Here is a 114,546-nt window from a genome sequence, read left to right on the forward strand (position 1 = left end):
GAGTGCGGGGGCTGGCTCTGAGGTAGAGTACGGGGGATACTGGGTGGGAGTGCGGGGGCTGGCTCTGAGGTAGAGTACGGGGGGTACTGGGTGGGAGTGCGGGGGCTGGCTCCGAGGTAGAGCACGGGGGGTACTGGGTGGGAGTGCGGGGGCTGGCTCTGAGGTAGAGTACGGGGGGTACTGGGTGGGAGTGCGGGGGCTGGCTCCGAGGTAGAGTACGGGGGGTACTGGGTGGGAGTGCGGGAGCTGGCTCTGAGGTAGAGTACGGGGGATACTGGGTGGGAGTGCGGGGGCTGGCTCTGAGGTAGAGTACGGGGGGTACTGGGTGGGAGTGCGGGGGCTGGCTCCGAGGTAGAGTACGGGGGGTACTGGGTGGGAGTGCGGGGGCTGGCTCTGAGGTAGAGTACGGGGGGTATTGGGTGGGAGTGCGGGGGCTGGCTCCGAGGTAGAGTACGGGGGGTACTGGGTGGGAGTGCGGGAGCTGGCTCCGAGGTAGAGTACGGGGGGGTAATGGGTGGGAGTGCGTGGGCTGGCTCTGAGGTAGAGTACGGGGGGTATTGTGTGGGAGTGCGGGAGCTGGCTCTGAGGTAGAGTACGGGGGGTACTGTGTGGGAGTGCGGGGGCTGGCTCTGAGGTAGAGTACGGGGGGGTACTGGGTGGGAGTGCGGGGGCTGGCTCCGAGGTAGAGTACGGGGGATACTGGGTGGGAGTGCGGGAGCTGGCTCCGAGGTAGAGTACAGGGGGTATTGTGTGGGAGTATGGGGGCTGGCTCCGAGGTAGAGTACGGGGGATACTGGGTGGGAGTGCGGGGGCTGGCTCTGAGGTAGAGTACGGGGGGTATTGGGTGGGAGTACGGGGGCTGGCTCCGAGGTAGAATACGGGGGATACTGGGTGGGAGTGCGGGGGCTGGCTCCGAGGTAGAGTACGGGGGGTATTGGGTGGGAGTGCGGGGGCTGGCTCTGAGGTAGAGTACGGGGGGGTACTGGGTGGGAGTGCGGGGGCTGGCTCCGAGGTAGAGTACGGGGGGTACTGGGTGAGAGTGCGGGGGCTAGCTCCGAGGTAGAGTACGGGGGGTACTGGGTGGGAGTGCGGGGGCTGGCTCCGAGGTAGAGTACGGGGGGTATTGGGCGGGAGTGCGGGGGCTGGCTCCGAGGTAGAGTACGGGGGGTACTGGGTGGGAGTGTGGGGGTTGGCTCCGAGGTAGAGTACGGGGGTACTGGGTGGGAGTGCGGGGGCTAGCTCCGAGGTAGAGTACGGGGGATACTGGGTGGGAGTGCGGGGGCTGGCTCCGAGGTAGAGTACGGGGGATACTGGGTGGGAGTGCGGGGGCTGGCTCCGAGGTAGAGTACGGGGGGGTACTGGGTGGGAGTGCGGGGGCTGGCTCCGAGGTAGAGTACAGGGGATACTGGGTGGGAGTGCGGGAGCTGGCTCCGAGGTAGAGTACGGGGGGTATTGGGTGGGAGTGTGGGGGTTGGCTCCGAGGTAGAGTACTGAGGGGTATTGTGTGGGAGTGTGGGAGTGTGGGGGTTGGCTCCGAGGTAGAGTACGGGGGGGTATTGGGTGAGAGTGTGGGGGTTGGCTCCGAGGTAGAGTACGGGGGGGTACTGGGTGGGAGTGCGGGGGCTGGCTCCGAGGTAGAGTACGGGGGGTACTGGGTGGGAGTACGGGGGCTGGCTCCGAGGTAGAGTACGGGGGATACTGGGTGGGAGTGCGGGAGCTGGCTCCGAGGTAGAGTACGGGGGGGGGGTAATGGGTGGGAGTGTGGGGGCTGGCTCCGAGGTAGAGTACGGGGGGGGTAATGGGTGGGAGTGCGGGGGCTGGCTCCGAGGTAGAGTACGGGGGGTAATGGGTGGGAGTGCGGGGGCTGGCTCCGAGGTAGAGTACGGGGGGTAATGGGTGGGAGTGCGGGAGCTGGCTCCGAGGTAGAGTACGGGGGTACTGGGTGGGAGTGCGGGAGCTGGCTCCGAGGTAGAGTACGGGGGGTACTGGGTGGGAGTGCGGGAGCTGGCTCCGAGGTAGAGTACGGGGGGTATTGGGTGGGAGTGCGGGGGTTGGCTCCAAGATAGAGTACGGGGGGGTATTGGGTGGGAGTGTGGGGGTTGGCGCCGAGGTAGAGTACGGGGGGGTACTGGGTGGGAGTTCGGGGGTTGGCTCCGAGGTAGAGTATGGGGGGGGGGGGAACAGTTAATCTGAACTAAGGAGTTAGTTCAGATTAACTTCTGACTGCCGCGTATAGCCACGGGCAGTCAGTTCGGACTACGGGGCATTTAAAAATGGCGCCCGCCCAGGAACATGCAAAGGAAGCCCGGGATATTTAAATCCCAGGCTTCATTTGCAAGTTCGAATGCCTCCATTAGCCACCCTAGTTCGGACTAGGGGCTAGCGTAGACATACCCTAAGGCAACATCTCCTCCCTTTTTCCCCTGTCTATCCTTCCTGAGCAAGCTGTACCCTTTCATACAAACATTCCAATCGTGTGTTTTCCCACCATGTTTCTGTGATGCCAACAATGTCATAATTGTACTTATTTATTAGCATTTCCAGTTCTTCCTGCTTATTAACCATATTATCCGCATTTGTATATAGGCATCTAAGGGTGTGTCTAGACTACATGTCTCCGTCGACGGAGGCATGTAGATTAGACAGATCGGCAGAGGGAAATGAAGCCGCGATTAAAATAATCGCGGCTTCATTTAAATTTAAATGGCTGCCCCGCTCTGCCGATCAGCTGTTTGTCGGCAGATCGGGGCAGTCTGGACGCACCGCGTCGACAAAAAAGCCTTTCTTGATCGGCACAGGTATGCCTCGTGAAACCAGGTTTACCTGTGCCGATCAAGAAAGGCTTCTTTGTCGACGCGGCGCGTCCAGACTGCCCCGATCTGCCGACAAACAGCTGATCGGCAGAGCGGGGCAGCCATTTAAATTTAAATGAAGCCGCGATTATTTTAATCGCGGCTTCATTTCCCTCTGCCGATCTGTCTAATCTACATGCCTCCGTTGACGGAGGCATGTAGTCTAGACACACCCTAAGATACAGATTTAACCTTGCCTCCCAGTTTTGCCCTGACCCTCCTTTCTCTCTGCCACTATAGCCCATGCTTCCTCCCATTTCCGACCCATCTCCCAGGTCTCCATGTTCTCCACTTACCCATGGGTTTTGCTCATCTGTCCCCGTCGAACCTCGTTTAAACCCCTCCTCACTAAGGTTAGCCAGTCTGTGTCCAAATAGGGTCTTCCTCATTCTCAAAAGGTGAACGCCAACATAATAAAGATATTGAACAAAACCGGTCCCAGAACCAAACCTTGGGGCAATCCGCTAGAAACCAACTGCCATCCTGACATCGAGCAGTTGATCAGTACCTACTGGGCCCAACCTTCCAGCCAGCTTTCTATCCATCTTACTGTCCATTTATCCAATCCACATTCCCTTAGCATGATGGCAAGAATATTGTGGGAGACCGTATCAAAAGCCTTGCTAAAGTCAAGGTATATCACGTCCACTGACTTTCCCATGTCCACAGAGCCAGTTACCTCATCATAGAAGCTAATCAGATTGGTCAGGCACAACTTGCCGTTCATGAATCCATGCTGGCTATTCCTGATCACCTTCCCCTCTTCGAAGTGCTTTAAAATGGATTTGTTGAGGATCCCCTCCATGATTTTTCCAGGGACTGTGGTAACATTGACCAGCCTATAATTCCCTGGATCGTCCTTCTTCCCTTTCTTAAAGATGGGCACTACATTTGCCTTTTTCCAATCATCGGGGATGTCTCTCGATCATCACGACTTTTCAAAGATAATGGCCAAAGGCTCCTCAATGACATTTGCCAACTCGCTCAGTACCCTCAGATGTATTAAGTCTGGACCCATGGATTTATGTACGTTTAACTTTTCTAAATAGTTCCTAACCTGTTCTTTACCCACCAAGGGCTGTCCATCTTCATCCCATATTGCGTCACTTAGCGCATTAGTCTGTGAAGACAGAGGCAAAGAAAGCATTGAATACTTCAGCTTTCCCCACATCATCTGTTACTCTTAGTGCTCCTCAGGGTGGAAGCTCTCCCGCAGGGCCTCCTGGATCCTGACAGCCCCCCGATGGACCTCCCGGATGGCAGCCTGCAGCAAGTGCAGCCAGGTTCGCACCAATGTCTCCATGAGAAGCATCAGCCCTGGCTCCATGTTGCAGAGTGCTGTGGTGTCCCGAGCGAGAGCAACTAGAGCACGCAGAGACAAAAATGCTTTGCTGTCCCTCATCGAGGTAGGCAAGCAACCAGGGAAACCTGAGAACCGGCTGTCCGGGGGATGGGGGCGGGGCCTTTTAAGCACAGACCTCAGATAGCCTTAGGCAGCAGCCACACAAAGTAACTCCTGACCTTAAATGCAATTCAGAGTCCACTCAGTGTGGACGCGCTATTTTGAATTAGCGCTAATTTGAGTCAGCAGTATGATGCTGTTGCAAAAAAAGCAAACATGATTCTGGGATGCATTAATAGGTGTGTTGTGAGCAAGACACGAGACGTCATTCTTCCACTCTACTCTGCGCTGGTTAGGCCTCAGTTGGAGTTCTGGGCACATTTCAAGAAGGATGTGGAGAAACTGGAGAGGGTCCAGAAAAGAGCAACAAGAATGATTAAAGGTCTAGAGAACATGACCTATGAGGGAAGGCTGAAAGAATTAGGTTTGTTTAGTTTAGAAAAAAGACTGAGGGGGGACATGAGAGCCGTTTTCAGGTATCTAAAAGGGTGTCATAAGGAAGAGGAAGAAAACTTGTTCATCTTGGCTTCTGAGGTTAGAACAAGAAGCAATGGGCTTCAACTGCAGCAAGGGAGGTTTAGGTTGGATATTAGGGAAATGTTCCTCACTGTCAGGGTGGTCAAACACTGGAATAAGTTGCCCAGGAAGGTTGTGGAATCCCCATCCCTGGAGATATTTAAGAGTAGGTTAGATAAATGTCTATCAGGGGTGATCTAGACCAGTGGTCTCCAACCTTTTTACACCCAAGATCACTTTTTAAATGACAGATCAAGCCAAGATCTACCGCTCTGCCCCTTCCTTGAAGCCCCGCCCTCTCTATTCTCCTCTTCTCCATCACTTGCTATCCCCAATCCTTATACTGCTACTTTAAAAAAAAAATTCCCACCATTCCTCGCAGCTACTCACCTGTGTTGTTGCTCGGTGAGTAGCTGCTCCTCAAATGAGGAAATCTAATGTAAGTGTACTGCGCAGGCGTGCACAGTTCAGAGAGGGCTCAAGAGCTACTCTTAGAGTCTCAGGGTATGTCTACACTACCCCGCTAGTTCGAACTAGCGGGGTAATGTATGCATACCGAACGTGCTAATGAAGCCCGGGATTTGAATTTCCCGGGCTTCATTAGCATAAAGCCGGCTCCGCCATTTTTAAAGCCGGCTTGTTCGAACCCCGTGCCGCGCAGCTACACGCGGCACGGGCTAGATAGTTCGAACTACGTAGTTGTTCCGAACTATCTGTACGCCTCGTGGAATGAGGCGTACAGATAGTTCGGAACAACTACGTAGTTCGAACTATCTAGCCCGTGCCGCGTGTAGCCGCGCGGCACGGGGTTCGAACAAGCCGGCTTTAAAAATGGCGGAGCCGGCTTTATGCTAATGAAGCCCGGGAAATTCAAATCCCGGGCTTCATTAGCACGTTCGGTATGCATACATTACCCCGCTAGTTCGAACTAGCGGGGTAGTGTAGACATACCCTCTGAGATCTACCGGTAGATCGCGATCTACTGGTTGGTGACCATGGGTCTAGACCAGTGGTCCCCAACCTTTGGAGGTTGCCGGGCGCCAGGGGGCGTGGCTGTTCGCCCGCCGGGCGCCAGGGGGCGGGGCCCCCCATAGCCGTGCGCCCGGGGGCGGGGCCACCTCCAAGAGCTGCGTGCCCGGGGCCGGTGTCCCCCCCCAAGCGCCGCGTGCCCGGGGCCAGTGCCCCCCCAAGTGTCACGCGCTCGGGGCCAGTCTCCACCCCAAGTACCGCGCACCCGTGGCCGGCGCCCCCCCCTCCAAGCGCCGCATGCCCGGGGCCGGAGCTCCCCCCCAAGTGCCACGCACCCGGGGCTGGAGCTCCCCCCCAAGTGCCACGCACCCAGGGCCGGTGCCTCCTCCAAGTGCCGCGCGCAGAGTGCGGGTGGCCAATTCGCGGCGCTCCCGGGGCCGGCGCTCACCGTGCACCATGTGCCCGGGGCCGGCTCCAGCACCATGCGTGCTCCACGTGCCCAGGGCCAGGCCAGACCCGAGCACTTGGCGGGCGCACACGAATGCCCCTCCGGGCGCCATGGTATCCGTGGGCACCATGTTGGGGACCACTGGTCTAGACAATACTTGGTCCTGCAATGAGGGCAGGGGACTGGACTTGATGAACTCTCGAGGTCCCTTCCAGTCCTACTATTCTATGATTCTATGATTAATGACCTGGATGAGGGGACGGATTGCACCCTCAGCAAGTTTGTGGATGACACTAAGCTGGGGGGAGAGGTAGATACGCTGGAGGGCAGGGATAGAGTCCAGAGTGACTTAGACAAATTGGAGGATTGGGCCACAAGAAATCTGATGAGGTTCAACAAGGACAAGTGCACAGTCCTGCACTTGGGATGGAAGAATCCCAAGCATAGTTACAGGCTGGGAACCAACCAGCAAAGTAGCAGTTCTGCAGAAAAGGACCTGAGGATTACAGTGGATGAGAAGCTGGATATGAGTCAACAGGGCGCCCTTGTAGCCAAGAGGGCTAATGGCATATTAGGTTGCATTAAGAGGAGCATTGCCAGCAGATCCAGAGATGTGATTATTCCCCTTTATTCAGCTCTGGTGAGGCCACATTTGGAAGAAGGATCAAGGAATATGAAGCACAAGTGGTGTTCTCATCCATCCTCCTTGTTGAAGGAAAAGGCCCAGGTACGGACTGTTGAATTGAGGAAGTAACTGCGTGGTTTCGCAGGTGGTGTCAGAGAAAAGGCTTTGGTTTCTCTATTTCGGGCACAAGGATTGTTAGGAAGAGACGGGATCCACCGAACCAAGAGAGGAAAGAGCATCTTCACGGGCAGGCTTGCAAACTTAATGAGGAGGCTTTAAACTAGGTTTATTGGGGGACAGTGACCAAAGCCTTGAGGTAAGTGGGGAAGTCGAATACCGGGAAGAAACACAAGGGTTACGTCTACACTGGCCCCTTTTCCGAAAGGGGCATGCTAATTTTACAGGTCGTAATATGGAAATCCGCGGGGGATTTAAATATCCCCCGCGGCATTTAAATAAAAATGTCCGCCGCTTTTTTCCGGCTTTTAGAAAAGCCGGAGAAGAGCGTCTACACTGGCCCCGATCCTCCAGAAAAAAGCCCTTTGAAGTAGGAATAAGAGATCCTCCAGAAAAGGGCGCTTTTTCCAGAGGATCGGAGCCAGTGTAGACGCTCTTTTCCGGCTTTTCTAAAAGCCGGAAAAAAGCGGCGGACATCTTTATTTAAATGCCGCGGGGGATATTTAAATCCCCCGCGGATTTCCCTATTACGACCTGTAAAATTAGCATGCCCCTTTCGGAAAAGGGGCCAGTGTAGACGTAGCCAAGGAGGAACGAGCAACAGAAGAGGACCCAATTCGAATGGTGAAGGTAGGGCAATCAATTGGTTATCTAAGCTGTTTGTACACGAATGCAAGAAGCCTGGGAAACAAACAGGAAGACCCAGTCAAAGACCCTGGCCCAGTCAAAGATCTATGATTTGATTGGAATAACAGCGACTTGGTGGGATGACTCGCATGACTGGAGCGCTGTCATGGAACGGTATAAACTGTTCAGGAAGAACAGACAGGGAAGAAAAGGAGGAGGAGTTGCATTGTATGTAAGAGAGCAGTATGATTGCTCAGAGCTCCAGTATATAGAAGGAGAAAAGTCTGTTGAGAGTCTATGGGTTTAGTATAGAGGTGGAAGCAACAGAGGTGATGTTGTGGTTGGTGTGTACTACAGACCACCGGATCAGGTGGATGAGGTAGATGAGGCTTTCTTCAGACAATCTGGGAAGCAGTGATCATGAGATGGTAGATTTCAGGATTCTGACCAAAGGAAAAAAGGAGAGTAGCAAAATACACACCCTGGACTTCAGACAAGCGGACTTTGAATCCCTCAGAGAACTGACGGACAGGATCCCCTGGGATGTAACATGAAGGGGAAAGGAGTCCAGGACAGCTGGCAGTATTTTAAAGAAGCCTTATTGAAGGCACAGGAAGAAACCATCCTGATGTGCAATAAGAAAAGCAAATATGGTGGGCGACCAGATTGGTTTACTCAGGAAAACCAAATGCTGAGGGGGCTGGAGCACATGACCTATGAGCAGAGACGGCGGGATTTGGATTAGTTTAGTGTGCAGAAGAGAAGAGTGAGGGGGGATTTGAGAGCAGCCTTCAACTTCCTGAAGGGAGGTTCCAAAGAGGCTGGAGAGAGGCTGTTCTCAGTAGTGACAGATGCAGAACAAGGAGCAATGCTCTCAAGTTACAGTGGGGGAGGTCTAGGTTGGATATTAGTTCGAACTAGGGTGGTTAATGTAGGCAACCGAAGTTGCAAATGATGCCCAGGATTTAAATATCCCGGGCTTCATTTGCATCTTGCTGGGCGCCACCATTTTTAAAGCCCCGCTAGTTCGGACTCCGTGCCCGTAGCTACACGCGGCACGGAGTAGGTAGTTCGGATTAGGCTCTCTATTCCGAACTACTGTTACTCCTCATGGAATGAGGTTCGAACTAGGGTGGTAGTGTAGACATACCCTGGCTGGGATGATTGAGTTGGGATTGGTCCTGCCTTGGGCAGGGGGCTGGACTTGATGACTCCTGAGGTCTCTTCCAGCTCTAGGATTTTATGACTCCACATCATGGGAAGTAGTCCTTCCTTTTGTTTGTTTTAAACCAGCTGCCTCTCAATTTAATAGCTTGACCCTTTGACTGGCCCGTAAGTGTGTTGAACACAGAGCTGCCCTCTCCTCTCACACTGAATTGTCCTGGGAGTGACTGCAGCTGGTTTTTCTGGTTCTCACATCTCCATGCTCTTGCTTTAGTCAACTCTGCCCCTCTTCAGCCCTCCTGAATTTGACCTTTCAGCTCCTTGTTAACATGCTGACCATCTGGTGCTGGAGTTTTCAGTCTCTCACTCACACAGAGGCCAGTTCATTTCTCAGACCCCAGCTAGCCACAGCCCTCACTCGCTAAGCCCCCGGGAAAGCGCTAGGCACATGAGGCACGTGAACAATGTCTTGCCAGCCATCTCTCCTCCCAGTTGTCCCACTTTCTCGCCAACGTCGCCCGCCAGCATCCAGGGGCCTGCAGGTACGGGGGTGGGAACAGGATTCCCCGCCCCCAGGGCCTGGCTGGGACCCTCCCATGGCGACAACCACTGCACAAGGTTGGGGGAGGGATGGGAGGTGTCAGAGCTGGGCAGTGATGATGCGGGGGGGGAGGGCAGAGCAAGAAAGAAGCAATGGGGTGGGGAGTCCACCCCGTGTCCCAAGAGCCGCCCCGGCTTCCCATCCCTGCCATGGCAGCACAGAGCTGAGACCCCCCCGTGGGAGGAGTGGGGGCCAGAAGCAGGGGAAGCGGGGGCTGGGGTAAGGAGATAATGGGGGAATTGGGGGCTCAGAGGGTTGGGGGTGGGAGGGTTAGTTTTTTTGCTTTGCACTTGTGTGGTCCCCAACGGATAGATTCCCACCCCGGCCACAAAGAAAACATTGAAACTTTGTGTGCCGGACAGAAATTCCTATTTGATGTGATTTAAAATGCAGTTTGATAGGCGAACACGAGAACGTTAAAAGGCTTCATCTGTTTGAAATTAAACCGTTCTCCCCGCTGCAGCCCTAGCAAAATGGCTGCAGCGTAACCAGGTCATTAATGAAGAGTTCCCATTAGCGACTGATGGTCTGTGGTGTGGTTTGCACTGAGCCAGGTGGTCCATGGACCAAACCGTTTGAGACCCACTGTCCTAGAGCATGTGGGCAGCCTGGGCTGTGGCTCCAGGTGGGCAGTGGTGGCTTAGGGGAGAGGAAAACGCGTGGGGGGACCCCTTGCCCCAAAGCCGTGTTGGCCCCTGAGCACCTTAGTCCCTGGCAGGAAGGTGAGGGCCCCATGGGACCTCTGCCCCCAGCAGGGCTGGCCACCCTGGGTCACCCACCCATCTCCGCCTCACCCATTTCCCTGACCCCCCGAGCCACTCTGACCCCAGCCCCTGCTGGTGATCCAGCATGGCACCCCCAGCATCAAGGCTTTGTGCCAATTCTGACTTGTGAGGAAGCGCGGGTGCGCTGGTCCTCCCCTCCCCAGAGTAAGAGCCAGACAGAGCCCAGGGCAGGAGACCAAGCAGGGGGCGCGGTGGAGAGAGCCCCCTCCCCTCCCGGGAGAGGGGTAAATCTTGGTTCACCACTTTGGAAGGGTGGCCGACCCCTGCCCAGAGACAAAGCAGCTGCCACAGAGAGAATTCCAGCTCGCCTGATGACAGCAGGACAGACACCAAGTTACCAAGGAATCTTTATTCAGGGGCAGAGGAAGCAGCTGTATATACACGTACACTCAGTCCCATAGTTCACCTCTTGGAAAAAGGCCCCATGACCACATATTACATTAGACGCTCTCCAAGGGTGTGTCTACACTAGCCCCCTTTAGGGCTTTAATTCGAACTATCGGGTCCCTGCCGCGTGTAGCCGCGGGCAGTTAGTCCAGACTAGTGAAATTTCAAAATGGCTCCCGGACGGGAAGATGCAAATCAAGCCCGGGATATTCAAATCCCGGGCTTCATTTGCAACTTCGAATGCCTTCATTAGCCACCCTAGTTCGGACTAGGGGGCTAGTGTAGACGTACCCCCACTTATTAAAAAATCCCCAAAGAAAAAAATCCCCAAGCACTCTCCACAGTGGGTAATGGCTGTTAACACACCCGGCCCCATCCACAGGAATCTGTGTTTGCCCACAATGGTTAATAGGTTTCCCTCGCCCACCATTCTCCAATATTTGTACCAGCTCTCTCCAAGCTGAGATCTGCAAACAAGCCAAGGGATTTAGACACATGTTCCAGGGAAGGGAAGGAACTGTCTAATTCCTCTAGAATATCCTGAAATCCTCGATTCTCATGTGTCTAAATCTCTCAGGTCTCCCGTATTAGAGTGCCTGGACACAACCCCTTGCCCTTGTAAAATCTCCTGACAACTCTGGCAGCAGCCCTGGGGCAGGTGGGGGAAGTGGGAGGCCTACGTCCAATGGCAGCATTTCTTCCCAGGCTGAACATGGGGCTTCTGTGCTTCCCGAGGAGGGTTAATTTCGATCCAGCACAGCCCTGTGCTCTAGCTTCTCCTGCTCTCCCCCTTTCAGACGCCAGAGCAGACCCAGGACCACAGTCCAAAATCTCAGCCACCCAGAGCGCAACTTCTTCCACCTGAGCGCCACCTTCCTCTCTCCCTGCGGCTCTGCATGGCTGCGTGCCGGGGCAGAGACCTCCTCTTACCAGTGAGAGAGCTCTTGGGCAGCAAACAGCCAGCACATGCAGCTCACAGATGGCCAAGGAGAGTGTTGGGGGAGTGAAGCGTTGCACAGTCTGTGCTGGTATTAGCAAGGAGAAAGCGTGCACAGGAGTATTCAGGGTTCCAGTCTCACCACATTCACAATCTAACGTGTTCAAAAAGGTCAGTACAAGCGCTCGACCCATCGGCATGGAGACCCGCAGCTGCCCCCGCATGGTGGCTGATCTAGAGGAACTCCCCCTCTCAGTGCAGTCCCCACACTGTGGTTCTGGTACCGTAGGGTCCCGCCCCGACACGGCAGAGAAGCGCTGTACCACGGGGCAGCGGGAAGGCTTCCGTACAACGAGAACCATAAGTAACAGTGAAGAGGCAGCATTGGACCAAGCTACGATCTCCACACGTCTGCTCCCAGCGATGGGATCCCTCCAACGTAAGCTTCTTTGCTAGAGTCTGGCTGCCTCCACCGGCCATCACCAGGTGAAGGCCAGCGCCGCCCTGCAGAGCTAGTGTCGTGGGAGGAGAGTCTTGTGACCTGGCACTCTGCCTGTCCCTCTGTTAACACCAAGGGTCCCGCAAGGCCCGTCCACGGAAAAGGCTGTCGCTGCGCTGCCAGGCACTGTGGATCAGGCTCAAGGCATCCTCACATTTTTTCCTGACTGAGCCTTCGTGGATTTCCTTGCACCGGAGATCAACCTGGAACACATGCAAAGAGCAGTGAGTCACCGTGGCTGGGTGGCAGTGTAACACTGTGCCGCAGAGAGCGGTGGGTCACCGTGGCTGGGTGGAAGTGTAACACTGTGCCGCAGAGAGCGGTGGGTCACCGTGGCTGGGTGGAAGTGTAACACTGTGCCGCAGAGAGCGGTGGGTCACCGTGGCTGGGTGGAAGTGTAACACTGTGCCGCAGAGAGCGGTGGGTCACTGTGGCTGGGTGGCAGTGTAACACTGTGCCGCAGAGAGCGGTGGGTCACCGTGGCTGGGTGGCAGTGTAACACTGTGCCGCAGAGAACGGTGGGTCACCGTGGCTGGGTGGCAGTGTAACACTGTGCCGCAGAGAACGGTGGGTCACCGTGGCTGGGTGGCAGTGTAACACTGTGCCGCAGAGAGCGGTGGGTCACCGTGGCTGGGTGACAGTGTAACACTGTGCCGCAGAGAGCGGTGGGTCACTGTGGCTGGGTGGCAGTGTAACACTGTACCGCAGAGAGCGGTGGGTCACCGTGGCTGGGTGGCAATGTAACACTGTACCGCAGAGAGCGGTGGGTCACCGTGGCTGGGTGGCAGTATAACCCTGTACAGCAGAGAGCGGTGGGTCACCGTGGCTGGGTGGCAGTGTAACACTGTGCCACAGAGAGCGGTGGGTCACCGTGGCTGGGTGGCAGTGTAACACTGTGCCGCAGAGAGCGGTGGGTCATTGTGGCTGGGTGGCAGTGTAACACTGTACCGCAGAGAGCGGTGGGTCACCGTGGCTGGGTGACAGTGTAACACCATACCGCAGAGAGCGGTGGGTCACCGTGGCTGGGTGGAAGTGTAACACTGTGCCGCAGAGAGCGGTGGGTCACCGTGGCTGGGTGGCAGTGTAACACTGTGCCGCAGAGAGCGGTGGGTCACCGTGGCTGGGTGGCAGTGTAACACTGTACCGCAGAGAGCGGTGGGTCACCGTGGCTGGGTGGCAGTGTAACACTGTGCCGCAGAGAACGGTGGGTCACCGTGGCTGGGTGGCAGTGTAACACTGTGCCGCAGAGAACGGTGGGTCACCGTGGCTGGGTGACAGTGTAACACCATACCGCAGAGAGCGGTGGGTCACCGTGGCTGGGTGGCAGTGTAACACTGTGCCGCAGAGAGCGGTGGGTCACCGTGGCTGGGTGACAGTGTAACACTGTACCGCAGAGAGCGGTGGGTCACCGTGGCTGGGTGGCAGTGTAACACCGTGCCGCAGAGAGCGGTGGGTCACCGTGGCTGGGTGACAGTGTAACACCATACCGCAGAGAGCGGTGGGTCACCGTGGCTGGGTGACAGTGTAACACCGTACCGCAGAGAGCGGTGGGTCACCGTGGCTGGGTGGCAGTGTAACACCGTACCGCAGAGAGCGGTGGGTCACCGTGGCTGGGTGGCAGTGTAACACTGTACCGCAGAGAGCGGTGGGTCACCGTGGCTGGGTGGCAGTGTAACACTGTACCGCAGAGAGCGGTGGGTCACCGTGGCTGGGTGGCAGTGTAACACTGTACCGCAGAGAGCGGTGGGTCACCGTGGCTGGGTGGCAGTGTAACACTGTACCGCAGAGAGCGGTGGGTCACCGTGGCTGGGTGGCAGTGTAACACTGTACCGCAGAGAGCGGTGGGTCACCGTGGCTGGGTGGCAGTGTAACACTGTGCCGCAGAGAGGGATGGGTCACCGTGGCTGGGTGGCAGTGTAACCCTGTACCGCAGAGAGCGGTGGGTCACCGTGGCTGGGTGGCAGTGTAACACTGTACCGCAGAGAGCGGTGGGTCACCGTGGCTGGGTGACAGTGTAACACTGTACCGCAGAGAGCGGTGGGTCACCGTGGCTGGGTGGCAGTGTAACCCTGTACCGCAGAGAGCGGTGGGTCACCGTGGCTGGGTGACAGTGTAACACTGTACCGCAGAGAGCGGTGGGTCACCGTGGCTGGGTGACAGTGTAACACTGTACCGCAGAGAGCGGTGGGTCACCGTGGCTGGGTGGCAGTGTAACCCTGTGCCGCAGAGAGGGATGGGTCACCGTGGCTGGGTGGCAGTGTAACCCTGTACCGCAGAGAGCGGTGGGTCACCGTGGCTGGGTGGCAGTGTAACACTGTACCGCAGAGAGCGGTGGGTCACCGTGGCTGGGTGACAGTGTAACACTGTACCGCAGAGAGCGGTGGGTCACCGTGGCTGGGTGGCAGTGTAACCCTGTACCGCAGAGAGCGGTGGGTCACCGTGGCTGGGTGGCAGTGTAACCCTGTGCCGCAGAGAGCGGTGGGTCACCGTGGCTGGGTGGCAGTGTAACCCTGTGCCGCAGAGAGCGGTGGGTCACCGTGGCTGGGTGGCAGTGTAACGCTGTGCCGCAGAGAGCGGTGGGTCACCGTGGCTGGGTGGCAGTGTAACACTGTACCGCAGAGAGCGGTAGGTCACCGTGGCTGGGTGGCAGTGTAACCCTGTGCCGCAGAGAGCGGTGGGTCACCGTGGCTGGGTGGCAGTGTAACCCTGTGCCGCAGAGAGGGATGGGTCACCGTGGCTGGGTGGCAGTGTAACCCTGTACCGCAGAGAGCGGTGGGTCACCGTGGCTGGGTGGCAGTGTAACACTGTACCGCAGAGAGCGGTGGGTCACCGTGGCTGGGTGACAGTGTAACACTGTACCGCAGAGAGCGGTGGGTCACCGTGGCTGGGTGGCAGTGTAACACTGTGCCGCAGAGAGCGGTGGGTCACCGTGGCTGGGTGGCAGTGTAACACTGTACCGCAGAGAGCGGTGGGTCACCGTGGCTGGGTGGCAGTGTAACACTGTACCGCAGAGAGAGGTGGGTCACCGTGGCTGGGTGGCAGTGTAACACTGTACCGCAGAGAGCGGTGGGTCACCGTGGCTGGGTGGCAGTGTAACACTGTACCGCAGAGAGCGGTGGGTCACCGTGGCTGGGTGACAGTGTAACACTGTGCCGCAGAGAGCGGTGGGTCACCGTGGCTGGGTGGCAGTGTAACACTGTGCCGCAGAGAGCGGTGGGTCACCGTGGCTGGGTGGCAGTGTAACACTGTACCGCAGAGAGCGGTGGGTCACCGTGGCTGGGTGGCAGTGTAACACTGTACCGCAGAGAGCGGTGGGTCACCGTGGCTGGGTGGCAGTGTAACACTGTACCGCAGAGAGCGGTGGGTCACCGTGGCTGGGTGGCAGTGTAACACTGTACCGCAGAGAGCGGTGGGTCACCGTGGCTGGGTGACAGTGTAACACTGTACCGCAGAGAGCGGTGGGTCACCGTGGCTGGGTGGCAGTGTAACACTGTACCGCAGAGAGCGGTGGGTCACCGTGGCTGGGTGGCAGTGTAACACTGTACCGCAGAGAGCGGTGGGTCACCGTGGCTGGGTGGCAGTGTAACACTGCTAGGGTCTCTGTCGGGCCTAAGGAACCGCTGGGGTTACTGCCCAGGATGTGGGGTGCGCATGGCTGTTTGGGAACATACCCAGCCCCTTTAAGTGCTTTACCTCTAAAGAGAATCTTGTGCCTGTGAGAATCAGGACAAGCAGCTCTGGCGGAGCTGGGAAGGGTTATGCCCATGTTATCGGCCACCCTCCTGCCTGCTGCAGTCTTCACCCCCAAGACCTCTCGCTCCTGACTTGTGGCACTTGCTGCCACTCCCATTCTGGGTCCCCATGGGCCCGCTCTGCTGATAACCCTGCGTCCTGCCCCAAACCTGCTCTGCTCCCTGGACCGAGCCTGTCTTGAGCAGAGTCTAGGTCAGGGCTACTCAAGTTTGGAAGCCCCGGGGGCCACAATGATACTCACAGCACATGCCGAGGGCTGCAACTTGAGGGTGGCTGCATATACATGCAAATGTATACGCAAATATATGCAAATAACTTATTTCACACTGACGGGCATGAATCAGCCATAAGCCGCAAAGTTGGACCCAAACGTGGCCAGTGTGAGCCAGTCAGCACTTCTCTGGCTCTGCCCACAAGGCTCAGCAGCCAGCACTTCCACAATGCCCCGGCCCCTCCTCCCTGGGGGCTGGCACCCTGCATCCGTCTGTTCCAGCCATCCTCTCCGCTGGCGTCTGTCAGTGCTCACCTGCCTGGGAGACACCTCGCCGTTGTGGGGCGTGTTCCCAGTGGGGCCATGTCCAGTGGATCCCACCCGCGGGCCGCGTGTTGAGCCCACGTAAACCCCAACTGCCCCGCGGGCTGTGTTCAAATGGGCCACGTGAGTAGCCCTGGTCTAGATGATGTACATTAGTGTCCAATTCCCAGTGGTCCTAGGACACAAATTCCAGCTGGTTTGTCTCCAATGCAGGCAGTGAGCCACAGCCTCCCGTGAGAAAAGCCCTGGGACATCACCAGGTGTGTGTCTTGCCCACTGCCTCCAGGCACACCCCTCGGCTGCTGTGCCCCACGGCCCCAAATCCAACCTGCAGAAGGCAGGACTAGGGGCTGCCCAGCAGGCTAAGTGGAGCTTTGCTGCTCTTCAGCCCTGAGCATGGAGGCCAAGAGTCAGAACCCGACCCACCTGTAGGCAGATGCAGGCCAACCCTGCAAGGTCAGACGGGCCTCCTAAAGCACCTCAGGCGGCTCTCCCTGTGAACACGGAGCTGGCGCGGCCCGTTTACCTGGTAGATAGTTCTCCACACGGTGCCCAGTGCCAAGAGGAACCGCTCCAGTTCTGTAGTGCAACTAAAGTACAGGACCCAGGGGGGCAGGAACTGGTTGTGATCCTGAGCAAACTCCTAAAGAGCAAGAGAGAGGCACAGCGGTTACGTCCTAGAGCCGGCTCCCCTTCGGATGCATCAGGCTCCGGGCCGCCCACACTCACGATTATACAGTACTCCTTGCCAGCCTCCGTCGAGACAGCGGCGACGTCCGGCAGCTCCACGGTGGCCAGCGAGCGGAAGAAGCTCGTCTGGCAGTCCTCGTGGCAGGTGAAGGCCTTCTCCTCCGTTAGGACAAGGCAGCAGGGGATGCAGGTTGTGGGGACTCCACTGTGGGGGATAACCTGGGTGGGGGAGGAAGGCGATAAGTCATTCGAAGCAGCCGTTCTCTGCTGCCCAGCCAGCCCCAGCGAGGTCTCGCCCCTGTGTGTGTCGGAGGAGACGGGTCCAGGCCACAGCTGCTGTAAATCAGTGCAGCTTCGTTGGAGGCGCCCGACCTCCCCCAGCTGAGGCGCTGGCCCTTCTCCAAGCTCCTACTCAAGTGCCTCTGTAGCTGCAGACCCTGCACCAGGCCCTGCCTCACTCTGTCTTAACGATCCTCAAGAGCTGCCTCCAGGCGGCCCTTTGGTCCAGCCAGAGGTGCCCTGGAAATACAGGTGGGCTCTGAAGCCAGGGCAATTCTGCTGGTTGATTGGCCAGCTGCTTTCTTGCCCCAGGGGACTGAGCCCCACACCCACTCCTGAGCCTGGTCTCCTTCCCGGCAGGACAGTCACTGCCCCGAGTCCCTCGGCTGTCAGGCTGCATCCCAGATGGACACCGAGGCGCTATGGAAACGGGCCCTTCAGCATGTGGGGCTATGGGCACAGCAGATTTCTCAGGGTTACAGGCTACAAAGCCAGAGTCACTTTAAATTGCTGGTGCCAAGGACCAAGCCCCACCCCAGCCCATTGTGGAGAGTGACCTCCTGCTTCGGGCTGATCGGCCACACAGAGGGGTGCCAGTGAACCCCAGGGAGGGGCCAGAGAGCCTGGCTGTGAGGCGGATGGGATCATGGACAGAAGTTTGTGTCATTTGGAGAGGACGCGGGTGCTGACTGCAGCCCCCTTCAGGCTCACTGCAGTGAGCTAGGCGAGGTCCCAGTGGCTGGCAGGAAAACGGATCATGGCTTGGATGCCATGTGGCCCCGTGCAGCGCCCATGGGAGTGGCTCACCCCTTTGGAGACAGCCTGGCACAAGTACTGCATCCAGTCTGCCATCTCCTCCTCATTCTCAGCGCTGAGCTCCAGGGAGGGACGGTCGGTCAGGATCACCTGGAAGGAGTGGGGGCGATCTGTGGTGTTTGAGCGCCGGCACCCGCCACACTGCTCCCCCCTGACAGAATCAGAAAGAGGAAATCAGAGACCGAGGGACTCCTGGGAGAAAGCAAAGGCCGCAATGCACCCAGCGCATGGGCAGGCAGCTCCCAGAGGGGCAGCATGTGTCTCAGCGTCACCAGGTGGGACAGATGCTCCTCGCACAGGCCCCTCACTTTTCACCAACCTTCCTCGTGTGGGGTGATTCTGGGGCCCTGCTCCCATGCGCAGGAGAAGCCTGCACAGAATACCTCAATGACTTTCTTGGTATCTTAACTGACTGCTTCTTGGAGCAGCTGGTTCTGGAACCCACAAGGGGAGAGGCTAGTCTTGGTTTAGTCCTAAGTGGCACGGAGGAGCTGGTTCAAGAGGTAAAAATAACAGGACCGCTTGGAAATAGTGACTATAATGTAATAACATTTAATATCCCTGTAGTGGGAAAAACACGTTGGCAGCCCAACACTGTGGCATTTAATTTCAGAAAGGGGGGACTACATGAAAATGGGGAAGTTAGTTAAACAGAAATTAAAAGGTCCAGTGACAAAAGTAAAATCCCTGCAAGCTGCATGGAAACTTTTTGAACACACCATCATAATAGCCCAACTTAAATGTATATCCCAAATAATAAACACAGTAAGAGAACCAAAACAAAAAAAATGTCATCTTGGCTTAACAACCATGTAAAAGAAGCCGTGAGAGATAAAAAGACATCTTTTAAAAAGTGGAAGTCAAATCCTAGTGAGGAAAATAGAAAGGAACATAAACGTTGTCAAATTAAATGTAAAAATGTAATAAGAAAAGCCAAAAAGGAGTTTGAAGACCAGCTAGCCAAAAACTCAAAGGGTACGTCTACATTGGCAAGATTTTGCGCAATCTTGCCACCTGTCTACACCGGCGGGGAATTCTTCCGCAAGAACACTGACATTCTAAGGTAACAAATCAGGGCTTCTTGCGCAAGAACTATGATGCTCCCGCTCAGGAATAAGCCCTCTTGTGCAAGAGGCCAGTGTAGACAGGCAATATGAATTTCTTGCGCAAGAAAATGTCTACACTGGCACGGATGCTCTTGCGCAAAAGCACATCTTTTGCACAAAGGCACATGCCAGTGTAGAGGCTCTCTTACTCAAATACTCTAACGCAAAAACTCTTGTGTTAAAGAGTATTTGCGCAAAATCTTGCCAATATAGATGTAGCCAAAAAATAATAGTGAAATGTTTTTTAAGTACATCAGAAGCAGGAAGCTGGCTAAACAACCAGTGGGGCCCTTGGACGGTCGAGATGCTAAAGGAGCACTCATAGACGATAAAGTCATAGCGGAGAAGCTAAATTAATGTTTTGCTTCAGTCTTCATGGCTGAGGATCCTGGGAAGATTCCCAAACCTGAGCCGTTCTTTTTAGGTGACAAATCTGAGGAATTGTCTCAGATCGAGAGGACAATTAGAGGACGTTTTGGAACAAACTGATAAACTTAGAAGTAACAAGTCACTGGGACCGGATGGCATTCACCCAAGAGTTCTGAAATTGTGGAACTATAAACTGTGGTTTGTAACCTATCCTTTAAATCAGCTTCTGTACCCAACAACTAGAAGATAGCTAATGTAAGGCCAATATCTAAAAAGGGCTTAAGAGGCGATCCTGGCAATTACAGACCAGTAAGTCTAACGTCAGTACCGGGCTAATTAGTTGAAACCATAGTGAAGCATAAAATTGTCAGACACACAGATGAATATAATTTGTTGGGGGAAAGTCAACATGGTTTCTGTAAAGGGAAATCATGTCTCACTAATCTGCTAGAGTTCTTTGAGGGGGGTCAACAAACATGTGGACAAGGGGGATCCAGTAGATATAGTGAACTTAGATTTCCAGAAAGCCTTTGACAAGGTCCCTCACCAAAGGCTCTTATGTAAATTAAGTTGTCATGGGTTAAGAGGGAAGGTCCTTTCATGGACTGAGAACTGGTTAAAAGACAGGAAACAAAGGGTAGGAATAAATGGTAAATTTTCAGAATGGAGAGGGGTAACTAGTGGTGCTCCCCAAGGGTCAGTCCTAGGACCAATCCTTTTCAACTTATTCATAAATGATCTGGAGAAAGGGGCAAGCAGTGAGGTGACAAAGTTTGCAGATGATACTAAACTGCTCAAGGTAGTTAAGACCAAAGCAGACTGTGAAGAACTTCAAAAAGATCTCACCAAACTGCGTGATTGGGCAACAAAATGGCAAATGAAATTTAATGTGGATAAATGTAAAGTAATGCACATCGGGAAAAATAACCTCAACTATACATATAGTATGATGGGGGCTAATTTAGCTACAACTAATCAGGAAAGAGATCTTGGAGTCATCGTGGATAGTTCTCTGAAGACGTCCACGCAATGTGCAGCGGCGGTCAAAAAAGCAAACAGGATGTTAGGAATCATTAAAAAAGCGATAGAGAATAAGACGGAGAATATCTTATTGCCCTTGTATAAACCCATGGTACCCCCACATCTGGAATACTGCGTACAGATGTGGTCTCCTCATCTCAGAAAAGGTATACTGGCATTGGAAAAGGTTCAGAAAAGGGCAACTAAAATGATTAGGAGTGAGGAACGGGTCCCATATGAAGAAAGATTAAAAAGACTCGGACTTTTCAGCTTAGAAAAGAGGAGACTAAGGGGGGATATGACAGAGATCTATAAAATCATGACTGGTATGGAAAAAGTGAATAAGGAAAAGTTATTTACTTAGTCCCACAATATAAGGACTAGGGGTCACCAAATGAAATTAATAGGCAGCAGGTTTGAAACAAACAAAAGGAAGTTTTTCTTTACTCAGCGCATAGTCAACCTGTGGAACTCCTTGCCAGAGGATGCAGTGAAGGCTAGAACTTCAACAGGGTTCAAAAAAGAGCTAGATAGATTCATGGAGGTTGGGTCCATCAATGGCTATTAGCCAGGCTGGGTAGGAATGGTGTCCCTAGCCTCTGCTTCTCTGGAGGTGGGTGACGGGAGGGATCACGTGAAGATTACCTGTTGTGATCCCTCCCTCTGGGGCATCTGGTAAGACAGGACACTGAACAGTCTGACCCAGAATGGCTGTTCTTAGCCATGAGCCGTGACTGGCAGGTGTTTGGGGCTGCATGGCCATTGCTACACCGACGATTCTGAGCTCTGATCTAGGCCTGCTCGATGCCTGGCCAGCGCTGGGGCTGCCTGAGGACAAGCTGGCCGAGGCTCGGCCTGGAGCAGGTGGAGGCGATGATGCTTGGACGGGGGGTACCACTGCAGCACCTGTTGCCCAAAGCTCCCGATCCCAGGCTAATGCTAACCCTCCGGAAGCTCTTGGATGCCCAGCTGGCACAATGACACAGGCCTGCTTTGGGCTGTCTCCAGCGAGCTCACAGCCCACAGCATTCCCTTGGGCACACCAGGCCTTTGCCCCTTCCAGTTGGGCTAGTGCAATCCCCTCTGGGCAGGGCTGCCTCTGCTGACGGCAAAGCCTCAGCTGGCCCAGCCTGCACTGGCTCAATGCTCCGTGAAAGAACCGCCTAGGACAGCCACAGCCTCCCGCCACAGGCTCTGCTGTCAGCCTGGACCCTTGAGCAGCAGTGGCTCTCCCACTGCTTCCAGGGGCAATCAGAGGGGTTGGGTCTAATGAATCTGGCTAGAAACCTGGCTCTGCACCATCCTGGGAGCAGTGAGCAGGTGAGTGGGGCTGGCAGAGAGCCCCTCGAGGGCTGCTGAGAGGCTGGGGAGCGGGGAGGTATTTCTATGGGAGGGTTCAAGCGCAGGGAACTCACTGCCTCTGGGTGCATCTCCAATGCAGCGTGATTTCGGGAGAACAGTGCGAGCGTCTGCACAGCCACTCCGGTCCTGGGAAACGATTTCAAAATACCGGGCGGCTCATTCCAAAACTTGCAAGCCGCATTCCACGAGGAACAACGCCTCTTCCAGAGGAGCTATCCCGGAACAGGCGTGTGGACGCGCCACGCTGCTATTTCGAAGTAGCAGCCCCCGATCCCGCACCCCTGGAGCAGCCAGAACGGTCTCTGCCAGCCCGTAGAATAGAGGGGTTCTTGCTTCTCCAGGGTACAACACAACACAGACGTGACGTGGCCTAGGCCTCTAGACTCCCAACCCCCTGCATGGTTGCCCCGACTTGTCCCCCAACACTCCCTGCCTCTGTTCAGTCCCTGTCCTCAACAGGTAAGAACCGGTTGGGTCTCTGTCCACGTGACCGTAGGCAACTCAGGCGCCCCCCCGCTGGGCAGTGCTTACAGATACACAGCCCAAACACGGGGTCAGCCACCAGGGCCTTGGCCACATACTCTCCTGTCAGAGGACTGCCTACTCCTGCCACGGCCAACCTGCTAATGGCTCCTCTGCGCCCTGAGCGATGCTACTGGAATGGTCTGAATCCTAGGACCCCTTCTGTGCAGTAACCTCACTTCTTCACCTCTTCTCGTGAAGCAGGCAGCAGAGCTAATGGGAATACGGGCTGGGGCTCTCACAGATTTCACAGGCACCTGTCCAAATACTTAGGTCTAATGCGTTGAAAAGAATTCACACTCTATAATCGGGGAAACTGAGGCACAGACTAAGTGACTTGTTCAACGTTAAGAACATAAGAACAGCCAGACTGAGTCAGACCAAAGATCCTGCCCAGCGTCCTGTCTGCTGACAGTGGCCAATGCCAGGTGCCCCAGAAGCCTTAAGTGATTCATCCTGTCACCCATCTGCACCCTCTGGTAAACAGAGGCCAGGGACACCACTCCTTACCCAGCCTGGCTAATAGCCAGTGATGGACCTAACCCCCAGGAATGTATCTAGTTCTCTTTTAAACCCCCTTCACAACCTCCTCTGGCAAGGAGTTCCACAGGTTGACTGTGCGCCGTGTGAAGAAGAACTTCCTTTTATTTGTTTTAAACCTGCTGCCCATTAGTTTCTTTTGGTGGCCCCTAGTTCTTCCATTGTGGGAACAAGTAAATAACTTTTCCTTATTCATTTTCTCCACACCGCTAATAATTTTATAGACCTCTATCCTATCCCCCCTTAATCTCCTCTTTTCTAAACTGAAAAGTCCTAGTCTCTTTAATCCAGTGGTAGCCAACCCGTCGCTAGCGATCGACTGGTCGATTGGGAGGGCTCAATCAGTCGATCGCGAGGCATTCGTTCGGGGCCCCCCAATTGCCCCCACCCCCAAGAAGCCCCACTACCTACCTCCGAAAATGGAGGTAGTGGCGGCTTCCTGCGGGGTGGAGGGAAGTCCGGCAGCTGAGCACCACTTCCGGGGTTTCTGGAAGTGCGCTGCCTGCTCCCCTCCTCCAGGTCTGTAGCGCGCCGGGAGGAGGTAGGAGTCCCGGAGGAAGGAGCATGTTGGGGTTTCGGGGGGGGGGGGAGAGGCACACACCAGGGCTCCCCTCCTCTGCGGGGGAGGAGGCTCTTGCTAGAGCTTCCCTCCTCTGGGAGGGGGCAGGCATGTGCTGAGGATTCCCCACCCCCTGCCAGCACCCTGCCCCCTGTTCCCACTGGCACTCTGCCCCCCACTGGCACCCTGTCCCCACCCCCTGCCAGCACCCTGTCCCCTGTTCCCACTGGCACCCTGTCCCCACCCCCTGCCAGCACCCTGTCTCTTGCCTCCACTGGCACCCTGTCCTCTGCCCCAGGCCCTTGCCCCAGCACCCCGTCCCCTGTCCCGGTACCCCCTGGCACCCTTCCCCAATACCATGTGCCCTGCTCCCACCAGCACAGTTGTGAGGCTTGTGGGGGGTTTGGAGGAGTTTTTATTTTGCATCTCACTTGTGTGGCCCCAATTGACTTTTCTGTGGGTCAAAACAGGTTCCCTGCCCTTCTCAGAAATAAAGACAATGCAGAAACTTTTTGGCTGTGTCTACACTGCACCCCTTTTCCGGAAAAGGGATGCAGATTAGACACTTTGGAATAGCAAAATCCGCGGGGGATTTAAATATCCCTTGCGGTATTTGCATTAACATGGCTGCTGCTTCTTTCCGGCTTGGGGATAAGCGGGAGAAAAGTGCCAGTCTAGACGTGGTTCTCCGGAAAATAAACCCTTTTCCGGAGGATCTTTTATTCCTACTTGAAAGTACCCCAACCCTACATCTGATCCCAAAACTGCCCAGCCTGGAGCCCCCTCCCCAAGCCAGCATCCCCTTCTCCACCTCCTCCTGCATCCAGATTTCCTCCCAAAGCTTGCATCTCTCACCCCTTCCCACACTCAAATCCCTCATTCCCACCCCAGAGCCCACACATCTTGTCTCAGCCCAGAAAGAGTACGGCTAGACTGCAAGAGTTTTTCAGGATTCTGGAGATATCCCAGAAAAACTCCTCTGCATCCAGGGATGTGTTTGTTCTTCCGCTTCTTTTAGTGGAAGAGCAAATGTACTGTTTCGGTCACCCCTATATTCATCTTTCCACGAGGAATAAGGGGGCTTCCAAAAGAAGGGGGTTTCTGACATTTGGTCCAGTCTAGACAGGCCAAATGTTGGAAAAACTTCTTCCTACAGAAGAATTGTGAAAAAAGCAGCAGTATAAGGGTTGGGGATAGCAAGTGATGGATAGGAGGAGAATAGAGAGGATGGGGCTTCGAGGAAGGGGCAGGGCGGTAGATCTTGACTTGTTCTGTCATTTAAAAAGTGATCTTGGGTGTAAAAAGGTTGGAGACCACTGCTCTAATCTCTCCTCCTTTGGGACCCGTTCCAGACCACTAGTATTGGTAAGGAATGGTGTCCCATTCTGGTTTAAAGCTCTTCACAGTTTGCTTTGGACTTAACTATCTTGAACAGTTTTGTATCATCTGCAAATTTTGCCCCCTCACTGTATACCATGTTCTCCAGATCATTTATGAATATGTCGAATAGGATTGTCCCATTATGGACCCACGGGGGACATTGTTGGTTACCTCTCTCCATTCTGAAAACTGACCATTGATTCCTACCCTTTGTTTCCTGCCTTTTAACCAGTCATCAGTCCAGGAGAGGACCTGCCCACTTATCCCATGTCAGCTCATTTTGCTTAAGAGCCGTTGGTGAGGGACTTTGTCAAAGGCTTTCTGGAGATCTAAGTACGCTATATTCACTGGATCCCCCTTGTCCATATGCCTGCTGACACCCTCAGAGAACTCAAGTAGATTAGTGAGGCAGGATTTCCATTTCCAGAAACCATGTTGACTTTCCCCCCAATATTTCTGGTTTTCACTATAGTTTCAACCAATTTGCTCGGTCCTGAAGTTAGCCGTACCAGCCTGTAGTTACCAGCGTCACCGCTACAGCCAATTATTGGTGCCACATTAGCTATTGTCACGTTACTGGATTTTGAGGGGAGCAGACAGATCACTGCTGTACCCATGGGAGGGGAGGGTGTTGGCCCCAAAAGACCTCCAGGACGGACCGGGCCGGGTCTGGGCACAGCTGAGGGCGTCCGCTCAGGGAGAATTGCTTAAATTTGGGGCTCCTTACAAACCCCAGACTGGAGACCTTTCCAAACAGGCCACAAACCAGTTCCACCGAGCGCTTCAGCAACCTGCCTGAAGCCTCATGAGCAAAACCCCTCCGACACCCCAGCAATATCTGTGCCCCAGATGGCCCTGGGCCTCATACACCGGTGGGGGGTCTTAGAACTCAATCCCACCTACCCCGAACAAGTTCTGTCCGGTTCCAAGAAACCAGCCATAGATCCCTGGTCAATTTACCCTCTGGACCTTACCCACAAATCACGCTGAGCCAATCCTTTAGCATCTAACATCTAAAGGTTTATTACTACAAGAAAGAAAGAAAGAAAGAAAGAAAGAAAGAAAGAAAGAAAGAAAGAAAGAAAGAAAGAAAGAAAGAAAGAAAGAGTGAGGTTGTTAAAGTATCAGACGTTACATGCATCGAATCTCCCAGTTCTCGATGCAGGCTTGCAGCAGAGATATTATAACTGCTGACTTAAAAGTCTTTGATGTACATCCTACACAGGTCTTTCTGGCTCTTCGATCCCTGCACTGCTGCCTCTGGGATGAAGGGCTGAGCTGAATACCAAGTTGGAGTCCACCACATGGCCTATTTATCCCTCCTTCCCGGTCTCTTCTTGGCTGCAGCAGGTCACCTGGCCCATGGCCTATCCCTGTGTCCCCTGCTGGTAGCCCTTAGGTATCAGTCACCATTCTTGAGGTGTGTCCTTGGCCTGTAGAGCGCTATTGTTCCATGGAGCTTTGCTCATTAGCATGTCCATGGGCAAACATTCCTGGCCCATTGCTCTGCCTCAGACAGAGAATCTTTCAGCATCAACACAGAGTACATATTTATAACTCCACACACAGACATTATACAGATCTATGAAGAGCAGATACAGAATCAGTAGAAAGTAGCTTTTGTTTGACCCCTCACATGGCCCCCTTTGTACCACTTTTGGGGCAAACACTCCCATGGGCACAGCAGTGATCTGGCTGCTCCCCTCAAAATCCAGTAACGTGACAGCTATCATCCGATCATTTGGTACAAAAGCTGATTTAAAGGATAAGTTCCAAACCATGGTTAGTAGTTTCATATTTGAGTTCTTTCAGAACTCTGGGTCAATGCCAGCTGGTCCCAGTGACTTGTTCCTGTTCAGTTTATCAATTTGTTCCAAAACCACCTCTAGTGACAGTTCAATCTGGGACAATTCCTCAGATTTGTCACCCACAAAGAATGGCTCAGGTTTGGGGATCTCCCTCATGCTTGAGCCATGAAGATGGATGCAAAGAATTCATTTAGTTTCTCCACAATGACCGTATCATATCTGAGTGCTCCTTTAGCAGTTCAAGCATTGTGGTCCCTCTGGTTTTTCCTGCTTCTGATGTACTTAAACATATTTTGCTATTACTTTTTGAGATTTCAGTTAGCTGGTCTTCAAACTCCTTTTTGGTTTCCTAATTATGTTTTGATACTTCATTTGGCAGAGTTTATGCTCCGCAAAGAGATGGTGACAGAGCCAGGAATGGAACCCAGGAGTCTTGGCTCCCAGATCCCTTCCAATTTTAACTTAACACAGACAGAGAAAAGCTTCTGTAATGCTGCATTTCAGACCAGCCAGCTGGGTCTCAGCAGAGAGAGACTGATTTTTGGGCCCCAGGATCACTGCTAACAGCACAACCACTGCTGGGAATTCCCAAACAATTATCCCCAGAAGACTTGTACTTCAAATGATCTTAGTGCTAGATCAACAATCCTGGAGAGTGGATGGATTCCTTTATCCCCAGTGCCAAGTTGCCTCATCTCACCAAGCGCAGAAACCTGAGCCCCAATTGCAGGGACCTGGGGAGCGAGTCCAGTCTCCCTGGGCCTGAGGCCGTCTGTATGGTGATCTGTGACAGCGCAGACCCTGCACATTAGGGACTGGCCTAAGATCTGCCCCCAACTCATTTCCCGCAGCACCAAATACCCCTCGACTGTCAATCTCTGGTGCAAGGCTCCAGCTCCCCTCACTAACTGGCCACGGCTCTCCGCATAAGGCTGCCGTCTCCTGCGGTGAGCGACTGGGAAATGCAGAGATGCAGCCGCCATCCTTAGAGCTCATGGCCCTTCCACGCCAGACCCCCTCACTCCTGCCACAGACGAGTTCTAACGAGACCAACCGATGCCTCTGGCAGGTCCAACGTCAGTGGGAAGATGAAGGCACCGCAGCCAACGTGCCTCCTGCCCACTTACCCCATGTTGACGGAGAGCAGAGGGATAACGTCCGTGCGGTCTGGGTACTGGTACAGGATCCCATTGCTGCGATTGGAAACACAAGACAAGGCCGGGAACTCAGCTAGCGCGGTTGACCAGCAACACAAACCTCCCCGCGCTTGAGCCCAGCAGCTGTCTCATAAACTTCCCTCCCTCCTCCACACTGGATTCCTGCTGCTAGCACTGCGCAGCTGTGACAGGACGGAGCTTCGCCGTGCTCTGGACGGGTGGCTGTAGCTGTAGCCAGTGTCCTGCACAAGAGCAGGTCAGCTCCACACCCGGCAAGGGGCTTTGGCACAATGGGATGAATGATCGAAAGCTGGGGAGAGGAAAATCAGGTGCCAGGGCTGGATCCGGCCCACCCAGCTGATTAGCAGAGTTGCAGACTTACAGCCGGCAGCCTGTGTTCAGCTGCCCCTCCTCCACCTTGCTCCGTCCTGCAACCGAGCTGCTCCCAGGTTCTCCTGCCCGCTGGGCAGAATGGGGCAGCACTGAAGGGGGAGGGGGCTGAAGTCAGGGTGCCCCCTTTCTGCAGAGCAGGGGTCGGGGAGAGGGAGACCCACAGCAGAGCTGCTCCAGTCTGAAGCATGGACGGTAAGTGACTCAGAGGAGTGCCTGCCTTAAGAGACAGAGCCTGGGTCTAAGATCTCAGTGCCTCCCCTTCTCTCTCTCTCTCTCTCTTCCTCCCTCCCCCAATACCTCAGCTCTGCAGCGCGAGGGAGGGGGAGACAACAGAGCAGGACAGCTTTCCCTGTCTTAAAGAGACAGTGCATGATTTCTCGGAAACATACCCAGCAGCAGCTGGCACACACATGCTGTATCACTGTCACACACCCGCAGTCTGTCACACTGTCTCTGTACTCCACACAGTCTCTCTCTCTCTCACACTGACACACACCCTTCCATCTTGAAGGCCAGGACTCTAACAGGGTTCACAAAAGAGCTAGCTAGATTTCTGGAGGTTGGGTCCATCGATGGCCATTAGCCGGGCTGGGCAGGGCTGGGTCCCTGGCCTGTTTCTCTGGAGGCGGGTGATGGGAGGGATCACGTAAGGATTCCCTGTCATGTTCCCTCCCTCTGGGGAGCCTGGCGTTGGCCACTGGGGCAGACAGGACACTGGGCTGGGTGGGCCGTTGGTCTGACCCCGAGTGGCCGCTCTTATCCCTGCCCCACACTCTCACTCTGTGTCGGAGTCTGTCTCAGTGTCTCTTTCACCCTCCTGCACTCGCTCGCTCTCTGTAGCCCCCGCCCAGCCCCTCCCGCCTGAGGCCCTGCCTCTCACACTCCCCTCTGGGAAAATCCTTGCCCGCCCCTGCTCTGCAGGGCTCTCAGCTCTGGCTCTCAACAGTCACAAGGGCAGCAAGAAGAGTCATTTACAGCAGGCAGCTGCTCCAGGGTTCAGCTCCCAGCGCCGCTGCTATGTATGAGCAGCGCTGGACACAAGTCTCTGACTCCACCCCGAGTCTGCAGGGTCTCTCGGCTTTACTGTCCCAGCTAGGCCTCCCCAGCCATCAGAGACCCTAGGGGCAGCTGCAGGTGGGGTCTGAAGCTGTGAGTGGTGTGGAGAAGGCCTGCTCCTGGATGCAAATTAGCCTTGACGTATGGGGCCAATCTGCTATGGTCAATAAGGGCTGATGGCCAGGCTGTCCAGGCCTCAGCACACGAAGCCCTTTGGACCAGGCAAGATGGCTGCCGCACTGCCTCGCCTCCCCGAGCACTTCACACCCCAGGCCAGGAGAGCCCCCCGTAAACGCAGTCCCCTCTCCACCTGAGCACCACAAAGCAGGTCTTCCAGTGCTCCTTCCCCAGGTAGGATGACCCAGCCTTGTAATGCAGCACGCCCTCTTTAGCGACCGCGGGCTCAGGAGAGGTGTAAAGGGAAGGAGCTGGTCCCAATGCCTCGTCCATGGGGTCCTCCCAGTGGACGAGGCCATAGAAGCGCACGACCACTTCAGAAGCCTGTGAGAGACAGACAGACGGACGGACGGACGGACAGACAGACCAAGCAAAATGTTACCAGCAGCAGGGTCAGCAGCAGCCTGGCCTGGGAAGTCCCTACTACAGGAGTTACCCCTCCCAGACTAGCTGAAAGCCTTAAGGGCCTGGAGTCGGGCAGCAAGTCAGAGAATTACTCCCGTTGGGGACCCCCGGCTAAGACACTCCTGAGACAGACCCCTCCGCACACTTCCTGTCACCAAGCTCAGACCAGGACAGCTGGGACACAGAACGACTCCGCTGCTAAACCGCAGTCCCCTCCAGGGCAGTGCAGAGCAGCCAACAGGCCACAGCAGGGACCGGCGGTGGACATTGAGCTGCCCAGCTGAAGTTGCATGCCGAGCTAGGGACAGTGGGAAGAGGGCGCTCGGAGCAGAGTGCAGGAGCCCAGGAAGTCCCTCTCAGCTGGGACAAAGAGACATCAGTGAAGAAACCATTTCAAGACACCCCGAATTCCCACCTCACCTCGCACTTTGACTCCTGGGCCACAAACTTGGCCAGTGCCAGCTTCTCCATTGTGGCGTCGGTGAGGATGCTGGGGTACGGCGGCTCTCGGCAGCCTTTGATCATGGCTGACTTCAAAGAGACCAGGAAGAACCTGTAGAGAAGAACTTTTGTCGAGGTCCCCGTTTGGACTGAGACCCCTCACCCCGCCCTGAGTCATTCAAAGCTGGCACGTCTGGCTCAGAACGGTGGGGCGGACTCAACCTGGCCGACGGGTCCACAGGGCAGACCCATGCCCCACATGGAGCCCAACTGACACCGCGTGGGGTTCACAAGGGTCAACCTACACGGACCCCGTTACGGGAGGGGGGCCCAAAGGCGCTCATGGGCCCAAGGAATCCTAGGGAAAGAGCCTGCCCAGGAAAGACCTCAACTTACAACGCCCAATTGAACAGCATAGTGGGAAGGAAACCAAGAGCCATTGCAGACGGCTTGCGAGAGCTGCCCGGAAAGCTGCCTGAGGTCACACGGGGCCTACAGAGTCCAAGAGTCCTTGCTGGCCCTTCCAAGTGTTAGCAAAGCGCCACCTCTGCCAGTGAACTGAAAACCTGTCCTCACCCCGCCTGTCTGGACCCCGTCGCAGCCAGACCCAGGGTGAAGGCTAATGCCAACGCTTTCACAGCAAAGTACCTGCCACCCCCAGGAGCAATGGACAGATCATTAGAGGGGATTGAAAGCAGCAGGCCGGACAGACAGCAGGCTGGGCACCACGGTGTCAGCCAGCAGAGGGAGCTGGTAGGAGCATTTTGCAACTTTTAACACACTCAAAGTCAGTTTGTGGGACTAAACCTCCCCTCAAATCTCAGGGCCTGTCCTGGGACTTTGAATCACCAGAAGAGAGAGCATGGGATCCACCCGCCACCCTTCACGACGCTCATGTGTGTTGGCTTCATGAGGGGGTCCTGCCTTGGGCAGGGGGCTGGACTCGATGGCTCCTGAGGTCTCCTCCAGCCCTGGGATTCTAGGGTTCTCTGAACATGGGAGCACTAGGAAAGTGGCCAACAGTAACTCCAGGCACATGGGAAGACCAACCCATCCGTGGGCAGCGGTCGTGCTTACTCTGTAAGGGCCACGTCGGCCGTGTCCAGCAGGAACTGCTTCCGACGGTTGGTGCAGACCAACGTGACCGTCTGCTGATCCAGGCCAACCTGCCACGGGACCACACACGCTCGCATTAGGGAGCCCGAGGAACAGGATGGGGACAAGGCTACTGGCCACGGGCCGCAGCAGGCAACACGGGCTGTGTCAGAGCCTAGGAGGCGGAGCAGCAGCTGGGATGGGATGCTGTTGGCAGGCTCAGGTGGTACCAGGGGTGGAGGAGGAAAAGGCACTTTCTCTGCATCCCTGCATCTGTAGTTGGCTGCACTGAGGCTGCAAACCTCTGGCCACAGATGATTTGCTCTTCAGAACCCTCCAACGGTTCCTGACTCCAGTGGGAACTTCCCCTCTCCGTACCTCAGTGATGCTCTCCTGCCCAACAGGGAGCGAGGGAGGGACAGATACCAGGGACTGGAAAGCGACCCTAAGCCAACCAGGCAAAGCAAGAGGTGTGATCCTGCACATCTCTGCTCTACCCAGCACAGTGCTGCACCCTGCCAGCTCAGCCTGGACTCACCGAGACGTAGTCTAGCTCATTGTACGAAACAGCCTCCTCCACCATGTAGGGCTTTTCAGCTGCTCCTAGCACAGGACACAGGACAGGCGTATGAACAGGAGGGGAGGACAGTCCCAAAATGCAGGACAGAGATTTGCCCAGATCTCGCCCACCACCTAGGAGCAGCAGCAGCTGGCTGCAGGCCAGGGCTTCCCTCGCTGACCGAGCAGCCTTTTGTGGAGCAGCAGACAGATCTGAACTTCCAGGGACGAGAAGGACTGTCCCAGCAGACTTGCTGGTGAGATACAGTGCCTGTCACCTAAGCAGGCACATGGGGCTCTGGCTCCCCCAACAGCTGCTAAGTAGAATTACGGCTGCCCTGGAGCCAGCTGACTGTGGTACAAACCCCCAGGGCACATGGCCCGTACCACCTTCACGCTCCACCTGGATTTCTAAAGGGAACCCCCCTCCTGGAGCTAATGCCCCAGCTGCCTCCGTCAGGCCTCCTGGGAAGACCCTTTCGAGAAGCCGGGGGATGAGGTACCTTTCCGGATCAGGTAAATGTAGCAGTCCGTCAGCAGGACATAGACCAGCTGAAGATTCCCCTCCATGTGCCCGGTGCTCATTCGGATCATCTGGGAGGAGAGGAGAGGAGAGGAGAGGAGAGGTTCCTCGTGAGGAATGGCGTTGCCACGCCCACAGCCCGCCCCTGCAGCCACAATTCCATCTCCACCGGGCAACGCTGCGAGTTTGGGGTCGTGTGGCCACGCGGTGGTCTCTACCCTGGCTCATGCGCAGCTTGGCTCTCTAGTCCGGACGAGTGACCCGTGGAATAAGCATGTTGCAAGCTGGCACCGCAGGCCTGGCAATGCCCCAGCCTGCAGCATGGCTCCGACAGGTCTCACCTACGCCCCAGGCAGGGGCAGTTTAACCTGGCCACGTGCTAAGGCAATTATCACCGAGCCCTGCACCAGTGCAGCTTTCCTCATGCAGACGACCCACGTGAAGACTCCCTGTGGCTCGGGCAGCTCAGGAATGCACATGGAGAACCCACATGCCTGTCACAGGCTGAGGAAGGAGCCAGACTTACCCTGAACAGCTGCTCCTCATTCTCCCGGAAGACGTGGATCATGAGCAGCAGTAGATGGTTGTTATCCACCCTGAGCGAGAAGGGGGAGGAAGGTTGAGAAGTAGAGGACCCTCCCCCCAGAAATAGCCAAGGGCCCTGTGTGCAGCCCCGAGAAGTAGTGGTGGGTGCTATCAGGTCCCAGCATGCACTGCACCCACCTGACCTGGGCAGCCTCCACTGGGATTAGGAGGCAGCACTACAAGCCCTGGAGTGGCCTGAGCTCTGCTTGTGGCTGCAGAGGCAAAGGCCTTCGGGCAGGGGGTGTGGCCAGGGAGCAGACGACAGGGTAAGGCACCTGCCCTGCTCCCCGCCCTCCGACTAACCTGCTCTTCCAGGATGGGAAACCTGGGACTGCCCGGGCCTCCTGGCCGCTGTCGGTTTAGGGGTTTCTCTGTTGGGCTCATCTCCAGGTCTCTCTCCCGGCCCTAGGCAGTCAATCGTGGACCACCCAGGCAAAGCTAATGGCAAACTTTGCCGGGGGCAACTAGACCTGGCCAGAAAGCCCCAATTCTAAAAATCAGAGCCCACCCTGCCCAAAATTCAGCCCCTAAGCTCCCAGCTCCCAGCTCTTTCAGACCAACTGTCTCCTGCAGCTGCTCGTCTTGCACCATATACCCCATGCTGCTTCTGGGGCTCCCCCCCAGATCCTGCTTCAGACATGCTGCCCTTCTCTACCTGAACTCTGACGGATGGGCTGGTTCCAGCGGGCTGCCCTGTCCCTCCTCCACGCCAGAGTCATCAGTGCTGCTCCGAGAGGGGCTGGGCTGGTCTCCTTTCCGCCTGCTGAGCGCATCCACGCTGCCGGCTTCTGCTTTGCTGGCCTGGGTTTTCTCTGCTTCCTCCTGCACGTGCCCTAGTGCCCCGGATGTTCCCCCCTCTCCTCCTTCCTCTTGTCCAGCAGTCGCAGGGCTACGAGGGACATGTGGCGATTCGCCAGCCCCTGCAGCGTCATGGTCGCCACCACTTGGCGCAGGAGCGTTTGGACTCTCAATGGTAAAGCGGTAGAAGTCCATGGGGGTCGAAATCCCCTCGCTAAAGCTGCCAGAGGGCGGCCCAAGGGGGGTCTCCTCTGGTGGGCCAGTCCGAAAGGACCGATCGGGGGGGTCAAGGTGGCAATTCCAGCCACTGGGGTCCAGCTGCCCGTTCAGTGTGTCGATCACTTTGCTCAGTGGCTGTCCCACACTCTCCATGGAGGTGTCCTTCATCTCTGGGATGCGCAGACCCAGCTGACTCAGGGCCGAGCGCTGGCTGATTTCTTCTGGCCTCTCCTGGCCCTCTGCAGCCTCTGGAGAGGGAGGCCTGCTGTCTGTCTTCAGCTCAGCTCCTCCGCTCAGTCTGCTGCCGCCACTCGCCCGGCCAGCCAGCTGGAGGCCAGTCTCCGTGGCGCTGGGGGGCGGGGGATTCACGGTTTCTTCCAATTTCACCTTCTTTTTCTTGCCTGTCTTCTTCTTTTTGGCTAACCTGCAAGTGGAGAACGCTAAGCTGCTATTACCAAAGCCTGCCCGTGCCCGTGCGTGGAAACCAGGATCTCCCTGGTGAGCATTTACACCACCCCCGGGTTACTCCTCAGACTCGCAGGGAAATGCTTCTACTGATCAAGTGAGTCGGATGCCAGGCAGAGGAGGAAAGTGCAGAGGTGTATCTGCAGAGCTGAGCGGGGCAGGAAACAGGCCTTTCATCCACGGGCCATATTGCATTCGTCCGCTCTACAGGTGGGGAAACCGACTTGCCCAAGGACACAGGTGAGACTCTGGGGCAGAGGCTGAAAGAGTCCAAGTCCCCCGACCCTATTCTGAGCATGGGGCTCCCCTCCCTTTGGCCAAGCATCTGGCACGTTGCAGCCTCTCTACTTGGACTCAGAATATTCCCAGCTTCTATGCTGGGCCTCTCAAGAAAGAGGACGGTGAGATGCTTTGGGCCCGCTGTTCTGACAAGGGAGGCTTCATTCCCCGACCATCTAAAACAGGGAGCTGGGAACGAAGAGCCACCTGCAGTTCAAAGCTGCTTCTTTCATGCCCTGTGCTGGCAGCAGGAGGTACCATGAGCTGACACAGAACAAAACGGACAAGGACTCTGAATGGTCTTAAAGCCCCTGGGCAAAGCCATGACAAACAGGGCTGGTCTCCAGTTTATGGGGCGATGTGCGTGGATGTGCAGTGCCTCTCGCTGCGGAACCCCACGACACAGATCCAGTTTCTAGATCCAGACCCCCTGATTTTCTCAGGGTGCTGTGGTGCCCCGTGACTGTGGAGGGCGAGTTCAGGGGGCTCCTGCCACTGACCTCCGCAGGCTCAAAGGCAGGGTAGCTGCCAGGAAGGGCCAGACACCTCTGACTGTTCCTGTAGGTTGGGCTTTGTGGGCCAGACAGCCGTTTCTAGGCACAGACGAGTCTGAGGCAATTAGCCGATGCTGTCGGCAGGAGGTTCAGAGCCGCAAAGGGAAGACTGCTGTGGCCCAGGCTCAGCGCACGGTGCTGTGCTGCAGGAGTAGCAGGGGAGCACAGCGGGAGCATGTGCCAGCCCTGCACACTCCGAGGCTGGACAGTCGGCGCCCGGGCACCACCAATAAAACGTGTTTTCGGAGATTTCGTTCTGGAGCCCCGGGTCCAGCCTGGGTCTCTAGAGTGCAAAGGCCATGTTTTCAAGAGACGTCTGCACTGACACCAGTGGGGCCTGCTGGGTGCTGAGAGCTTTGGTCCCAGAGGTATAGAACAAGACCCCAGAATCTCTGCCTGAAGTAGGTCTTCTACTCCCACACTACTCGCCCGTGGCCACGTGAGAGCACATGGCAAACGCCAGCTCCCTCCCGCAGCCGGGGGCGTGGCACCAACCTGATGACTTCCAGCTCCGTGCCGCTCTCCAGCTGCTCCAGCGGGGAGGCAGAGTGCGCAGGGGTGGTTTCGGTGGAGGACAGCACGGCCGCTGTCTCCGCGTTGAAGGGGTTGTAGCGCTGCGTGGGGCTCTTCGCAGAGGCCTTGCTGCCATTCGGACCAGAGGCCACGGAGTGCGGGCAGCTGAGAGTGTCCGTGAGGTCCCCATCTGGGAAAGAAGAGAGGGGATCCCGGTCAGCTGCGGCCACTGGAGCAGGGATTCCAAACTGCGCTCTAGACCTCAGCAGAGCAAGGCTGCACCCAGGGTGCTCAGTGCAGACGCGCGCTTGGGCGCAAAGCATCCAGCGCTCACTAGTCAACCTGCTCATTAGGGTCAGCGTTCGGAAGCCTCCTGCAGGTCGCGAGAGGGCCCAGGTGGGGCCCAGTGTCCCCCACAGAGCCAGGGATCCATCCACCTGTCCCAGCACAGAGAACAAAGGCTGAGCTGGATGCTGAGCCAGTGGTGCCTGAAGGCTAGGCAGGGACAATGTGCTCAGCTCCACCGTGCTCCTCAGGGAATGGCAGCTGCACCGGGGGAGCAGCCTGCAGAGGATGGAATCAGAGGTTTGTGCCCCCCCCGAGCTATCAAGCGCTTCTAGCCTCAGGCTGGCTCCGTGGGCGGAGGGCCATGCACACACATACAGAGCTGTCACCCTCCCAAGCTGGGGATGTGAGACCTGAGGAGCAAGCGGATTACTGCAGGACTGTTCTCTGAGCTGCCATGCAAAACCGAGGGATGCCAGGGACCAGGGAGCCGCTGCAGATGGAGCATCGTGCTCCCCGTTTAAGGACACAGACCTTAATGGACTGCACGCACAGTGCCACGGGCCCACCTAGAACAAAAGGGCCCTTTCATCCTCCTAGGTACGGGCATTTAAAGAATGCTAGAAAGAAAATCTTCATGAATGTCACCAATTTCCTGATGAGCAAACGGGGAAAGTTCGGAAAAACCACCTGAGCGGAGGTAGCCAGTTCGTGAAGGGACAGCACCGGACAGAGCTGCCTTCTCCCTCGGGAGCTCACCGCCCTTTGCTTTGGCTAGGGCAGCTAGAGATTGCAGCGGACGCTCCTAGAACACAGAGCAGGCTGGAGGTGTGGAGAGAAACGCAGCACGTACCCGGCATCAAGTGAGAAGAAACAACGTGGAGAGGCAGAAACGTCTTAGCGCAAGTTTTGGAGCCAAGAATGGGAGTGGCCAGAAGATCCAGGCAGTTCTGACTTGTGGGTTCATGCAATTCTCGCTCAAGTCAGAGAAAGGCACGTTGCCACGCCCACAGAAGCACTGCTACTGCCCACGGCCCGGTAAGAATCGATGTTCCTGGAAGCAGGAACTCCACGAAAGTATTCGAAGGACATGAATTGTAAGTGAATTGAAACAAGAAATCCGTTCAGCAAACGGAGGTAGGAGAGAAGAGTCCTTTCGATGCAAGTTCACTGCAGTGAGGTCTCATCAGTCCTGCAAAAATGGACCCGTAGGATTGAGACTCCACCCAGGCCCCAGGCCGTCTGACTGCCATGGGCGGCTCCATGGCCCCAAGGATCATGTAGGCAGCACAGATCTCACACAGCCCACACAACCCCAACCTGTAGCTCTCAAGCCACTCGAGGCTATTTGCTCAGAGGAATGTGGCTCGAGGGGGAGGGGAAATGGATTAGAGCAGGGGGCTGGGAGTGTCTGGCTCTAGGGGGAGGATTGGGTTAGAGCGGGGGGGGGCTGGGGGTGCCTGGCTCTAGGGGGAGGATTGGGTTAGAGCGGGGGGCTGGGGGTGCCTGGCTCTAGAGGGGGATTGGGTTAGAGCGGGGGGCTGGGAGTGCCTGGCTCTAGGGGAGGGGGGGGATTGGGTTAGAGCGGGGGGCTGGGAGTGCCTGGCTCTAGGGGAGGGGGGGATTGGGTTAGAGTGGGGGGCTGGGAGTGCCTGGCTCTAGGGGAGGGGGGGATTGGGTTAGAGCGGGGGGCTGGGGGTGCCTGGCTCTAGGGGAGGGGGGGATTGGGTTAGAGCGGGGGGCTGGGGGTGCCTGGCTCTAGGGGAGGGGGGGATTGGGTTAGAGCGGGGGGCTGGGGGTGCCTGGCTCTAGGGGAGGGGGGGATTGGGTTAGAGCGGGGGGCTGGGGGTGCCTGGCTCTAGGGGAGGTGGGGGATTGGGTTAGAGCGGGGGGCTGGGGGTGCCTGGCTCTAGGGGAGGGGGGGGATTGGGTTAGAGCGGGGGGCTGGGAGTGCCTGGCTCTAGGGGAGGGGGGGATTGGGTTAGAGCGGGGGCTGGGGGTGCCTGGCTCTAGGGGAGGGGGGGATTGGGTTAGAGCGGGGGGCTGGGAGTGCCTGGCTCTAGGGGAGGGGGGGATTGGGTTAGAGCGGGGGGCTGGGGGTGCCTGGCTCTAGGGGAGGGGGGGATTGGGTTAGAGCGGGGGGCTGGGGGTGCCTGGCTCTAGGGGAGGTGGGGGATTGGGTTAGAGCGGGGGGCTGGGGGTGCCTGGCTCTAGGGGGAGGATTGGGTTAGAGCGGGGGGCTGGGAGTGCCTGGCTCTAGGGGAGGGGGGGATTGGGTTAGCGCGGGGGGCTGGGGGTGCCTGGCTCTAGGGGAGGGGGGGGATTGGGTTAGAGCGGGGGGCTGGGGGTGCCTGGCTCTGGGGGAGGGGTTAGAGCGGGGAGGAGGGGGGCTGAAACACCTTAAACTCTAAGTCTTCACGGATGCAGAATAAGGCAGCCAACCCAGATGTCATATTTCAATTCCAGGGCAAAAAGAGAATCAGCAGGTACCTGGTTTACACTGTTTCCTCAAAGGCTAGTTTGCCAGGCTGAAGCAATTGTTCTGAGATACGAGTGTTTTTGGACCTCTCATATCTGCAGTCTGGGACAGACCGGAATTTTTAGAAGTATGAAAAAGTCATAATCTTTATAAGTAAAAAAAAAAAAAAAAGAGGAAACCATAGCAGAGATCAACCAGCTGGAGTGAAACAGGCACTTCAAATTGTGCTAATTTACTTCTCAGTTCAGTTTAAACAGGACACAGTAGCGCAGTAGTGCCAAATTTAAAATACATGGTGGGGATGCTTTTCTTAGTGTGAGAATATGACTGTATTTTCAAAGGGTTTTTTTTTTTAATTTGATGTTTGTTCCTTGTCAAGTTCTCTGAAGATCTATGGACAGGCCATGAATTTTTTAAGTGACTAGAGACTTTTTTATTGTTTTTTGTCCAAAATGTCCTGTAACATTATTTTTATCACTATGTTTCGTGTGCTCTATCTATGAATCAATAGATAAAAATAAATATATCGTGCGTGGCTCTTCACACATTATCCACCGCTATTTTGGCTCTTCGTCTCTAACTGGTCATAATCTGCACTATTATGTAGCCCATGCTTCCTATTTTAAAAATGCAATTCCTATTCTCGGCGTTTGCAAAGTGCATAGGGAACAAACCCCATTGTTATAGTGGCACGAGCCACGTGAACTGATCACAACCTCCTCAACAGCTGCTGGGTTGCCATAAGATGAAACCTTGGATGATGCCTTGCTGGGGGACGGGGGTGGTAATGATTGATACAGCCCCATGCCCACCAACTACACGCCCAGCACACACCAACACCAACACCAACACCAATGCAAGCCATCAGGAGCGATGAGCCAACATCAAACCTCCAGCAATTCACAGACACCTCAACCCTCATTTCTTCCATCCAGGGGAACCAAAGGGCCCAATCCAACAATTATGGCTAAGTTACATAGTTCTACATCCAGGAGCAGTAGTGGGTAAGCGTGGGGGAACACTGGCTTTTGGGGGAGATCACAGTTCCAGCACCTCTCAGGAGGAAATGCTAGCAAAACCAATGGATGCGGGAAAACACATACAGATTATTTCATTCCAGTCTTGGCAGGAGGGTCAGAATCGCAAACGTGGTTAGTACCCGGGCTGCAGAGAACTCAGAAGCAAGGCCAGCCTCTGTGTTAACCACATGTGACCGCAACAAGAAAAGGTTTGGTGGGTTTGGGTTTTTTTTGCAGCCACTCAGCCTGTGCTCTGAAAACCAAAGAGTGTGTCTCTTGTGCTTGGAGAGAGAGGTTTATAGAGAGGAGAGAACGCTAGAGACCAAAAGCCATCCTAATGGAATTCAAGCAGATCTTTACCCAAATGCTGTATGAGGTTTGGTTTGAGGAGGATAACACAAAACAATTTCAACTGAAGGAATCTATCAAGGTTTTAATTAGAAATAACAAAACCAACCCCCTGTATTTCCTTCATGGGTAAAGAGGGCAGATTTCCTAATCCAATTGCATATGAAGAACACGCAGAGCTGTCTAGTTGTGCCTTCATGTGAGCAGAGTGATGTGTTCCATGCAGAGAAAGGAGAATAGTTTCCTATAAAATGGAGATGTGCCTTTCCTCTAAGAAACAGAGACTGGTGAAAGCCAGGCTTAAAAAGGAAAGCAATGGCCAAACAAAACAAGGCCATTAGCTGAAAGTTATGGCTTCAATAGGTATTTTAACCCAGGAGGGAATCATGGGTCAAGGCCTATCAAGGGAAGAAAAAAAATGCACCCAAAAGCAAACAAAAATTCTATGAAAAGTAGAATTCAATCTGAAGCCATTTTCAAGATTCTGTTGGTTAACTGATGAATGTAGCTTTCTGGCACACAACTCTTAACACACCTGCTCTTTACCACATGAAGGAAATGTAGAACGTGCTGTATTGAGAAGGAACACAGTAGTACTTCAGTTTGTAACTGCCTGATACATTTGGGATACTCCTTGATCACTGTGTCAACTTCACGTCAGGAGTATTTAAGAGGGTTTTTTAAATCTTTTTAAAAGGTTCCATTATCAATCCAGCTCTCGTGGTATATTAGATAGTCATTTTATTAAACAAAGCCAATTTCACTTGATAGAAACTTCAGCAACAAATATCCTGAACATACTGTCTTAAAAAAACTTAAAAAACAACTAATGGTCCTGCAGCAGCTTAGAGACTAACAAAAAATGTAGATGGACCGTGAGGTTTCATGGGCACAATCCACTTCTGGTCAGACACAATTGGCAGGTACAAGTGAAACATGAGTCAGAGCCAGGGGAAAAAGTCACAACATTTTGTGACACAGTCATGTGAGAATCCCTAGTAACTGGAGGGACACCTCAAACACACCAGCCTACAGAATAGGTGACACAGACGACAGACGATCCATTCAAAACAGATCTTATTTCTGCTGCCACAGAATTCCATCAAGATTAGAATATTTGCTCTAATTAAAAAAAATCAATTGCATGCAGCAAGCTTGATACGGAAAGGAGGCAGAAAAGAGAAATATGGTAACAGGTGACTATGTCCCACCTTCCCAGACTGTGCTGGGCATGGACGGCACTGCAGGAAAGACATCTCCATAATCATAATCTACAAAAATGAGGGATAAAACGGAGGATTAGAAACAAGTAACAGGGAGGGATGGGGAACATGGGAAGCATGTAAACGGTGGGGGGGGGGGGGGGGGGGGGGGGGGGGGGGGCAGAGTTAAGAAAACAATAATCTGAAAACAATGAAAAACTGATTAGGAAACATGGTTGTAGAAGGAAGTTTGCCTTCCTAAGTATTGCTATTGGGATTACAGTAGCTTCTAAAGCCCTCCGCAGAGTTCAGGGCCCCTATACTAGGTGGTGTAAAGTTAAAATTGGAAAAACAATTACTGAGTAGCATAACCTAGTGGCATGTGCATTGAGGTGAGGCCCTGGAATTCCAACCCCCCGAGTTGAGGGATCAGCTTGCTGATTACTTAGCCTCTCTTTGCCTTAGTTTCACCACTTACACTTGTACTGTGAAGTTTAATTCAGTGACATTTACAAAGCCAGCAGTTTGACCAAAGGGAAGAACTGGTCCTTTGATCAAGCTCACAGTAGTGGCTTGCAACGATTAGTAGTGAAACAATTAATAAGTTAATGTCCAATTGTCACAGTTCTGCTTTGGAGTGAACAATTCACTGAGCTGAATGGGGGCTGGTCACACACCAGACATGCTGCGTCAGGCCCATGTAAATAACATCATATGCTAATGGTGCATTCCATCAAAGGGTTTGAAAGTACTTTAGAAACCGTTAGCTTACTGAGTCCCGTACCTCATTGTGGGAGGAAATGGGGCAGTATCATCCCTGTCTACAGATGGGGAAACTGAGACTCAGAGCCGAGACGTCATTAACCTGGGCCAAACTGCTAGCGGCTGGGACTCTCAGTTCCCATTTCTAAACCAAACTCTCAGCTTCTTGTGAGTTTCAACCTCACAGCTGTATCACCTGCACTTAACGCTTAATGTTACTGGAACAATTTATTAACCACTGGGGCCATACAATGGCAGTATCCAGGGGTTTGAGTCCATTCGATTATGCCTGGACCCAGACAAGTTCTGCCGAAGTCTCGGCTTGACAATGCCCTGGCCGGATTGATTTAGTTGGAGTTGGCCCTGCCTTGAGCAGGGGGCGGGACTTGATGACTCCTGAGGTCTCTTCCAGCCCTGGGATTCTATGACAGGGCAGGAGATGGGTGACCTCTACGGTGGAGACACGCCATGCCAGTCGTTTGGGACAAGTCTCCAGGACATGACAGAGAACAAGGGCCAGGAGAGCAACGCAAACCAACTGGTACTGTCATGTCTGCCCCCTGACCTTCACTGCCTCCAACCTGTGCTGCTGGGGCTTTCGGCATTTTCTCTCCCTGCCCCACGACAGTAGCAACAGGCCGTTCAGAAGGCTGCGGGGGAGCTGAGGAAATACTTAGTTAAAATTGGCGTGAATTTTTTCTACTGCCTAACGGGGCCACCCTCCTCTCTTAAAACCTGTAAATATCCTTGTTTCTATTTTGCAAATGGACAATAGTGGCAGCAGAGAAAACCAGCAAAACATCCCAGCCCTGGATGCTGTACCCAGAGCCTCCCAGCACAGGGCCTGAGGCAAGGTCCCCCGCCAGCTGGATCCTGGCTTCGTTTTGTGGGGGAAGCCCAGAGGACAGGGCCTTGAAAAAGACTAATGCTTGGAGTTTTCTTTGGGATCAGCCCTTAAAGAGCCATTTTAACCCACCAGGCCGGTGCAACTGCTGCACAAGAAAACTCTGTAGACAGACGGACCCAAATGCCACATTGAAGCCGGAGCCCTATGCTCAAATATGCTCTGGCTTTTGCTCTTCAGGATTGAAAGACGTAGCTGCTGAATGCAAGGAGGACAAGCAAACCCTGTCTCCCTGCAGTCAGTGCCCAAGGTCAAGTCGATCTGTTGGAGCAATTAAACCAGGGAACCTGGGATTTAGACAGAATTGGAACCTTGTTGCTCCACCTGTCCTGCTGGAGAATTTCATGGAATAACAGAGTTCCTGGACAAAACCTTTCTCTTCGATCTAGGCAGGAGGCACTGGCAGCTTGGATCAAGATGGAACAAAGCATGCTGGGGCATGTAGTCTCCACTGGCCATGTCTGTATGCAAGACTGATGTGGCTCAGAGTGCAAGCTAAGGGCCCACTCCTGGCTGCTACAATCAGACCCTGTTCCCACAGCTTGTGTCTCATCTGGCCCTGTGGGTTGTGGCCCTGTTTGTAGCAAAAATGGGCCAAGCACAACACTGATATATGGGAGACCAGGGGGGCACTGCCTGGCTACAAAGCTTTCATCATGATCCCAGCGAGAAGAGATGCCAAAGAGACCTCCTGGCCCTGGGAGCTTTGCCGCAGGACTCAGATTCTTGTGCAGACAGAAGCAGCACGACCGCCTGACGTCCCTGAGCCCTCTGGCCACTTACCCTCACTTGATGGCGCAATGGCGCTGTCGTCCCACTCCAGATTGGTCGAGGTGACCGAGTTGAAGGAGTTGAGCGACAGGCTGTCTGAGCCGTGGATGGAGCTGGGCAGGCGATCCTCAAAGTCCAGCAGATACTGAGGCTTGTAGTAATCTGGCATGTACGGTGCCAGGTCCAAGTAGGGGGCATCCTGAGAACAGATCCACAGAGACGATAATACACTTCCTCTCGCCGTGCAGCCCGGGCAGCCCACGTGCAGCGCGAGGTCAGATGTGCAAATAGCCGGGCTACCAATGGTCACTGAGTGAAGTGATGCCCCGAGGCGGCAGCATTTCACTGCCCCGGCCAGTCGCACCGAGCCAGCTTCCACCACAGCTAGAAACCTGCACATCGATCCCACCCAACCTGACCCACAGGCCCCCCCACGGCGTGGCTGGCGCTGCTCAGGCTTGCCGCACCTCCGCCATTGGACTGCTGAACGGGACAGGCTGGGGAATAAAGCAGTGAAGGTTCCCTCCTAGCTGGGTCCCTGAGCCACAGAGGGCGTCCTAGGGAATATGAGCCCGACTGAGTTGAATCGCATCTGCATGGAGCTCTACCTAGCGACCCCGCTTGGGGCCCACGCACTGAGGAACCGGAAGTGACTTGCTGATGCAGCAGCCGGCAGCTTGTTTCAGCCAGACGCTGGAGGATGCAGCGCTGCAGGAAGTGCCAGCTGCAGAGTGGCTGAAGGGAGAACGCGACCCAAATGCCCCGCCTCAGACGGACACAGGGAGTGCGGTTCCCAGCAGAACTCGCCCTCCATGTTTGGGCCTGGTGCTCTGGCCAAGCCATCGGGCCCATTGCCTCTCTCCCCTTTCCGCAGGGCTGGCGTGCTCTGCGCGTTGTGGTGGGATGGCCAGGCAGCCGAGTGGCTCGCGGTGCCCAATGCCCAGCATGGCAGCCCGGGGACCAGCATCCCTTCCTCCCTCCCCTCCAGGAGCCGTGTCCACGGGGGCTCTATCTCCTCTTTCGACCCTCACTTGTCCCCACAAGTAGGGATTTGGGAACCTCCATGTTTGGGCCCTAGGATCCCCAGCCTGGAAACCCTTCAGGGACTGGTTGTCGTTGGTCTTCTCCTACGTGAGCTCCATCCCCTCTCTCTGCGAGGCTCCCGGGGAGCTCACACGCAGTGGTATCCCTCGACTCAGTCTCTGCCTCTCCCCCCGACCCCCACGTGCTGTGCCTCCTGCTCCACACCCTTCCTGCTCCTGGCGTCCTGTGCCACCTGTCTCGGGCGGGGGCGCCGAAGGACAGGGACAGCGTGTTTCGCTGCAGCTCTAAAGCAACGCCTGGATTAGGGGGAACTAGATTTCCCCGGCCTTGCCCGGGTCCTTCAGACGATTCAGTTGGGCTTTTCTTTATTTCAGTCAGTGCTCTGGGGCGGGACTGGGGAGGAGGGGTTCAGGGTGCAGGCTGCCCAGGGAGAGGGGACAACCCCCGCCCTCTCTCACCTCAGCCAGCTGAAAAGCACCTCTCCATGGCCGCTGCAGCTCCAGTAGGGTTAGCTGGGGGCAGGGGGCATGTCCCCTGGCTGGGACAGTCCAGGTTTGTCTGTCCCCTGCACTCCCCAGCCAGAGTGAGGAATGGAGCAAATTGGACACTTTCCCCTGGCTCCCTGATGAAGGGGACCCGCCAGCCGTGTTTCCACACAAACTGGGAGGGGAAACCAGCAGCCCCCTTCCCTCCCTAAAGGGCACCTGGCGGTGGGAGGCGTGGGGCTGTGGCAGTCCCCGGCCTGGGATCCTGTCTCTCTTCTGGTGGGCTTTGTGCACCCCCATCCGCAGGGCTCGAGAAGCTCCAGTCTCCTGGCCCGGGGCGAGGCGATTTCAGCTGCGCCCTGTTCCTTCGTGGCTCCGGCGCATGCGCAGTGCGGGGCTGGCGAGTGGCTTTCGCCGCTGTTTGTCAAGCCCTGCCCATCCGAATCGGGGCCCTGCTCTGGGAAGAGGAAGCTGTCTCCGGAGCGTGGTGAGTCCTGGCTCCCGCGCTCCAAGCAGGAGCTCTTGGCCATGCGGCTGGTGGCAGACGGACTCGCTCCCTCCCGTCTCCAGCAGATAAGAGCCCTTGGTCAGAGCTGGGCAAACATTTCCCGGAGCAGAAGCCCCCATCCCTTGCCCAACGTGACGGCCCAGGGCTGCCTGCGCCCCCCAGGCCCAGGGAGCAGAGCGTCCCATCCCTGAGGGTGCGTCTCCCCAGCAGCCCCGGGGACAGACATGAGGCAGGGTTCGTTACCCCCCCCCAGCCTTGTCCTGCCTTCCTCCCCAGCCGTGCAGACAGGGAGACAGGAAGGATTCTCACCAGGTCCAAGTCAAAGCGAATGAATTCCAGCCCAGATACCAGTGTTAGGAACAAGGTCAGGTGATCGTGACTGCAGACCAGGGCATTCCTGTGACAGATAAAGCACAAGGACCTTAAGCTCTGGCATGGAGACCAAAGAGCTGCGAGTGTCGCCCCCAAGCATGTGAGTGGGAGTCAAGACACAGCCCACCCGTCCGGCTTCCGTGGCGTGACCCTGAGCTACAATGGCAACAACCTGAGACTCGGGCTAAGCGGGATGCTGTCGTCTCCAGGCTTCTCTTCCACCTCGGGGCCAGTGTCCGAGGCCAGCCAGGGCGGCCTGGCTGTGCAGGCGGCGGCACACTTCTCCTGCAGAGCGACACATTTCTCTTTCCTGAGTTAAGATCCGCCATTGGGGCGAGCCACGAGCCCTGTCCTCGGGATGCGAGAGGCAGACGGGTGATCTCCGTGCGATTCCCGGGGTCAAGAGACAGCTACTGCACTTACAGCCAAGAACCCGGAAGGGGAGCTTTCTCTGTCAAACGCACAGCCCACATGCTTACCCAATGGCCTGGGTCCATGGCAGGCCCTGAGCACCCCTCCCCAGTCAAAGCAAAAGAAAAGCCGTGTCCAGTGCCCTTTGAGGGTCTGTGGAGAGGCAGGGACGAGAGGAACAGCCACCAAAGACAGAGGCAGCCAAGTGCAGGTGACACAGCGCAGGCGCGCGGGAGCGAACACGCTTGTGAACACCTCCGTGCCGGGACGCGGCCACGCCCACGTGCCGCCTGCACAGCTGAGCCCGCTGCCACCGCTGTGAGCACCCGGCATTTCCACAGCGCTCGGGGGAGGGAGTGGAACCTGACTTGTGCAAAACGGAGTTTAGCTTCCTCAAAGGAAAACAACCAGCAGCAGCGGTGGAGGCAGCTGGCCAGGCAGAGAGGATCCGCTACTCACTTCACATAGTACTTGTGCAGCAGACTTAGATTCTCCTGAAACAGCCGTAAGTAGCTCTCCAGTGAGTTCTCATTGAGGGCCAGGTACAGCCAAGCTCGACCTGAAACAAGCATCAAATGTGATTTATTAGCAGACCCTGCCTCCCAGAGCCGGGCAAATGTGGGAAGGTAAGAAAGAACTAACCAGTTATTCACTATTTAAAAACCCAAACAGTTTGCTGATGCTGTTCAGGCCCCGTCTGCATTCAAATGCCTTGAGTCAATCGGCTCCCCGGCGGGAATGCTCCTGGATGCCGGGAATTTAAGAACGTGTCAGAGGAAATGAAGTTTGGATTTCTGAGCGGGAGCGTTCGCAGCGGCAGCCACATGCTGAAGAGCTGAGCTCAGCCAGCCAAGAAACAAACAATCTCATGTGACCTACAAGTCCAATCAAAAGCTAAACCAGCTGCTGTTTCAACAGGGGCCAATGCCAAGGAACGGCTCAGGCAGGGTTAACGGCCACTCCCTAAACCCTTGCAAACGAGGAGCAGGCGGTGCTGGAGGACAATGTGAGCGCCACGAGGGGGCTTCACCTGAGGGCCAAGGATGCAGCTCAGCTCAGCTCTGCTCTCCTCGGCCCCCGGGTGGGGAGACAGGGACGGGCTGCTGAGCGGGGGCCTCCCAGCAGCACTGGAATTGCAGCCAGCACTCTGCTTTGGAAACGCCTGGCTCTGAGCTTTGGGGGCAAACCCCAGAAGGGGGCACTCAGGAGACCCCAGTTTTCTGGTGCTGTGAAACCCTGCACTTGGATTCCCCAGTCTGTATTTGCATGGTTCAATCAGGTCTCAGGGTGCTTATGTCCAAAGCTGAGGGTCCAACGGGGGGGACTGAGCATCCCACTAAGGCCTGGTTACTGGCTTGCCGAGTTCTCAAGAAAACGTTCTCCTTCCAGGTCGTCAAACAGCCTGTGCTCCCTGGGGTCACCACACAAGGGCTCCCTACAGCCCGGGAGGACAAGGCGGCCAAGGGACAGACTGATGGCTGTACAACAGGGTGAGAATCCTAGAACCCTACAACTGGAAGGGCCCTCAAGTCCAGCCCCCTGCCCATACGGCAGGACCCAGCACCATCTAGTCCAGGGGTCTCCAACCTTTTTACACCCAAGATCACTTTTCAAATGTCAGGGCAAGCCACGATCTACCCCCCCCCTTCCCCAAGACCCTGCCCCTCTCCAAACCTTTCTGCCGACTCCCCATTGCTAATGGAAACTCACTGTTAATTACATCATTACGCCTGAGCCACGTTGCTAGGGCTGCAGCCGGGAGAACGGTTTAATTTCAATTATGAAACAGACGAAGCGTTTTCACGTGCTCAGGGTAGTCGATCAAACTTCATTTTAAATAAAGTGAAACATTCGGTCCAACACAAACGGTTTCGCTGTTTTCGTTATTGATGGGCGAGGTGGGAGCCTGTTTGGGTCGGGGCCACTGACCCACAGGAAATCACACACAAGAGAGAAGCAAAAAACCCTCCTCGCAAACCCCCAGCCCCCACTGCTGTGGCCCCGCACCGCACTCCCCGGAGCCGCAGCCCTCCCAGGGCAAAGGGACGGGGCAGGAGGGCTGAGGTGCAGGGCTCCCCCAGGCCAGATTACTCTTCAGGGCTTCTGGACTTCGTGGATTTGGGGGACCCCCTTAGGCTCTGCGGTGAGAACAAAAGCGGGTTCAGTGTGAGGGACAGGGGCGCAGGATCCGGGAGGGAGTTTGGGGGCAGGAGGGGGCTGGGACAGTAACACAGAAAAGGTGAGAGGGTGAGAATGCAGCAAATAGCTAGTTGAGCAGAGAAGCAAAGGAGGGTCTGTCTACACTACCCTCCTCGTTCCAACTACCGGGTGATGTAGGCAACCGCACTTGCAAATGAAGCCCGGGATTTGAATTTCCCGGGCTTCATTTGCATAAGCGGGGAGCCGCCATTTTTAAATGCTGGCAGTTCGAACCCCGTGCATTTAAACCCGGTGCCGGCAGTTCGAACTGCCACGAGGAGTACAGCTAGTTCGGATCAGGAGGGCAGTGTAGACATACCCGGAGTGGGGGGGAACGGCAAGTGCAGCTTCTGCAAAGGAAAATTGTAACCCCGCCCACTTCTTCCCTCTGCTCCAACAGCGCTCCCCTCAGCCCCATGATCCTCCCCCACCTGATCCCCTGCATCCCCATCCCCTCACTGCAACCCCTGCCCCTCCCGTCCTGCCCCCGCCTGATCCCCTGCATCCCCCATTCCCCTCACTGCAACCCCTGCCCCTCCTGTGCAGCCCCCGCCTGATCCCCTGCATCCCCCATCCCCTCACTGCAACCCCTGCCCCTCCCGTCCTGCCCCCGCCTGATCCCCTGCATCCCCCATTCCCCTCACTGCAACCCCTGCCCCTCCTGTGCAGCCCCCGCCTGATCCCCTGCATCCCCCATCCCCTCACTGCAACCCCTGCCCCTCCCGTCCTGCCCCCGCCTGATCCCCTGCATCCCCCATTCCCCTCACTGCAACCCCTGCCCCTCCTGTGCAGCCCCCGCCTGATCCCCTGCATCCCCCATTCCCCTCACTGCAACCCCTGCCCCTCCTGTGCAGCCCCCGCCTGATCCCCTGCATCCCCCATCCCCTCACTGCAACCCCTGCCCCTCCCGTCCTGCCCCCGCCTGATCCCCTGCATCCCCCATCCCCTCACTGCAACCCCTGCCCCTCCCGTCCTGCCCCCGCCTGATCCCCTGCATCCCCCATCCCCTCACTGCAACCCCTGCCCCTCCCGTCCTGCCCCCGCCTGATCCCCTGCATCCCCCATCCCCTCACTGCAACCCCTGCCCCTCCCGTCCTGCCCCCGCCTGATCCCCTGCATCCCCCATCCCCTCACTGCAACCCCTGCCCCTCCCGTCCTGCCCCCGCCTGATCCCCTGCATCCCCCATCCCCTCACTGCAACCTCTGCCCCTCCCGTCCTGCCCCCGCCTGATCCCCTGCATCCCCCATCCCCTCACTGCAACCCCTGCCCCTCACGTACTGCCCCCGCCTGATCCCCTGCATCCCCCATCCCCTCACTGCAACCCCTGCCCCTCCCGTCCTGCCCCAGCCTGATCCCCTGCATCCCCCATGCCCCTCACTGCATCCCCTGCCCCTCCTGTCCTGCCCCCGCCTGATCCCCTGCATCCCCCATCCCCTCACTGCAACCCCTGCCCCTCCCGTCCTGCCCCCGCCTGATCCCATGCATCCCCCATCCCCTCACTGCAACCCCTGCCCCTCCCGTCCTGCCCCCGCCTGATCCCCTGCATCCCCCATTCCCCTCACTGCAACCCCTGCCCCTCCTGTGCTGCCCCCGCCTGATCCCCTGCATCCCCCATCCCCTCACTGCAACCCCTGCCCCTCCCGTCCTGCCCCCGCCTGATCCCCTGCATCCCCCATCCCCTCACTGCAACCCCATCCCCTCCCATCCTGCCCCCGCCTGATCCCCTGCATCCCCCATGCCCCTCACTGCATCCCCTGCCCCTCCCGTCCTGCCCCCGCCTGATCCCCTGCATCCCCCATGCCCCACACTGCAACCTCTGCCCCTCCCGTCCTGCCCCCGCCTGATCCCCTGCATCCCCCATCCCCTCACTGCAACCTCTGCCCCTCCCGTCCTGCCCCCGCCTGATCCCCTGCATCCCCCATGCCCCTCACTGCATCCCCTGCCCCTCCCGTCCTGCCCCCGCCTGATCCCCTGCATCCCCCATGCCCCACACTGCAACCTCTGCCCCTCCCGTCCTGCCCCCGCCTGATCCCCTGCATCCCCCATCCCCTCACTGCATCCCCTGCCCCTCCCGTCCTGCCCCCGCCTGATCCCCTGCATCCCCCATCCCCTCACTGCAACCCCTGCCCCTCCCGTCCTGTCCCCGCCTGATCCCCTGCATCCCCCATCCCCTCACTGCAACCCCTGCCCCTCCCGTCCTGTCCCCGCCTGATCCCCTGCATCCCCCATCCCCTCACTGGAACTCCTGCCCCTCCCATCCTGCCCCCGCCTGATCCCCTGCATCCCCCATGCCCTCACTGCAACCCCTGCCCCTCCCGTGCTGCCCCCGCCTGATCCCCTGCATCCCCCATGCCCCTCACTGCATCCCCTGCCCCTCCCGTCCTGCCCCCGCCTGATCCCCTGCATCCCCCATCCCCTCACTGCAACCCCTGCCCCTCCCGTCCTGCCCCCGCCTGATCCCCTGCATCCCCCATCCCCTCACTGCAACCCCTGCCCCTCTCGTCCTGCCCCCGCCTGATCCCCTGCATCCCCCATGCCCTCACTGCAACCCCTGCCCCTCCCGTGCTGCCCCCGCCTGATCCCCTGCATCCCCCATCCCCTCACTGCAACCCCTGCCCCTCCCGTGCTGCCCCCGCCTGATCCCCTGCATCCCCCATCCCCTCACTGCAACCCCTGCCCCTCCCGTCCTGCCCCAGCCTGATCCCCTGCATCCCCCATCTCCTCACTGCAACCCCTGCCCCTCCCGTCCTGCCCCCGCCTGATCCCCTGCATCCCCCATCCCCCCACTGCATCCCCTACCCCTCCCGTGCTGCCCCCGCCTGATCCCCTGCATCCCCCATCCCCTCACTGCAACCCCTGCCCCTCCCGTCCTGCCCCAGCCTGATCCCCTGCATCCCCCATCTCCTCACTGCAACCCCTGCCCCTCCCGTCCTGCCCCCGCCTGATCCCCTGCATCCCCCATCCCCCCACTGCAACCCCTGCCCCTCCCGTGCTGCCCCCGCCTGATCCCCTGCATCCCCCATGCCCCTCACTGCATCCCCTGCCCCTCCTGTCCTGCCCCCGCCTGATCCCCTGCATCCCCCATGCCCCTCACTGCATCCCCTGCCCCTCCCGTCCTGCCCCCGCCTGATCCCCTGCATCCCCCATGCCCTCACTGCAACCCCTGCCCCTCCCGTGCTGCCCCCGCCTGATCCCCTGCATCCCCCATCCCCTCACTGCAACCCCTGCCCCTCCCGTCCTGCCCCAGCCTGATCCCCTGCATCCCCCATCTCCTCACTGCAACCCCTGCCCCTCCCGTCCTGCCCCCGCCTGATCCCCTGCATCCCCCATCCCCCCACTGCATCCCCTACCCCTCCCGTCCTGCCCCCGCCTGATCCTCTGCATCCCCCATCCCCTCACTGCAACCCCTGCCCCTCCCGTCCTGCCCCCGCCTGATCCCCTGCATCCCCCATCCCCCCACTGCATCCCCTGCCCCTCCCGTCCTGTCCCCGCCTGATCCCCTGCATCCCCCATGCCCCTCACTGCATCCCCTGCCCCTCCTGTCCTGCCCCCGCCTGATCCCCTGCATCCCCCATCCCCTCACTGCAACCCCTGCCCCTCCCGTCCTGCCCCCGCCTGATCCCCTGCATCCCCCATCCCCCTCACTGCAACCCCTGCCCCTCCCGTCCTGCCCCCGCCTGATCCCCTGCATCCCCCATCCCCTCACTGCAACCCCTGCCCCTCCCGTCCTGCCCCCGCCTGATCCCCTGCATCCCCCATCCCCTCACTGCAACCCCTGCCCCTCCCGTCCTGTCCCCGCCTGATCCCCTGCATCCCCCATCCCGTCACTGCATCCCCTGCCCCTCCCGTGCTGCCCCCGCCTGATCCCCTGCATCCCCCATCCCCTCACTGCAACCCCTGCCCCTTGCGTCCTGCCCCCGCCTGATCCCCTGCATCCCCCATCCCCTCACTGCAACCCCTGCCCCTCCCATCCTGCCCCAGCCTGATCCTCTGCATCCCCCATGCCCCTCACTGCAACCCCTGCCCCTTGCGTCCTGCCCCCGCCTGATCCCCTGCATCCCCCATCCCCTCACTGCATCCCCTGCCCCTCCCGTCCTCCCCCGCCTGATCCCCTGCATCCCCCATCCCCTCACTGCAACCCCTGCCCCTCCCCTCCTGCCCCCGCCTGATCCCCTGCATCCCCATCCCCTCACTGCATCCCTTGCCCCTCCCGTCCTGCCCCCGCCTGATCCCCTGCATCCCCCATCCCCTCACTGCATCCCCTGCCCCTCCCGTCCTCCCCCCGCCTGATCCCCTGCATCCCCCATCCCCTCACTGCAACCCCTGCCCCTCCCCTCCTGCCCCCGCCTGATCCCCTGCATCCCCATCCCCTCACTGCATCCCTTGCCCCTCCCGTCCTGCCCCCGCCTGATCCCCTGCATCCCCCATCCCCTCACTGCAACCCCTGCCCCTCCCGTCCTGCCCCCGCCTGATCCCCTGCATCCCCCATCCCCTCACTGCAACCCCTGCCCCTCCCGTCCTGCCCCTGCACCATCCTTCACCCCCCCCCGCGAGCCTGTCCCCCAGTGCACTGAGACTCGCCGCCCGGCCGGGTGCAGCGGGGCTCTCTGGCCGCACACAGCCCGTGGGGATCAGCGTAACGGAGGGTCAGGTCACAAGGAGGAGGGAGACAAATCGCTCGCCGTGGCCTCTGAGGACAGGCCAAGCAGCGAGGGAGGCTGAGGCTGGACTGCGCTGCCTGGGGGCTGTGGAGTCTCTGTCTCTGGGGATATTGCGGAGCAGGTTGGACTAACCCTAACCCTAACCAGTTCTCAGGTCCTATGAGTCATAGCCCTGTCCCCAGCGCACCGCCTGTGCCAGCCCCCAGCCCCCCCAGAGCCGGAGGCAAGAGCGGGGACACTGCGCGTCTCTTCCCCTCCAGCCAGCAGGTTAACGAAGAGGGGCAGCCGCCGGGGGGCTGCCCTTCCCCGATCCAGCACAGCTTGGCGTTCAGCCCGCCGAGGCTGCGCCACGCTCCAGCTGGGCTGCATGGAAGAGGGGCAGCCGCCCGGCCAGCTGGTCGTGGCGATCACCCCGAGGGGTGCTGTGGTGGCCACGGATCTAGCCCATCCCTGGCAGGCGTCTGTCCAACCTGCTCTTCAATATCCCCAGAGATGGAGACTCCACATCCTCCCTGGGCAACTTACTCCAGCGTTTCACTGCCAGACAGGCAGGGAGTTTTAGCCTGTGGGGCTCCTGCTTCTCTGCCAGCCGGGATGCAGAGCAGGCTCTTGACCACACAGCAATTCAGACCAGCTCAGATCCCAGGCAAAGGAGCAGAATAAAATACTCACTGCGCCCCACATTGGTAGCCACGTGCTGCAGCACCTCGATTTGTTTGACGGCTTCCCTGCGGGTGAAATGAACAACCAGCACCCAGTAGCCCAGCGAGAGATCCTGCAGCCTAGAGCAATGGGAACAGAGAGGGCAGCTAAGGAACAAGGCAGCACTTCCGGCGTCTTGCCTGAGGGGAGTGAAGGGAGGCGAGTGCTCTCCACAGTCCAGCGCCCCGCTGCGCCGGCCGGGCTGAGTGTGGGTTTGGGGAGCCCCTCCCCCAGCGCCCCGCTGCGCCGGCCGGGCTGAGTGTGGGTTTGGGGAGCCCCTCCCCCGGTGCCCCCCTGCACCTGGCCGGGCTGTGTGTGGGTTTGGGGAGCCCCTCCCCCGGTGCTCCCCTGCACCTGGCCGGGCTGAGTGTGGGTTTGGGGAGCCCCTCCCCCGGTGCTCCCCTGCACCTGGCCGGGCTGAGTGTGGGTTTGGGGAGCCCCTCCCCCGGTGCTCCCCTGCACCTGGCCGGGCTGAGTGCGGGTTTGGGGAGCCCCTCCCCCGGCGCCCCGCTGCACCTGGCCGGGCTGAGTGTGGGTTTGGGGAGCCCCTCCCCCAGCGCCCCCCTGCACCTGGCCGGGCTGAGTGTGGGTTTGGGGAGCCCCTCCCCCGGCGCCCCGCTGCACCTGGCCGGGTTGAGTGTGGGTTTGGGGAGCCCCTCCCCCGGTGCTCCCCTGCACCTGGCCGGGCTGAGTGTGGGTTTGGGGAGCCCCTCCCCCGGCGCCCCGCTGCACCCGGCCGGGCTGAGTGTGGGTTTGGGGAGCCCCTCCCCCGGCGCCCCGCTGCACCTGGCCGGGCTGAATGTGGGTTTGGGGAGCCCCTCCCCCGGCACCCACCCTGCACCTGGCCGGGCTGAGTGCGGGTTTGGGGAGCCCCTCCCCCGGCGCCCCCCTGCACCTGGCAGGGCTGAATGTGGGTTTGGGGAGCCCCTCCCCCGGCGCCCCGCTGCACCCGGCCGGGTTGAGTGTGGGTTTGGGGAGCCCCTCCCCCGGCGCCCCGCTGCACCTGGCAGGGCTGAATGTGGGTTTGGGGAGCCCCTCCCCCGGCGCCCCGCTGCACCCGGCCGGGCTGAGTGTGGGTTTGGGGAGCCCCTCCCCCGGCGCCCCGCTGCACCCGGCCGGGCTGAGTGTGGGTTTGGGGAGCCCCTCCCCCGGCGCCCCGCTGCGCCGGCCGGGCTGAGTGTGGGTTTGGGGAGCCCCTCCCCCGGCGCCCCGCTGCGCCGGCCGGGCTGAGTGTGGGTTTGGGGAGCCCCTCCCCCGGCGCCCCGCTGCGCCGGCCGGGCTGAGTGTGGGTTTGGGGAGCCCCTCCCCCGGCGCCCCGCTGCGCTGGCGGGGCTAACGCCAGCCCTGGATGGCCCCGGGCTCTGCTGCCCCGGCTGAAGCGGCTGCCTGCAGGCATGGGGCTGGGCCTGGCCGGGAGAGACCCACACGCCGCCCCGCGCGGGCGAGCTCACCCGTAGAGCAGGGCATGGTCCAGGTGCTCGCACAGTCGCTGCAGGACCGTGTCGTGATTCCGAATTGCTGGAGTCTCGTCCTCGCAGGCGGCGAAGTAACTCTGCAACTGCGGGAGACGGGCCGGGGTCAGCGAGTCCCGTTCAATGCGCTCCGGCCTCGGGCCCGATCCATCCCTCCCAGTAACCACCCTGCCCCAAGGCAGCCACGCGCCTCTCGCTCCCTCCCTGCAGCTGCAGAGCCGGGCAAACAAGCACAACGGCCTCAGACCCCAGGAGCCGGCACAGGCCACGCACGGGACGGCCTCTCCCCGACCCGCCTGCCCCTCGGCCTGAGCAGGCCACAGCAGGCGTGGCAGCTGCCTCCGCCAGGGCAGAGACGTGCACAGAGCAGGGGGCTGAAGGGGACGCTGCTGCCTGTGTCCAGCCTGGCCATTTAGTCGCCGGGCTCAGGACACTCGCCCCTCCCTTCAGGGGATGCTGAACAGACAGGATGGAGCAGGGCGGAGCAGCCGCCCACTCCCCCTCCCACAGCCCCACCGGCTCCCATGTCTCTGGATCAGCCCAGGGAACGGCTGGACCTTACGTCCCCTACCTGGGAGGACAACTGACCCCGGGAACCGATTACGTGGGATCCTGCTCTGGGCCCCCCCGCACCTGGGGATGCTGCTAGCAGGATCCAGTAACCCCAAGTTACTGCTCCTGGCTCTCACAGCATGTGGGGTGGCCAGTTCCTGCTGCAGCCGCTCCTGCCCACACAGCGGCCACCTGCTCCTGCCCTCGCCGGGGCCCAGCTCCTGACTCCCGTGGGCCTGAAGCAGCCCTCTGCTCCGGGTGCCGGCTGATCGGTTAGACGCAACAAGCTCCTGTCCCCAGGGCCGTCCTCAGGTGCGCCGCTGACCCGAGTGTGTGCACAAAACCGGCCCCACGCCAGCCTTGCCCCTACTCTGGGCCTGCCCCACTCCCCACAAAAGCCAACAAACTCCCTCCATGCTGCCCCCCCACTTTGTGGAGGTGGGGTACAGGGTGGGGGGAGGGGCACCCTGACATCAGCACCCCTTCTTCCCATGCCCTGCACAGCAAGCAGGAGGCTCCCAGGGGGAGGGGCAGCTCCGAGGCAGAGGCAGGAGCGGCACGGCAGTGCGGGGAGGGGCAGCTGACGCGCCGGCACTTGACAGCCTCCTGGCCAAACCGGTCAGGATCCCATCAGAGGCGCCAAGATCCACCGGGAGATCCCGGTTGAGGGGCTGGGGACCGCTGGGCTAGCTGCTGGCTCTGCCCTGATGGGCTTCAAAAGGCAGGCGGAGTCTCCGAGTAGCGGCCACACGGCCACAATGCTCCGGTCAGGACAGCCTGCCCCGGGCTTGGGAGAGACACTCTGAGGGCCACGGCCTGGCTTCAGCATCTGGCTCCAGCTCAGTCTGCCCTGGGAACAGTCTCTGGGGACAGGCTGTCGTTGCTCACCCTCACTAAGGAACCGCTCGGAGCCCGCCTGTGGCCCACAGCCTCCACTAGGGCACAGGACACACGGAGGAGGCTGCTGTGTCCTCCACACCCTGGCAGCATGTCAGAGTCACAAAGGTCAGAGCAGCCTGGTGTGGCTGGTTTTGGCCCCTCTCTCCCCTGATCTTTCCAGCCACTAAAGACTGTCACCTCTAATGAGCACACAGGCAACAGACACCCAGCAAGCAGCAGAGAGAACCAGGACTGACCCACAGCTGAGTCAGTCGCCCGACACGGCCCACAGCTGAGTCAGTCGCCCGACACGGCCCACAGCTGAGTCAGTCGCCCGACACGGCCCACAGCTGAGTCAGTCGCCCGACACGGCCCACAGCTTGTTTCCAAGAGCCCCCCGAAGCACTGGGAGGAAACGAAATAATCCCCCGGCGCATGCTCCCATTTCGGAGCAATGCAGCTCCACGTGCTGCTCCACGGGTGTGCGGCTGGACATCTCCTAGCGAACAGCAAAGCCTGCGCAGGGCTCCAGCAGGGTTCGAAATGGAACGGTGCTTGCCTGGCTCCAGGCCAAGCCCTTCCAAAGGCTCCGGACGCTCGTCTCTACAGAGGGTGACGATACTTCCCGGTGCTGAATAGGGGCACCTGGGAAAAGGGCTCCCCTCAAGCGCGCTCCGGGGCGATCAGTCAGACCAGCCAGCGCCCACCTGCGGCCCAGGGAAGAGCCCGTCAAGCTGCACTGTCGGAATGACCTCGTCAGGCTCACCCTGGGAGAGGCGCTGCACCCACACTCAGATACCCGTCATATGGGGCGGGTGACTGACCGACAGCCTCCCTGCCTGCTGCTCTGTGCCCTCCATGCCCCCTGCACAGACCCGCCCCTCGTGTGCCCAAGGCCAGAGGGGACGAGGGTCTCAGGCTTGCCTTCCCAGATTTCTGGCCAGATCCATTGCAGCAGGGAATAAATGGGAGCTGACAGCTCCTGCTCCCTCCACCCCCATCCCACGGGGCTGAGTGCGAACAGTGTGGAAAGGCCAGAGGCAGCGGAGGAAGGAGGAGCCAGGCTGCTGGTGAGCTGAGGGCAGAGCAGGGAGAGGAGAGCGGGAGGGGCTGCACGCCAAGGGCCCATGGGAGGGCTGCACAGCGGAGGGGCTGCCGGGGGAGAGCCGGCAGGCAGCAGGCCGAGGGGGACGAGCAGCGCTGTGGGCAAGACAGAACAGACGGCAAGGTGCCCGTTTTCACACCGCTGGGACACTGGTAGGAGGCCTTAATGCAGGGTTGGGCCATGACAAGCGGGGCCTGGTCCCCGCTCTGTGACCAGCAAGACGGATTTCTCTGGGGCTCTGGTCCCACGCGTCTTCCCGGAGCGGAGCTGTTCTCAGGGTCTGTGCTGCTCTGCCCTGGTCGGGACCCCGGCTCTGCGCCTTCGCTGGGGGAGACCAGCAGTTCTGGCACAGAGGGCCGGCCGGCCAGCACGCTGCCATTTTCAGCACAAGGGCAGGGGTGGGCTGGATGCAGCCCACCAAGCGGGTGGATCTGGCCCACGTCCACCCTGCCGCTCCCCCGCCCCCAGGCCGATCGAGACCTGGGAATGGGGGAGTGCGCCACGTCTCCTCTCCTCCACCCCCAGGCCCTTCCCAGCAGCTGAGAGGCATGGGGAGGGAGGTGAGGCTCCTCCCGAACTAAGGGTAAAGCTTCCCATCAGCCCCCCTCCTGGGGTATCTTCCTTCCTTCCTCCCTCCCTTCGTTCCTTCCTCTCTTCCTCCATCCCTCCTTCTCTTCCTTCCTCCCTCTCTCCCCTCCTTCCTTCGTCCCCTCCCTCCTTCCTCTCCCTTCCTTCCTGCCCTCCCTCTGTCCACCCTTCCTTTCCTTCCTTCCTCCCTCCCCCATTCCTCTCTCTTACTTCCTCCCTCTCTTCCTTCCTTCCTCCTTCCCTTTATTCGTTCCTTCCTTCCTACCTTCCCTCTGTCCTCTCTCCCTCCTTTCCTTCCTCCCTCCCCTCTCCCCCCACTATTGGCCTGGGAGCAGAGGAAGTGCAGGGTGTTCAAATCAGCTGCTGGTTCTCTCGAGGCGCTGGGTGCCTCTGGCAGGGTGGGGGGCAAAGACTTCCCATGCTCCCCCACCCCCAGGCCAATCAGGGTCTGTGGGTGAGGCACTCAGAGTCTCCTGGCCCCACCCCTTCCACCCGAGGCGCCGCTCTGTCTATTTCCAAAATTCCCAACGAGGCCGCTCCTTCAAAAATGGCTCCCTCCCTCCCCCCCGGCTCACGGGGATCTCTGGGCACTGAATGTGTCACAGGACCATGCCTTTAAATGTGGCCAATTCCTGGCCCTTAGGCCTCCACACTGGGAACCCGTTAAAGCATTGGTCCTGGCTGGCACAGATGCTGAATAATTGGATATTGTGCCATTCTTCCCCCACCCTGGAGCTGCCTATTAATAGCATCATCGGCCAGTGTATTTTCTGCCATCAAAAAGCTGGGGCCATACGACTAGCCTTGTGCAGGGGGTGGGGGAACAGCTCGGGAGGACGACTGAAGTGGGGTGCGAACTGCAGGGGGCTGAGCAGTGGTTTTCCCAAATCTAGATGGGGACAGTATCTTACCACCTCTTCCCAGCTAGCCCAGCCCAGAGCCTCCCGGCTGGGGCGTGGTTACGCTCTGCTGGCGGGTAGTATCGGCACAGCCTTACATGTGAGTGACTAGGGGTGGGGACCAGCCCTGCTGGGAGAACTGGCTGCCATGGCAGGATCAAGAACAACTGCACCAGAAAGCACCCGATCCCACTGGGACAGAGCCTGTGAGTGGCCGGAGACCCGCTCCTGGGGCCCGCGGGTGGGCGAGCGCTGAGCTCACTGCACAGAGGGAGATCCTGGCCCTCCTGTAGGAGTTTCCATCTCGGTGACACAGGCCAGACAAGCGCGCGGAGTGGCCAGATCGGACCAGCTTCGTGCTTCCAGCCTAGTTTGAACTGGCTGCTCCATGGCACAGCAGCTTTCTCCTGCTTGGGGATAGGGCTCCCAGGCTGAGGTCAGCTCTCCCGGGGTCTCTTCTGCTTTGTCTCAGTTAAAAGGCCACTTCTTGGCCTGAATTCTCTGCCTTAAGGGAGTCTACAGTGCAGTGGGTTTTCCAATGCGAAAAATCAAACTAGGCCCCACCCTCACCCCATTCTGCTCTGCTATCCCAGAGTGAGTCTGTACTAATTCCACTGCCAGCGTTTGAGAGAGGCTGGATTTACCCCAATCCGAGGGAGAGCAGAACTTGTCTCAGAACAGCGAACTCAAGCAACAGGCACCTTTTTCGATTCTGCCAGGAGGATGCATTCCAGGTTTAAAGCCTCCGTTAAGATACTGCTCAAAGAAAACCTTGCCCCTTGATCCTAACAGCTATAGGCTTGGGTCTAATTATTGGAGCCTGACAAGTCACAGCTTTGTGTCAATATCTTCAGCTGAGGACAGTCATGCGGGGGCCACCTTGCTGACTGTAGGGCTGCACATCAGATGGGCCAGATGCTCAGACTTGATCACATCTGGAAAGCGGCAGAGGTCAGAGGTGGGTTTTGGTCTGCTGCCTTGTGAGCAGTCAGCACTAGAAGCAAATGCTTTACCCCTGGAAACCACGCCTATCACACACAAGAGCACGAGCAGCATCGCTTCGCGGGCCTCTGTGTCGTGCTCATGTTGTGTCGTTAGGATGGTCGGCGTCTGACCTGCAGGTGCTATAGGTAGACAATTCTCAGCACGAGCAGGCTGCATGGCAGCCCTCTGAAAACGCTGTCCCTCAATGGCTCCTGAACCGATGGAGGCTAGCGGATAAAATCCTACTGGCATTAAAACTGGGGGTACAAGGAGGAAACGGCAATGTGGCGTTAGAGCTCAAGAGCTGCCAACAGCAATCAACATGGAAAGAATGGCAAATGTCCTCAGAGCATGAGAGCTCCTTAGGTTAGGTGGCAGGACTCCGTCTAGATAAGACGTTGGATGATCTCCAGGAGACTGCTTGGTAGAAGAAACAGCATTTCCTGTTTGCTGTTCTTGATTTCACTGGCCCAAAGCCTGACCAACGTCAACTCTTCAGGGTCCCTTTTCTTTGGAAACGTTTCAAGGTCTGAAGTAGCTCAGTTGGAAAAGGTGACTGCAAAGTAATTGATTTCTTCATTTACATTCGTTACATAGAGATTGGGGCTGGGGGACGCGGGGTGCTTAGGTTACAAGACTGAGAGGTGGCCAAGGTCTATTAGATCATTTCCTTCATTCACTAAGGGTATGTCGACACAGCAACATTATTTCAAAACGACTTAGTCGCGTCTACACAGCTGGCAGTTATTTCAAAATAATGTTGAAATACTGTCAAGCTGGAGGACTTGACTCCGACTCCTGTACCCCTCATCGTACGGGAGTCGGGGAAGAGTGCTCGATTTCCAAATAAGTGCTGTGTAGACGCTCCCTATTTCTGACGTAGCTCAATTTGTGTTGCTTATTTCGAGTTAAGCCCTGCTATGTAGATGCATCCTAGGAGCCTAATACTGGATCACATTGTGCAACTCACACTGTTCTTCACTAACATGCTACCTATGCTATCTAGGAGTAGTTAACTTGAGGCACATGACTAGGGTTAGAATGTAACCACCAGGGTGCACCCACTTACTTTCACCTCTGGGGTAAGGCTCAGCGACCCTTCAGCTGTTCTTCCCTGGATGTAGCAGTACTGTGCCGCGTCTATAGCCTCTCTGGTACCTCTTTGCTAATAATCTATGTTCCAATCCCAGTGAAATTTGCAGCCTGTGAAATTGCCCTCTTGCCTTTCTTACTAATTTGTTGAGCTGAGCACAAGCGCAATGAGAAAAACTAAAGATCCATTTTCAGACCACGAAATCTGATCTTCTTGGAACCCAGGGGTTGGTGGTGACAACAGTGATGAGTCAATAGGGTGCCCTTGTAGCCAAGAAGGCTAACAGCATATTGGGCTGCATTACTAGGGGCATGGCCAGCAGCTCTACTGGCTCTGGGGAGGTCTTGTGTCCAGTTCTGAGCCCCCCACTATAGAAAGATGAGGACGCACTGGAGAGGGTCCAGCGGAGAGCGACCAAAATGAGGGGTCTGGAGCACATGACCTACGAGGAGAGGCTGAGGGATTTGGGCTTGTTTAGTCTGCAGAAGAGACGAGTGAGGGGGGATTGTAACTATCTTTGGTTTTGCTGTTTACGCTGGTATCCTGACTGGTCCAGTGATCATTTAGCTCCAGTGTAATCATCCAAATGCATCTCAGCTGGATTTGATGCAGTAAAGTGTTGCTAGGCAATAGTAATTCTCTTATCTAGTTCTTTTCATCTGGTAATCTCCAAGTGTCTTTTCTAAACATGAATCCCACCTTGTGACTATCCTGTGGAACAGGTCGTGATTTTACAGATTGGGAAATTGGGACCGAGTAAGAAGGTGACTTGCCCAAAGCCATACAGTTAGGGGATAAAACAACAGATGGTCTAGCAGCACCTTACAGACTAACAAAACATGTAGATGGTGTCATGAGCTTTCGTGGGCACAGCCCATTCTTCAGATGATTGGAGTGTTGGAAGTCCAGATCCAAGAATAAGGGAAGGAGGGGAGGGGGACAAGGAAAAGAAATGGAGGGGAAGAAGAAAAAAGAGACAGTGAGTAGACGAACTTCGGGGGGGAGCCGAGTGAGTCTGTAACAGGAAAGACTTAAAAACCAACCACTAGGCTGGTAGCACCTTACAGACTCAGTAGTGACAAGAGGCTGAGAAGAACCATTAGTCTGCACTTGGAAAGGAAGATGACCAACGCCCCATATTTAAAGGGACAGTCTTGTATTAAAGCCTCCTGCAGGTGTCCCAACTTTTTCTTAAAAACAGACAAATTCTCCTGTATTTTGTGGCCCAAACCTGTAGGCTCCACAGCAACTCCCTGGCAGGGGCTTAGCACCCTTTTCACACCCTCCTCCCCCGCCCTGAAACCCATCCCCCAGCAATTCAGGGCTGCTCCAATCTCCTAAGCGCCCTCCCTCTGGCTAGGATCCCTGGTCCTGGACTGGCACATAATGCAGCCGGGATCCGAGCAGGCCTCCCTGCCCATAGCTGTGGCAAGAACAGCCCACCTCCATCCACGGTCTTGGCCTGTTGTGCTGCGGGGGCGGGGGGAGGGGCTGCTCCAGGGCTAACCAGTTAAATCTTGCGTTTCACTGGTTAGTGTTTTTAAACATTAGCTAACGCTCCTACTGGCTGCATCCTGCTGTGAATCCTGGCAGAAACCTGGGGAGGGGAGCATGTGACTTTGTGTGTCCCCAACATGTGCCCCGGGAAGACATGGCACCAGGTACTAGGAGAGTCTGTGCAGGTAGCCCAATCGGGCATGGAGGGCACAGAGCAGCAGGCAAGAAGGCTTAGGTCAGTCGCTGACATCCCCCCATGTGACAGAGGCATATGTGAGCGTGTGTGCACCTACAAACCCTAAAGTCTTATCGGTAAGAAGGTAAATAAAAAGAACCCAGCTGAGCAGTCTCTCTGTAACAGGGCTCAGTCAACTTGACATGAATGTGAATATGTGTTGCATAGGTCTGATTGCCACTGAACTCAACAGGAGTAATTTTGCCAGGGATGCTGTATTCAGCATAGGGAATACGGTCACCCAACTACAGAGTGAGCTCAGAATTTGTTCACCCCCTTTATCAATGAAAGAGTGAGATGGCCAGCCTCCACCCCCTTCTGGTACCAATGATTTACACTTGGGCTACGTCTACACTGGCATGTGCCTGTGCACAAGAGATGTGCTTTTGCGCAAAAGCATCTGTGCCAGTGTAGACGCTCTCTTGCGCAAGAAAGCTCCGATGGCCATTTTAGCCACCGGGCTTTCTTGTGCAAGAAATTAACGTTGCCTGTCTACATTGGCCTCTTGCGCAAGAACAGTTGCGCAAGAGGGCTTATCCCTGGGTGGGAACATCAGAGTATTTGCGCAAGCAGCACTGATTTCATACATTAGAACGTCAGTGTTCTTACACAAGTACTCGCAGCCAGTGTAGACAGGTGGCAAGATTTTGTGCAAAAGCATTTGCTTTTGCGCAAAATCTTGCCAATGTAGACACAGCCTAAAGGAAAAACTACGTAGCACTTTAAAGACTAACAAGATGGTTTAATAGGTGATTAGCTTTCATGGGCCCGCTCATCACCTAGTAAACCATCTTGTTAGTCTTTAAAGTGCTACATAGTTTTTCCTTTTGTTTTAGCAAGATCAGACTAACACAGCTTCCCCTCTATTACTACTCACTGATTTACACTGGTTTGATAGTAACTAGAAGTGATTCTATTTAGTATAAAAAGCAGGATTTAAGTAGTTGCAAGTGAAAACAGACAGATCAAAGTAAGTTACTAAGCAAAAAAAACCAAAATGGGCCAGCTAAGGCTAACAGACTAAGGCTATATCTACCCTACAATGGTATTTCAAAATAAGTTATTTTGGAATTATAACTCCCAAAATAAATATTTCAAATAGCATGTCACACTGCTAGGAAGCCTCAAAATTAGGCTCCCCTAATGTGTTCGCACTACCTTGATTTTGAGCCCCAGAAAGCACTGGGGAGTAATGACTCTCAATGGTCCTGAGGAGGGGCTATTCCGAAATAGCAGCGGTGGAGCGTCCACACTACTGCTATTTCGAAATAGGCGTTATTCCTCGTGAAATGAGGGGATGTTATTCTGGAATGAGAAGCCTGTTATTTCAAAATAATTTCAAAATGATGGGCCTGCTGTGTGGACACTCACCTTGTTATTTTGAATCTAGCCAATTAGCCCATCGTAAGACGGGATTTTCAGGTCTCTCCTCCACGTTGGTCTTCTCTCCTGAGCCTCCCGTCTCTCTCTCTCTCTCTCTCTCCCCCCTCAGCTCTCCTCCGCCTCCTGCTCTCTCTCCGTCTCTCTCTTTCTCTTCTCCCCCTACTGCCTCTCACTCTCCCTTTCTCTTCTCCTCCTCCTCCTCCTGCCTCTCACTCTCTCCGCTCTCCTCTGTCTCCATCCGGGATGCACGCTTGTCCAGGCCCTGCCCCCTGGGCATGTACATCACCTTCCCGCCCCCCTTCTCCCGCCATGGCGCTCGGCTGACTTCTGCGTCACTCAGCCGGGCTGCTGCGCAGGAGCAAGCAGTGCAAGCGGCCATTTGGGTCCCGCGCTCCCATGCAGCACCCTCGAGGGGCCGCAGCCTGGTGGGGCTCCTTCGGTGCTGTGGCTGAAGGGGAGAGGTTTGGGACAGGGGAGCCACTTAGCCAAGGTTGGCAATATGAAGAGTTCTAGCCCCTGCGGCCTCCCTGAGGTCTCTGTAGTATAACTGCCCCCAGTGTCATTTCAGAGCATAGCAGTCAGACCTGCTCTCAGACCTCTCTGTTTCCATGTCACGGAAAACAACCCCAATTCCCTGCACACCACATGTTGCTGGCACAAGCAAACTCTGACCTTGCCTTACGTCAGGATAAGAGGAAGCTGTATACCAAATTTCATAGCCCTAGCTCTTACTGTTTAGGGCATGTTTTTGAACAGACTCACCGGCAAAGAGACAGATACAAAACTCTCTTAAATATACATATACACACAAACAGATAATACACATCCAGCTTTCCATAGGTTACACGACACATTTTGTATAAAGCATATTCGACTCAGGTATATTCCTATTCACAAGCATATTTCCATAAAGAATATGGAATATACCATCACTGGTGGCATTTAGTAATGGCTGTAAAACAAGGAAGGTTGTGGAAGAGCCATCGGATAGGTTAGGGATGTTAAAATTAGATTAATCAACTAATCGAATAGTTGACGGAATGTCCATTGACTAGTCAATTAGCTGAGAAGGGCGCGTCCGCTCTGAAATGTAGCAAGAGCCTGACGGGCTGTTGCTACAGTTCCAAGGCAGAAGTGCCACACAGCCTTCCGCCTTGGAAATGTTCAAGAGCCTCAGCAGGGACTCTCGTACATTTCAGAGTTGGCCGCCGCTGCGCCCCTGCCCCCTCCCATGGAGCTGGAGCTGGGGGCTTTTAAGCCGGCTCCCCCCAGCACCCCTTGCTCTACCAGGCAGCAAGGTGGGGGGGAGTGTCTCCAGGTGACTGGCCATTACACTGCTAGTACACAGAAGGCTGTTTCGAACTGAGCAGCCCACGCCTGAGAGGTTCTGCACACTCCAGCCCAGCCCACCCTCAGGATTTTCCTCGTTATTTAGAACACAGGCTGACGGCAAGAAATGGACAGTTGCTACTTGCACCAAAGCGGTTCCTCCTCACCGAGGGACTCCACAGAAATAACACTTCACTGCTCCAGAGGATTTTACTCTTGGCTGCCCAGGCTTGAGGAAATATTCCACCCCCCACAGGACAAGTATTTCCTCATTTTGGAGATGAGGAACCGAGACAAAAGGAGGTTACATCCCTGCCACAGAACAGGTTGGTGTCAAAGCCATAATTAGCCGAAGTTCGCTGCTCAACCCAACTATGAACACTGCATGCAACACAGCGGAGCTGCAGTAGGATCCAAGGGGTCACAACTGGTCTCTATTTCCCTAGGCGGGTGGGGAAGCGCTGGGCTGGGTTCCCTAGGGAGGGGGTGGAATCTCCATCCCTAGAGGTGTTTAAGTCTCGGCTTGACAAAGCCCTGGCCGGGTTGATTTCGTTGAGATTGGTCCTGCCTTGGGCAGGGGGCTGGACTTGATGACCTTCTGAGATCTCTTCCAGCCCTGGGATTCTAGGATTCCTTCCTGGTCTTTAAAAGGATAAACATTCTCCCCTCCAGGAGCAACCCTCTCATTCTCGGCTCGGCGAGTAACTGGAGAAAGTGGAAGGTGCAGATGCTGAGCACACCAAAAAATCTGCCCCTCTGAGGACTTATCTGATTTTTTCAGCTAACCATGAGTCAAAGGCCATACAGGCTAATAGAAATCTGCATCAGTCTGTTGAAATCAATGGAGCTTTTTGGATTTTTTTTTGTTACATATGTAACTTTTTCTCACAGAGCTATAATCACGTTAGCAATGCTTGTTAGGTGCTTTGAGATCCCCAGCAGAGAGGTTATATGGCAAGGATGATCTTTATCTCTGTGACGGCGCGTTGGGGGTTCCCCGTCTCCTGCACCCCGAAATGGCACAAACAGACTGCACCAGCCAGTGGAATTGAGGGTGGTTTATTGCTCCTCCAGCACAGCGCAGCACAGATGTAATCTGGTTACAGGAACTGGGGGCTAAGAGGTCTCAATGCCCCCCTTGAGATAGGGGAGCCCCAGCCCCCTCCCCAGCTCCTTCTTCTCTCCTTCCAGCCAGCAACTCCCTAACTAACTTCCAGCCCTGCCCCCCAGCCAGGGCAGCATTCCACCTTCCTTTGTTCCTCTCCATGGGGGGTGTCTGGCCACTGGTTCAACAAGTTTGGCATTACCTCTGCCTAGTGAGGCTTTCCCTGCTGGGTCTTGCTCCAGACAGCAGGGGTCACCACAGCCCAGCAAGTACCCCCACTACGTCACAATCTCACCATCAGAAATTTCTCTTGCAAGTCGCCTCTGTACGCACACCAGCACTGGCAGGCCTGATGGGTTATTATGCTTGTCTGAAAGCTCCTGAGCACCTCACTGTCCAGACTGTGGGAATTGCCCATTTGCAGGAAGGAAATCAAGTCTCAACAGCAAATGGCTGAACTATCTTAAGCATTTCCTCATTTTCTTCCCCTCCCTTCCCCAAACCAATGCAGACTGTTTCGATTTCCGTCCCCGTCTTCCCGCACAGCTAGAAATAAGCTGATACTGTTCGTCATGCACAGCCTGCTCGAGGTGCTCCTGCATTGCTACATTTTTGGAGTGGGAGAGCAGCCCCACAGGGTTTAAGGCAGGGGTGGGCAAAAGGGCCTCCGCGAGCCGATCAAGCGGGTGGATCTGGCCCGCAGAGGCCCTGCTGCTCCCCCGCCCCCAGGCCAATCAGAGCCTGGGGGCGGGGCAGTGCGCGAAGCCTCCTCCGCTCTGTCCCCGCCCTGCGAGCAGCGTGCGGTGCTTCAAAGCGCCGCGTGCTCCTGGCAGGGCGGGAGGAGGCTTCACGTGCTCCCCCTGCTCCCAGGCCCTAATTGGCCTAGGGGCAGGGGAGCGAAGGAAGTCTCTTCCCATGCCAGGAACATGGGTACCTTGGGGGAATGTGGGGTGGGGGCAAAGGCACTCCCTCAGCCCCCCGACCAATCATTGTCTGAGGTGGGAACCCGGAAAGATCTTGGCCCCGCCCCTTCCTGGCCCAGGGCCACTTCAAAAATGTCCAAAGTGGCCCCCAGCAAAAAATTATTTTCCACCCCTGGTTTAAGGAGACGCATCGCGCGCTCGCTCCCCCACAGCTTGGAAATAGTCATCAGATCCCCAGGGCCGTGCCATCTCTTCTGTCTCCAGACTGTGCAGATTTCTACACCTCTCAGAGGAGCGTCTGCAGCATTTCCCACACGGGGAGCAGCCACAGACGTTCCACAACATTCTTCCTGCCCTTCTTAAGGACCCTCTGATTCAGGGCATTACAACTTTCTTTAGCAGCACTGAGGAGGAACCTGCCTCCTTAACCACAGCATCATGGATTCCAACAGACCCAGCTAGGGTTGCGAGGTGTCCGGTATTGACCCGGTATTGACCCGGACAGTCTGGTATTTTCGCCTCCTGTCTGGTAAAAAAATTCAGAAAATACCAGACACGTAAAATGTCCGATATTTTCTGGGTTTTTTCCCTGCCAGGAGGCGAAAATACCGGAGGCAACCCTACGTGACACACTCAGCAACCGGGCCCAGCCCTCCGACCCCCCCGGACACCCCTCTGCTTACCTGGTTCCGCAGGGGCTTGTCTTGTGGCTGGAACAGAAAAACAAAATGGCCACCGACAAAAAGCCTCTTAAAGGGGCCATGCTGGTTTTTTTTGGGTTTTTTTGCTTAATACGTGCTGTTGGGGGTCCTTCCCCTCCCCATAACAACTTTGGTCTCTCCCTTTTTTTTCCTCAACACAATTTTTTCCCTAGTGTTTTTTTTTTGGTGGGGGGAGGTTTCTGTATTTTTGGTTAAACCATCTGGCAACCCTAGACCCAGAGGTGCCAGGGCAAGGGCGGAGGCCCATGAGCCTAGGCGAGCTAGGCAGTTGCCTAGGGTGCCGCTGCCCCGGGTGCCTGATGATGATGTCACGGGGCGCCGGGGATGCCCCATGATGACATCATGACCATTGACGGCCGTGCAGGCAGGGGCGGCAGTTGCGCCGCCCCGCCTAGGGCACCAGCTGCTGCAGCCGGCCTCAGGCCGCTCCTGTGCCAGGGAGATGCCTTAAAACAGTGTTGATACCGCGATGTTCCTCTGGGCAGCGTGCAGGGCACCGCCACAGGCTCTATTCTGCCTCTCACGCTGGGCGCCTGATGAGGAGGGTGGTGCAATCTTCACTTCCTTATCTGCCAGACTGGCTTGAGAGCTGGCCCTTCTCAGCTACACACAGCACACCAAGTAGCCAGTGAAGGGGGTCCCATGCAGCCAACTGAATGGGCACAAATACGTACACACAATACTTTTCTGAGAAAAAGAAATCTGTGCAAAGGGTGTAGCCCTGCAAGGTACACGTTTACTATGCACTGCTTCCATTCTGCACGCCCACGTCCAACCTACAATGCTGACCAGGGCAAGTGTAATGCACATATATGCAGGCAACAACCCTTTCCTCTGCAATGTCAGGAGCCGAGTGACGCACTCGTGTGACTTGTTTTTGCTGAAGGCTTCACAGTCATATGACTGCACCCCACCCCAAAAACTTGAGACACTGGTACACAACAGACATGCACACACAGCAATTCCTCTGAAGGCTGACTCAGGGCCTCTGAATCACACGATTTTAATTAGGACACACCACCCTGTTCAACTCAAACTTCACATCCACACATCCAACAGGAGACACACAAGGCAGAGCTTCTGGGCATAGTAATGGGGAACTGCACAAAGAGGTCACGACTGCCCTGGATCAATGGACACAAAAAACTATGCAACAGAATAACAAGGACACGGCTGCGTCAAGGGAGGTGTGATATGTCCAAACCCCAAAGAAAAATGGCCCATAAGAATGGCCAGACTGGGGCAGACCAACGATCCACCCAGCCCAGTGTCCTGTCTGCCCATAGTGGACAATGCCTGATGCCCCAGAGGGAGGGATCACAACAGGTAATCCTCACGTGATCCCTCCCCTGTCACCCACCTCTAGAGAAACAGAGGCTAGGGACACCATTCCTACCCAGCCTGGCTAATAGCCATTGATGGACCTAACCTCCATGAATCTATCTAGCTCTTTTTTGAACCCTGTTAAAATTCTAGCCCTCACCACATCCTCTGGCAAGGAGTTCCACAGGTTGACTGTGCTGAGTGAAGAAAAACTTCCTTTGGTTTGTTTTAAACCTGCTGCCTATTCATTTCATTTGGTGACCCCCAGTTCTTATATTGTGGGAATAAGTAAGTAACTTTTCCTTATTCACTTTTTCCATACCAGTCATGATTTTATAGACCTCTATCCTATCCCCCCTTAGCCTCCTCTTTTCTAAGCTGAAAAGTCCAAGTCTTTTTAGTCTCTCCTCATATGGGACTCGTTCCAAACCCCTAATCGTTTTGTTGCCCTTTTCTGAACCTTTTCCAATGCCAATATAGCTTTTTTGAGATGAGGCGACCACCTCTGTACTCAGTATTCCAGATGTGAGCGTACCAGGGTTTTATATAGAGGCATTAAGATATTCTCTGTCTTATTGTCTATCCCTTTTTTAATTACATTAATAGAACATGGATCTTGCAAAAAAGAAGTAACCTCATCTGAGGACTGGGCCAATGTTCCAGCTGGCAGAATCCCTCCGAGCAGCTGCTGCAAGAGGGTCACCAAATTATTACCGGTGCAGAACTATGGATGCGTGTGGCACTTAGAATGCTGGGATGCCAGATTCTTTTCCCCAAAGAATTTACTATCTAAACACAGGGAGCAACACTGGGAGGGGTTTAAGGAAGGAGGAAATAAACGAACGAGAAGTCGTTTGCAAGGAAGGCCTAGGCCACACTCCTCTCATCAGGGGGATGCAATACTTTCCCCCCACTCTTGAGGGCTGATTGGAAAGACCACAACAGTTCCAGGCCACATGAAGCTGCAGCGAGCATCCAGGGACTACACTGGTATCCTCCACGTGGCAGAATAAAGAGCTACCACTATGCACTGGATGAGGCAGCATACAAAAGCTATCCAATGGAGTTACTAGTGAGTACAGTCTGGGGGCTTGGTGTTCCGCACAGCACACTGGGCCACAGTTCCACAGGGCATCCTGCCTAAATGCAGAGCCAAGACAGCACACGCTGAGCCACAAGGATTAAAACAGCAGGGTAGCTGCAGAGCTAGCTCAGGTGGTTCAGCACTAGCAAGCCTGGCAGAAGCTCTGGTGCCAGGGGTAGTGGGTATGGGAAAGGAGCTTCCAGAGGCAGGCAGAACGTGGAAAGGGGCCTGGAAATGGGGGTGGGCGAAGGATATGGAGGAGGGGATTTGGCTGGAAGCGAATGAAGGCACTGATGGGTAGTAAGTCAGGAACCCAATCGAGCCAGTGGTGGAATTTAGTAGACCCCTGAAGAGGAGGATGGGAGGCTGTAGCAAAAATGTGTATTTCAGTATTGGCTCTAAGACTCTGAGTACGATGCATAATGACTTGTTTATAAGTTCTGTCTGCTTCTGTTTCACCCTGCTCCTATTGTAAGGCCTTGCTCCCTGGTAGCATTACAAATTAACAGGGCTCGACAAACCGCTGAATCTACCTGCCCGTGGCGAGTAGATTTCAGCCAGTCGCTCCGAGCGCCCCATTCACCGGCGCTTCGCGCATGTGCAGTGCCAGTCTGGTGCATGCGCAGTGCGGGGCTGGCGAGTGGCTCTCGCCGCAGTTTGTCAAGCCCTGCAAATTAAGTTGTACCCTTGTCTGCATCACCAACTAAGTTGTGCAAGGTTCCTTTCTTCTTGCTGTTCCTTTAGTAACTATTAATTTTGTCTGATACTTGGCACAATTGTGTGGTGTGAGTGGAGGATGTGTAAGTGTGACAGCTAGCACAGATGCACAGCTGGTCAAGAAGTGGAAAAACGAGGAAACAGCCATTGTGTCTTGAGGATGAATTAAATCCCCATCAAAGGATAACTCTGGAGAACACAGATTAACTCCTCCTAAGGGTGGACTGTGGCGGGTTTTAAGGGTGCGAGCCCCGCACCCCCGAAATCCCCCGGGCTGAACCAACGGGGTGGGTGGGGCTCCGCGAACCCACCGCCTTCCAAATGCCCAGTTGCCCCGCCCTCCGGGGTTCACGGGCGAGTCTGGCCCCGGGTGCGATCACCCCTCGCCCCTTGTGGGGCCGAGGGGGCTCAGCGGACCCGGACCTGTATCTTCCCGGGCGGCCCCCGGCCGGGGGCCCGACCGGGGTTCTTGAGCCGTCCCTCTACTCTTTGTCCCCTCGCCTTGTTGCCCCTCTCTGCAGGGAAGGGGGGGGTGTTGTGTTCGACCGTCGCCGCCTTTTGGGCTTACGCTGAGGTCGGGGCGTGGGGGAGTGGGGGACCCGGGCCCGCCCTCACCACCGGGTCCCAGCCCGAGGCCCTAAGTGAGATGGGTGCTTTAAAGCGCTCCCCTCACGGCAGGCGGGGCAGCCGCCCGAAACTCGCCTGCCCACGGGCGCCAGAACGGCCCCGCCTTGGACTCCTTCCACTCCCGCTGCGCCGGCCCCCCGGGCCGGTGCAGAGTCAAGTCACTTACCCCGTCGTAGACGCCGGGTTCGTCCCAGGGCGAGCCTCCAGTTGCCGGGGTCGTCTCCCTTGGTCGCCCGGAAAGCCGGGTGCTTGGGGTGCCGGGAAGCCAGGGTGGCTGCCCGCTCGCTTCCCCCTGCTTGGGCGTCCCGGCGCCCCTGTTATGGGCGCAGCCGGGTGACGTCAGGGGCGTCAGCCCCGCCCCCTCCAGCGGGTCCCCGCGCGGCTCCGGCCGAAGCGCGCCCGCGGCTTCCGCCCGGGGCGCGAACCGGGGCGCCCGCGCCGGACGCCTCCTGGGCCCCCGGTGTTTCCCCCGTCCCCTCTGGCGCGCGCCTGCCCCCGCCTTTAGCCGCTGCGGAGCCGGCGGCGCCGCGCCGAGCGGCTTCTGGCCGTCCCTGGCCGCCGCTTTCTGCCGGAGCGGGGGGGCCTCCCCCGCTCCTAGTGCGGACCCTGCTGGATCCGTCACATGGACGATGGCAGCATGGCACTGCAAAACCCATAGACTCCAATGGGAATAGACATGTAAAAGAAGGGGGGCTCTTGTCATTAAACTCTGGTTTTGGTCCTGCAAGACAAGCCTCAGAGCAACCCCAACTTCTTGCTCAGTCAGCCTGGCCTGGCCAGTGAGACTGACTTGAGCCACCACGGACTGGTCACCATCTGCAGGACGTGCACGCGTGTTTTTATAAAGCAGATGCTATCTGCTTCCCTACTGTAGTCTCAATAAGGTTCTTGCCTTTTCCCTGAAAAGGATCCCATGGGCTTCCTATATGCATAACAAAGCACGGCTTTAATTTGGAAAGTGTGGGAAAACCATGAGGGAACAGATGTAGTAGGATTAGGGAAGTGGGGGTAGGAGAGGATTTTAGCTGAAAATCATGGTAACCAATTACAGAGAGAGTCTACAGAAGTGAAATTCATCTGTAAATTTGACAACATTATGCTGGGCTTGAACAAAAACATTAACTGGCTGGTGCATTACAAAGCCAATTTCTCCTGCCTTTAACATCTGCATTTCAACATCAAAAGCTACGAATGGGACACATCCCATCCACTTAATTAGCCTCATTAAGATGGGTCCTACAATTGACAGCTACTTCTTCTGCTATTGTATATATCTAAGTTTCTGTTATTTCCACTTCAATTCATTTGATGAAGTGGATTTTACCCATAAAAGCTCACAATACTGTATATCAGGGCTTTGCAACTTTGCAACTTTTGAAGCCCCAGGGGCCACCAATGATACAGCACATGCCGATGGCTGCAACTTAAGTGTGGTTGCATTTACATGCAAATATATATGCGAATTCCATCTCCCAAACAGGGATGAAAACCCTGTGTTCATCCTATTTATTAACAGCTCTTCTTGCTGCCATTTTTAATGCTCCTTATTAAAAAGAAAATTGTACCAGTGTTAGCTTGAAGCTTCAGGTTGTGCATTTCTTGGAGTGATTTTACTCAGAAAGTTTTCCAACCTGCGGTGAGCGGGGAGCTGGATGAGGCAGGCTGGACATGAGAGGCTAAAAGCCCAGGAGCCCCGTCCTGGATTCCCAGCAGGGCTGACAGCCCCACCTGGGAGCTCATTGCTCCATGGAGGATGGAGGCAGGGCTGCCCGGCTGTGGCGCAGGACCCAAACGTGGCCAGCATGAGCCAGTCAGCACCTCCTTGGCTCTGCCCCCAATGCTCAGCAGCCAGCACTTCCACAATGCCCCGGCTAGAAATGCCAACACTCTGTACCCGTCTGTTCCAGCCAGCCCGTCCACTTGCATCTTTCAGTGCTCACTCCCCCGGGAGACACCTCGCCGTTGTGGAGCGTGTTCCCAGTGGGGGCATGTTCAGAGGATCACACCCGCGGGCCGCGCGTTGAGCCCTGCGTAAACCCAAACTGTACTGTGGGCCGCAAACAATGGCCCACAGGCCGCGTGTTAAGTAGCCCTGCTATATATTTTTGTTAAGTCTCTTAGGGTATGTCGAACTAGGAGGGTAATGTAGGCATACCGCACTTGCAAATGAAGCCCGGGATTTGAATTTCCTGGGCTTCATTTGCATAAGTGGGGCTCCGCCATTTTTAAATCCCCGCTCGTTCGAACCCTGTGCCGCGCGGCTACATGAGGCACGAACTAGGTAGTTCGAACTAGGCTTCCTAGTGGAATGAGGAGTAACGGTAGTTCAAACTAGGAAGCCTAGTTCGAACTACCTAGTTCTTGCCTCGTGTAGCCGTGCGGCACAGGGTTCGAATGAGCGGGGATTTAAAAATGGCAGAGCCCCGCTTATGCAAATGAAGCCCGGGAAATTCAAATCCCGGGCTTCATTTGCAAGTGCAGTATGCCTACATTACCCTCCTAGTTCGAACTAGCGGGGTAGTGTAGACATACCCTAAGGTGCCACAGGACTAACGGTTGTTTTTAAAGTTACAGACTAACATGGCCACCCTGGAGATATTTTAATACTAACGCTGTTTAGTTGTCCCCTGCAAAAATCCTTATAAAGCACAAATGAACAAGTTAAAACAAACCTCTCTCAGTCTATTTGGGAACATGGGCAAAAGAACCTGTTAGGAGTGTGGTGATCTAATACTTTCATATGTAACCCCCCTCTGAAGTAATTTCCTGCCAGTGGCTGTGGCTGAGCTGGTATCTTAAATATAGACACTACCAGCTGGACAAGAGGGAAGAACGGGAAGCTTTGATAATGCGGTAGCCTTTCCTTGAAGGATATTATCCTATGGCCGTTCGACTCCTCCCCACACACACTCGCCAGTTCAGTTTGACATTCCCTAGGTTCAGTCACGCTGCTATTTATAGCCCTGCCAAGGGACATGATGGCCACATCAAAAAGGCATCTTTGCAATTACTGAATGGGTGTTTTTTGGCTTCACACGTGATGGGACACAGCACGGTCTGAACCGGGCCAGACTGTTGTCATTGTAACAGTTCCGAACAAAGCCAATGCCACCTGCCAGCCGAGCAAGCAGTCAAGCAAAAACTCTTTTGCTAAATAAAACTCCTCAAGAGCCCAAATAATTCTGTGGATGTAAATTTAGATCTGCCTGTAAATAAAGAACATTTTGCTTAAAAACAAAGGGAAGGTGAATAGGGAGCTTGCTTGAATAAATGGGGTTACAGAAGAGATGGGACAGAACCTAATTTCAGAGAAGAAGGGAGTTAGTCACTCAAAATCTGTTTGCTTGTTTGTTTATTTTTCATTTCCCATCCAAGAAGGGAGCTGAGGGTTGCGCAGGTCAGGATCACTTCAATCACTTCATAGGCTAGTAAGTTCATCAACTTTAGAAAGACAAATAAACTCCTGAATTCCAGTCTTGCTGGATGGGAATCTTTTCAGTCCTGTTTTTTACGGCCCTTCTACTCCACATTGGAAGTTGAGTACAATTCAAGAGTCCCTCCCCCCATGACCCCCACTCTGTTGGATGCATAAAGCAGGGCATTTCAGTTTTCTCCATGCTGTCTGGTTTCATTTCAACGTCAGAGATCATATCCCAGAATACTCTGGGGAAAGTGTTAAAGGCCTGTGGGAAAACCCAATCTGCCATGTGCTGGGAGCAGAGGGAGCTGAAATGCTGGATATCTTTTGGTTAGCTGTCCCCACCTCAGAATGCAGCTACAGCACACAACATGGAGTGAAGGCATTACAAGCTAGATGCAGTGCAACAAGCCTTTGCTCAAAAAAGAAAAGACTCTGGACTCTGCTCCCCACTTCAAGAACACCAGGGGAAGTTTGAAAAAAGTCCCATCAGGACTGGAAAACACAGACACGGCTGTCATGAAAAGTAACAAAAGCCTTTCTGAGGACTGGCCAGCCAGAAGGTAGGCTGCGTACTGAGAAAGGAGAATACAGAAGCAGGTGAGGACCAATGGGTATTTTCAGTTTTACCAAAATACTCCACACCAGGCAAGTGCCTGTCCTTAGCCACACAGAGCGACCCACCACTAATGCTACTGGGGAAGGTTTTGCACCTTTCCCAGGAGAAAACAGATGATGGCTAAATGCCAGGCCTCGGGACAGTTCCAAGTGCCACCCCAGCCTTAGACAGAGTTTTTTAAGGGGTTAAAAAGTTCCAGGATCCCCAGTGAGATAGGAAATACTATCCCCATTTTACACACTTATTAACTGAGGTTCAGAGACTTGCCCACGCTCTCCCAGCAAATGAGTACCAGTGCCGGAGACAGAAACTTACTCCATCAGATCACTTTGTCTCTTGCTCTTGGGAGAGAATCTTGGAAACTTTCCTGGAAGAAGGGGGTGGGGGCAGTAAAAAGCCTCACTGGAAGCAACAGAATCACATGGGAATTTGGAAATTTCTTCCACACCTGAAATTGACCTTAATGACTTAAGCAAGGCTTTTGATTTGGTCTCCCACAGGATTCTTGCCAGCAAGTTAAGAGAGTATGGATTGGATAAATGGACTGTAAGGTGGATAGAAAGCTGGCTACATTGTCATGCCCAAAGGGTAGTGATCAAATGGCTCGATGGCTTGATGTCTGCCTGGCAGTCGGTTTCAAGCAGAGTGCCCCAGAAATTGGTTCTATGGCCAGATCTGTTGAACATCTTTAGTAATGATCTGGACGAGGGGATGGATTGCACCCTCAGCAAGTTTGCAGATGACACTAAGCTAGGGGGAGAGGTAGATATGTTGGAGGGTACGGATAGGGTCCACAGTGACCTAGAGGATTGGGTCGAAAGAAATTTGATGAGGTACAACAAGGACAAGTGCAGAGTCCTACATTTGGGACGGAAGAATCCCAAGCATTGTTACAGGCTGGGGACCAACTGGCTAAGCAGCAGTTCAGCAGTAAAGGACCTGAGGATTACAGTGGTTGAGAAGCTAGATATGAGTCAACAGAGGGCCCTTGTAGCCAAGAAGGCTAATGGCATATTTGGGTGTATTAGGAGAAGTATTTCCAGCAGATCTAGAGAAGTGATTATTCCCCTTCATTTGGCTCTGGGGAGGCCACATCTGGAGTTTTGCATTTAGTTCTGGGCCTCCACTACAGAAAGGATGTGGACGCATTGGAGAGGGTCCAGCGGAGGGCAGCCAAAATGATTCGGGGGCTGGAGCACATGACCTACGAGGAGAGGCTGAGGGATTTGGGCTTATTTAGTCTGCAGAAGCGAAGAGTGAGGGGGGATTTGAAAGCAGCCTTCAACTTCCTGAAGGGGGGTTCTAAAGAGGATGGAGAGAGGCTGTTCTCAGTAGTGACAGTTGGCAGAGCAAGGAGCAATGGTCTCAAGTTGCAGTGGGGGGGGGGAGTCTAAGTTGGATATTAGGAAAAACTCTTTCCCTAGGAGGGTGGGGAAGCGCTGGGATGGGTTCTCTAGGGCGGGGGTGGAATCTCCACCCCTAGAGGTTTTTAAGTCCTAGCTAGACAAAGCCCTGGCTGGGATGATGGAGTTGGGGCTGGACTCCATGACTCCTGAGGTCTCTGCCAGCCCTGGGATTCTATGACTCAACTGTGGTCTCTGGCTCTGACTGGTTAGTGAACCCTCTGCTCAACTGGGTTTGAAATTCTTGAGTCCTGCCTCAGAGGCTATCTTCTGGCAAGACAAATACTCTGAAAAAGCAAAGTCAACAGCTGAAGAGGCCACTCGATACAGACCCCTGGGCCAGCTCTGTCTCCTAAATGCTGTGTTGCTGTAAGCGTATTGATGTGAAGTGGGGAACTATAAAGCTCCTCTCCTGACTTGCTTGATTAGCAACAGGATTGCAACACAAGCCCACTTATCCATGCAGGGACTGGAAGCCGAGGCTGACGACGTGAAGCGCTGCACAGAGCCAAGCAGCAAAAACGCTACTGGGTGTCCACGCTGACAGCCAGCAGCGCATTAGTGTGGCCACACTCACAGCACTTTGGCAGCGATGCATTGTGGGTGGCATCCCGCAGAGGACCTGCTGCAGGGGCGCGGGCATCGTGGGTCTGGAGGCACTGACCATGATCCAGTGTCGCTGCTGGGCTCGAGTGGTGGGATCGATTGTCAGGCCAGCCTGGCATGGTGAGCGGGGGCTGTGGAACTCGCAGATGAGAAAAGCTGAGCTCATCCCCCTCACGCTGCAGTGCAAGGATACTCGAATGAGAGCTGCCCTTGCATGTGGCCATTGCACTGTGGAAACTGGCTACTCCAGACAGCGTTTGCTCAGGCCCCAGTCCGCTTGGAGCAGGAAAGGAGACTGTTGGACTCATGCTGATGGACGTGTGCAGGGCCATCGCCCACATTCATGACTCTAGGCAATGTGTGTGAAGCTGAATTGCGCAGATGAGTTTCCCAAACTGCGGTGGGGTGGTCCAGGGCACGCACATTCCAATTCTGGCAACAGACCACCCAGCCTCCAAGCACATTAGCAGCAAGGGGTATTTCTCCAAGGTCCTGCAGGCGCTTGTGGATCACCATGGGCATTTCCGGGACATTAACGTAGGCTGGTCCGGAAGGGTGCATGATGCACACATCTTTCTGAACACTGGTTGATTCAGGAAGCTGCAAGCAGGGACTTCCTTCTCAGACCAGAAGATCACCGTGGGAGAAGTGGAAATTCCCACTGTGATCCTTGGAGACCCTACCTACTCCTTAATGCTCATGAAGCCAGATATAGGAGCCTCGACAGTGGCAAGAAGCAGTTCAACAACAGGCTGAGCAAGTGCCAACTGACCGTGGAGCGTGCTTTTGGCCGTTCGAAGGTCCGCTGACGACATTTGTACGGGAAGCTGGAAATGGCCCATGATAACATCCCTATGGTTTTCACCATGTGCTGTATCCTCTGTAATATTTGCAAAGGTGAAACCTTCACTGAAGCAGAGTGCCTGAAGGCCAAGTCTGACTAACTCAAGACCAGGGCTGTAAGGTTCAGGGATGCCTTGAGGCAGCAATTTGATGCTGAAAATCAGTAAAACTGGTTTCTATGCAGGAAGTGTAGAGGGTGCATTGCTAGAGGTCAAGTATCAGAGGAGTAGCCGTGTTAGTCTGAACTTGCAAAAGCGTCGAGAAGTCCTGTGGCACCCTATAGACTAACTGAAGCGTTGGAGCATAAGCTTTTGTGGACCCACTTCGTCAGATGCATGTAGTGAAATTTCCAGAGGCAGGTATAAATATGCAGGCCAGAATCAGGCTAGAGAAGACGAGGTGGATCCAATCAGGGAGGATGAGGCCCACTTCTAGTAGCTGATCTGGAGGTGTGAATTCCAAGAGAGGAGAAACTGCTTTTGTAGTTAGCGAGCCATTCACAGTCTTTGTTTAATCCTGACTTGATTGTGTCAAACTTGAAGATGAACTGTAGCTCAGCAGTTTCTCTTTGAAGTCTGGTCCTGAAGTTTTTTTTGCTGCAGGATGGCTACCTTTAGATCTGCAATTGTGTGTCCAGGAAGATTGAAGTGTTCCCCTACAGGTTTTTGTATGTTGCCATTCCTAATATCGGATTTGTGTCCATTATTCTTTTCCGTAGGGACTGTCCTGTTTGGCCGATGTATATAGCAGTGGGGCATTGTTGGCACATGATGGCATATATTACGTTGGTGGATGTGCAGGAGAATGTACCAGTGACGGTATGGCTGATCTGGTTAGGTCCTGTGATGGTGTTGCTGGTATATATATGTGGGCAGAGTTGGCACCGAGGTTTGTTGCAAGGATTGGTTCCTGAGTTAGAGTTACTATGGTTGCTGGTGAGAATTTGCTTCAGGTTGGCGGGCTGTCTGTGGGCAAGGACTGGCCTGCCTCCCAAGGCCTGTGAGAGTGAGGGATCATTGTCCAAGATGGGTTATAGATCACTAACGATGCGTTGGAGAGGTTTTAACTGAGGACTGTAGGTGATGGCCAATAGTGTTCTGTTGGTTTCTTTCTTGGGCTTGTCCCATAGCAGGAGACTTCTTGGTACACGTCTGGCTCTGTTAATCTGTCTCCTTGCTTCCTCGTGTGGGTATCATAGTTTACAGAATGCTTGTTGAAGATCTTGTAGGTGTAGGTCTGAGGAGTTGGAGCATATGCGGTTGTACCTCAGTGCTTGGCTGTAAACAATGGATCGTGTGGTGTGTCCGGGATGGAAGCTGGAGGCATGCAGGTAAGCATAGCCGTCGGTAGGTTTTCAGTATAGGGTGGTGTTTATGTGACCATCACTTATTTGCACCGTGGTGTTCAGGAAATGGACCTCCCCATGTAGATTGGTCCATGCTAAGGTTGATGGTGGGGTGGAAGCTGTTGAAATTGTGGTGAAATTCTTCCAGAGTCTCCTTCCCATGGGTCCAGATGATGAAGATGTCATCGATGTAGTGTAGAGAAGGGGCGTAAGTGGACGAGAGCTGAGGAAGCGTTGTTCCAGGTCAGCCATAAAAATGTTGGCGTATTGTGGGGCCATGCGGGTGCACATAGCAGTGCCACTGGTCTGGAGGTATATATTGTCACCAAATCTGAAATAGTTGTGTGTGAGTGTGACGGGGCGAGCCGCCTCCTCCCCACTGATGCCGGCCCACCCTGCACCGAACCCGCGGTCGCCCTGACTCTCCTGGGAATCACCCGGGGAGCAGGGACGAACCGCGGTGCCTGCTCCACCGCCGCGGCCCAGCTGACGAGCGGCGCGGCGGGGGTGTGGCTGGCGGAAGAGCGTGGACGCACGGAGGGGGAGGGGCCAATGGGCGCAGCCCCTGACGTCATCAGGGCCAGACGCCGGCGCGGTCTTTTTGAAAAGCCCCATGGAGCCGGAGAGGGGGAGAGAGCAGAAGGGAGCGGAGAGGAGCAGAGAGTGAGGGGGAAAGGGAGAGGTAGAGAAAGCAGGAACGAGCGGAGGAGGGTGGAGAGAGATTGGTACAGCACGGAAAGGGTTGGTGGAGGCAGCACAGACCCGTGGAGGCCACGGGGGTAGTGGATAGGGGGTAGGAAGAAGCCCAGGGCGGGTGAACCCGGCGAGCTGGTGCGCTTCAAGCAAGCGCCCCACCAGCGAGACAGGTCTCCGCTCACCTGTCCTTAGGGCCCTGGGTTGGGGTCCGGGAGAGAGGGTGGGCCTGGACTCCTTACCCCGCCTCGGGGTGCTATCACCAAGGGGCTGGGCTGACCGGAGAACCCGAGACAACAGGGAGAAAGACTGGATTCGCCTGTTACACGTGGTGGAGAATGTGGGCACCTTTTGAACCCTAACTAACGGTACAGACACCCCCCCCAAAAAAAAAAAAAAAACACGGCACGGGTGAAAGGGTGACGGTGATTCAAGGCGGGCAGCCCAGCGGAGCTTCGATCGGACACAACCCCGGAGCGATGGACGCCGCCGATGTATTCAAGTGGCTGTCGGACAACCAACACCAGCAGCAACAGCAGCAGACGGCCCGTCTTCAGCAATTGGCCGCCCAGCACCGAGAACAGCAGGTCCAACTGCTACGCGATGTGACAGAACAGTTCCGGGCGCAACAGGACCACTGGGTGAGACAATGGGAGAATACGGGGCGGGGACTGGCCCCGACGGCCGGGGGGGAAGGGGCGGAAGGCAGGGCCCTGGCCCAACTCCCCGTGAGGCTGACCAAAATGGGCCCCACCGATGACCCAGAGGCCTTTTTGGTAACTTTCGAGAGGGTAGCCACAGCCGCCCGGTGGCCAGAACAGCATTGGGACACGCTGCTAGCTCCATACCTCACGGGCCCAGCTCAGCTGGCCTATCGGAGTCTAGACCCGCGGGACGCCCTACATTATTTTAAAGTAAAGGAAGCGATCCTGGATCAGCTATGGGTCACGCCAGAGGCATATAGACAGCAGTTCCGGCAGGAAAAATACAACCCGGGGGTTCGCCCGCGAGCCGTGGCCCAGCGGCTGAGAGAGGCGGGTTGGCGCTGGCTAGAGCCAGAACAGCAATCAGGACCCCAGGTGGCGGAGAAGGTAGTCCTGGAACAATTCATTCACATCTTACCGGGAGAAGGGCAGCGGTGGGTGAGGCGGCATCACCCCACATCGCTAGCCGACGTGGTAACCTTAATGGAGGACTACATGACAGCCGAAGGAAGCGGGAAGGGACCGGGTCCCGGAGGGAACACCCTGAGGGAGCGGCAAGGGAGGCCCGACCCCCACCCCGACAGAGGGAGGCCCGGAACCTAGCCGCCCCTCCCAGTCCCAACCGAACCGGGACCAGACGCTTAGCACTGGTATGGAGCAGGCCCACGAGGGAAGACCCTACGCCCCGTCCACCGACCCTGGAAGAGCGGAAGACTAACCCTCCCCCATCACGGAATCCTGGTGGAGCGTGCTATCAATGCGGCCAAGAGGGACATTTTAAACGTGACTGTCCATTTATGGACTGCTCCTTTACTCAGGTAATGACGGGGCAGAGCGGGTCAGGGCCACAGCCAGCAGGGAGGATACTGCGAGAGGTGGAAGTAGAGGGCCAGGTAGTCACCGCCCTTGTGGACTCCGGGTGCGGCCAGACCTTGGTACAGGCCGACCTAATCGCCCCAGCGGGACCCCGGGGACCCCCCGTACTCGTCCAATGCGTACATGGGCGAGTAGAGCCATACCCCATGGCGTGGGTACACCTAAGAGACAGAGACTCGGAAGGGTGGGCCTACGTAGCCCTTGTCCCGGGGTTGGCATATCCCGTGCTCCTCGGAAGAGACTGGAGCAGGTTCGGACAGGCCCTCCGCGAGTGGCAGGGGGACAAGGCAGCCTTGGCTGCGGAAGACGCAGAACACCCGATGGGGGAAGTAGAAGACAGACCAGGGGAGGACCCAGCCGAGACAGAAGGGGAATGGTCCCCCGACTTTATATGTGAACAGAGGAAGGACCCCTTCTTACAACGGGCTTGGGAAAACGCGGTCAGGGGGACAGAGGTAGAAAGGGCTTATCCCCACTTCGAGATTCAGGATGATCGCCTCTATAGAATCAATGAAGGACGGGAGAACGGGGAGGTGGTCACGCAACTGGTCGTGCCGAGGGTATATCATAGGCGGCTGATGGAACTAGCTCACAGTAACCCCTGGGCCGGGCACCTGGGGTACGAGAAAATGGTGCAACGCCTGTTACAGAGATTTTACTGGCCTGGCATCTATCGGGAGACCAAGGACTTTTGTGAATCATGCCCGGAATGCCAGAGAATGGGACCGGGGCGGGTGGCCAAGGCACCGCTGGTCCCGATGCCGGTAATAGATGTCCCATTTCAAAGGATAGCTATGGACCTAGTTGGTCCATTGGAACGGACAAAGAACCGGTACCAGTATATACTCGTGGTAGTGGACTATGCGACTCGCTACCCCGAGGCAGTACCACTCTGGAACGCAACCGCCCCCACGCTCGCGAGTGAATTGATTAAAATCTTTTCACGAGTAGGCATACCCAAGGAAATCCTCACAGACCAAGGGACAAACTTCACCTCGACACTTATGAAGGAACTGTGCCGCCTGCTGCGTGTAAGGACTCTGAGGACATCGGTTTACCACCCCCAGACCGACAGTCTCGTTGAAAGGTTTAATCGAACGCTCAAGGAGATGCTCAGGAAATTCGTGGAGGAGGAGCCCAAAGAGTGGGACCGAGCCCTGCCGGCGCTACTGTTCGCAGTAAGAGAAGTGCCCCAAGCCTCTACGGGATTCTCACCATTTGAACTCCTGTACGGTAGGCAACCCCGAGGGATTCTAGACATAGTGAGGGAGGCCTGGGAGGAGCAAGAGACCCGGGTACAAGGGACAGTGCAGTACATTCTGAGGCTAAGGGAAAGGTTACGACAGGTGGGGGAATTCGCCAAGCGCAATCTAGAGGAGGCACAGGAGAGGCAGGCCCGTCACTATAATCAAAACACCCGGTTACGCACCTTTCAGCCAGGGGATAAGATCCTCCTACTGTTGCCGGAACAGTCCTCCAAACTGTTAGCCAGTTGGCAGGGCCCCTTCGAGGTGATCAAGAAGGTCGGAGAGGTGAATTATGAGATTAGGATGCCCGGGAAAGGAAGGCAACCAACATTTACCACGTTAACTTACTAAAGGCGTGGCGATCCCGGGAGGCCCTGGTAGGGTGGGCCATGGAACCGAGGGAGGAAGGGGTGGTCACCGGGCCCCACCTAGGCCCGGACCTCACACCAGGGCAGAATAGGGAACTGCAGGAAACCCTACAGAGGTTTTCACGAGTCCTGACGGAGACACCGGGTCGGACCAACCCGATCCAACACCCAATCGTGACCGAACCCGGCTGTCCTGTAAGAGAGCCAGTCAGGCCACTACCCCGGAAGCTATGGGGGACAGTGCACGACGAGTTGGGCAAAATGCTGCAATGGGAAGTGATAGAAGAATCCCGCAGCGCGTGGAGGAGCCCCATCGTGCTGGTCCCCAAGAGCGATGGCACCGTCCGGTTCTGCATCGATTTCAGGAAGGTCAACGCGGTGTCCGTGTTCGATGCTTACCCGATGCCGAGGATAGACGAATTACTGGAAAGGCTGGGGGCCGCCCAATACTTGTCTACCATTGACCTGTCGAAGGGATACTGGCAAATCCCACTGAGGAAAGAGGCCCACGAGAAGACAGCATTCTCCACGCCGTTTGGCCTATACCAGTTTAAACAGATGCCCTTCGGTCTATATGGAGCTGCCGCCACATTCCAGAGACTGATGGACCAAGTGCTCCGACCCCACGGGACGTACGCGGCAGCATATATAGATGACATAATTATCTTTAGCACAATGTGGGCCGAGCACCTGCAGCAGATAGAAGCGGCGTTATCCTCGTTACGAGAGGCCGGACTCACCGCTAACCCCGCAAAGTGTCATTTTGGCCAACGGGAAGTTTCATACTTAGGGTACACGGTGGGGGGAGGACGAATACAGCCCCAAATCGGGAAAATTGAGGCCTTACGGGACTATCTAGCCCCAACCACGAAGCACCAGGTCCGGCAGTTTCTGGGGCTTGCCAGTTATTACAGGCGTTTTGTGCCAGACTTTGCAACCTTGGCGGCCCCGCTGACGGACTTAACCAAAAACGCGGCCCCCCAAAAAGGTACGATGGGACCCCAAGTGTGCCCAGGCCTTTGAAACCCTAAAGCAGCGGCTGACCCAGGCCCCCGTGCTGGCACAGCCCGATTTTTCTCGCCCCTTTGTTTTACAAACAGACGCCTCCGAGCGCGGGCTCGGTGCCGTGTTGTCCCAGGGGGAAGGAGAGGAGGAGCATCCAATTGTGTATGTGAGCCGCAAGCTGCTCCCACGGGAGCAGCGGTATTCAACAATAGAAAAGGGGGCCTTGGCGGTTAAGTGGGCCGTTGATATGTTACGCTATTATCTCCTAGGCAACACGTTCATGGTGGTGACCGACCACGCCCCTCTCCGGTGGCTCCTGGCCATGAAGGACGCCAACCCCCGCATCCAGAGGTGGTACCTGGCGCTGCAGCCCTATCGTTTTAAAGTGAGCCACCGGGCGGGGAGAGACCACGGGAACGTGCACTTTTTTTTCCAGGATCCCCGATGGAGCACAGGAGGGGCAAGGGGGGGGAGCAGCGAGACTTGACGGGGGAGGTGTGTGACGGGGCGAGCCGCCTCCTCCCCACCGATGCCGGCCCGCCCCACACCGAACCCGCGGTCGCCCTGACTCTCCTGGGAACCACCCGGGGAGCGGGGACGAACCGCGGTGCCTGCTCCACCGCCGCGGCCCAGCTGACGAGCGGCGCGGCGGGGGTGTGGCTGGCGGAAGAGCATGGACGCGCGGAGGGGGAGGGGCCAATGGGCGCGGCGCCTGACGTCATCAGGGCCAGACGCCGGCGCGATCTTTTTGAAAAGCCCCATGGAGCCGGAGAGGGGGAGAGAGCAGAGGGGAGCGGAGAGTGAGGGGGAAAGGGAGAGGTAGAGAAAGCAGGAACGAGCGGAGGAGGGTGGAGAGAGATTGGTACAGCACGGGAAGGGTGGGTGGAGGCAGCACGGACCCGTGGAGGCCACGGGGGTAGTGGATAGGGGGTAGGAAGAAGCCCAGGGCGGGTGAACCCGGCGAGCTGGTGCGCTTCGAGCAAGCGCCCCACCAGCGAGACAGGTCTCCGCTCACCTGTCCTTAGAGTCCTGGGTTGGGGTCCGGGAGAGGGGGTGGGCCCGGACCCCTTACCCCGCCTCGGGGTGCTATCACCAAGGGGCTGACCGGAGAACCCGAGACAACAGGGAGAGAGACTGGACTCGCCTGTTACAGTGAGGATAGAGTCGCAGAACTCAGCCACCAGTTGTGCTGTGGCATCTTCAGGGATACTGTTCCTGACAGCTTGTACTCCATCTACATGTGGGATGTTTGTGCAGATGGTGCAGTTTCTTAGTGTATTCCTCAGTGGGATCTGAGGAGAGTGGCCTGTAGAATTTGGTATTGGAGAGTTGTCTGGCAGCCTCCTTTTGGTAGTCAGGCCTGTTCATGATGACAACAGCACCTCCTTTGTCAGCCTCTTTGATTCTAATGTCAGAGTTGTTCCGGAGGCTGTGGATGGCGTTGCGTTCTGCACGACTGAGGTTACAAGGCAAGCGATGCTGAACTTAGTGCTACACTGACCAGAGCTTTGCTGTGGCTTTCATGGAATGGAATAAAGATTTCTTTGAACCACATGAATTTCATTTATTAAACACAAAGTAAATGTAGGACACCCGTGGATTTGCACTATGAGAGACAGAGAGGGAGAGTGGGGGAGGCAGGAGGTAAGACATGGCCCAAGAATGTCACAGGGTTGCATATGTCCATGGCTCATATGTACCCCACTGTCTGATGTGCTGTAGAAGGGAGGCTGCAATTCATCAGGGCTAAGCTGCATGCAGCTTGGTGTTGACTGTATCAGCACCCTGCAGGAATCTGCATGTGTGGATGTAGGTCAGGCAGGTGTGGCGAGTGGCATGTGGCATCCAGGGACATCATGGTAGGTGAGGTAAGGGGGAGTATTGGAAAAAGTTTTGGGACACTGGCTGCAGGGGGGCCAGTCATGCAGCTGCTCCCTGTGCAGTGCTAGCAGCACCTCCAGTTGTTCGCTTGCCGCTTCATAATGCTGGGGAGCCGCTGCATGCTCCCCTTGCACCCCTCCCCCATCGCTGTCCCTCCACTCCTGCTGTTGTCTGGCTTTGGCGTCCGTGTGGCTCACAGCAGCTCACAAACATGCCTCTAGTTTTTCTGGGGCGCTTGTCGGACACTCTGCAGGAGTCAGGCCCTCCTGAGGCTGGCGTTCGAGGACAAAACTGCAACGGTTCACAGGCGGCCCAGAACAGAGACAGCGCTGCCCTAGCTGCTCTGAAACGCTTCCCTGTCCACACACCTAGCACTGCCTGTCCCCGAGGGAGCAGCCATAATACACAGGGACCCCCCCAACGGTATGTTCCCCACTACGGGCTCCAAGGGAAACCCTAGCAGCAGCTGGCCACAGAAATCCTTGGTGCAGGGGCTTTCCTTGAAGCTGCGCTCTGGGCAGGAGCGCACTGAGGGAGGGAGCGGAGCCTTAGGAATAGCCACACTGCAGGACATTGCGCTGCTGCGGGTGAAGGGGAAGTGGAGGAGGGTCTTTTACTTGACTGCATGAGGCTTGTCTTTGCACAGCGAAGGTCCCCTCCCCCGCTGAGGGACTGTCAGCCTTCGGGGCCAAATACCACGTTGCCACTGCCAGCTACTCGGAGGGCAAGGGTGGCCCCACAGCTGCATGAGGCATTCGAGGAGGTCTGGGAGGCAGATTACTGAGACGCAAGAGGTTGCATCAGTGGTCTGTTCACTGTCTGACTTGCCCTCTGAGGGTAGCAGCACCCCCCCAAGCCCAGCCTCCTTTCTCTACCCCTCCTGGTCCCAGCATGTTGCTTCCCGACCACTTACTCACCTCTTCAGGAGCCAAAGCCTCTATGGATTTCCTCTGGCTCTGGGTCCCTCTCCCCCATGCACACAGCCGTAACTCCTCCTCCTGGCCCCGGCATTCTCAATGCCCCCCCGAGGGCTGAGTAGAGGCGGGGTCACCTCCAAGTATATCATCCCGCTCTTTGTAGCGCCGCTGGCAGCACAGGAGCAACAGTTTGCTCCCTGCACCTTCAGCTCCTTCACTTGACCCTACACTGCAGTGTGTCCCGGCCGTGGCCCCTTTCGATCATGCATCTACAGCTATGACCATAGATATTGTAATTCCTATGGCTGGAGCACAGCTGGGACCACACTGCCTCCTCCCCCAAATGCTGATGAGGTCAGCATGACTTCAAGCTGGGAATCTCCTGGTGCATGCAGCAGGCCTGGCCAGCTGGAAAGATGCACTAGAACACCATGCCTTGCCAAGTAAACAGGAAAGGGCTTTCAAATTGCAAAAAGGCGGCAAGGGCAGGTCTTGGCCACCTGAGCAGGGCAGCAGAGTTCAAGCAGATGACCAGAGAGGCCAGAACAGGCCATGTGGGAGGGGGGCTGGAAGCCAACTGGGATGCAGTACTACACCATGCTGTCCACACTGGCGCCCCAGGGCTGTATCCAGAGCACAGCAACCTCTATGCTTCTTGCAGAGATGGTTTACCTAGAGCAGTGGCTCCCAACTTTGAGAAGATGGACCCCCTTTCAATCTACAGGCAGTCCCCGAGTTACGAACAGGGCTTTCTCACCCCGGAGCTCGCAGGCAGAGGGACCGCCCAGAGCGCAGCGGTCCCGCCACCTCGACCTCCGGGGCGAGAAAAGTGTGGTAGAGCCGCTTTGCTCCTGGTGCCTCTGGTCTGCTGGGGACCATCTCCAGCAGACCAGGGACACCCAGAGCAAAGCCGGGGAGGCAGAGGGGTCCCGCGCCTCTGAGGCTTTGCTCTGGCAAAGCCGGGGAGGTGCGGGACTCCGCCGCCGCTGCCGCTTTGCTCCCGGTGCCTCTGGTCTGCTGGGGACCGTCTCCAGCAGCCCAGGGACACCTGGAGCAAAGCCGGGGAGGCGCGGGACTCCGCCGTCGCTGCGGCTTTGCTCCCCGTGTCCCTGGTCTGCTGGGGGTGGGGGCGCGCACCTAGTGCCCCCCCCCCAGCAGACCAGGGAGACGTGGAGCAAAGCCCCAGGCCTGTGGTAGAGCAGGTGGGGCGCTGCCGGTTGGTCCCGCAGCACCGCTCCTTGGCGCTACTGGACCAACCCAGCAGCACCCGAGCTGCTCTGCCCCAGGCGTCCCCAAGTCAGCCGCTGCTGAAACTGACCAGCTGGGGCTTCCTGGAATCAGCCGCTGATCAGTTTCAGTAGCAGCTGACTTGGGGATGCCTGGGGTTCTTAAGTTGAATCTGTATGTAAGTCAGAACTGGCGTCCAGATTCAGCCGCTGTTGAAACTGATCAGTTTCAGCAGCGGCTGAATCTGGAGGCCAGTTCCGACTTACATACAGATTCAACTTAAGAACAAACCTACAGTCCCTATCTTGTACGTAACCCGGGGACTGCCTGTATTAACATTTTACTCCCCTCCCCCAACAATATAGCTGTGCCTGCAGCCTGCAAGTCCCTCAGCCACTGGGGAAGCAAGGCAGTTTGAAGGACGCGCTGGCTGCGAGAGGCTCTGTGAGTACCCCCTACAGTACCGCCGCAAGCCCCCAGGGGTCCGCGGAGCACAGGCGGGAACCGCTGACCTAGTGCACGCTAGCGGCAGAGCTAGTGCATCCTAAGTGCTCTGCCAGTGTGGACACGGTGCAGGTTACAGCCCTGCAGGCTTACCACTGTGCAGGAACTTGCCAGTGTAGACTTGTGACGTAGTGGGGGTACCTGGCTGGTTTCTATGCTGCTGGCTCTGGGGTAACCCCCACTGGCTGTCGTGGGGACCACGACCCAGCAAAACAGGATGAGTCACTATGCAAACCAGTGGCCAGACACCCCCCATGGAGAGGAACAAAGGAAGGTGGAATGCTGCCTTGGCTGGGGGGCAGGGCTGGAAGTTAGTGAGTTGGTTGCTGGCTGTCGGAGGGCATGGAGGAGAGCCTAGGGGAAGGGGCTGGAGTTTAGGGGCCCAGTCTCCCCCATCTCAAGGGGGCCTGAGGCATCCTAGCCCAGTTCCTGTAACCAGATTACATCTGTGCTGCGCTGTGCTGGAGGAGCAATAAACCACCCTCAATTCCACTGGCTGGTGCAGTCTGTTTGTGCCATTTCGGGGTGCAGGAGACGGGGAACCCCCAACGCGCCGTCACAAGACTACGGCCATAAAATCCCCTTTAAAAAATTAATCAGTTAAATGTTACATTTAACCAGTTAATTGGGATCCCACAGACGGGCTGGAGCAGCCCCCAACCCAGGGGCCGGCCTGGCCCACCATGGGCTGCAGCGTGGCAGGTTCAGCAAGGCCAGAGTGCCCCCTGCCTGCAGCATGACCGGGTGTGCCCGGCAAGGCTAGACCAGCCCCCTGCCTGCAGCATGGCCGGGTGGGCCCGGCAAGGCTAGACCAGCCCCCTGCCTGCAGCATGGCCGGGTGGGCCCGGCAAGGCTAGACCAGCCCCCTGCCTGCAGCATGGCCGGGTGGGCCCGGCAAGGCTAGACCAGCCCCTTGCCTGCAGCACGGCCCGGTGGGCCCGGCAAGGCTAGACCAGCCCCCTGCCCGCTGGTTAACTGCTTACGAGGCTAACTGGTTACCTCTTTAAAAAGAAGGCAACCCACAGAAACGTGTTGGGGACAGTTTAACCTGCCCGGACACTCATGAATGGATCTCCAAGTTACCGGGTTGTTTCAGGTCAGCAGCGAACAGGACAGCAGCGATGGTTGGTGATGGGTCTGCTGTTGTTAACTTCACAGTGTGTGCCATGTCTGTCTTCCTCCCAGAAGAAAGAACGGATTTCATCTGCACTAAGTAGAAGTTGGTCGCCATCTTGGAAGAAAAAATTAGAGGAAGCCCAAGTGTCGACCCTACGCTCGATCAGAGAGGATGAAGACTTCCTCGATAGAAGGCAGCATTTAATCCTTCAAGCACGGCAGGCGGAAGAGCCAGAGAGGGCAGTACGGGACCAGGAAGAGAACTGGCAGCATGTAACTTCTAGAAGGGGAAAAAGGCCAGCACGGGAATCCCCTGATGCTACAGAGGTAAGTAATCGCTTTCAGGCTCTCTCCACAGGCTCTCTCCACAGGCTCTGCAGTGCTGAATGCTTTGGAATGGACCTCACAAGGAAGAAACCGCAAGGGGACATGGGATGCGTAGTCCCAGGGATGGGGGTTCCATGGCCATCACCCCCAAAAGAAAACGACGGGTGGTGGTGGTCGGGGACCCCCTCCTAAGAGGGATTGAGCCATCCCTCTGCCGTCCGGACCTGGAATCTCAAGAGGTGTGCTGCTTACCGGGAGCTCGCATTCAGGATGTGACTGAGAGGCTTAGCAATCTGATCAAACCTTCGGATCGCTACCCCTTCCTGCTTCTCTATGTGGGAACTAACGATACAGCCCAGAATGACCTTGAGTGGGTTACTGCGGATTATGTAGCACTAGGAAGAAGGATCCAAGAATTCGGAGCACAAGTGGTGTTCTCGTCCATCCTCCCTGTCTAAGGGAAAGGACTGGGCAGGGATTGTCAAATTGAGGATGTAAATGCATGGTTGCGCAGGTGGTGTCGCAGAGAGGGCTTTGGTTTCTTCAACAAGGGGACTCTGTTCCAGGCACAAGGATCGTTAGGAAGAGATGGGATCCACCTAACGAAGAGAGGAAGAAGCATCTTCGCGGGCAGGCTTGCAAACCTAGTGAAAAGGGCTTTAAACTAGGTTTGTCGGGGGACGGTGACCAAAACCCTGAGGGGAGTTGGAAAGTCGGATACCGGGAAGAAATGCAAAGATGAACAAGCAACAAAGGAGGACCCCTGATTCGAATGGAGAAGATAGCACAATCAACTGGTTATCTGAGGTGTTTGTACACTAATGCGAGAAGCCTGGGCAACAAACAGGGAGAACTGGAGGCCCTGGCCCAGTCCAAGAAATATGATTTAATTGGGATAACAGAGACTTGGTGGGATGACTCGCATGACTGGAGCGCTGTCATGGAAGGGTAGAGACTGTTCAGGAAGATCAGGCAGGGGAGAAAAGGAGGAGTTGCTGCACTATATGTAAGAGAGCTCTATGATTGCTCAGAGCTCTAGTATTTAGAGGGAGAAAAGCCTGTTGAGAGTCTATGGGTTAAGTTTAAAGGTGGAAGCAACAGCAGTGATGTTGTGGTTGGTGTTTGCTACAGGCCACTGAATCAGGTGGATGAGGTAGATGAGGCTTTCTTCGGACAACTGAGAGAAGCTTCGAGATCGCAGGCCCTGGTTCTCGTGGGGGACTTTAATCACCCTGACATCTGTTGGGAGACCAATACAGCAATACACAGGCAATCCAGGAACTTTTTGGAGAATGTTGGGGATAACTTCTTGGCACAAGTGTTGAAGGATCCGACCTGGGGCCGTGCGCAGCTTGACCTTCTGCTCACAAACAGGGAGGAACTAATAGGGGAAGTGGAGGTGAGTGACAACCTGGGAAGCAGTGATCATGAGATGGTAGATTTCAGGATCCTGACCAAAGGAAGGAAAGAGAGTAGTAAAATACACACCTTAGACTTCAAAAAAGCAGATTTTGACTCCCTCAGAGATCTGATGGGCAGAATCCCCTGGGATGCTAACATGAAGGGGAAAGGAGTCCAGGACAGCTGGCAGTATTTTAAAGAAGCCTTATTGAAGGCACAGAAAGAAACCATCCCGATGCGTAGCAAGAGAGGCAAACATGGTAAGAGACTGGATTGGCTTACAGGGGAAATCCTTGGTGAACTTAAGCACAAAAAGGAAGCTTACAAAGAGTGGAAACTTGGACAAATGACCAGGGAGGGGTTTAAATGTACAGCTCGAGAATGCCGGGGGGTTATCAGGAAGGCGAAAACGCAAATGGAATTGCGACTGGCTAAGGATGTGAAGGATAACAAGAAAGGTTTCTACAGGCATGTTAACAAGAAGAAGGTGATCAGAGAGGGTGCGCGGCCCCTACTGGATGAAGGAGGGAAGCGCTGGGGTGGGTTCTCTAGGGAGGTGGTGGAATCTCCATCCCTAGAGGTGTTTAAGTCTCGGATTGACAAAGCCCTGGCCGGGTTGATTTAGTTGGGATTGGTCCTGCCTAGCGCAGGGGGCTGGACTTGATGACCTTCTGAGGTCTCTTCCAGCTCTATGGTTCTATGATTCCATGATTCTAGGTCAATTCCACAAGCCAAACACACGGGGAAGCCTTAGAACTTAACCCATCAGAAAGGTCTGAATAAAGACATTCCCTGGCCAGCACACTGCCTGCCACATCCAATGACGTACAACACCACACAATGGGCACTTCAGAACGATTTGCACCTTCTCTCTCAGCGTCATGTAACACGAACATTCTAACTCACTATCCCCTTCCTTCCCCCATCTGCCATCCCCTATTTATTTTGGAACTGGACTCTGAGGAAGTGGGCTGTACACACGAAAGCTCATGACGCCATCTCCGAGCTTTGTTAGTCTTTAAAGATGCTGCTAGACTATTGGTTGATTTTTAAAGGTTTTCCAGTTACAGACTAACTCAGCTACCCCCCTGAAGCTGGTTAACCCTTTACATTCCTGGTGTAGACTTGGCCACTGTGTTTTGCAAGGCTCTTGATCTGCAGTGGGGAACTATAAAGCCCCTTTCCTGACTTTGTGCTTGATTAACAGCGGGGTTGCAACACAAGCCTGCACGCGAATGCAGTGATTGGAAGGGGAGGCTGATAATGTAACTTCAATTGCACTGGGTTTCTTTCAGTCTGCATTTCCAACCTCTCAACCCCACCCAGAGTGGCTGATACATCTTCAATCAGGCACCTTTCTTTGAACAGGCAATACTTCAACTGTTAGCAAAGTCATAACTGGAGACAGTTAGTAGGCCCTTGTAAGCTGAGCACTTGGAGAACACTCAGGAGAGACTGAAATGCCGCACAGATGACAGCATGTGTTTCTATTGATGGTGCACATCCACACTTGCCTTGGTGGGCATAACAAAATTTATTCTGCACATGGATGGAAAAAATTAGAGTGAATATTATTAGTGGGTAGCACGTGTGAGCCATTGGGATGATGTTCCACAGCAAACTTGTGTTTGCTGCTAGACAGGGGAGCCCGGTATGTTAGGGAGGAGAAGACACTACCCCCATCTACAGCCCAGCCCACACTCTGGCTCCAGAGCACCTGCTGTAGGTGTTCTGGGGGCACAGTGTTGCTGCCCCCCTCCTCTCCCGTGTCCACCCTCCCAGTGCTCCGGAGCTGGGGTCACGCCCTGCGCCCTCTGCGGGGCTGAAGAGGCTGGGCCGGGCTGCATTCTCCTCCCTCCCCTGGTGCTCTGGGGCTGGAGAGGCTGAGCCAATCCGAGCGGCGGGGCCTCCCCCGGTGCTGGAGAGGCTGGACCACGCTGTGTGGCGCACCCTCCTCCCTCCCTGGGTGCTCCGGGGCTGGAGAGGCAAGGCTGGGCTGGGGCAGGCCAGGCCCCACACCCTCCTCTGGAGCTGGGGCCATGCTGCCCACCCCCGCTCCAAAGGCTGGGGCGAGCCTACGCACGCCCACCCACTCCCCTTCCTGTGGTTGGCGGGGGAGAGTGTGCGCGCAGCACGCTGCCCTGCCTCCCCATGGGGGTCCGGAAAGTGGTGGGGCCTTCACCAATCGCCCATGCTGCTAAGAGCTTGCTCTTTCACCCAGCACTGACACACATGTACTGAGCCTGTGCAGGGCTTTCATTGAGCCGGGTCGCTGTAGATTGCCCACTAGGTGGTCCCCAAGCTACGAATGGGTTATGGACCAAACACTTGGCCGTAACTCAAAGCGCTCGGAAGTCGGGTCCCATTGGGTTACACTGTGACCGCGCTGTTCGTAAGCGCGGGTTGCGTTTGTAAGTCGAGGACTGCCTTTATGACTGCTCTATGGGCGGTTTGGTCGTAACTCGGGGACCGGCTGTACTATGGAGCACTTGCAGTGAAACCGGGAGCTTTTCAAGCCCATAATTCGTTATGAACACAGCCTGAAAAGCCTCGTCTAGCCATGTGACCCCAATGACAGCAGCTGGCTGGAGGCTTGGCGGTGAGAACGCCGTGGAAGAAATTTCAGGAGTGATCCTGTGGCTCTATGAGGGAAAGCACAAGGAACAGAGCTCTTGTCTAATGCCCCGGTCTAGGCCAAGCCCAGTAACTGAAGCTGAGGGAGGAGGCAGGGGACTGAGCTAAGGAATGAAGATGGGGGACCAGAAGAATGAAGATGAGCACAGCCTGCCTAGAACATCAGAAGGGCCACACTGAGCCCGGCTAGCCCAGGAGCCTGTCTTCCAGCACTGCCTGCTGCCAGGTGTCCCAGAGGGAATGAACAGTGCAGGCAAGCATCAAGTGAGCCCTCCCCCTCTTTCTGGCAGAGGCTAGAGACAGTCAGAGCAGGGGGTGGCTAACAGCCATTGATGGACCTATCTGCCACTAATTTATCTTGTTCTTTTTTATCAGAGGGGTAGCCATATTAGTCTGAATCTGCAAAAGCGGCGAGGAGTCTGGTGGCACCTTATTCAGTTAGTCTATAGGGTGCCACAGGACTCCTCGCCGCTTGTTCTTTTTTGCATCCTGTTGCAGTTTTGGCCTTCACATCTTCTGGCAACAATTTCCACGAGCTGACTGTGCGTTGTGTGAAGAAACACTTCTCATTTGTCTGAAACCTGCTGCCTGTTCATTTCATTGGGTGTCCCCTGGATCTTGTGTTATGGGAAGGAGTAACTAACTCTTCTTCATTCACTTTTTGTACATCAGTCAAGATTTTATAGACCTGTATCACAGCCCTTCTTAGGCATCTCTTTTCCAAGATGAAAAATCCCAGTTTTATTACTCTCTTCTCAAACAGAAGCTGTTTCATACCCCTAATATTTGTTGTTGCTCTTCTCTATGCCTTTTCCAATTCCAGTATCTTTTCTGAGATGGAGCAATCACATCTGCATACAGTATTCAAAGATGTGGACGTACCATGAATTTATTTTCTGATGATATTTTCTGTTTTATTAGCGATCCCTTTCCTAATGAATCCCAATGTTCTGTTGGCTTTTTGGCTGCTGATGCACATTGAACCGATGTTTCCAAAGAACTGTCCACAATGACTTCAAGATCTCTTTCTGGAGCAGCAACAGCTAATTTAGATCCCATCATTTTGTATGTACAGTTGGGATTATGTTTTCCAATGTGCATTACTTTGCATTTATCAACACTGAAATCCATTTTATGGTGCCCATTCACCCAGTGTTGTAGGATCTCGTTGTAACTCTTGGAAGTCTGAAGTTATTGTGTTCATGAATAAGATTTATAATAAATATAGTGAATTTGGAAGGGCAGCACTGCAACTCTGGTAAGCTCAGCAGCAGGAGGCTAGAAGGTATTTCTATCCGTGAACAACTCCTACAGCAGGTACCTTTCTTCATTATTACTTATCCCAGGTCTGTTTTATTGGATTTCACTTCCTGATGTAGATTCAATCGATTAAAGGAGACAGAGAATCTCATTTTGCTGTCAAAGATCAACAGAATTAGTCATTCCATACTCTTATCTTCTGGGTTCCAACAAAACTAGCTTCTTTCAGCAAGAGTCAGAAAGATGACCATGATATGAAGAACATGCAAAACTTTTGCACAGGTAGGATACACTATCTGGAATTGTGTCCCCAGTGTAATTGAATAGTCGTGTAAACTCATGAAAACTTAGCGGTTACAAGACTATTCGATAGTTCCCGGGGCAGGGCTGGCAGCCAGCGCGCTCCAGCCCCTCCCCCCCGAGGGAGCCCCCTGCTATCCCGCACTGTATCAGAGGCAGCAGCGCAGGGTGGCACGTGGGAGTCAGTTTAAAAACCAGCTCCCCGCACAGAACAGCTGCCTGCTGCTCCGCATCACTGCCTCTGTGCCAGAGGCAGCCATGCGAGGTGGCAGCAGCCCCTGTCCACGGAGGGTCCAAGCTCCCCGCAGACAGAGGTTGCTCCATGGGGAGCTCGGACCCCCTGCAGACAAGGGCTGCTGCCGCAAAATAATTCAAATTAGTTACAGAAACAGTAACGGAAGCTTTATTTGATAGTTAGTTATTTAATGCCTATTACGTCCGCTGGCATGTAGGGCAGCAATGAAGGTTCTCCATTTTTGTTTGTCTTTGGCCATCTTCTCCAGTGCGCCCCAGTTGTAATGCATTCTCTTCATGTCTGCCGCAACAGTGCGCTGCCATGTTGTCTTGGGCCTCCCACGTTTCCGTCATCCTTCAGGCGTCCAGTGAAGTGCTATCTTTACAATGGTGTCTGCCTCCCTTCTCATCCATCTCCAGCGTCTTCTCATAATCATAGTGGCCATGTCCTCCTGGTGGCATCACAGGAGCAGGTCGTGGTTGGAGAATGTTTTCGGCCAAAAGATGCGAAGTATCTTACAAAGGCTAGTGGTGTGAAAGGATGAGAGCTTGGCTTTACTTGATAGGAGTTAACAAAACAAATATGAACGCCAAAAAAGGTATGTGAATACATTCTTAAAACGTAAATATTATCTGCTAATACCATAAATATTATAAAGAATCAAAATTGATTGCTTGCTATCATTGTCCAAAAAATTTTATGCACCAGCAATTTATTTTGCTTCATTTTTTATTTCAATTTATTTCTAATATTTATTTTGACCAACATTGTTTTGAGATTGTTTTGCACACACGACAACTTTATGTAGCAACATCTTGAGTGTGAAAAGGAAAAACATCTGTTGATTTTAGCAAAAGACTGAAAAACCACAAACATTTTATATCAGCAAGCTTTAACTGACATCAGTTAATTTTCTTCACTAAGAGTTTCTGATTCAAATTTATAATATATGATAATTACTTAATAAAAAGAATAATGCTTGAAGTTGAAATCCTACAAATTTAAAACTGTTCTTTTACTTCCCTTTTGTAAGCACATTAATAAAAAATTCTATGACATATATTTAATTTCTTGAACTTTCCTATAAGTGTAATCTATGCAAAATGACTTTGACCCGTCAGCGACAGGCCTCACCTTCTAGTCTTAAATGAAGCCCAAACCACACTTCAGTCTTGACACTCAGGTCTGACTAGCCTATTATTGGTACAGCTTATGAGACACAGCTGAGCAAGACTGAAGGGTGGCAGGTGACTCCAATGGAAAGCATTCCCGATGTTACAGAAAAAGGCCCTGCTACAGGTCACAAGTTCTTCAGCACATCAGAGGCAGATTCCACAGGAGAGAAAAGCAGGCAAGGTTGGAAATCCCCCCAGCAAGAGCAAGCTAACTGGTTTCCAAGAAAAACTTAAAAAACAAGTAGTCTGGTAGCACTTTAAAGACTAACAAAACATGTCACGAGCTTTCGTGGGCACAGCCCACTTCTTTAGATGACTGGAGTGCTGGAAGTCCAGAACCAAGAATAAATAAGGGAAAGGGGTGGGGGAGGAAAAAAAATTGGAGGGGTGGGGAAGAGGACATTGGGTAGAGAAGTTTCAAAGGGATAGCCAGGCCAGTCTGTAACAGGAAAAATATCGAATAGTCTATTAGCACCTTAAAGACTAAATATTTAAGAGGCTGATAAGAACCATTAGTTTACACTAGGAAAGGAAGAGTACTAACAGCAGATTCTACACAGACATCAAGAGCCACTGGCACCTTCATTGTTTGGTTGGCTGATAATGTGCAAGCCATCCAGTATCACAATTTAGACCATTTGCATGAGAGTTAAACGTGAGAATGAAGTGGAGTTCCAATCCCTCTCTGTATATTTGGCTTGTGGAATTGGGCTGAAAAAAACAGCAAGATCCCTTAATGAGTGTCCAGGTAGATTAAAGTGTTCCCCAACAGGTTTGTGTGTGTTGCCTTTTCGGATATCTGATTTGTGTCCATTGTGTCCATTAATTCTTTCCCATAGGGACTGTCCAGTTTGTCGCAGTGGGGCATTGCTGGCATTTGATGGCATAGATCACATTACTGGATGTGCAGTTAAATGAGCCTCTGATTTGATGGCTGATGTGGTTGGGGCCAGTCATGAAATCGCTTGCATAGATGTGTGCGCACAGTTGGCACCGGGGTTGGTTCCTTGAATGCTTATGATGTAACCATGCTATACAGCTACCGGAAAGGATTGGTTTCAGGTAGAGGGTTGTCTGTAAGCGAGAATAGGCCTTTCCTCCAAGGCCTCAGAGTGAGGGGTCATTTTCCAAGATAGGCTGTAGATTGTGGATAATGCGTTGGAGGGGTTTAAGTTGTGGACTGTAAGTAATGACAAGTGGAATTCTGTTGTTTTCTTTTTTGGGTCTGTCTTGAAGTAGTTCATGTCTGGGTACTTTTTTTGCTCTGCCAATCTGTTTTTTCACTTCACCGGGTGGGTATTTCAATTGTAGGAATGCTCTATATAGATCCTGTAGGAATTTGTCTCGGTCTGTGGGACTGACATAAATCCGGTTGTATCTTAGGGGTTGGCTGTATATAATAGCTAGAGAAATGTGCCTGGGATGGAAGCTAGAGGCATGGAGGTAAGTGTAGCGGTCGGTAAGTTTCCGGTATAGGTTGGTGGAGATTTGTCCATCATTTAATTGTACTGTAGAGTCAAGGAAGTGGATTTCTCATGTGAACTGATCCAGGCTGAGGTTGATGGTGGGGTGGAAGTTGTTGAAATCCTTGTGAAATTCTTCAAGGGTCTCTTTCCCGTGGGTCCATATGATGAAAATGTAATCGATGGAGTGTAAGTAAAGTAAGGGTGTTAGGGGGCAAGAGCTGAGGAAACGTTGTTCACGGTCAGCCATAAAGTCTGTTATGGTATCTAGAAAACTCTAAAATAAAGAAATCTCATCAACATCAAGATGGCTAAAAATCAGGCTTCCACAAATCCTGTATGCACTAACATGACTCTTTGCAGGAAGAAGCAGCCTTTGATTTTTTGTCAAGCTGATCAGCATTGAAGGAATCTTTCACAGAATCCCAGCAGCTAGTGATGCTTTTTCTCGCTCAATTCCTAGTTACACCCTGTCTTGTGCCTTACGAGCCATCCTGCTCACGTGAAAGCTTTGCCCTCACAGTAGAAAGAACTAGAGTACATTTCCAAAAGTTCATTTCTGCTTTCTCTACTAGCAGATGTTCAAACTTTTGTTCAAAGCTTCCCAAATTTTTCTGGAAGATACAGCAACTGAACTTCATTTTAGATGCCTAAATAATTCAACCCATTTATAACTGGGAAAGATCAGCCTGAGAACAACTTCACCTGTGCATTAGGCAGGGCAATAGGTATTTCAAAAGAGAAAGCTTGAAATGACCAATAGACTAGTAGGAAAGAAACCACAGCACTTTGATGGGCTTTGCTATTAGCAGTTTGTATTGAACTATATTATTAGTAGGGATGTAACTACCCATTAAACAGTGAACTGGTCTGTGGCAGGTTTGATCACAGAGGTCCTCTTGAGGCTGTTGCTCAGTGAGCCCCAAAGCACCCCACCACCCTGTCCTGCTTCGGGATGTGAAATCCCTTTTAACTGACTAACAGATTAAATATATTGTTTAACCGGTGAGTGGGAGGGGCTGCTCTAGCTCAGCCGGAGCGGTCCCCTTGCCTGCTGCTGGGCTGGAACATGCCCTCACCCTGCTGCTGGCAGGGGCTGCTCCAGCCTGGCCAGAACAGTCCCTGCCTGCGGCTCCCAACCGGGACACCAAAGTAGCCCCTGCCTGCCCTGGGCCAAGGAACCCTGCAGGCAAGGATTGCACCAGAGCAGCCCCCTGCCTGCACTGAAGGGATCTTTCATAGAGTTAAGCCTTCGCATCTCGGGTCCTGCTTGGCCAAAAACTCTGGTCTCTCCCGGCCATGGCTCAAAGTTGGGGTAACAGCTTCCCAGAAGAGTAAAATGGACACAAACAGCTCAGCTGTGGGACTTGATAGCATCCAAGAATACAACCTAGAAAAGGGACCAAAATCTCAACTAAATCCACCTTATTCCGTAAAAAAGTTTTACACAGAGAAAACTCATAAGGTTTGCTATTTTTATCAGTGCTGTGCCCCACACCGTAACACTGATTTACACAGGGTTTGATGATAAACAAAAGTTTTCTATTAAGTATAAAAAATAGGATTTAAATGATTGCAACTGAAAACATAAGAACGGCCGTACTGGGTCAGACCAAAGGTCTTTCTAAGCCCAGTATCCTGTCTGCCGACAGTGGCCAGCACCAGGTGCCCCAGAGAGGGTGGACTGAAGACAATGATCAAGCCATTTGTCTCCTGCCATCCCTCTCCAGCCTCTGACAAACAGAGGCCAGGGACATTATCCATGAAATTATCTAGCTTCTCTTTAAACTCTGTTATAGTCCTAGTTTCACAGCCTCCTCTGGCAAGGAGTTCCACAGGTTGACTACACGCTGTGTGAAGAACTTTCTTTTATTAGTTTTAAACCTGCTACCCATTAACTTCATTTGGTGTCCTCTAGTTCTTCTATTATGGGAACTAATAAATAACTTTTATTTATCCGCCCTCTCCACACCACTCATGATTTTATAGACCTCTATCATATCCCCCCTCAGTCTCTTTTCTAAACTGAAAAGTCCCAGTCGCTTTAACCTCTCCTCATATGGGACCCATTCCAAACTCCTAATCATTTTAATTGCCCTTTTCTGAACCCTTTCCAAGGCCAAAATATCTTTTTTGAGGTGAGGAGACCACATCTGTACACAGTACTCAAGATGTGGGAGTACCATAGTTTTATACAGGGGCAGTAAGATATTCTGGGTCTTATTTTCTATCTCTTTCTTAATAATTCCCGGCATCCTATTTGTCTTTTTGACAGCCGCTGCACACTGTGTGGAAGTTTTCAGAAAACTGTCCACGATAACTCCAAGATCTCTTTCCTGATTTGTCGTAGCCAAATTAGCCCCCATCATACTGTACGTATAGTTGGGGTTATTTTTCCCGATGTGCATTACTTTACACTTATCCACATTACATTTCATTTGCCATTTTGTTGCCCAATCATTCAGCTTGGTGAGATTTTTTTGGAGTCCCTCACAGTCTGCTTCTGTCTTGACTATCCTAAACAGTTTGGTATCATCCGCAAACTTTACCACCTCACTGCTTACCCCTTTCTCCAGATCATTTATGAATAAGTTGAAAAGGATTGGTCCCAGGACTGACCCTTGGGGGACTACTCTCATTCCCTGACTTAGGTCAGCCCACACACATATTTTCGCCAGCCAATCATGTTTTTCTGTCCACACTTAACATGTTACATAACATTATTTGTAAGCAATGACTTCTGTGGAAAAGGAGGCAGCTCTGCTCACCTGCCTCATCTGCTGGTGCCTGGGGCAGGCAGCAGGACAGGTTGTATGTTTCCCAAGCAATGCACTGTGGGGTGCCCTCCCACAGAATGCAAGACAGGGCTGGGTAAACAGGTTGCGGGGGATGATCTGCAAAGTAGAGGAACTACTTTAGAACTCAGCTAGGGCCTGGGAACTGGCACCGCTCTGCTTGCACATAAGGCTGAAACTCACATGGGATTTAGTTGGGGTTGGTCCTCCTTTGAGCAGGGGGTTGGACTCTAGGACAGCCTGAGCCCTTTTCCAACCCTCATCTTTTGAGTCTATGGCTAAGAACTATGCGGGTGCGAAGGCAGCTAGCACGTGGCATCAACCACATCTACGTGCAGGGTACAACCCTGACAAAAAGCTGTAGGTCAAATGAACCCCAACACCCTGCCCACAGGAGGCTTCAGATCTGCTACAACCTTGAGCCGGGACACAAGCAGGCCAGGCTGCGCTGCCCACCCTCCCTGGCCGGGTCACTATGGTGCAGGGAGCGGAGCCGGGCGAGTCGTGCCCCGTGCGAGTACAGGAGTCTGCAAACGCGCCGTGGACAGGCGGGCGCCAGGCTCGGACCATCCGGTTGAACCCGGCAGAGCGGGCGGCCCGTGGGCAGAGGCGATGCGGTCAGGAGCCGAAATACCTGCAGGGCCCGCAACGCCGAGAGGCTCCCGGGCCCCTGCGGCAGCGGAGCCGTGTCGGGCCCGGCCCGGCCGCTCTCACCTTCTTGACGGACAGCGAGATGTTCTGCAGGATCCGGTCCTTCACCTCGCCCGGCTCCATGGCTCCGTCCCGCCGGCCCGCCGCTCAGCTGAGCCCCGGCGCGCTCATCGCAGGCCCGGCCGGGGAGCCTCGCCCGGCGCAGGGAGGCGGCGCGGAGCCCGGCCGCGCTCGTGACAGGGCCGGGCGGGGAGACGCGGCGAGGGGGCGGCGGCTTCTCGCAGCCAGAGCCAGCCCCTGCGGGGCGCCGCCCGCCGCGCAAAGCCCCGGGCTCGGGCTCGCCCGCCCGGCAGCAGAGCGACCCCAAAACCCGGGGCTGCCAGAGGCCTCGGGTCCGCCCCTCCGGGGGGTGGAGATTCCGCCCTTCCCCGCCCGGGGAAACCGTCCAGCCTAGACCCCCTGTACCGCGAGCCCCTTGCTCCTCCTCTGCCACCCGCCCCTGGGGACCCCGGCAGGGAGCTGCAGGCGGCTCTCAACCCCCCCACTCGTCTCTTCTGTGGCTAAATAAACCCAAATCCCTCAGCCTCTCCGCGCAGGTCATGTGGTAGAACGGAGCCGCCTTACTCTGGCGCAGCTGACACAAAAGCCAGGGCTGTGCAGCACTTTAAAGACTAACAAGATGGCTGAATAGGTGATGAGCTTTCCAGGGCCAGACCTGTACCCTTTGGTATCTATGGTTGTGACCATTCTCTTCCACTGTTTGATCTGAGGAAGTGGGTCTGGCCCACGAAAGCTCATCACCTAATAAACCATCTTGTTAGTCTTTAAAGTGCTACATTGTCCTGTTTTTTCTTATAGGTCATGTGCTCCAGCCCCCTCAGCATTTTGGTCGCCCTCCACTGGACCCTCTTCAGTGTGTCCGCATCTTTCTATAGTGGAAGCCCAGAACTAGATGCAACACTCCAGATGTCGCCTCACCAGAGCTGAATAAAGGGGAATAATCACTTCTCTGGATCTGCTGGCAATGCTCCTCCTAATGCCCCTAATACGCCTTCAGTCTTTTTGGCTACAAGGGCGCCCTGTTGACTCATATCCAGCTTCTCATCCACTGCAATCCCCAGGTCCTTTTCTGCAGAACTGCTGCTTGGCCAGTCGGTCCCCAGCCTGTAGCAGTGCTTGGGGTCCTTCCATCCCAAGGGCAGGACTCTGCACTTCTCCTTGTTGAACTTCTTGTTTCTTTTAGTCCAAACCTCCAATCTGTCTAGGTCGCTCTGGACCCTCTCCCTGCCCTCCAGCGTATCTACCTCTCCCACTAGCTTAGTGTCATCCGCAAACTTGCTGAGTGAGCTAAATGGAGGGACTCAGGAAGTTCAGTCATCAGCAAGTGGGGTTCTCAACCCTTTTCTTTCTGGGCCCCTTTCCTCTTCCACCCTATAAAACCTCTGAGACCCACCTGGGCCACAAGAGGGAAGGTAACTCACCTGTGCAGTAACTGGAGTTCCTCAAGATGGTTGTTCCCGTGGGTGCAGCCACCCCCCCCCCCTCAGTTCCTTCTCTGACCCAGGTGTGTTGTACCTGAAGCAGAGGGGCAGAGGGTGAGTGTGAAGCACCCATGGGGTAAACCATCTCGAAGAACTCCAGTTACTGCACTGGTGAGTAACCTTCCCTTCTTCTTTGAGGAGTGTGTCCGTGGGTGCTCCACCTCAGGTGACTACGAAGCAGTATTCTTGTTAGGAGGTGGGAGCTTTGGCTGGTGAGGATCTGTGATGGACAGTGCTGTTTGTCCACATCTTGTAGCAGTCTCAGAAAATGTTTGGAGTGCATAATGTTGTGTGACAGTATGCACTGAAGCCCATGTGGCGGCCCTGCATATGAGTTCTGTGGGCGCACCGTGTAGGAATGCTCTTGTAGCTGCCATGGCTCCTGTTGGGTGGGAACGCACTGTATGTGGTGACTCCCTCTGTGCCAGGGCATATGCTAGTCTTATGCATCCAGATATCCATTTGGTAGTCTCTGTGATCGCTCTGTGGATGAACCGAAGAGCTGTGGGGTCTTTCTAAACGAGCTGGTTCATTGCAGGTAAAAGGCCAGGGCTCTACAGACGTTACGGGTATGGAGAGCTGCCTCTTTGACATCCTTATGGGATTTTGGAAAGAAAACGGGTAAGTATACAGAGTCATTGCAGTGGAACAAGTACTTTTGGGAGGAATTTCACAGTATCACCCTGTCCTTGTGGAATATTGTATAAGGGGGGGTCAGCCATTAAGGCTGCCATCTCCCCCACTCGTCTGGCTGAGGTGATTGCTACCAGGAAGGCCACCTTCATCGATAGGTGTAATAGCGAGCAGGTAGCGAGGGGCTCGAAGGGTTTCCCCATAAGAGCTTTCAGCACTAGGTTCAGGTCTCATGCGGGTCCTGGGTCCTGGCGTATGTAGTAATCAGAGGGCCTGACAATGGAGGTCTAGTGGGAGGCCGGAGGCCTGAACAACAGTCAGTGCTTTGCTACCAGAAAGCGGAGCTAAGCTGTGAGCAAAGGGCAGGTCCTGCTCACAGAGACTTGGCAAGGGCAGGGCAGGGCTGCTGCTATTACAGAAACACACACTAGGAGGCAGCAGGCACAGGCCATGTGCGTAAACATCCCAGGAGGATGGGAACAGGACATCTCGCTGCAGAAACAGCTCGGTACCAGTACGCTCCCCACAGAGAACAGGGACAGTGCGACCCGGGGCAGCACAGGCTCGGGGTGACAGCATGATGGACACTGCAAAGGGAGCTCTCCGACCAACCTGGGGGCGGGGGTGGACTAGGCACCTGAAACAACAGGTGTCATTGCCTAGACTTACAGAATGCACAGTGACTTAACTCTGACTAACTGCTGTTAATCTGTTATTTGGTAATAGGCCTGCCCGGTGTTGGTACCTTGTCAACGCGGGCCATATGCATGGTTTAGCATTGAGAATTTCTCTAACAGCTGTTAGAGCCGTGGTCACCAACCGGTTGATCGCGAGGCGTTCTGCCCCTCCCACTTTCTCCCCACTCCCTAACTCCAGCAGCAATGGAGGAGGTGCTGGTTTCCCGCGGGGTGGATGGAAATCCTGCAGCTTCGCGCCACTTCCGGGGTTTCTGGAAGTGCGCTGGCTGCTCCCTTCCCACAGGTCTGTGGTGTGCCGGGCGCGCTGCAGGAAGGGATTTTCCCTGCACCCCGGGAAGGGGGGAGTTGGCCCCGGGGGAGGCGCGTGTGGGCTTCCCTCGCGGGGGGGAGGGAATCCTGGGAGGAGGCGGGTGCAGGAGAATCCCTGCCCATACTGGCACCTGGCCCCCCCAGCCATCTGCCCCCTGTTCCCTGCCCCCCACCCCCATTTCCCCTCTTCCTTCCCTGCCCCCTGTTCCCTCTTCCCACTCCCCAGCCACAGAACTCTGTCCCCACTGGCACCCTGTCCCCTCTGCAGAACCCTGCCCCCTGCCCTCCCAGCACCCTGTTCCCTCTCCCCTGCCCCCAGCCGCAGAACCCTGCCCCCTGCCCTCCCAGCACCCTGTTCCCTCTCCCCTGCCCCCAGCCGCAGAACCCTGTCCCCTGCCCTCCCAGCACCCTGTTCCCTCTCCCCTGCCCCCAGCCGCAGAACCCTGCCCCCTGCCCTCCCAGCACCCTGTTCCCTCTCCCCTGCCCCCAGCCGCAGAACCCTGTCCCCTGCCCTCCCAGCACCCTGTTCCCTCTCCCCTGCCCCCAGCCGCAGAACCCTGCCCCCTGCCCTCCCAGCACCCTGTTCCCTCTCCCCTGCCCCCAGCCGCAGAACTCTGTCCCCACTGGCACCCTGTCCCCTGCGGAAGCACCCACTAGCACCCTTCCCCAGTACTATGTTCCCTGCTCCCACCAACACAGTTGGGGCCACATTAGTGAAGCTGGGGGGGTGTTGGAGGAGGTTTTTTTGCATCTCACTTGTGTGGCCCCAACTGACTTTTCTGTGGGTCAGTGACCCCTGACTCAGAACAGGTTCCCCGCCCTTCTCAGAAATAAAGACAATGCAGAAACTTTTTGTGTTAGACACAGTATTTTATTTAAAAATGAAGCCTGGCCAACAAACCCCCAATTGGGGCCAAGCCCCCATCTGGCCACAGCATCATAACACTCCTGCACTCCCCCTTCCCCCAGACCCTGCATCTGAGCCTATCATACACTGGAACCGCCTGCCCTGAGCCCCTCACATACCCCAACCCAAATTCCTGAACCCTCACATCCACAAGCCTGTGCCTTGCTTAGTACCCCAACCCTCCATCTGACCCCAACACTGCCTGGCCTGGAGCCCCCTCCCCGAGCCAGCGTCCCCTTCTCCACCTCCTCCTGCATCCAGATTTCCTCCCAGAGCTTGCACCTCTCACCCCTTCCCACACCCAAACCCCTCATTCCCACCCCAGAGCCTACACATCCTGTCTCAACCCGGTGAGGGTCCGGCTAGACTGCAGGAGTTTTTCAGGATTCCGGAGATATCCCAGAAAAACTCCTCTGCATCCAGGGAGGCGTTTGTTCTTCCGCTTCTTTTAGTGGAAGAGCAAACATGATCTTTCGGTCACCCCTATATTCCTCTTTCCATGAGGAATAAGGGGGCTTCCAAAAGAAGGGGTTTTTCTGACATTTGGTCCAGTCTAAACAGGCCAAATGTTGGGAAAAACTCTTCCTACAGAAGAATTGGGGAAAGAAAGCAGCGTATAAGGGTTGGGGATAGCAAGTGATGGAGAGGAGGAGAATCGAGAGGGCAGGACTTCAAGGAAGGGGCAGGGTGGTAGATCTTGGCTTGATCTGTCATTTAAAAAGTGATCGTGGGTGTAAAAAGGTTGGAGACCACTGGGTTAGAGCATCGCTTTTAACAATAAACCTGCTTGATTGATTTCAGATCTTGCCTGAATCTGTCATTTCCGGGGGTTCAGGGATCTCCTGTGGTGACCCAAGTGCCTGGTGTCTAATGCTCTAGATAAAGGGAGCATTGATACTTACGCATGCAGCCGAAAGTTTATCACCGACGGAGTAGAGGTTATGTCAGGAGCGCACCAGGACAACCCCGAGAACCGTGACCAGACGACACTGAACACTGACAGTACGACACTGAAGTACAATAGCATGGAGGAAAGGTATTGTGGAATCCCTTTAGAAAACGCTTGACGGAAGGATGTGTGAAGACTGAGTGTCCCTGTATGGGGCCATGAAGAGCCGAGATAGTGGCAAAGTGGAACCTTATGGGGCTTAAGGAAAGGTCTGCTTTGTGTATTTCCAGTAGATATTGTGAGTATGCGATATTCCTGTGTGTATGGGTTCATAGGTATGGGTTGCACAACATGCTTTGAATCTCTTCCGGTTTTGGATATAGGCCTTTCTCGTTGCAGGCCTTCTGGAGTTTTCAAGGATGACCTGAATTGCTTCTGGAAAGGATCTCTCCAGGTTGTTCAGCCAATTAACATCCATGCTTGAAGATGCAATTTGTGGATGTCTGGGTGTGGAATCTGCCCGTTCTTCTGTGTGAGGAGAGACGCGACCGGTGGGAATTGGTGTTGTGGACGGTTGGTCATCTGTAGCAGGTAAGGATACCATGTTTGCCTGGGCCAGTTGGGTACTACTACTGTCACTTTGGCCTTGTCCTGTTTGATCTTGAGTATCACCCTGTGTATGAGAGGGAACGGAGGGAATGCAGATGACATATGACATACGTCCATCGTATGCTGAATGCGTCCCCCAGTGAGTGAAGATCTACGCCTACTCTGGAGCAATATAGGGGGCAGCAAGCATTTCTGTGGTTAGTGAATAGATCCAGCACCGGGAATCCCCATTTCTTGAATAGGTGGGTGAGGATTAATCGATTTATCTCCCACTCGTGATTTTGTGGGAATTGTCTGCTTAAACTGTCTGCAGGGTGTTGTCTTTGCCTGGAAGATAAGTTGCAACCTAAGTTATGTTCTGCGTGATTCACCATTCCCAGAGGCACACAGCGTCCTGGCATAATTGGAAGGATCGGGCCTCTCCCAGCCTGTTGCTATAGCACATCGTCTGTCAGAATCTGAACTGCTTTGTTCTGGATTAGGGGAAGGAAGGGCATGCATGCGTTCCTGAATGCCTTCAGTTCTAATACATTTATGTTGTATGTGGTTTCTTTGCAAGTCCATTGACCTTGGACCACCTTGTGATTTATGTGTGCCCCCCATCCTAGAAGTGAGGCGTCCGTCATTATTGTAATTGATGGTATGCGGTGTTGGAACAGCATTCCCACACATATGTTGTTGTGTGCTGTCCACCATTCTAGGGATGATTTTATCTTGTTCGGTATTGTCAGGGCTGATTCCCCACTCTGGCACGATGAATGCAAAAGTACCCCAAAACCTGATCTCTACATGCTTTGGTATAAAACTTCCCCCCAAAATCCTAAAAACTTAGATTTTTGGGGATAAAAATCCGCTGCCACCCCAAGCTCTTTTCCCCAAAGAGCTTGAAAAGAAAAGAGAAAATACCAATTGCAGTCTGTGGCTACTATCCCCTAGTCAGAGGCATGCAGATCCCACAGACAGATTTTCCAGGACACAGAACTGAACCAACATCAGGTTAATAAAAAAGAAAGAACTTTTATTATCAAAAGAATCCTCCTGTTGCAAGCACAATGAATGACTAGATGGAAAAGTCACCAATTAATATACTTATGGGGACTCCCATGGGCCAAAACTTAGTTACAGAAGAGAGGAAAACCCATTTCTAACAGAACAGACCTCAGATCCAAATTCCCAAACCAGAAAACAATAAAGCCTGACAGATTTATCTAGACTTTACCCTACTTACACATTATGAAGAATCTTTTTCTTGGAGAGAGACATGTTTCTGTCTTCCTCAGTATCCAGAGAGAAAACTGACCCAGACACAAAGGAGGGAAAACCCCAAAATTCCTTTGTCTCAGTTTGAAGGATTGTAAGGAAGAGATGGGATTAACCTAACCAAGGGTATGTCTACACTACAGCGCTAATTCGAACTAACTTAGTTCGAATTAGTTAATTCGAACTAAGCTAATTCGAACTAACGCGTCTAGAACTAAAAACTAGTTCGAATTAGCGTTTTGCTAATTCGAACTAGCATGTCCACATTAAGTGGACCCTGAACCAGGCTTAAGGCTGGCCGGAAGCAGTGCCGGCAGGGCATCAGAGGAGGACTTAGAGCGTGGAGATGCTGTCTCAGGCTAGCCGAGGGCAGCGCTTAAAGGGACCCGACCCCCACCCCGGACAGACAGTTCTCAGGGGTTCCCCGCTTGCAAAGCAGTCCTGGTTTGGAGTGCCCGGAGTACCCACACTGGGCACATCACACCACTCGGCCATCAGCCCGGCTGCACTTGCCGCAGGCTGCCATCTGGGGAGAGGGGGCAATTGGGGGGCTGCAGGAGAGCTTCCACACCCAGAAGCCCACAGAGCCAGCCCAGTCCTCCCCATCGGGGGCTCGTACCCCATTCCTCCCTCACCTCCCTCCACTTACCCTTCCCTAGCCCCTTTTCTTGATGTACAAAATAAAGAACAATTGTGTTCAAAAATGGAATTTGTCTTTATTGAACAAAACTGGGGGAGACTGGGAAAAGGAGGTGGGAGGGGGAAGAGAGAGGGTGGGAGAGGGGAGGGCAACTACAATGATCATGGGTTGGGAACAGGTCCCATATGAAGAGAGGCTAAAGAGACTGGGACTTTTCAGCTTAGAAAAGAGGAGACGGAGGGGGGACAGGATAGAGGTCTATAAAAGCAGGAGTTGGGTGGAGAGGGTGCATACAGAAAAGTTCTTCATTAGTTCCCATAAAGAAGGACTAGAGGACACCAAAGGAAAGGAATGGGTAGCAGGCTTCAAACTAGTAACAGAAAGTTCTTCTTCACAAAGCAAAGAGTCAACCTGTGGAACTCCTGGCTGCAGGAGGCTGTGAAGGCTACAACTAGAACAGAGTTTAAAGGGAAGCGAGATCAAGTCATGGAGGCTGGGTCCATGGAGTGGTATTAGCCAGGGGGTAGGAGTGGTGTCCCTGCCCAAGGTTTGTGGAAGGCTGGAGAGGGATGGCACGAGACAAATGGCTTGGTCACTGTCTTCGGTCCATCCCCTCCAGGTTCCCTAGTGTTGGCCGCTGTCGGCAGACAGGCTACTGGGCTAGATGGACCTTTGGTCTGACCCAGGACGGCCATTGTAAGCTCAGGGATCAGGGTTGGGGGTCTCAGTGGACCCCCTTGATTTTCATGCACTCCTGCTCCTGGGTGGCCAGGCTGGCAGCTCTCCTGCCCAAGCTGGCCACTTTCCTGTGCCTAGTGTGGAGGTCGTGGACGAGGTCCACGATGTCCGCACTAGCCCAGGTGGGTGCCCGCCTCTTGCGGTCCCGGGCAAGCTCCCGGGAGCCGCCAGCCTGGTCCCGGGAAGAGGGGGAGGGTTGGGGGGCATCGGCTGGGTGGCTCGAGCCGTGCCAGGTGCAGGGTCTGCTGGCTGGATGCTGGCAGGTTTGCACCTGGCACGGGCACCATAGCCAGCCCGTGCCCCTTTAAAGGGGCCGGGGCCGGGAGGGGGGCAGACGAGTTTCCCTGGTGTTGGCCAGAGTGGCCACCAGGGAAACCTGGGGAGGGCTAGCCTCCCACTAGTTCGAATTAAGGGTCTACACAGCCCTTAATTCGAACTAGTAAGTTCGAACTAGGCTTAATCCTCATGGAATGAGGATTACCTAGTTCGAACTAAGCGCTCCGTTAGTTCGAATTAAGTTCGAACTAACGGAGCGCTAGTGTAGCGCCTATGAAAGTTAGTTCGAACTAACGTCCGTTAGTTTGAACTAACTTTGTAGTGTAGACATACCCTGAGAGGAAGGAGCATCTTCTCGGGCAGGCTTCCAAACCTAGTGAGGAGGCTTTAAACTAGGTTCGTTGAGCGACAGTGACCAAAACCCTGGGATAAGTGAGGAAGTCAGACATCAGGAAGAATCACCAGGAGCAACAAAGGATGACCTCTGATTCGGATGGAGGAAGTAGGGCGATCAACTGGTTATCTAAGCTGTTTGTACACAAATGCGGGAAGCCTGGGAAACAAACAGGAAGAATTAGAACCCTTCGCCCAGTCAAAGAACTGGGCCAGGGAGACGGGAGCAAAGCGGCGGAGCACCAAGGGCCGGACCCGCGGCCGCTTCCAGATCAGCTGGAAGCGGCGCGGGTCCAGCCGGGTGCTCCGCCGCTTTGTTCAAAAGCAGCAGATCAGCTGGAAGCGGCGCGGATCCGGCCCCGGGTGCTCCATCGCTCTGTTCAGCGTCTCCCTGGTCTGCAGACCAGGGAGACGCTGAACAGAGCGGCAGAGCACCTGGCTGGACCCGCGCCGCTTCCAGATCAGCTGGAAGCGGCGCAGGTCCGGCCCCGGGTGCTCCGCCGCTTTGTTCAGCGTCTCCCTGGTCTGCAGACCAGGGAGATGCTGAGCAGAGAGGCGGAGGACCCGGGCCGGACTCGCAGCGCTTTCATCTGATCTGGAAGCCGCGGGTCCGCCCGGGTCCTCCGTGGCTTTGCTCAGCGTCTCCCTGGTCTGCAGACCAGGGAGACGCTGAACAGAGCGATGGAGGCACCCGGGGCCGGATCCGCGCCGCTTCCAGCTGATCTGCTGCTTTTGAACAAAGCGGCGGAGCACCCGGCTGGACCCGCGCCGCTTCCAGCTGATCTGGAAGGACCCGGGCCGGACCGCGGCGCTGATCTGGAAGCGCCACGGTTCGGCCCGGGTCCTCTGCAGCTTTGCTCCACATCTCCCTGGTCTGCTGGGGGGGGGGGGGACGCAGCTAGTGCCCCCCCAGCAGACCAGGGAGACGTGGAGCAAAGCTGGGAGCCTGTGGTAGAGCAGGTGGGGCACTGCCGGTTGGTCCCGCAGCACCGCTCCTTGGCGCTACTGGACCAACCCGACAGCACCCCAGCTGCTCTGCCCCAGGCGTCCCAAAGTCAGCCGCTGCTGAAACTGACCAGCGGCTGACTACAGGAAGCCCGAGGCAGAGTTGCTCTGCCCTGGGCTTCCTGGAATCAGCTGCTGATCAGTTTCAGCAGCAGCTGACTTGGGGACGCCTGGTGTTCTTACCTTGAATCTGTATGTAAGTGGAACTGGTGTCCAGATTCAGCGGCTGTTGAAACTGATCAGTTTCAGCAGCGGCTGACGCCAGTTCCGACTTACATACAGATTCAACTTAAGAACAAACCTACAGTCCCTAACTTGTACGTAACCCGGGGACTGCCTGTATCTTGACTTTAGCAAAGCTTTTGATACGGTCTCCCACAATATTCTTGCCAGCAAGTTAAGGGAATGTGGATTGGATAAATGGACTGTTAGATGGATAGAAAGACTGTCGGGCCCAACAGGTAGTGATTAACGGCTCGATTTTAGGTTGGTGGTTGGTTTCTAGCGAAGTGCCCCAAGAATCTGTTCTTGGACCGGTTTTGTTCAACACCTTAATTAATGACCTGGATGAGGAGATGGATTGCACTCTCAGCACGTTCGCAGATGACAGTAACCTATGGGGAGAGGTAGATACGCTGGAGGGCAGGGAGAGGGTCCATAGTGACCTGGACAGATTAGAGGTTTGGGGCTAAAATGGAGCCTTTCCCACCAACCCTCTCTCTGCCTGCCTTTTTCCCTCCTTTTTCCCAAGGGCGCATGGGAGTTGTAGTCTCTAGGGCTAGATTGCAGCACAAAGGATCCTCCCAGTAATAGTCACAGGCTCCTTCCTGAATTGTAGATGCCAGAAGTGAACACAGCATTCCAATAGTGATCACACCAGTGCCAAATAAACTTCTCTACCTCTGAGTCTGTTTATGTATCACCTTGCCCTTTTGGCCACTTTGTTGCACTGGGAGTTCACATTCAGCTGATTAGCTACCATGATCCTCAATGCTTTTTCAGAATCACTGCTTCCCAGA

The 114,546-nt window shown here is 55.3% G+C and overlaps 1 protein-coding gene across 6 annotated transcripts; it reads right to left on the reverse strand.

The window, feature by feature from the left end:
• Positions 1 to 10,500: 10,500 nt before the first annotated feature.
• Positions 10,501 to 104,127, reverse strand: PLEKHM2 (pleckstrin homology and RUN domain containing M2). 6 transcript variants are annotated; one of them, XM_075906323.2, is made up of 21 exons: positions 103,693 to 104,115; positions 102,952 to 103,077; positions 55,551 to 55,657; positions 54,070 to 54,179; positions 46,996 to 47,095; positions 46,063 to 46,150; positions 43,729 to 43,915; positions 41,289 to 41,348; positions 35,929 to 36,136; positions 33,774 to 34,559; positions 33,060 to 33,129; positions 32,514 to 32,604; positions 31,991 to 32,055; positions 31,435 to 31,523; positions 30,337 to 30,469; positions 29,645 to 29,835; positions 27,856 to 27,921; positions 18,054 to 18,213; positions 17,007 to 17,186; positions 16,804 to 16,920; positions 10,501 to 12,192 (listed from the first exon to the last, which is right to left on the reverse strand). In XM_075906323.2, the coding sequence occupies exons 1-21, from the start codon at positions 103,750 to 103,752 to the stop codon at positions 12,055 to 12,057; spliced, it is 3,132 nt and encodes a 1,043-aa protein (XP_075762438.2). In that variant the 5' UTR covers positions 103,753 to 104,115; the 3' UTR covers positions 10,501 to 12,054. The 6 variants fall into 6 exon arrangements, with proteins under 6 accessions (XP_075762438.2, XP_075762439.2, XP_075762440.2 ...); XM_089773149.1 differs by having other exon boundaries at positions 12,057 to 12,192; positions 16,704 to 16,920; positions 103,693 to 104,123; XM_075906324.2 differs by lacking the exon at positions 41,289 to 41,348 and having other exon boundaries at positions 103,693 to 104,120.
• Positions 104,128 to 114,546: the final 10,419 nt, after the last annotated feature.

This window comes from Pelodiscus sinensis, chromosome 24 (genome assembly GCF_052426305.1).
Source record: "Pelodiscus sinensis isolate ZL-2025 chromosome 24, ASM5242630v1, whole genome shotgun sequence".
NCBI classification, from domain to species: domain Eukaryota; kingdom Metazoa; phylum Chordata; order Testudines; family Trionychidae; genus Pelodiscus; species Pelodiscus sinensis.

What these genes read in the sequence shown, in the direction of transcription:
- PLEKHM2 (XM_075906323.2), bottom strand. Translation starts at nt 103,752, where the DNA reads ATGGAGCCGGGCGAGGTGAAGGACCGGATCCTGCAGAACATCTCGCTG. An exon ending in TTCGCTTTGACTTGGACCTG is followed by an intron (nt 43,916 to 46,062) that starts GTGAGAATCCTT and finishes ATCTGTTCTCAG; the next exon opens with GATGCCCCCTACTTGGACCT. An exon ending in CATTTACCTGATCCGGAAAG is followed by an intron (nt 32,056 to 32,513) that starts GTACCTCATCCC and finishes GTCCTGTGCTAG; the next exon opens with GAGCAGCTGAAAAGCCCTAC.